This window comes from Lissotriton vulgaris, chromosome 5, assembly GCF_964263255.1.
Source record: "Lissotriton vulgaris chromosome 5, aLisVul1.2, whole genome shotgun sequence".
NCBI classification, from domain to species: domain Eukaryota; kingdom Metazoa; phylum Chordata; class Amphibia; order Caudata; family Salamandridae; genus Lissotriton; species Lissotriton vulgaris.
The window spans coordinates 104,376,834-104,521,012 of NC_141693.1; positions in this window are offsets into that span (position 1 = coordinate 104,376,834).

The window sequence follows — 144,179 nt, forward strand, 5'->3', positions numbered from 1 at the left end:
TACACCTTTAGCTGACTTTTGTGTGACCTGGCGAGCTGACTCCTTTTCCCGAGGCTGACCTCGTTGAGCCAGTTCCTTGTTAGGCAGCTGGTCAGATAGGGATCAAAGAGCAGGACATTGCTGAGTTTATGGTACATGCACACACCCTTCTATCTTGCTTCTCATCTGTTTCTGTTCCTTCCTTTATGGCTTAATTTATGATTTGGGTTGAGGTCCTTTTATTATGGGTTCGTCCGGCCTGTCCGAGCAGGAATGTTGGATTTGCCTGTTCATTTCTGGTGGGCTGGACAACAGAAAGTGGTTTTGTCGTCATGCGATATGTTTGAAATGTCACCATGTGATTGGTCAGTTTATATGTAATTGATGCTAGCCAGGAATGTGATTTTTAGCATAAAAGACGATGTCTCGCTCTATGAATTTGTGCAGTCTCTAGCGAACCACCTGTGTTGTGCTTCGTAGACCTCTGTTCCTGGTTGCAGCCAATAAACTTGGTCTTTGACGTCACCGAGAAGTATCCCAGGTCTCTGTATTCTAAGACAGGTGAACCCGAAGACATCAGGCATTTCCCCTGGCGCCGCTGGGTTCTAAAACCTGGTTCTTCAGTTGGCGCCCAAAGTGGGGCGACTTCAGCGGTACCGGTCCAAGCCTGAAGATCGTGAGGAGCTTCGTGTGAAAATTCTGGAGGAAGGCCTGCCACTTCATCGACCCCTGTATGTCGTCGTGGTCCGAAAGTCTTTGCTGCGAGGTTCCCCGCTTTCCGACGGCTACGAAGGACTGCTGCCCTGACTGTCGCCCTGTCTTGGAGCCACTAGATGATTTATAAAGCGAGACAATAGACGGGTCTTCTGGCGACGCCAAAGACATTTCAGTTAAGTATGAGCGGAGCGTCTCCCAGTCCTTAGTTTTGTTTTGGGTATCCCCTTGGGATCTTTGATTTGGGACTTGCAAGCTCCAAAGCCGAGGGACTCGTGTATTCGCGAGACTATCGTCTTCGATAGTCCCTTAAAGTTTGAAGCTAGACTAGTGAGCGAAGATGCCTGGTCTTAGCAGACTTGGAAAGATATTTTGTTGTGGTTGTAATAGGGATTCCCGATTGGAGGACTCGTGTCCGGTTCCTCCGATTGGAACTCCGACCTATGAGCTCTATTTAAAACATGGCGTGGGCCCTATCGCGTATAATGAAGTATGGATTAGGTATACCAGGAAGGACGGTGTCCTGCAATGGCCCCAATATGGTAGCTTTGAAACAGAGATTTTAGACAATCTAGAAGTTAAACTATTCAAGAAGAAAGTCCGGCCGGCGATGTTTGACTCTTTCCACCTCTGGCGAAAGGAAGCCAAACAGAAAGAAATTAAGTTAGCGAAGCGAAATAAGAGAGAACGAGGTATGTCAATGGTACAAGCTGCTATACAGTTTAGGGCTAACGAAGAAGAACAAGAAAGTGAACAGTTGCTTAGGCAACGTAAACTGGCGATAGATAAGTGCTATCCAGCTTTGCCACCTCAACAGCAAGAAGAAAAGAAAGATCTTGTGAAAGATCCTTTAATGTCGCACCTATTGAGTTCGCCACCCCCTTATGCGCAGAGTGCTACGGCACCTCCGCAACCTTTAGTTGCGCAACCTCCGGTTGCTTTGCCACCTGTTATTATACAACAGCCAGCTCCTCTTCCGTTGGCTCCTGTTCCTTTGGCGCAGCCTACTCAAGGGCTGCCGCCTTTTCTACCTCCTTCGTCTGCTACTCCTACGCCTGTATTGTCTACTCCTTCTGCTACTGCTCCTATGCATGCTTCTGCTCATCCCGTTTTTCCTCCTGTTCTTTTGTCACCTTCTTTTTCTGTTCGACAAAGAATGACCGATACTGTTACTGGTCTCTTTTCTCCTCTCTTTGGGTCATTGGGTATGACCCCTGTTCCAGAGCGTAAACAATTGCGTACCAATTGCCTGGTCCAGATGAACGTTCAGTGTTGGATCACTTAGCACGTAAATGGGTTACTTATCCTTTGAAGTATAGTTTTGAGTGTGTTATGGATGTTTTCCGTCAATGGGAAGCACCGACACAGAGATATGTTTTTGAGCCAGAGTTGTGCAATAAGTTGAAGGATTCTGAAAGTGCTTGGCCTGTTTCGTCGTCAGCACAGATTTTAGCTACTGCACAGTACTACGAGAATAGAGATAAGGACGAGAAAGATAGGGCCGACAAGAAGACTAAAGAGCTGAAGACGAAGGTTCTTCTACAGCAAGCTTATCCACCTCGTAATAATCAACGCGATTATCAGCAACATCAGCAATAACAGAGAAACTCGTAAAGGTTTGAGTCTTCTCAGCCACGTTTTCCTGTAGGCCCTAATCAGTGTGCGTATTGCAAAGAAGAGAGTCATTTCAGGAGTAGTTGTCCGGTTCTGTTACAACGCACGAATGGTGCTTCTGGTGTGAGAGGTAGAGGTGTTCAGCAAGCTCCTAGAGGTAGAGGTCGTGGTCAGAATACGCGTCTTTTGCCTCCACATAATTCTATGAATAGCTTTGATCAGCAGAATGGTGCGTCTGGTAGGACAGCTCAGTACTATGCGGACGATTACTACGTCGAAGGTGAGGGTATGGATGGTAATGATTGCTAGGACAGCCATAGACAAAGAGAGGGAGTTGTTTCAGTTCCAGTAGATCAGAGTGGACCTTATGTTGAAGTGATTGCATCAGGTGTGTCAGAGCCTTTCCTGTTGGATACTGGTGCTGCGAAGAGTTCTATTATGCACTCTAAACTCCCTGGCGCATCTTTGTCTGGCTTAACGAATGTTTCAGTAGGTTTTTCTGGCCCCCCGGTTACTAATCCGATTTCTAGTCCGTTGTCTATTTCTGTTGGGCCTTGTGAATTCGAAGCACCACTTATTCTGACGACAGGCGAGAACTTGTTGGGGATTGGACTTGTTGAGAAGATTGTATGCGACGCTACATTGTTCTCCGTATGAAATAGTGTTTGGTCGCCCGGCAAATATATGGGGAGTGCCGCGGCCGACAAAATTTAGCGAGATAGAACACCCTGTATTGCTTGATTACCTGTACGAATTGACGGCTAAATTGCGTGTTTTGCACCAACAGGTTCATGATACACTGCCACAAGCTTCAGAAGATCCAGGACACGCCATCGAACCTGGCTCCTGGGTCCTGATTAAGAATTTCCAGCGGAGCAAGAACGAGCAGCCCGCTGGATTGGCCCCTACTTGGTTCTTCTGTCCACACCTTCAGCAGTGCGAGTGCGCAGTAAAAAGAACTGGATCCACGGCGTACATTGCAAGAGGGCCCCTTTGCCTCTGCCGTACGACCGGTGGGTCCAGAAAGGACTTCCTGACTCTGAAACTGAAACCGTGCCTCATTTTCTGCCTTTTAGTGATACCCGTTTGATTGGAACGAACACTGAACGAGAAAGTGACGATCTTTTGCAAAAAGCTGTGCCTCCGTCGAATCGTTTGGACACTTCTGAACCTAAACTTTTGTTCTGAGAGCAGACATTGCCTGGCAAAGAGCGTTATAATTTGCGACCAAGAGTCGTGGGACTAATAAAGAAATACATTCTTTCTTTTCTGACTCTTAAGGTTAAGCTCTCCTCCAAGGAACTATTTTGATTTTTGTTTTTCGAACCACCATCTGGGTTCAGCTGTAGGGTCGCGGTGTCAAGTCTTTGGAGTGCAAGCCGAAGACGTTAGGTCGACAGTTCTGGTTGGTCTAAGGGCGTTCCTTGGACTGACAGACGCATTCCTTAGCACGGAACACCCTACCGCCGCGAGGAGCACTATTAGAGGATGGAGTTTTTTGAGATGGAGAGACCTGTTGAAAGAATGAGCTTCAAGAGCAAAATATGTACAGTGATGAGCAGAAAACGTTTTCTAATATTATGTCTGTTTATGTTGTTTAGCTTAATGATGTTTTTAATTGGATATGTGACATTTTCTTTCCAAGTGACGTTCGTGCCCACTACACAACCTATGCCTCCTCCTACTGTTTCTTCACATTCTTTTCACCCTCTGCCCGAACATGAAACTGTTAGAAGACTGTAATTTACTAATAATTCCTTTGTTCAGCTTCTGCACCAACACCAGCTAGTAGTGAACACGACTAATTGTTGGGTGTGTGGCCTTATGCCCCATACTACTGATAAAGGTATTCCTTACCTGGTTTTGCCTTTTAGCTATAATGGTTCTGTCTGGGCATACAGAACAATGTTCATTTATGATCATGGAGTCTATCCCCAATGTTCTGTGAAAGATAGTCCGAAGACTAGTGCTCTGGTCAAGGGTATAGTCGACATGATTAGAGGAATTAGTTCCTATGAGACTACCCCGAGAGATGAGACACAAGCATATATTGGATGGAACGTTACTGGATATGGAGTTAGTCTTGAGTGTTAACCAACGAGCGAAAAGATCCCCTCCGATTTGGATAGTGCCCCATCAGGGTCAATATTGTCTGCAAGGTAATGGCAAGAATCAGAGAGCTCAGTTAGGGAAGAGCGTCTGTATGGAGAAGTATGTTTTTCCGTCCCAGACTTCCCCATCGTTTCTAGCAGCTAAGGGTACCTATTTCATCTGTTACGATATAGCGTATACATGGTTGCCCCCTGATTTCTCAGGCACATGTTTTGTCTCGTTCCTGTTGCCTCCCACTTATACAGCTGCGGCAGATTACCACAAGACGAGAGTTGCTGGAGGTGTCTTCAGTAAGGAAGATACCGCAGGACAAGAATTGGGATATTTCCTGAAGGGTTTTCTGCCGTTTTGGGGACCTATGGCTAATAGTAGGAACATTCGACAGTTGACGAGAGTGGTTGAGTCCACCATAGTCGAAACTGCCGGTGCCCTTAGTAATTTGACTGCTGAGCTCCAGTCGGATCGCCTTATGACTCTTCAGAACAGAGTTGCGTTAGACGTCATACTTGCAGATAGAGGAGGGGTATGTAAATTGATTCAATCGAGCTGCTGCGTTTTCATTCCAGACAACGCTCCAACAGTTTTCCAAGCCATTTCAAAGCTACATAAGATCTCCAAGTCTGTACATATGGACGAAGGAGATTGGTCGTTGATGGGATGGTTTTGGGGATTGTTATCAACGTGGGGATGGAAGATTCTGATGCTCATTGGGATGATCTTAGCTATCCTTTTCCTGTTCTGTCTTTGTGTACAGTGTGCTCCTGGTATATGTGGCCTTTGTGTTACTTCGTGTGCAAAGAGACCTGTCCAGAAAGAGTTACTAAGTACTAGGATGATGCTACAGCAACATCTTGATGATCTGATGAATATAGACCTGGATTCAGACTGACATGGGTTTGTGTTTATTGCCTATGTAAGGGCAAAAGGAGGGTCTGAGGTTCTGTGATTCTGAACCTGTTCAATAAAGACCATCCGATAAAGACGATTTTGGTATCAGCGGACCGCAAATGACGAGTGCGGCATGTACGAGTGTTTTCGTCATAATCGATCAATGGAAACACTGTGTATTCATGGATTTCGTCTGAACCTTCGGGTTCCATTTTGTGTATGGCTGCAATTTTTTAGTTGCCCTCACGTAGGCCGATGACTACGGCCGAATGAGTCTTCGGGACACGTACACCTTTAGCTGACTTTTGTGTGACCTGGACGAGCTGACTCCTTTGCCCGAGGCTGACCTCGTTGAGCCAGTTCCTTGTTAGGCAGCTGGTCAGATAGGGATCAAAGAGCAGGACATTGCTGAGTTTATGGTACATGCACACACCCTTCTATCTTGCTTCTCATCTGTTTCTGTTCCTTCCTTTATGGCTTAATTTATGATTTGGGTTGAGGTCCTTTTATTATGGGTTCGTCCGGCCTGTCTGAGCAGGAATGTTGGATTTTGCCTTGTCATTTCTGGTGGGCTGGACAACGGAAAGTGGGTTTGTCGTCATGCGATATGTTCGAAATGTCATCATGTGATTGGTCAGTTTGTATGTAATTGATGCTAGCCAGGAATGTGATTTTTAGCATAAAAAACGATGTCTCGCTCTAGGAATTTGTGCAGTCTCTAGCGAACCACCCGTGTTGTGCTTCGTAGACCTCTGTTCCTGGTTGCAGCCAATAAACTTGGTCTTTGACATCACCGAGAAGTATCCCGTGTCTCTGTATTCTAAGACAGGTGAACCCAAAGACATCGGGCGTTTTTCCCTGGCGCCGCTGGGTTCTAAAACCCGGTTCTTCAACACCACCACCTTCTCACATGTAATAAAATAGTTTTTTTAATAGAGAGCTTCGTAGTGCACATTTGCTGTTTCTAAGCGCTTTGCCAGGACACGTGGCCTGCTAACCATCACATGCATGTCAGCAGCAAGCGTACTGCTCCCTGTGCCATCCTGCCTGCTTGTGTAATCATTACATTTCAACACATTTTATCCTTCTCATTCGACTAGTAATAAATATTTAATGTTGATTTCAGGATACACGCCAACAAAAAAGGCTTTAATTTACTTTTTCCGTTTAAAAGATCACCCACTTCAATGCAAGTTAGTGGGAAAATGATGCTTCAATAACCTCCCACATATCTGTTTGAGACGCATATTATTGAACTAAAGCAACTATCCCACTGTGTATGGAAACACGATGAGAAAATGTACTGCAACTGTCCTTATGAGGACTGCACTCCCTAGCAGCAACGAGGCACATCCTCTGAATGAAGGTGGCAAGTTAAACTAAATTAGGCTGCAACACTTTTACTTCAATAACTTTCAAAATGACCCCATTTAGAATCGTTTGACACTCATTGCAATTCCAGCATTTTCAGTCACAGCTGTTTCGTTCCATTTCCAAGCCCCCCACAGTGTAACATTATTGATGGAAAAAGCAGAAACTACTCATAAACCCAGCACTTGCAGTGCAATGGGTCTCGCATTTGCGAGAGTTTGATCTTGTGGCATTGTAAATGATAATGCCTTTTATTTATGGGTGTACAAAACCTGCAACAGGTTCGTAAACGCCGCTTGCAGGTTTTATAAGCACCTAAATAAAAGGCATTGCTATTTACAATGCCAATAGCTTACAGTACATGAAGCATCATACTATTCAACACTGGCATAACAATTTGTTTCGAACAAAGAAAACACAGAAAAAAGAAACAATATAGAGTAGGAGGAGACGTGAAAAACAAGGAAAGCAAAATAAAGTCAATATAAAAAAATAAAGAGAGAGAAACAAAAGAGCTCAAGGGAATAAATCAATTAAGTTCAGATAAATATTTTCATCTTTTTAAGTATCAAAGTGACGCCAGAAAAAATCAAAACTCCCTCATAAAATATACATGACATTATGTTCAATCTCCAAATAAAAACAGATTCTACATTAATGTTGAAGTCAAACAATAAATCGTAATGATTTGAATGCATACGTAAGGAAGTTAAGCGTGTTTTATGCTCATGCAAGCGTTCCCAAATACCTTCCATTCCAAATACGAGTTCTTGAAGCTAGGAAACATAAAAGATAAAAACATAGGGGCATATTATCAAGGGGGGTTTATCTCTGCTTTTTTGCCTTTAAAAATTGCGGCCGATTTTTATCGCATTTGCGATAAACCTTGGTAATACCAAGGTTTATCTGCGATAAAAATCACCGCAGGTCGGCGATACTTTTTTGTCTCTAACCAAGCAATAGCGATAATTATCGCTATTGCTTGGTAATATGCCCCATAATGACAATGAGGCCACTTAAGATGGCTGGATGACTGCCAGCTAACCAAGAAAACCAAAAATAACCATCTCATATCCAACATTCAAAATTAGAGAACGGGCAGAGACATGACACCACAGTACCAAGTATGTCAATGAGATAAAGCTGTAGGCTGAGTATTCAAACCTGACAAGAAAAAGAAAGGAAAGCGGCCCTATTGGAAGTCGTCCCAAGTCAACTGTTTGGTATGCAAACTAAAACAGAACCATCTATGTGAGGAAAATATACAAGGACGCCCTTAATGGAGGAAAATCACCACAGAACATTGTGGTGTGATTAAATGTGCATGCCACAACAAACACTGAAGAAATGAGAAGAACCTTAAAAAGAAGAGGCAGCTCTGACAATACATTCTGAGATAAGACTTACGAGTCACGTATATGCATATTGTATCATCTTCAAACAAACTATACGTACAAAATGCAGAAAGAGGATAAAATGACGTGAGGAGGATGTACAGTTAACCCCATTCAATAGGCCATGTGTTGATGTGAGGCCATTAAAACATTAAGAGATCCCACAAATATTACTCATAAAATAAGCTGCGCATTCCCGCGACGGTCCTCGCATCTCGACATCCGAATGAACTCTGTGCTATAGGTAAATACAAGATCCGTAGCACCCAGGGGCAGCTCCTCGAGGGAGTGCTGCCGTGAGGCGAGGCGGGGTGGGGCAGGGTGGGGCAGGATGGTGGGTAGTAAGCTCTGGCATAGAACGGAGGTAAGTAAGAAAGTAAATAAATAAAACTAATTCCATTGCGCGTGCTGCATTGCAGCAATGCAGCACGCGCAATGGAATATATACAGTGGTGTTCTATATTGGGGACCAGTGTGTCTAGAATTCCTTACTACCCAAGGTCCCTGACCAATTGAATTGGGTTCCCTTCTTCTTTATAACACTTTGTGAAGTAAACCTGATTTCAGAGTCTGCTGTATGTGAAGTTAGCCTGGTTTCAGGGAGTGGTGCAAATGAAGTGAGTATGGTTTAAGAGACTGGTGCAAGAGAGTAAGCCTGGTATCAGAGACTGGTTTCAAACACTGCTACAGTGTGAAGTAATCCTGGTTTCAAGGCCTGGTGCAAGTGAACTAAGCTTGGTTTCAGAGAGCAGTGAAGGTGGAGTACTTCTGGGTCCAGTGACAGATTCATGTGAATGTAGCCTGGCTTCAGAGAATGTAGAAGGTGAAGTTTGCATAGTTCCAGTGGCTGATGCATGCAGGGAGCCTGGATTCAGTGACTGGCATTTGTGAAGTAAGCCAGGAATCAGTGACAGATGCATGTGAAGTAAGTCTGGTTTCAGAAACTGGTGCATGTGAAGTAAGCTTGGTTTCAGAGAGTGGAGAAGGTGGAGAAATCCTGGGTTCAGTGATAGATTCATGTGAGTTTAGCCTGGCGCCAGAGACTGGAGAAGGTGAAGTTAGCCTAGTTTCAGTGGCTGATGCATGTGAAGTAAGCTTGGTTTCAGAGACTGAATAAGGTGGTGTTAGCCTAGTTCCAGTGGCTGGTGCATGTGAAGTAAGCTTGGCTTCAGAGACTGAATAAGGTGAAGTTAGCCTAGTTTCAGTGGCTGATGCATGTGAAGTAAGCTTGGTTTCAGAGACTGAATAAGGTGGTGTTAGCCTAGTTCCAGTGGCTGGTGCATGTGAAGTAAGCTTGGTTTCAGAGACTGAATAAGGTGGTGTTAGCCTAGTTTCAGTGGCTGATGCATGTGAAGTAAGCTTGGTTTCAGAGACTGAATAAGGTGGTGTTAGCCTAGTTCCAGTGGCTGGTGCATGTGAAGTAAGCTTGGTTTCAGAGACTGAATAAGGTGGTGTTAGCCTAGTTCCAGTGGCTGGTGCATGTGAAGTAAGCTTGGTTTCAGAGACTGAATAAGGTGGTGTTAGCCTAGTTCCAGTGGCTGGTGCATGTGAAGTAAGCTTGGTTTCAGAGACTGAATAAGGTGGTGTTAGCCTAGTTTCAGTGGCTGATGCATGTGAAGTAAGCTTGGTTTCAGAGACTGAATAAGGTGGTGTTAGCCTAGTTCCAGTGGCTGGTGCATGTGAAGTAAGCTTGGTTTCAGAGACTGAATAAGGTGGTGTTAGCCTAGTTCCAGTGGCTGGTGCATGTGAAGTAAGCTTGGTTTCAGAGACTGAATAAGGTGGTGTTAGCCTAGTTCCAGTGGCTGATGCATGTGAAGTAAGCTTGGTTTCAGAGATTGAATAAGGTGGTGTTAGCCTAGTTCCAGTGGCTGGTGCATGTGAAGTAAGCTTGGTTTCAGAGACTGACTAAGGTGGTGTTAGCCTAGTTTCAGTGGCTGATGCATGTGAAGTAAGCTTGGTTTCAGAGACTGAATAAGGTGGTGTTAGCCTAGTTCCAGTGGCTGGTGCATGTGAAGTAAGCTTGGCTTCAGAGACTGAATAAGGTGAAGTTAGCCTAGTTTCAGTGGCTGATGCATGTGAAGTAAGCTTGGTTTCAGAGACTGAATAAGGTGGTGTTAGCCTAGTTCCAGTGGCTGGTGCATGTGAAGTAAGCTTGGCTTCAGAGACTGAATAAGGTGAAGTTAGCCTAGTTTCAGTGGCTGATGCATGTGAGGTAAGCTTGGTTTCAGAGACTGAATAAGGTGGTGTTAGCCTAGTTCCAGTGGCTGGTGCATGTGAAGTAAGCTTGGTTTCAGAGACTGAATAAGGTGGTGTTAGCCTAGTTCCAGTGGCTGGTGCATGTGAAGTAAGCTTGGTTTCAGAGACTGAATAAGGTGGTGTTAGCCTAGTTTCAGTGGCTGATGCATGTGAAGTAAGCTTGGTTTCAGAGACTGAATAAGGTGGTGTTAGCCTAGTTCCAGTGGCTGGTGCATGTGAAGTAAGCTTGGTTTCAGAGACTGAATGAGGTGGTGTTAGCCTAGTTCCAGTGGCTGGTGCATGTGAAGTAAGCTTGGTTTCAGAGACTGAATAAGGTGGTGTTAGCCTAGTTTCAGTGGCTGGTGCATGTGAAGTAAGCTTGGTTTCAGAGACTGAATAAGGTGGTGTTAGCCTAGTTCCAGTGGCAGGTGCATGTGAAGTAAGCTTGGCTTCAGAGACTTAATAAGGTGAAGTTAGCCTAGTTTCAGTGGCTGATGCATGTGAAGTAAGCTTGGTTTCAGAGACTGAATAAGGTGGTGTTAGCCTAGTTCCAGTGGCTGGTGCATGTGAAGTAAGCTTGGTTTCAGAGACTGAATAAGGTGGTGTTAGCCTAGTTCCAGTGGCTGGTGCATGTGAAGTAAGCTTGGTTTCAGAGACTGAATAAGGTGGTGTTAGCCTAGTTTCAGTGGCTGGTGCATGTGAAGTAAGCTTGGTTTCAGAGACTGAATAAGGTGGTGTTAGCCTAGTTCCAGTGGCAGGTGCATGTGAAGTAAGCTTGGCTTCAGAGACTTAATAAGGTGAAGTTAGCCTAGTTTCAGTGGCTGATGCATGTGAAGTAAGCTTGGTTTCAGAGACTGAATAAGGTGGTGTTAGCCTAGTTCCAGTGGCTGGTGCATGTGAAGTAAGCTTGGCTTCAGAGACTGGAGAAGGTGGAGTAATCCTGGGTTCAGTAACAGATTCATGTGAGTTTAGCCTGGCGCCAGCGACTGGAGAAGGTGAAGTTAGCCTAGTTTGAGTGGCTGATGCATGAGAAGTAAGCTTGGTTTCAGTGACTAGAGAAGGTGAAGTTTGCATAGTTCCAGTGGCTGATGCATGCAGGGAGCCTGGATTCAGTGACTGGCATTTGTGAAGTAAGCCAGGAATCAGTGACAGATGCATGTGAAGTAAGTTCTGGTTTCAGAGTCTGGTGCAAGTGAAGTAAGCTTGGTTTCAGAGAGTGGAGAACGTGAAGTTAGCCTAGTTCCAGTGGCTGGTGCCTCTGAAATAAGCTTGGTTTCAGAGAGAGAAGGTGGAGTAATCCTGGGTTCAGTGACAGATTCCTGTGAATTTAGCCTGGATTCAGAGACTGGAGAAGGTGGTGTTAGCCTAGTTTGAGTGGCTGATGCATGTGACGTAAGCTTGGTTTCAGAGACTGGAGAAGGTGAGGTTAGCTTAGTTCCAGTGGCTGGTGCATGTGAAGTAAGCCTGGTTTCGGGGACTGGTGCAAATGGAGTAAGCCTGGTTTCGGGGACTGGTGCAAATGGAGTAAATCTGGTTTCAGAGACTGGTGCAAATGGAGTAAGCCTGGTTTCAGAGACTGGTGCATGTGAAGTAAGCCTGGTTTCGGGGACTGGTGCAAATGGAGTAAGTCTGGTTTCAGAGACTGGTGCAAATGGAGTAAGCCTGGTTTCAGAGACTGGTGCATGTGAAGTAACAACAAATGAATAGCGATGGGTCAAAGCAAGGAGAAGGGAAATGACTTACTCTGCAACTGACAGACTTGGTTACCAGGGGTACTTCATTCAGGTTTGAAGAAAATACCCATCAGTATTCGACCTGTGCCACCCTTTTCATCATATGGGTTCCTCCATACCACGAAGGAAGATAGTCTACGATAGTTGTTTTCTGTGGGTAGACTCAAATGCAACCCAGTGATGTATAGACAGATAGTTGGGGCAGCAGGAGATTACTGTTAAGCAGTGCATGTGAAACAAAATGTGAAAACAAAAAAAGTGTTGTTAAAATTAGATAGACAGGAGGCGAGAAACTTTAATAGGCACCCCACTGCTTCTAAGTCAATAAAAAGTAGTGCGAGTCTAGTAGTTTTAACTAATAGCTACTAGTGAATTCTTATCTGGTCAACATGTTTCTGCAGATTTCACAGACCCAAATGGTATCTACTGCATTCTTCAAGACCGGCGACGCTACTGCTTATAATACATAACTGTGAAACTCATAATGAAAAGTTATCACCTGGGTAAGTATGAACATCATTCTCCCAGCAATTAGTATGGGAGAGGAAGGCTCCACCTCACCTGGCTATGGCTCAGGTAGTTGAAGCACCGCTCTGGCCATCGATACTCCCAGCGTCCCTCCGAGCCAAACGCCAGGACAGATGCATGTGAAGTAAGTCTGGTTTCAAGGACGGGCGCAAGTGAAGTAAGCCTGGTTTCAGAGAGTGGAGAAGGTGGAGTAATCCTGGGTTCAGGGACAGATTCTTGTGAATTTATCCTGGTTTCAGAGACTTGAGGAAGTCAAGATAGCCTAGTTCCAGCGGCTGATGCCTGCAGGGAGCCTGGAATCAGAGACTGGCACATGTAAAGTAAGCCTAGTTCCAGTGAAAGATACACATGAAGTAAACCTGGTTTCAGTGACTAGTTCTAAAACAAGTGAGAGAGCGCAAACTGAACAAAATGTATGAGTGCACTATAATCGCTAGTAGTAAGCACAATTCATAAAGAGAAATGCTATGAGTGCTGAAAATATATTCGTATGTACCTTGAAATGTGTAGGGAACTTAGAGATTTCATATAGAAGTGGAGCTAATGCAACATGTGTGAAAACGTATACTCTTATTAGAAGTGTTTAATCAGGATCCATGTTATGTAGCTGCAAATGAGAGAAATCATGCTGCAAGGCATGGAAGAGAATGGCCCTTATGGCTAGGCCAGAAGGGTTCAGAAACGAGGATTGCTTTTCATACACATGGATTGCACTAATGTTACCTAGATTTGTTTATTCATTAGATTTATATTCCATAGATGTGTTTTTATTATGCCAAGAGAAAAAGCTAACATGTTATTCTAGTTAACTTGCGAAAGGGTTGTAGGCCTGAAATGATGAAAGGATTTTTGATTTGCACGTATTGATACAGGCCGAACTGTGTCAGGGGAAAATGTTGCAAGCTTCCGTTAGAAGTCTATGAGAATGAAGATTCAGCCACGGATGTCTGTCTGCAATCGTGAGGGGGATCCAATTAATAATTGGATGAATAGAGTTTTGTCCATAGAGCGATGCAGACACGGAGGAGGGTTCAGGAATGTTTTAGGGGGTATCGGCGGGCCGGAGAAGAGTCTGAGAAGCAAGGTCAACGTTAACGCACGAGGCCCAAAAGAAGAACATCATGGAAAAAGCCAGGAGAGACACCACGTGAGGGGCGTCTCACAAGGGGCGTCTCAAATGATGTTGTGTTTTGTATTAGGGTCAGCACCCCTGGGGGGAGTTAGAGCAGATGCCTGAGGACCCTTTAGAGAGCGGATGGGTAGGCAGAGAGGGGTCATGACTGGCGATCATAGGTTTTCATCTAGATACTAAGTGTGGGTGATCTCCCCAGGGAGTCATTCACCGCTGACACCTTTTGGTAGGTTGGGATTCTGTTAAGTAGGGATACCATCCAGAGCAGGGTAGGGACAGCCTAACCTGAACCTTTTATTCCTGCTGTAAATGACGGAGAGATCACAATACGTGTCTATGCTTGCAGCCCTTTTAATCTTAGAACTTGTACTTGTTGTATTCTTTGCTCGCTTAAGAGCTTTTCGGGAGCACATGTATGTAGTGGTGCCCGTATATCTTTTGAATCTCATTCTGAGATGCCTGTACTTGCAGTTAACCTTAACCTTATAATAAACCTTTAAAAGCTAGAAGTAGTTTGTGGTTTTTCTGAGCTGAGTCCATCATTAGCAAAGTTAACCTGGTATTGGATGCACTTTCTTTCCTCAAAGACAGGCAATAACGGTTCAGTTGACCAGAACGGGGTTTAGATCTAGAGTGATAAGATAGAGATCTACAATCTCGCCCTCACAGTTGGTAGCTATAGAGGATGGTTGCCTTCTTGAGGAAGGTGATCTAGGCCAGGTTAGATTACCCCAAGGCCCCTAGAGATTGATGATCGGAAGAACCGCCCACCGAAGAAGGTCCGGATGACGTGAGACAGAAAAGCAGCAGTATCGGTCGAGAGTGAGTATAAAGGGTCATGCGTGTTAGATTGCGGTGTTTTTATGTTGTGTCTATGTTGTAATGTCTGGCGGAGTTGAATGCCTGTAGAGTGACTGTGGAACAGGTTGTGAGCGCGCGCAACCGGTGAAAATCTTAAGTTCAAAGAGAGCTTAAGTGGTTCGGGTGTATCGGACATCCAGAGTAATTGTCAACCAGAGTGAAGGGGGTCATGAGGTACCATTGATCGCCCGCAGGACCGTGATAGGGGGAACGTAAGAGTGAGTGCGTGAGTAACGGACGCTGGTCGGAAGTTACTGTGTGTAAGCAACCTATCAGAGAGACGGAGGACGTTTCGTCAGTTGGGGTGACAATTACAGATAGACTGTGGACGTACAGTCAAGAGAAGTGACGGCTTGGTCGGAAGTAGTCATTTTTCGGTGTATGAATGGGACGCATGCATGACCGGGAGACGAGCTGAGAAAGGAGGGGTGCTGCTGCGAAGCGGAGGCGAGTGACGTCCGAAAGAGCCGCGCTGGGATTGGCCAGCCAGAGCAAGACCGCGCTGTGATAGGCCAGTTAGCAAAGCCGCGCTAGGATTGGTGGATTGTCATCAGGAAGTAAACAGTATAACGAGGTTGGAAATTGTACGTTTAATCATGAAGTGTTTTAAATGGTTAAGAGCGGCGTTTAAAAGAGAGAGACGGAGATCCTATGATGGGGAAGAAGCCCCGCCGGAGGGTACACCGGCTTATTATATGGCAGCGAATGTTGGGCTACACACAATAATGTGGATCTCAGAGTGGAGTAAAATTACAGAAGGAAATGAGGAATTAACGTTCCCAAAGTACGGGACGTTCAGATTAGAGGTGCTACACAGATTAAAAGCAGTCATGACCTCAATGAGACCTATGCCTAGACCGACCCAGTTTGAAGCTCTCAATGCATGGATTAGGGCAGCGCACAAGAGGAACCTGAATAGACGACAAGAAAGGGTGAAACGATCGGTAAGAGCAGTGCAAGATGCCAAATGGGATGCGGATGCTAAAAGATGGAGAGTGAATAACTTAGAAGTAAATAAACTGTACCCAGTATTAGAGGTGGCAGGAAACAAGAACCCATTCGAGGAGGATGAAGAGAGTGAGTCAGAAGATAGCCTGATAAATAGGTTATTGACAGATAGGCCACCCCCGTATAACAATGAGACAGGAAATGTTGAACCCAGCAGAGAAGGGGGGCCCAGCCTAGGGGAGCAGGGACCGCTTCCCATTACAGATTGGGATCCCACTGCAAAGAAGGAACTGTCCCAACCTAGTCCGGTGCAGCAGGTAGTCGGAAGGTTTGTGGTACAAAGGGTGCCAGAAACGGAGTGTGCCACCTCCTACGCATTGCCAGATGCCCTGCAAGTACCTGTTACCATAGGTCCTATAGTATCGATCTATGACCCCGAGAGAGCAAAAGGGGAGGAACGGGTACGGAGGGATAGGGAGAGAGCAGATATGGCAAGGAGGAGCGACATAATCAATTCCCCAAGTCAGTTGCCAAGACCGAGAGATTGGAGCACCCCAGTACACACTGCAGAGGATCCAATAGGGGATCCGGGGGGCCCTAGATGGCCGGAAGATCTGAGGGGATCAGGACGGAAATCCTTCCAGGAGCTAAGTGAGTACATGAGGAAATGGGATGAGGCAGTGGAGGCTCACAAGAGCATCATAGCAGCGGAAGCTGGAAGGGAAAGCCAGGATAGCAGGACCCGGACTCACTGTGGGGCTGACGAAAGCAGTCCGGAGTGGGACGGGAAGGGTCAAGACAGTAGAGGAGACACTTGCCCTATCAGGAGAGGAGGGAGACCAGACCTGGAAAACAGGAGCCCTGAGTGTGGGGGGGTGTCTCGCCCAATTCACAGCGAAGGAGATAGGAGAACGCAGGAATACCGGAACAGTTTTAAGTGCACCCACTATGAGTCTGACAATAGTGGGCAGAACGAGAGTTGCGAGAGGACTCGCCATAACCCCTGCGACTACAGACAGGAACGCAGTCCTGGGGAGATGGGGAGCCGAGAAGGAACCTACCGAATCTTGAGTGACACTAGGCAACGGGAAAATAGCGATAGAAGGGAAGGCAGAGGGAATGAGGATGGGGGAAACAGGCCCGTGTTTCACCATCTTCCAAGGCAGGATGGCCGAGCCTGGGACCTAGAGAGATGGGAACAAGGGAGGACACTCCTTAACTCCCCTGAGCCCAAGCGTAGGACTCGGAGTTGGGATGGTAGAGAGACCAGTGAACCCCTTAAGAAAGAGATATTGCGAGCTGAGATAAAAGCCAAGAGACTTGATGTCGCCAGCTTAAAATCAGATCTGGATGACATGTTAGATGGTACCTTGCCCCTAGAGAGAATGGAGATGTATGAACAGGATGAGATACTGTTCATGGCAAAGGACATCACTCGGAAGGCGAGAGCGGCACATGAGAAATTAGTCGAACTAGCAGGGAAATATATGGTAGACCTGTCAATGACCAAAGCATTACAGGGTAACCATAGACTCCATTATTCCGATCGGGACCTAGATGAGAGAAGAACAATAGGATTAAAAACACACATAAGGGAACTGATCACGGGAATAAGGACATGGAGGGCGCTTGATAAATGGGAAGAAAGGTGGTCCAAGAAAGGGACCGTCAGGAGAAGCATGCTTGGGATGACCCCTGAGGGAGGGTTGCAGAGAGTAGAGGCATACCCTTTGCGTGAGGTTGCAAATGGGAATTATGTGCATGTGCCATGGAGTAGAGGAGACTTAGCAGCTTTTACCAACTCCTTTCCTAAATTGAGGGAGAACCCTGTCGAGTGGTATAAACAGGTGGAGAGGTTCGTGAAAATCTCCAAAGTACTGTGGATAGATCTGAATACACTGTTTGACATAGTGGTACCAGGAGACCTGTGGACCGCATGTAAGGTTAGTGCTGAGTGGCCCACAGCAGAACCAGAGAGAGATCCACGGACCAATGGGCCGTCCGAGACAGTAATGGTAAAATATGAGAGAGTGATAACTTGGCTGAAAGACAAGGTGCCCATGCAAGACATAGATTGGGTCAAAATAGATCGAACTAGGCAGGAACCCAAGGAGACGGTTCATGAGTATTATGAGAGATTGCTGAAGGCGTTCAAACAATATAGCGGGTTGGATGTCATGGACCCGAAAGACATAGGGCAGTTTGTGTCCAAGTTTGTTTTGGGTTTGAGACCGGATATTAGTTTAATGATTCAGCAACACTTGATTTGTTGGCAAAATAAACCTTTGGATGAAATTCTGAGATATGCTAGGTACTGTTGTGATGAGATAGACTCAAAGGCAAAAAAACTAAAGGAAAAACTGATGGTGGTTCAGATGCAGTCAGCCGGCAAGGGGGGACAACAACAGCAGCAGCAGGGGACAGGGACTGGGGGTAAGAAGCAGTATGGTCAGAACAAGGGCAATGAGGAGAACTCCACCTTCAGACCTAGGGTGGACATTGCGGCATTGAAAAAGACGACCCGGTGCCATCAGTGTAACGAGGTGGGGCATTGGAAACGCGAGTGTCCCTACAACATCGAAATTGGAGAACAAGAGGTAGAGGAGGAAGAGATTCAAAGCACTCCAGGAAAAGGGGTAACGCAATACCAAGGAAAGGTGGTCAAAGGGGGGACCCCAGCTCCGCGAGCTCAGTTCCCTCAACCACCCAGAATAGCGACAACGGGAAAAACCTATAGACAGATGCCTCTGTTTGTTGGAGGAGAGGAGTGCTATTACGTTGACCCCTTAACCGGACAGAGGGTAGAGAGAGAAGACTGTACCCTTGGGGCAGCCTTAGATGTGGATCAAAGGGGACCCTATGTTGAGGCAGAAGTGGCAGGGTGCCCCACGACATTCTTAGTGGACACAGGAGCCACCAGATCCACGATCAGATCAGCTGCAGTTCCAGGCCTGCCTATGTCTGGAGAGACCATTCAAGTGGTGGGGGTAGCAAACAGGAGAATAACGAGCTCATTGACGGAACCGGTACAGGTGAAAATAGGGAAGTACAGCGATGAGCATCAGTTTGTAGTTTGCGACTCTAGTCCGGTATGTTTATTGGGAAGAGATCTGTTGTGTAAGTTAAATTGTACCATATATTGCACCCCGCAGGGAGTGGAGGTATTAACCAATGATGATGATGCAGACTTCAAAGTCGCAAATTCAAGAATATGTGTGGAGCTGTATCCCACTTTGACCGTGGATGAGCTCCCTTGGGACCTAAGGGAGACCGTGGCACCAGAAGTATGGGATTTCACTGGGGAAGAGATTGGGCTAGTCAAAGGAGTAGACCCAGTGAAGATAATAGTGAAACCACACGCTGAGTTCCCAAGGACCCCCCAGTATAAATTGACTCCAGAAACGATTGCAGGTATAAAACCTGTGATCGAGTCCATGATTAAGCAGGGAATACTGAAAGAGATCGTGGGTAGTCCGTGTAACTCCCCGATCATGGGTTTGCAGAAACCCAACGGGAAATTCAGGATAGTGCAGGATCTTCGAAAGATTAATAACATAGTTGTCTCATGTTGTCCAGTGGTACCGAATCCATCAGTGATATTGTTTCAGATACCGTTCCAAGACGAATGGTTCACTGTGATAGATCTTTGCCAGGCCTTCTTTTCGATCCCTCTGGACGAGGAGAGCCATTTTCTTTTCGCATTTAAGCTGGAAGGTCGCGTCCTAACATGGTGTCGTATTCCTCAGGGGTATACGGAAAGCCCATCGATCTTTAACCAGCTGTTGAAGAAAAATCTTGAAAGTCTAGTGCTGCCCCAGAAGTCAGTTCTGGTCCAGTACATAGACGACCTGCTTGTGGCGTCAGAAACGGAAGAGGCTTGCAGAGAGGACTCCATTGCTTTGCTAAACCACTTAGCTGCAAATGGGCACAAGGTGTCCCCGGGAAAATTGCAGTACTGCCTGACAGAGGTGCAGTACTTGGGGCACAGAATAGAGAAGGGGAAACGGAAGGTGTCCCCAGACAGGATAGAGGCGATCATGAAGATGAATGCGCCCAAAACCCAGAGAGAGGTCAGGATGTTCCTAGGGATGGTGGGGTATTGCCGACAGTGGATAGCGAACTTTTCACTGAAAGCAAAACCCTTGCAAAAACTGACGCACAAGGAGGTGAGTGATCCGGTACCATGGGACAAGGACTGTTTGATGGCGTTCCTGCAGCTGAGAGAGGACCTGTGTCGTGCTCCTGCTCTGGGAATTCCTGATTACGATAAAATATTCTTGCTCTACTGCTGTGAAAGAGAGGGTTGTGCTTTGTCTGTCTTGGTCCAAATTCATGGGAATGCCCGTAGACCAGTTGCCTACTTTTCGGCTACATTAGACCCAGTAGCCGCAGCGTTGCCCGGATGTCTCAAATCCGTTGCTGCAACAGGTGTCAGTATTGAGCGTTCTGAGAACATTGTCATGGGACACCCGTTAGAGGTGTATGTGCCGCATTCTGTTGAACTGTTGATGACCAGGACCAAAACACAGCATCTGACCAATAGCAGGCTCACGCGCTATGAGCAAGTCATTCTTGCTGCAGAGAACGTGACTCTTAAGAGATGCTCTGTTTTGAACCCTGCCACATTGATGCCACTTCCAGGTGATATAGATGAAGATGTATGTACAGACCATGATTGCCTTGATGTGACTGAACTATGCACCAAACCGAGACCCGACATCGTAGATGAGCCACTGACTGACCCCGATGAAATTTTCTTTGTCGATGGCTCATGTGTAAGAGACGAAGTTGGGCAGTTGAGAGCAGCTTATGCTGTTTGTACAATTACTGGAGTTGTGGAAGCCGGATGCCTGGAAGGAGTACACTCCGCTCAGGTAGCTGAGATTATTGCCTTGACGCGTGCCTGTCTGGCAAGCAACCAAATTCGAGTCACCATATACACCGACAGCCAATATGGTTTCGGGGTAGTTCATGATTACGGGCAATTGTGGTCTCAAAGAGGGTACATGACTTCTTCAGGCTCTCCCATTCGCAATGGAGAGTTTGTGCGTCTACTGTTAGAAGCTTTGCAATGTCCAGCAGGTATTGCAGTTGTAAAATGTACCGCCCATACTAGAAATATGGACTTCGTGTCACAAGGCAATAGATATGCCGACGAAGTTGTGAGGTACTGTGCCGAACAAGGGTACTCTTTCACGGAGGTGGAAGTGGGCGGAATAAATGTAAGAACTGAATTGGCTATGATATTGGAAACTGTAGACACTTGGGATGAATTGAAATGCATGCAAGAAAATGCACCCGATTTTGAAAAACAAACTTGGAGGACAGCAGGATGTGTTATAGGCGAAGCCCATTTCTGGGTTTCAGCAGATGGAAGAGCAGTATTGCCTAATGAGATGTTGAGCCCAATGGCCAGGCAGATACATGGTCCAGTACATTTAGGGAGAGATGCTATGTTGAGAGTATTCAGACAAACCTGGTACAATCCTAAGTTCAGAGTAGCAGCAGAAGCCGTGTGCCAGCGTTGTGTGACCTGTCAGCAGTTGAATGTAGGAAAAAGAACACCAGTTACATTGAGTCACATAGGGAGGTCTGGAGGTCCTTTCAATAGGATGCAGATAGATTTTATTGAAATGCCAAGGTGCAACCGCCTTCGTTATGTCCTGGTGGTTGTTTGCGTATTTTCCAGATGGGTCGAGGCATGCCCTACACGCAGGTGTGACACCCTCACAGTAGCCAAGTTATTGCTTAGGGAGCTCATACCACGGTTTGGGGTACCGGCCTCTTTGGAATCAGATAGGGGAACCCATTTCAATAGCGAACTTGTGAAGATGATTTGTGCGGCTCTGAACATAGACCAGAAATTGCATTGTAGTTACAGACCAGAAGCGTCATGAATTGTGGAGCAGATAAATAGCACCATCAAGAATCGGATTGCCAAAATGTGTTCATCAACGTCCCTGAGTTGGCCTGATGCTCTGCCATTGGTCCTTATGAGTATCCGTAGTACCCCAGACAGAAGAACGGGACTGTCACCGCACGAAGTGTTAATGGGGAGGGCAATGAGATTGCCATCAGTACCAACTGCTGCACTGTTAAACATCACAGATGATATGATCCTGGACTATTGTAAGGGGCTGTCTGACGCCATTCATTCTGTGTCCCTTCAGGTGCAGGCTGCCGAGGTTCCATCGTGCCAGGATCTGTGCCATGACCTGTACCCTGGAGACTGGGTGCTGGTAAAGAAACACGTGAGGAGAAACTGCCTGGATGTTCGGTGGCGTGGACCCTATCAGATCATCCTGATCACGAACACCGCAGTGAAGGTGGGAGGCCTGCCCAATTGGATCCACGCGTCTCATACGCGGAGGGTTCCAGCACCTCTGGAAGAAACAGCTCCTCTCTCGGATGGAAGTCCAGCTGTGGACCGAGAAGCCATAGAGGGGGCTAGCCAAGCTGTAGAGGTGCAAGAAGAAGCGGGGAACGAGTCTGACCAAGCTGAGGACGGTCAGTACAACAGTGAAACAGACGACGCTACTGAAGGAGGAAGTAGCTGGGAGTACGAATCAGACACCGACCAGTCTGAAAGAGAGCGTGAGCAGACCAGAAGGAGAAGGAGCAGAAGGGTACGTGGAGAAGCTAGTTGGCCGCAAAGAAGGAGTTCTAGCCTGAGGTCAACTCCAGAGAGAACCCTTGCTCCCATATCAGAGGACTCAGACCCGGAGGAAGGTGCGCAGGGCGCTGAAGCACCAGATCTACGAAGGTCAAGAAGAGTACGTGTGCCCAGCAGAAGATACGCCACCCCTGAGTGGACATATCTGGCGACAAATGTCTTTGGAGCGGGAGACAGGGAGGATACGAGCGGTGGTGGTGTCCAGCTCTGAGCCCATCATCACAGTGGAAGTACAGCTGTTAGTACCCGGAGTCGAAGCAGAAGGGTCACTAACTTTCACACTCCCCAGCCCTCCCCGCCTGAGCAAGTTAAAGCACATGTTTTACACCGAATTGCAATTCCCTGACTTTGGAACCAAGATAACAAGCCATGAAGAGCACACTCTTCGCCTGGAAATATTGAACTATGCTATTCAAGCCGCAGGCTCGAAACTTATTGTGGATGCTTAAAGACTTTTGTAAATAAGCAAGAAAAAGAAGATTACCTAGCGCCTAGGAAGCAGAGAATCTTAGGGACTTTCCTATTAGTTGACGGAGAAGGGCTAGGGTTGTCTATGTTAAAGCTTCAAAAAGACTTTTGGGAAAAGAGACTGCCAGCTTCCAATTGTGGGATTCTAAAGACTGGTTGATCAAGAGAGACTGTAAAGGAATAAAGAAGAAAAGAACTTTTGGGTTGAAATAAGAGGGAAAGAATCATACTGTCTGAAGAAATGGAGGCCGGTAGTCCAACCCGTAGAGCTAAATGTATAATAGGCACACTAATAGTAGGAGTGATAATCTTAATAGCTTTAGTAGTTACCGTATCATATGTTAAGGGACATGAGAGTGAGGCAAGGGCAACAGACGAGAAGTCTGTGGTGACACCAAAACCCACTGTTGCTGGTAAGAAGGGGAAACCATACAGGAGAAGGCGTTATTAGCAGCAGAAGCCCGCAGGTTACACATGGATGAGTCCCAAGGTGACTATAGGTCAAATGCTTATGCCAAACTTTTGTATGAGTACGTGGATGCCATGGAGGTGAAGGACTGTTATGTCTGCATGCAATTGCCGGCGTCTGTAGATGAAGGCATTAGATATCATCACCTCCCGTTGATATATGGCATTACATGTAGCTTATTGCTTAGCATATTTTATGGGAGAGATAGTTTTGAATACTATTTCTCCAATTACGATTCAGTGTTACCAGAAGTCCCTAATTATAAGCAGATGAATAAATGGGACGACAGACAGAAGAGTGAAGACAGATTGGCCAAGTTCTTCATTCCTTGGATTACTTTAGATACTTCACATGCCCGCAGAAATAACCTGACATGCAAGGTGTCAGAAGTCGAAAAGAAGTTTATAGGGCAGGTGGATGATCGATATAGAAGGCAAAAGATTTTGAAGAAATCAGGACAATGGAAAACAGATTGGACCGAGGAAGAGAAAGCACACAAGAGAAAGGGTAGTAGTGGTCCAATAGCTTTGGATAAGACCCAGAGAGGGAAGTTATGTCTTCACAGAGCCAAAACGTATTACGAAAATGTATTCGTAGGAGAAGTCAGTTGTGAACATGCTTTTAATCTAGAATATTATACAAAGGATTTCTTGAAAGGAATGCAAGTGATTCCAAATGTGTATTTTGTATGTGGAAGAAATGCCTACGTGAGACTACCTGATAACTGGTATGGATCATGTTACTTGGCAATTGTCTTTCCCAAAATATACCATGCTCAAGACTTAGAGATCATTGAGGGTAAGGCATCGAAGAGAGGGAGAAGAGATGTGGGAGATGCAGAAGTAGTTGGAGATATATTTGGAGCTGCATTTCCTATTTTAGGACTGATCCTCAATGATGTCAAAATTAGGCGACTGGCAACAGTCGTAGACAGGTTCTCTGCCAGCACTGCTAGATCCTTAATGCTGGTGGAAGGAGAGATGCAATCGATAAGGGCCATGGTGCTTCAAAACCGTCTTGCATTAGACGTCCTGCTAGCAAAAGAGGGCGGAGTCTGTAAGGCTTTGAAGGTCCAGGAATGTTGCACTTACATTCCAGACAATTCAAAACCTCTTGAGAAGGTCATTATGAATATAACTAATATTCATAAGGAGATCGAAGACCTGACCAAAGTAAATGTTTGGGAAAAGGTGGGTCATGGAATGGGCGAAGTTGGAGGTTGGTTCGCCAACCTAGGGAAGAGCTTTGTGTGGTATGTGCTGAAACCTATCATCATAATAGTGATCTGTGTGATCCTGTTGTGGGGATTGGTGAGGTCATACCAATGGTATAGATCAAATAGACTGGAAAGATCCAGAAAAGAGCAGTTACAGAGATTGGCTGCAATGCAAGATAATCAGTACCGGAGTCTGAGGGCTCTGGAAACGCAGAAACGAGGGGCATTAGCCCTTAGTTCAGTTTGACTGTTGGTGATGACTCCTAGAGGTCATCAAAGGGGGGAACTGAGAGAGCGCAAACTGAACAAAATGTATGAGTGCACTATAATCGCTAGTAGTAAGCACAATTCATAAAGAGAAATGCTATGAGTGCTGAAAATATATTCGTATGTACCTTGAAATGTGTAGTTAACTTAGAGATTTCATATAGAAGTGGAGCTAATGCAACATGTGTGAAAACGTATACTCTTATTAGAAGTGTTTAATCAGGATCCATGTTATGTAGCTGCAAATGAGAGAAATCATGCTGCAAGGCATGGAAGAGAATGGCCCTTATGGCTAGGCCAGAAGGGTTCAGAAACGAGGATTGCTTTTCATACACATGGATTGCACTAATGTTACCTAGATTTGTTTATTCATTAGATTTATATTCCATAGATGTGTTTTTATTATGCCAAGAGAAAAAGCTAACATGTTATTCTAGTTAACTTGCGAAAGGGTTGTAGGCCTGAAATGATGAAAGGATTTTTGATTTGCACGTATTGGTACAGGCCGAACTGTGTCAGGGGAAAATGTTGCAAGCTTCTGTTAGAAGTCTATGAGAATGAAGATTCAGCCACGGATGTCTGTCTGCAATCGTGAGGGGGATCCAATTAATAATTGGATGAATAGAGTTTTGTCCATAGAGCGATGCAGACACGGAGGAGGGTTCAGGAATGTTTTAGGGGGTATCGGCGGGCCGGAGAAGAGTCTGAGAAGCAAGGTCAACGTTAACGCACGAGGCCCAAAAGAAGAACATCATGGAAAAAGCCAGGAGAGACACCACGTGAGGGGCGTCTCACAAGGGGCGTCTCAAATGATGTTGTGTTTTGTATTAGGGTCAGCACCCCTGGGGGGAGTTAGAGCAGATGCCTGAGGACCCTTTAGAGAGCGGATGGGTAGGCAGAGAGGGGTCATGACTGGCGATCATAGGTTTTCATCTAGATACTAAGTGTGGGTGATCTCCCCAGGGAGTCATTCACCGCTGACACCTTTTGGTAGGTTGGGATTCTGTTAAGTAGGGATACCATCCAGAGCAGGGTAGGGACAGCCTAACCTGAACCTTTTATTCCTGCTGTAAATGACGGAGAAATCACAATACGTGTCTATGCTTGCAGCCCTTTTAATCTTAGAACTTGTACTTGTTGTATTCTTTGCTCGCTTAAGAGCTTTTCGGGAGCACATGTATGTAGTGGTGCCCGTATATCTTTTGAATCTCATTCTGAGATGCCTGTACTTGCAGTTAACCTTAACCTTATAATAAACCTTTAAAAGCTAGAAGTAGTTTGTGGTTTTTCTGAGCTGAGTCCATCATTAGCAAAGTTAACCTGGTATTGGATGCACTTTCTTTCCTCAAAGACAGGCAATAACGGTTCAGTTGACCAGAACGGGGTTTAGATCTAGAGTGATAAGATAGAGATCTACAATCTCGCCCTCGCACAAGCAACCCTCATCTAAGACATTCTGGGATAGTGGCAAAGTAAGATACTTTTGGAGTATGTTAAAGAAGTTGTTTTTTCATAGAATGTGTGACAAATGCATAGATGCTTCTTCCATTAGGAGCGTTTGTTGTAACTTCAGCGAAGATACACAAGGGAGCATAAACACCACTTGGTATTGGACTATGAGGCCCAGACTCAGCAATAATTCATGTTTAGGTACTCAAGGGTAAGCTAGAATTCACAGTGGGGAAGTGGTTTGCCATTTTGTAAGTCGATGCCTGAAACACTGAAGAACACAAACCTGGTCTGAACCAGCTTAGTTATTTGTTCAGAAGTGAGCAGACCTGCTTCTCCCTGTCAAGGCTGCAGGCCTCTCATGCCAGATGCACTGAACAGAATTAAAATTACATTCTTTAAATCAGACTGGCAATTAAAGTCAGTATGAGCTGGTAAAAGTGGTTTCATAAGGCATCCTTCATCAAAGTAAGAGGGCTCAGTGATTTAACAGCTTTAGCTGGCAACCATTGTGATCTGCAGTTCATGGGTTCGGATCCTGGCGAGGCAAGCTCCGCCTTTCAGCATTCCAGGGTTGGAAAATGGAGTGCCCATAATTTGGGAACATCAACACCTGCTATTTACAGGGCTTGGAAACAGCAGAGTGCGCTCTGATGAGCGATGTAAAATATCGTATTATATTTCACGAGGATACTGCTGTACTACATGCACTGGCGTGGCTTAGCACAGCTAGAAAATTGTTTTTCTTTTATTTAGTTCAACAATTTACCTATCTACTTTAGAAGGTTTAGCTGCCTTGTCTGGATGTCGTTAACAGTTCCAGTTGATGAAAGCACGTGTTCCCTGGACAACTATGTCCCCCCTGTTTTACTAATACCTTTAATGTAATTCGTTTACAACATAAACAAGTAAATGTATCAATTTTCAATTTCAAATTTCAATTTCAAATAAAATTTTGCAATCATAAAAGCATCATTTCCATCTCATTGCAGAAAACAGTCATTCAGATGTGCTTTATCAAAAATTGCACGCCTAAAATATGTCTCTTCTTATTTCCTCCATCCGCAATTGCCCAGTTGGAGTCAGGCCTTGCTTAGGCTCAAGGAATGACTGCTTGGGTGTCCTGTGCGGGTTGGTTGACTCAGAAGGTCAGGGTCTGTTTGGTTATTCCCACCCCAGGGCATTCCTTTCGGATGTGAGGAGTCTGGACAGCAGGGGCCTCATTTATGAAAAGTGACGCATCGCTGCGTGAAAACAGCGATGCGTCACTTTTCACTGCGCACTTCTTGCGACACCAATGATGCGTCATATTTAATGTATGACGCATCATGTCGCAAGGACTTACAGATACGTCAGTATTTCTGACGCATCTGTAAGCGCAAAAGTGACGCATTGCTGTAGTGTGTCACAAAAGTGACGCAACTCCAGCAATGCGTCCTTTCACATGGGGCAAGCCCCATGTGAAAGGGCCTGCGTCAGTCTTACGCCTGCTGTGAGGCAGGCGCAAGATTTTGACGCAACGGCGTCCTAAAAGTGACGCAGTGAAATCTCATAGATTTCACTGCGTCACTATTACGAGGCTTTTTGCGGGGGAACGCCCCCTCTGCATACATTATACCTGACGCAGGTATAATGTGGCGCAGGGGTTTAAAAAGTGACGCATCTACCTAGATGCGTCACTTTTTAAATATGGCGCAACAAGGCGCATGTTTTACGCTGCAGATGCGTCACAAAAAGTGACGCATCCGCAGCGCAAAACTGACGCAAGGCCTCATAAATGAGGCCCCAGGGTCCTGGCAGGCTGCGCACTGCACCCGGCCGAACTGGCACCTCCATCAGCTTTGTTAACATGTCTGCCATGCAGGGCAGTTGTGAGAATGCCAGAGTCCAGTGAAGGCTCGAGGCTGAGTAGTCGCGATGGGGAAGGACATGCGCTTCCAACACAGAACTAAAAATAACAGAAGTTATTTGTGTTATTGTAATTTTTTTTTAAATTCGGCCAGGTTGGCTGGGGCTGGGACTCCCGTAAAGTCCGGGAGGGGGAGTGGTTGCTGCACTCCAAAGTTGGCATGACTCTCGGGATGGCCAAACAGTGCTGCACACTTTGCATTTTGCCCACCAGACTGCATTACAAAGCCTGGTGCCCAGCCTGTCATTCCTCATCTGAGCGCTGAGCCACGGCTCTCAGACCAATCACAATGCTGCATTGCAGTGTTGTGATTGGCTTAGGTGAGGGAGTCTGTGTACTTCCAACAGAGAGATGATGTCACAAGAAGGTAAGCGTTTTTTACATTTTGTAAAACCCCCCGCCCCTCCACTCTCATTAGCTGCCAAACGCTAGAGAAAAAATTTAATTTATATCAACAGCCAGAAGAGAGCAGCATGTACCTACGAGAGATGGCTGTACAAGCTAGATCAAATGTAGTTGGAGGCAGTGGCGCAGCAAGGACAGGTGGTACCCGGTGCGGAACATTCCTTGTCACCCCTGGTTTGACAAAATGGCAAAAATATGTGTTCAAAACAGATATTTTCACCATTTTGTCACCCCCTCAGTGATGACATCCGGGGGGGCCCGCACCCACCTTCCTACACCACTGGTTGGAGGCCCAGATTTACGAGAAACTCATGCACCAGAAGTTGCTGCACTTCGTTGCGTGAAAGGGAGAGAGCAGAACAGAGCAATTTCTGCTAAAATGCGATGCTGTTTTGATCACTGCCTGCCTTGGTGCACTTTAGACTGGCACTAGCCGATGCCCACACCTTTGCTCCTTAGTGCTACGGTGTGTGCAGTCTGTACAGAATTGTGAGAGAGCAAAGAACAGAGTTAAAAATTGTAGGGGTGCATCATATTCACGAGTAGTCAGCACCCACATATTTAAAGGACTTACTAATTGTGTTCAAATATAATGTAGGGTTGAGAGCTAATGTAGTCTGTATTAGAGTTGCACTAAGAGCTAATGTAATGTGCTTTAAAAATCAATAATGCCGTTTTGACATAGGGATGCCGTTTGCTGTGGAGTATTTCACTAATAAGAGATGTGTTTATTAAATCACCATTGTGCCTTTAGATTCGCCTTATTAAACTCACAGTTGTAACTTTAAATGCGATTGAATGGCTTAGGTAGAGAATTGTATTTTGCTTTAAAGATTGATGTTAAAGAACGTAAATGTAGTGCTTATGTTAGGATGTTGGTGCACATAAACGTGCAGAGGCCCATTTCATGGAAATCTTGTAGGCCTGATTTGAAATGCCTTGCTCAGCATTTAATCGTAGAAATGTTTTTGGAGAAAGCTGCTTCAGCTAAAGTCAATTGCAACATTTAGAATTTGTGAGCCGATTCACATGCGTTCCTTTGCAGGTGCAGGACCAAGTAGATACTTGAGTAGAAGGGCCCATTGTGTATGAGAGCTAGGTTGCTAGTCTCAGACGTGGAGGAGTAGCCGAGGAATTCAAGGAAGCAACTTGAAGCGAAGAAGAGCCTGTGACCCATGGACGTTTTAACGGACAAGGATGGAGAGGTGCCATAATGGAAAAATCTGAAAACCAACAACTTCTGGAGGGGCGTACCTGAAGGCGTGCCGTTCACATTGTGGGGCTTTGTATTAGGGACAGCACCCTGAGGGTGGAGGTACAGCAGATGGGATGAGCAGTCAGAGAGAGAGGTTGGTCTAGCTAGGACTGAGTAGCCAGAAGATTGAGACTGAAGGAAAGTGAATGAACTCTTTTGAGACACCTACTGACACCTTTTTCGGAATGGGATATTGTTGAGTAGGGATGTCATTTAGGATAGTGTAGGGACAGACTAACCTGGATTTTATTCCTTTTATACATGCTTACTAAAACTCAGGTTATAGCAATTCTTGTTAGCCTGATGATTCTTGAATTGATCCTGGTATTATTTCTGAGTCGTCTGAGATTCTTCCGTAGGATTATGTTTGTATTAGTGCCTGTTTATCTTTTGAATCTTTTGCTGAGATGTTTATACATCCAGTTGTTTTTGGCTTTGTAATAAATCTTTGAACTTAGTTCCTAGTCAGTGGTTCTTTGGGGGAAGAAGGGGAATTGGATGAAATTGTCTAATCATTGTTTAAATAGATTTCCTACTTCACTCTATGACAGGTAAAAAGGTCTAGTCGACCTGTGTCCGGGATTCTGGAGTATGGTAGGCCGACACTAGAAGTAAAATCCCGCTCTTTCAGTTGGTAGCAGTGTAGGATGGTTTCCTTCTAGAGTGAGGGTAATCTAGATTGGGTTAAGATTTCCCCAAGGCCCATAGAGATCTAGTGATGAGTGTCCAGAGAACCGCGGACGGAGGATGGCGTTCCATGGAAACTGACGGAGAGTGACAGTGCGGCGGAAAGCAGCAGGTCGTAAGAGAGTGAGTATGAAAAGTGTCATGCGTTGCTAGATTGCAGGTACGTTGAATTGTTGTGCTGTGTTGTATTGTCTTGCGTAGTTGAGTGCCTGTAGTGTGAAAGGAGATCAGGTTGTGAGTGCGCGCAACCGGTGAAAATCTTAGGCTCAAGGAGAGTTTAAGTGGTTCGGGTGTATCGAACACCCATAGTAATTGCCGACCATTGTAAGGGGGTCATGAGGTACCATTGATCGCCCGCAGGACCGAGATAGGGGGAACGAATGTGTGAGTGTGTGGGTAACGGACGCTGGTCGGAAGTTGCCATGTGTTTGCAACCTATCAGTTGAGGCGATTGTCCGGTCGTTTCGTGGACAGACATTTGCCAGTTCGGTGACAATTACAGTCAGACTGTGGACGTACAGTCAAGGAAGTGGTTGCTTGGTCGGAAGTGATCATTTCAAGTGTATGATTGGGACGCATGCGTGACCGGGAGACGAGCTGAGAGAGGAGGGGAACTGCTGCGAAGCGGAGGCGAGTGACGTCAGAAAGAGCCGCGCTGGGATAGGACGGTTAGTGTGGAGCCGCGCTGGGATAGGGCGGTTAGTGTGAAGCCGCGCTGGGATTGGTGGATTGTCATCGGGAAGTAAAAGAGCGCTGTAAACAAAGAAACATTGTGGTTTTCATCATGAAATGTTTAAAAGTGTTGCAAAATTGTTTCAAAGGCGAGAAGAGGTTAGAACCTCGGGGTGGGGAGGAGGCTCCACACGAGGATACTCCAGCCCATTACATGGCTACAAATGTTGGGTTGCATACCATATTGTGGCTTGAGAACTGGTCTAAGATGACTGACGGAAGCGAGGAATTGACCTTTCCTAGATACGGAATGTTTAAATTGGAAGTGCTGTATCAGTTAAAAGCGACTATGGCTTCTTTGCGGCCTTTGCCCAGACCAACACAGTTTGAAGCATTGAATGCGTGGATCAGGGCAGCCCATGAAAAGAACAGAGATAGGAGACAAGAAAGAGTGAAAAGATCAGTTAGGGCGTTCCAGGATGCGAGATGGGATGCACTGGCTAAGAGGTGGAGAGTGCAGACCATCGAAGGGGACAGGTTGTACCCGTTGTTGGTCAATACAGGGGATGCGCAGAGAAAGAGTACCGAGGATGAGGACAGCGAAACCGATGACAGCCTGATAGAGAGACTGTTGTCGGAGAGACCACCTCCATATAATCCTGAGATAGAGGGAAGACCAGCATCAGCAATGGACAGGGAAGCCTCTGTCGTGGATGGCGGCGTCCCACTGGCGAGCGGTTTGGCCCCCTTAGGGAACAGGTCCCGCTCGGTGGAGGGAGAAAGGGCACCTCAAATTTCTCCAGAGGCGAGAGTAGTGGGAAGATTTACGGTACAAAATGTACAAAACGAAGAGGGTGCTGATTCTCAGAGACTGCCAGACGCTCTTACGGTACCGGTTACCATAGGTCCCATAGTATCAGTGTACAATCCAGAACAGAGACAAGGCGAGGGTCTGCCACAGACAGACAGGGAGAGAAGTGTCAGCGAAGGGAGGAGTAATGTGGCGGACGGATGGAGCCAATTGCCAAGGCCTGTGGAAAGGAGCACCCCTTTGGCAGCATCGGCAGACTCATCTAGAGAGCAGGGGGGTTTGAGAGGACCGATGGATCTGAGAGGACCACGGCCAAGGTCGCTTAGGGAATTAAGGCCAGATTTGCGAACTTGGGAGAGGGTTGTGGATACCCAGAGCGACAGGTCGAGGGATGATTTTGATCATAGAAGTCAGGAAAACAGGGGGTTGTCTCACTGCACGCCTAGCGGAAGTAGGCAGGAATGGGATCGCAGGAGTGTGGAGAGTAGGGGGGTGTCCCACCACGCACCTAGCGATAACAGATTGGAGTGGGACCGCGAAGGTTGGGAAAACCGAAGGGTTCCCCATAACCACACCTGAAGAAGACAGACAAGTGAGTCAGGACTGTGGCAGAGGGGACTCTAATGGAATGTCGAGTCAGGGTACATTGAGGGCGGCAATAAAGGCAAGGAGGATAGATGTGATGAGACTCAAATCGGAAGTGGAGGAAATAGTGGAAGGGACATTGCCACTAGAGAGAATCGAACTCTACGAACCAGATGAACTGTTGTTTGTGGCGAAAGATGTTACTCGAAGGGCTAGAATCAATTTTGGAAAAGGTGATGGACAGAGTTTCTGAATGATGCAGAATACTCCTACCCAGTCAAGAGATCAGGGCTTGATCCATCACCGTTTATTAGCTCACTGCACCATCCCAGCTCAGAACCTGGCTACATGCAAATTAGTCTGTTCCTGTCCCAGTGCATGATGGGAACAGGGCAGACCAAACTACCAAGCCAATTCTTCACCAGAAAGGAGACAAGCTACCGGGGACCGGTTTCGGGCATTTCAGCCGTCATCGGCCCGGCTTGCTTGAATCCTGATGGTGCAATGAGCTAGGGACTCACGTCTGAGTATACCCTCCCACACTTAGTGTGGATAAAATCAATTTTGGAAAAGGTGATGGACAGAGTTTCTGAATGATGCAGAATACTCCTACCCAGTCAAGAGATCAGGGCTTGATCCATCACCGTTTATTAGCTCACTGCACCATCCCAGCTCAGAACCTGGCTACATGCAAATTAGTCTGTTCCTGTCCCAGTGCATGATGGGAACAGGGCAGACCAAACTACCAAGCCAATTCTTCACCAGAAAGGAGACAAGCTACCGGGGACCGGTTTCTGGCATTTCAGCCGTCATCGGCCCGGCTTGCTTGAATCCTGATGGTGCAATGAGCTAGGGACTCACGTCTGAGTATACCCTCCCACACTTAGTGTGGATAAAATCAATTTTGGAAAAGGTGATGGACAGAGTTTCTGAATGATGCAGAATACTCCTACCCAGTCAAGAGATCAGGGCTTGATCCATCACCGTTTATTAGCTCACTGCACCATCCCAGCTCAGAACCTGGCTACATGCAAATTAGTCTGTTCCTGTCCCAGTGCATGATGGGAACAGGGCAGACCAAACTACCAAGCCAATTCTTCACCAGAAAGGAGACAAGCTACCGGGGACCGGTTTCTGGCATTTCAGCCGTCATCGGCCCGGCTTGCTTGAATCCTGATGGTGCAATGAGCTAGGGACTCACGTCTGAGTATACCCTCCCACACTTAGTGTGGATAAAATCAATTTTGGAAAAGGTGATGGACAGAGTTTCTGAATGATGCAGAATACTCCTACCCAGTCAAGAGATCAGGGCTTGATCCATCACCGTTTATTAGCTCACTGCACCATCCCAGTTCAGAACCTGGCTACATGCAAATTAGTCTGTTCCTGTCCCAGTGCATGATGGGAACAGGGCAGACCAAACTACCAAGCGAATTCTTCACCAGAAAGGAGACAAGCTACCGGGGACCGGTTTCTGGCATTTCAGCCGTCATCGGCCCGCCTTGCTTGAATCCTGATGGTGCAATGAGCTAGGGACTCACGTCGGAGTATACCCTCCCACACTTAGTGTGGATAAAATCAATTTTGGAAAAGGTGATGGACAGAGTTTCTGAATGATGCAGAATACTCCTACCCAGTCAAGAGATCAGGGCTTGATCCATCACCGTGTATTAGCTCACTGCACCATCCCAGCTCAGAACCTGGCTACATGCAAATTAGTCTGTTCCTGTCCCAGTGCATGATGGGAACAGGGCAGACCAAACTACCAAGCCAATTCTTCACCAGAAAGGAGACAAGCTACCGGGGTCCGGTTTCTGGCATTTCAGCCGTCATCGGCCCGGCTTGCTTGAATCCTGATTGTGCAATGAGCTAGGGACTCACGTCTGAGTATACCCTCCCACACTTAGTGTGGATAAAATCAATTTTGGAAAAGGTGATGGACAGAGTTTCTGAATGATGCAGAATACTCCTACCCAGTCAAGAGATCAGGGCTTGATCCATTACCGTTTATTAGCTCACTGCACCATCCCAGCTCAGAACCTGGCTACATGCAAATTAGTCTGTTCCTGTCCCAGTGCATGATGGGAACAGGGCAGACCAAACTACCAAGCCAATTCTTCACCAGAAAGGAGACAAGCTACCGGGGACCGGTTTCTGGCATTTCAGCCGTCATCGGCCCGGCTTGCTTGAATCCTGATGGTGCAATGAGCTAGGGACTCACGTCTGAGTATACCCTCCCACACTTAGTGTGGATAAAATCAATTTTGGAAAAGGTGATGGACAGAGTTTCTGAATGATGCAGAATACTCCTACCCAGTCAAGAGATCAGGGCTTGATCCATCACCGTTTATTAGCTCACTGCACATTCCCAGCTCAGAACCTGGCTATATGCGAATTAGTCTGTTCCTGTCCCAGTGCATGATGGGAACAGGGCAGACCAAACTACCAAGCCAATTCTTCACCAGAAAGGAGACAAGCTACCGGGGACCATAGTATCAGTGTACAATCCAGAACAGAGACAAGGCGAGGGTCTGCCACAGACAGACAGGGAGAGAAGTGTCAGCGAAGGGAGGAGTAATGTGGCGGACAGATGGAGCCAATTGCCAAGGTCTGTGGAAAGGAGCACCCCTTTGGCAGCATCGGCAGACTCATCTAGAGAGCAGGGGGGGTTTGAGAGGACCGATGGATCTGAGAGGACCACGGCCAAGGTCGCTTAGGGAATTAAGGCCAGATTTGCGAACTTGGGAGACGGTTGTGGATACCCAGAGCAACAGGTCGAGGGATGATTTTGATCATAGAAGTCAGGAAAACAGGGGCTTGTCTCACTGCACGCCTAGCGGAAGTAGGCAGGAATGGGATCGCGGGAGTGTGGAGAGTAGGGGGGTGTCCCACCACGCACCTAGTGATAACAGTTCGGAGTGGGACCGCAAAGGTTGGGAAAACCGAATGGTTCCCCATACCACACCTGAAGAAGACAGACGAGTGAGTCAGGACTGTGGCAGAGGGGACTCTAATGGAATGTCGAGTCAGGGTACATTGAGGGCGGCAATAAAGGCAAGGAGGATAGATGTGATGAGACTTAAATCGGAAGTGGAGGAAATAGTGGAAGGGACATTGCCACTAGAGAGAATCGAACTCTACGAACCAGATGAACTGTTGTTTGTGGCGAAAGATGTTACTCGAAGGGCTAGGAGAGCTCATGAGAAATTGTCTGAATTAGCAAACAAGTATGCTGTGGATTTGACTAGGACGAAAGCATTACAGGGTGGCCATAGGTTGCAGTACTCGGACCAAGATCTAGAGGAAAAGAGGGTGATCGGATTAAAAACCCACATCAGGGAACTGGCAGTGGGACTCCGATCATGGGTCCAATTGGACAAATGGGAGGGAAGGTGGTCAAAGAAAAAGAGTGTTAGGCGAAGCGCTGTTGAGACATCTCCGGGAGGAGGGCTGATACATGTAGAGGCGTATCCATTGCGGGAGGTGGCTCACAGGGGATATGTACATGTACCCTGGAGTAGGGGAGATTTGGCTGCCTTTACAAACTCATTTCCAAAGTTGCGTGAGAGTCCAGTGCAATGGTACAAACAGGTAGAGAGGTTTGTTAAGATCTCAAAGGTGTTGTGGATTGATCTGAATACTCTGTTTGACATTGTGGTTCCAGGAGATCTGTGGATAGCATGTAAGGTCAGTGTTGAATGGCCCACAGTGGAGCCAGAACGAGATCCTGCCACAAATGGACCCTCACCCAGGGTGATGATAAAGTATGAGCAGGTGATCACGTGGTTGAAAACTAAGGTACCACCACAGGGCATCGACTGGGTGAAGATAGATCGGACTAGGCAGGAACCAAAGGAAACAGTCCACGAGTACTATGAGCGATTATTGCAGATATTTAAGCAGTACAGCGGATTGGATGTGATGGATCCAAAGGACATGGGACAGTTTGTGTCTAAGTGTGTCTTAGGACTGAGGCCCGATATTTGTCTCATGATCCAACAACATTTGATTTGTTGGCAGAACAAGCCCCTAGATGAGATCTTGAGGTACGCAAGGTACTGCAGTGACGAGATAGACTCTAAGTCAAAGAAGCTTAAAGATAAGCTGATGTTAGTTCAAATGCAATCGGGAGGACAGGGTCAGTCAGGAGGGGGAACCTTAGGGAGAAAATCAGGTGGTCAGAAAAGGGACAATTAGGACGGTACGAGACCGAGGATAGATCTGGCGACTCTGAAGAAGACGACCAAGTGTCATCAGTGTCACGAGATCGGACATTGGAGATGCGAGTGTCCCCTTAACCCAGAAAATCAAGGACAAGAAGAGGAAGAGGAGGAGATTCAGGCCCCTCCGGTGCAGAAAGCAGCAATAGCGAAGGTTAAGACTGCCAAAGGGGGGACTTCAGGTCCTAGGGCTCCGGTTCCCCAGCCACCGAAGATTTCGGCAGGGAACAAGGTTTACAAGCAGATGCCTTTCATAGTTGAAGGAGACGAGTGTTATTACTTCGATCCAGTGACAGGAAGACGCCTGAGTGGGGGGGAGGACTGTACCCTCGGGGCAGTTCTGGAGGTGGACCAGAGAGGACCATTCGTAGAGGCTGATGTGGATGGACATCCCACCACCTTTCTGGTTGATACTGGTGCTACCCGTTCTACTGTACGGTCTGCAGTAGTCCCCAACCTACCCCTTTCAGGACAGACCATCCAAGTTGTAGGCGTTGCAAACAGAAGAATGACGAACCCACTGACTGAGCCAGTCCCAGTGAAGATAGGAAGTTTCAGGGATAAACACCAATTTGTAGTGTGTGATTCCAGTCCTGTGTGTCTGTTGGGGAGAGATCTCCTGTGTAAACTCAATTGTACCATCTATTGTACCCCCAAGGGAGTGGAGTTGGAGACTAACGATGATGATGCTGCCTTTAAGGTTGCAAATGTGCATGTGTGCATAGAATTGTATCCTGCTTTAACCGTGGAGGAACTGCCTTGGGATTTGAGGGATACAGTCTCACAGGAAGTGTGGGACTTTACAGGAGAAGAGATCGGTTTGATTAAAGGAGTAGAGCCAGTTAAGATTCAAGTAAAACCAAATGCAGAGTTCCCAAGAACACCCCAATACAATTTGACTCCAGAAACTATTGCAGGAATAAAACCTGTGATCGAGTCCATGATTAGACAGGGAATTCTGAAGGAAGTCATGAGCAGTCCATGCAACTCCCTGATCATGGGTTTGCAGAAGCCTAGCGGGAAGTTCAGGATTGTGCAGGATTTACGAAAAGTGAACAACATAATTGTTCCATGCTGTCCAGTGGTACCGAATCCATCAGTGATACTGTTTCAGATACCGTTCCAAGCTGAGTGGTTTACTGTGATTGACCTTTGTCAGGCTTTCTTCTCGATTCCATTGCATGAGGAGAGCCAATTTCTTTTCGCGTTTAAGCTGGAAAATCGTGTATTAACGTGGTGTCGTATCCCTCAAGGGTATACAGAGAGCCCATCGATCTTTAATCAGTTGCTGAAAAGGAATCTTGAGAATCTAGTACGGCCGCAGAACTCCGTTCTCGTACAGTACATAGACGATCTCCTTGTTGCGTCAGAGACAGAAGATGCTTGTAGAATTGACACCATTGCCTTGTTGAACCATTTGGCAGAAAATGGACACAAGGTATCCCCCAGCAAATTACAGTACTGTTTGCCTGAAGTACAGTATCTGGGTCACAGGATAGAGAAGGGAAAGAGGAAAGTGTCGCCTGACAGGATTGAGGCGATCATGAAAATGATGGTGCCTTCGACCCTGAGAGAGGTTAGAATGTTCTTGGGGATGGTTGGCTACTGTCGCCAGTGGATTGCCAACTTTTCCCTGAAAGCGAAACCATTGCAGAAACTGACGCACAAGGATGTAAGTGATCCGGTACCATGGGACAAGGACTGTATGATGGCTTTCCTTGAGCTGCGAGAGGACTTGTGTCGCGCTCCGGCCCTGGGAATGCCTGATTACACCAAATCATTTTCACTGTTCTGTTGTGAGCGAGAGGGATGTGCTTTGGCAGTTTTAGCACAAGATCATGGAGGTGTCCGTAGACCAGTTGCTCACTTCTCGGCTACCTTAGACCCAGTAGCCGCAGCGTTGCCCGGATGTCTCAAATCCGTTGCCGCAACAGGTGTCAGCATTGAAAGGTGTGAAAGCATTGTGATGGGTCATACACTGATGGTACATGTTCCGCACTCAGTAGAATTGTTGATGACCAGGACCAAGACACAACACTTGACAAATATTAGGCTCACACGCTACGAGCAGGTTATACTTGCTGCGGAGAATGTGACCCTTAAGAGGTGCTCGGTCTTGAATCCTGCTACTTTGATGCCATTACCAAATGCCTTGGACGATGATTGTGAAGACCATGATTGCCTTGATGTGACTGAACTGTGCACCAAACCCAGACCGGATATTGTTGATGAGCCATTGGTAGACCCCGATGAAATTTTCTTTGTTGATGGTTCATGTGTAAGAGACAATACTGGTCAGTTGAGAGCAGCTTTCGCTGTTTGTACTATTTCTGGAATAGTGGAAGCGGATTGCCGGGAAGGAGTACACTCCGCTCAGGTGGCTGAGATAATTGCGTTGACGCGTGCCTGTTTGGCATACAACAAGATTCGGATTACCATATACACTGACAGCCAATATGGGTTCGGTGTGGTTCATGACTTCGGGCAGTTGTGGTCTCAAAGGGGTTACATGACATCATCAGGTTCCCCTATCAGGAATGGAGAATTTGTCAGATTACTGCTGGAGGCTTTGCAGGGTCCAGCAGAGATAGCTGTTGTGAAATGCACTGCACATAGTAAGGGTACTGACTTTGTGTCCCTGGGAAATCGTTATGCTGATGAAGTTGCACGTTATTGTGCTGAGCAGGGATACTCGTTTACTGAACAAACAGTTGAAGGGACACAGGGGAGGACCGAGTTAAACATGATACTGGAAGTGGCTGATACCTGGGATGAGTTGAGGTGCATGCAAGAGCAGGCGTCGGACTATGAGAAAAAGGTGTGGGGGACAGCTGGTTGTGTCAAGGGAGAGTTGGATTTGTGGGTTTCGGCTGATGGGAGAGCTGTGTTGCCGAATGAGCTGGTGAGTTCGATGGCACGACAGATACATGGTCCTGTACATCTGGGAAGAGATGCAATGATGCGTGTGTTCAGACAAACGTGGTATAACCCGAAATTCCGAGCGGCTGCGGAAGCGGTATGTCAGAGATGTGTTACATGTCAACAAATGAACGTGGGGAAAAGAACACCAGTCACACTGAGTCACATTGGAAGGTCCGGCGGACCCTTCAATAGGATGCAATTAGACTTCATTGAGATGCCAAGGTGTAATCGCCTCAGGTATGTCTTGGTGATCGTGTGTGTGTTTTCCAGGTGGGTTGAGGCATACCCAACACGTAGGTGCGATACACTCACAGTAGCAAAGTTATTGTTAAGGGAGTTAGTGCCATGTTTCGGGGTTCCGACCTCTTTGGAATCAGACAGAGGGACGCATTTTAATAGCGAGATCGTGAAAATGCTCTGCTCTGCACTGAACATTGACCAGAGACTACATTGTAGCTATCGACCAGAGGCTTCTGGCATAGTGGAGCAAGTAAATGGAACACTCAAGGCCCGAATGGCGAAAGTGTGCTCATCTACGTCCCTGAAATGGCCAGATGCATTGCCGTTGGTGCTAATGAGCATGCACAGTACACCAGACAGGAGAACAGGTCTCTCACCTCACGAAGTACTGATGGGGAGGGCTATGAGGCTACCCTCTGTTCCTTCAACAGCCTTGCTGAATGTCACAGATGATTTGATTCTTGACTACTGCAAGGGACTTTCTGATGTCATCCATTCTGTGTCTCTTCAGGTGCAGACTGCTGAAATTCCAGTTTCTACAGACCTTTGTCATGACCTGTGTCCAGGTGACTGGGTCCTGGTGTGGAAACACGTAGGGAAAAGCTGCCTGGACGTGCGCTGGAGAGGACCGTTTCAGGTTATCCTGGTGAGGAACACTGCTGTGAAGTGTGGAGGATTGCCGAACTGGGTCCATGCTTCTCACACCCGACGAGTTCCAGCACCTCTGGAAGAAACAGCTCCTCTCGTAGATGAAAATCCAGCTGTGGAGGAAGATCCACTAGAGGGGACAAGTCAAGCTGTTGGGGTGTCTGAAGAAGCTGGTAGCTCATCTGATCGAGCTGAAGGAAATCACTACAACAGCGACTCTGAGTCTACCTCTGAATGGGGAAGCTGCTGTGAAGGTGATTCGAACACAGAGCAAGCTGAAAGTAGTGATGAGCAGGGTGTGCGAACGAGAAGCAGAGGAGTGAGAAGCGCAGAGACACGTTGGCCTGAGAGGCGGAGGCAATTGAACCTAAGATTGGCTTCCGAAAGAGATCTTGCCCCTGTTTCTGAAGATTCTGACCAAGAAGAAGGTGAACAAGAAATAGAGCAAGGAGGTCCAAGAAGATCAAGGAGGGTGAGAGTACCTTGTCGAAGATACGCCACTCCTGAGTGGACCTACCCTGTAATAGTTGCCCGGTGTACTGAGATCAGGGAGGGTGAGGGCTGTGACAGTGACCAGTACGAACCCAAATGTTAAGTTGGATGTGGTGTTGTTGGTACCAGGACTTGAGATGGAAGGCATACTGACACTCACCGTTCCTAACCACCTTATCTAAGCAAGATACGTGATTTAATCCTGAATAGACTGATTTTTCCTACATTTGGTCCAGAAATACCAACTCACGAATCGATGGTGCTTCGCATGGAACTTTTGGAATACGTGCTAAGTGCAGTTGGAGCAAGTGTGATCATCGATTATTAAAGACTTTTGTAAGTAGCTGTTGAACTAACCTAGAGCCGAGTGGAAGAAGAAGAAATTTAGGGACTTTCCACAGAGGACGGAGAAGGGTTAGGGTCGTCTGATGTTGATGTAAATAAAGAACTAAAAACTACAAGGGGATTTCTGCTTCCAGGTGTGGTTCGAGAGCTTTCAAAAGCCAAGAAAGAGACTTTGTGTTGTTGCTGAGAACGAACTACACTGTTCTGAGACCTTGGAGGCCGGAAATCCGACTCGTAGAGCTAAGTGCATTGTAGGCACACTTGTAGGTGGAGTGATACTCTTTATTTTCCTAGTAGTTATAGTTTCATATGTAGTGCCACATGAGCAGGCAGTGAAGGTTGAGGGAACACCGACACCTACCACTCCTAGCAAGAAAGAGGTCAAAGTAGGAGCTGAGAAAGCTTTGCTATTAGAAGAGAGTCGTAGGTTACATGCAGATCTGTCCAAAGGCAATTTTAAGCAGAATGCGTATGCAAAGTTGTTGTATGAGTACATTGATGCGATGGATGCGAAAGACTGTTATGTGTGTATGCAATTGCCGGCTTCAGTAGATGAGGGTATTAAATACCATCACCTTCCATTGACATATGGAATTTCATGTAGTTTGCTGCTTAGCATATTTTATGGGCGAAATCATTTTGAGTATTTCTTTTCGAATTATGATGCTGTGCTTCCAGAAGTCCCTGCTTATAAGCACTTGCATAAGTTTGACTATTATAAGTCAGAGGACAGACTTGGATATTTTTTCATTCCAACACAAGAGCTGGACACCACATATGCTCACCGACACAATTTGACATGTTTGCTATCAGAGACAGAGAAAAGGTTCATAGAACAAGTAGAGGACAGGTACAAAAAGCAAAAACAGTTGCGAGATTCAGGGCAAGGTAAAATTGATTGGACGGATGAGGAGAAGCAGCACAAGTCAAGAGGGAGCTATGGCCCGATAGCTCTAGATGAGGTACAGAAAGGGAAGTTGTGCATTCACAGACCACAGACGTATTATGAGAATGTGTATGTGGGGCATACAACATGTGAGCACACTTTAACATTGGAGTATTACACAAAGGATTTCTTGCAGGGCGTGGTGCAGGTGATTCCTACTGTGTATTTTGTCTGCGGAAGGAATGCGTATGTGCGATTGCCGGAGAAATGGTATGGGACGTGTTATCTAGCGATTATTTTTCCCAAGATATACCGTTCTGAGGATTTTGCTCTCTTGGGGGGAGGACACCAGACGAGAGTAAAGCGAGGTGAAAGAGCTGGTGCAATAGTTGGAGATGTGTTTGGAGCAGTGATACCCATGTTGGGGGTGATTTTGAATGACGTGAAGACACGGCGGTTGGCAACTGTGGTGGATGAACTGTCAATGAATACAGCTAAGTCATTAGTACTGGTTGAGGGGGAGATTCATTAGTGCTGGTTGAGGGTGAGATGTTGTCGATAAGGACGATGGTTTTACAAAACCGTCTTGCCTTAGATGTCCTTCTAGCAAAAGAGGGAGGAGTCTGTAAACTTTTGGAGGTCCAGGAATGTTGCACGTATATTCCAGACAATACCAAGGATCTGGAGAAATATATAAGTAACATTACTGCCATCCATTATGAAATTGAGGAATTGACGCAAGAGAATGTGTGGGAGAAGGTTGGCAGAGGATTTGGAAAGGTTGGAAACTGGTTTGCAAATTTGGGAAGGAGTTTCCTTGGATTTGTAGTGAAACCCCTCATCATAGTTGTGGCATGTGTGATTGGGTTGTGGGGTTTGATAAGAGTGTGCAAGTGGTATAGGTCAACTAGGTTGGAGAGATCGATGAGAGCGCAAGAGCAAAGAATGGAGAGACTGCAGGACAGTCAATATCAGAGCTTGAGAGCGATGGAGATGTTCAAGCGAGGGAAAGTGGCGACAGGCTCTGTTTAACTCGGTTCTTACCTTAGGGATGGTGTGGTGATGGTGATGACACAGGTCATCAAAGGGGGGAACTGAGAGAGCGCAGAACAGAGTTAAAAATTGTAGGGGTGCATCATATTCACGAGTAGTCAGCACCCACATATTTTGAGGACTTACTAATTGTGTTCAAATATAATGTAGGGTTGAGAACTAATGTAGTCTGTATTAGAGTTGCACTAAGAGCTAATGTAATGTGCTTTAAAAATCAATGATGCTGTTTTAACGTAGGGATGCCGTTTGCTGTGGAGTATTTCACTAATAAGAGATGTGTTTATTAAATCACCATTGTGCCTATAGATTCGCCTTATTAAACTCACAGTTGTAACTTTAAATGCGATTGAATGGCTTAGGTAGAGAATTGTATTTTGCTTTAAAGATTGATGTTAAAGAACGTAAATGTAGTGCTTATGTTAGGATGTTGGTGCACATAAACGTGCAGAGGCCCATTTCATGGAAATCTTGTAGGCCTGATTTGAAATGCCTTGCTCAGCATTTAATCGTAGAAATGTTTTTGGAGAAAGCTGCTTCAGCTAAAGTCAATTGCAACATTTAGAATTTGTGAGCCGATTCACATGCGTTCCTTTGCAGGTGCAGGACCAAGTAGATAGTTGAGTAGAAGGGCCCATTGTGTATGAGAGCTAGGTTGCTAGTCTCAGACGTGGAGGAGTAGCCGAGGAATTCAAGGAAGCAACTTGAAGCGAAGAAGAGCCTGTGACCCATGGACGTTTTAACGGACAAGGATGGAGAGGTGCCATAATGGAAAAATCTGAAAACCAACACCTTCTGGAGGGGCGTACCTGAAGGCGTGCCGTTCACATTGTGGGGCTTTGTATTAGGGACAGCACCCCGAGGGTGGAGGGAGAGCAGATGGGCTGAGCAGTCAGAGAGAGAGGTTGGTCAGGCAGAGAGCTTAGCTAGGACTGAGTAGCCTGAAGATTGAGACTGAAGGAAAGTGAGTGAACTCTTTTGAGAGTCACCACTGCTGACACCTTTTTCGGAATGGGATATTGTTGAGTAGGGATGTCATTTAGGATACTGTAGGGACAGACTATCCTGGATTTTATTCCTTTTATAAATGCTTACTAAAACTCAGGTTATAGCAATTCTTGTTAGCCTGATGATTCTTGAATTGATCCTGGTATTATTTCCGAGTCGTCTGAGATTCTTCCGTAGAATTATGTTTGTATTAGTGCCTGTTTATCTTTTGAATCTTTTGCTGAGATGCTTATACATCCAGTTGTTTTTGACTTTGTAATAAATCTTTGAACTTAGTTCCTAGTCAGTGGTTCTTTGGGGGAAGAAGGGGAATTGGTTGAAATTGTCTAATCATTGTTTAAATAGATTTCCTACTTCACTCTATGACAGGTAAAAAGGTCTAGTCGACCTGTGTCCGGGATTCTGGAGTATGGTAGGCCGACTCTAGAAGTAAAATCCCGCCCTTTCAATTGTCTTTGGAATGGGACCCTTTTGGTGCAAAAACTTTCCTTTAACACCTTTTCTGCTTTGTATATGTGCTATAGAATGCAGCATGCATGCATAGCAGGAAAAACAAAGAGACATGAAAACATTTCTCCTCTTTATGCCTGCCTCGAAATAGGGATTTACACCAAAACCCATGGGCGGTTGTATTGGAACACACAGGAAAGGCCTCCTTGATGCAAAGAAATGAAAAGCAGTGCTTATTGCAACTTTGTGTTACTTTGGGACACTATCCAATGCAAATCCTGACTGAAGAACCGTGCCAGTGAATTTGCACCGTATGTGGTGGTGACCACAGAAGAACATAGACCGCTAAAGGCGGGACCTCCATCTGCAAGGCTTATGTGCCCCATACATCGTTGTGTGCCAGAGTAGCTGTGCTGCTTCAAAGCATGTGCCTAATCGCAGCTGTACTAGTTCATCGTGCGACTGCCCATGCTGTAGTTATTGTCCAGACTCGGGGTTGGTGTACCACACGTAATTCAGTGTAGCCTAATCACAGAGATTTACTGAGTAAATCCACGAGATTCCACGTAATTATGCAGGAAGAGAAATTCTGCATTTAGTACTATTTCTTAGTGCAAAAATGCCCCCTGCAGCCAAGATGGACTCGATGATGCATTTTTGTGCTAAGAAATAGCAGTAAATGAAACAGAATACAAATTGTAAGTGTAAACAGACACTTCTTAAATATGCTCTTGTGGTACAATTTCTTCCCAACGTGCTCCTGACAATTAGCACTATTTTCTTAGTGAGATAAATTGTGCTCTAAGAAACAGTGCTAAATGCAGCAGAATACAAATAGTGAGTGCAAACAGCTGCTCTCTAAATGTGTTCTTGTGGTAGGAGTCTCCCCCCCCCCCCAAATTACACAGGGAAGAGTAATTGGTTAATTATCGGTAATTCCGCATCAAAGAGTATTGCAGAATTTCCCAAATTACTCTGATTACACCAGTGTAATTGAAATTCCACTAAGGCCTATTTCAGACCACACCCGTGTGTGAAAAAACCTGACCTGTGACTACCCCTGCTTGCCTGGACTGACCACTCACCTATCACCTCCCACCAGGGCACCCAGAAGGAGAGTGGGCCAGTCATGAGGTTCATGAACATCAACAGAGGCGAAGGTGGAGGCTGAACAGCACTGCAGCCCATGGAAAACTGTATCTGCTCCACTGGGGGAGCTGGAGAAACAAGGGGCAGGTGGGACACAACTTTCTGAAAATCAATGCCAAGGACCAACTCAATGGTCACCAATTTGAGGAGAGGGAGTTTATTCTCTGTTCTTGCGATACAGACTCCTGAAGCAGTATGACACTTAGGCGTGGTGGTAGTACTGTAGAGTAGCCCTTTGCACTGTGTTATTCCTGTCATTCTTTAAGATTCTGCATAGCATTAAGTTATTAAAAGAATAATATGCTTATCTTTTATCCGAGTCAAGTAATATGAAAAGGAAAGGCCTACTCAGTTAGCCTCCAACTCTTTGGAACACCCTCGTCACATGGACAGCCTCAGAATATGCTAAAATATATATTTGTTTACATTTTGCTTAATTCTTAGTCTTGCAGGACACCAATTTGTAAGCAATTGCATTTCATGTCTCTTGCATGCTGTTGCCTAGAATTACATGCAGTTAATTTTCAGCGAAGCGGATGTTTGATTTTGTAGCTGTTGTCTTAGCCACTGCATTGGTCATTGGTAGAAGTCACCTCCTTCAGTAGTGTCCCAGGGACTGAAATGCTCACGTCTGACCTTCATATGGACAACCTGATGTACCTACACTCAGTGGGGGGAGTCAACTCCTGGCAAGTCCTCTTGTAGGAACCTCTGTGCTACATCCTGCATAGTCTGAATGGAGGCGGAGGAGGCATACCTAGTATTCTATAATAATTATTATCTGCTTCAAACTCAAGACACTCCTCCTTGGGTTTGCAGGAGTGACAGAGGCAATCACGCACTCTTCATAATGTGCTCTTTATGGATCTCACCTTCACCTCATTTCTCTCCAGTTCCATCATTTAATCCTTTTGATCCAGGTGACTCAATACTTGCTCATTTTTAGATGTGGTTTAAGACCATAATCCAGCCTCCCGTGGGACCCCAGAGATGGATGGTACCAATGGTCCAACTTGCTTTCATCTGCAGGCCCCAAGTTTGTTGAAGTAACTGAAGACTTCTGGAAGGCCAGCCTCTCATGGTGCCACAGATGTTACATAGGTACTGTGCTCCACTCCCGATGTCCAACACTCCTACGATGTTCTTGCACTCAGTCATCTTCTGTGCCTTGCATTGTGCCAGATATCTATCACACACTTCTCTTCCTTTGGACTCACTTTGCGGTGGCCGCGTGCCACACTTGTTCCTTTTCCTCTTCTTTCACTTCACAAGTCAGTCTGGCTCCATCTTGTTTTACTCTTCTTCTTTTCTGACCAGACCTCGCCATGTGACGTGCACTTCACAGGGGTCTCCTTGGCCATGTACTACCCCTAGGACGATGCTTTCTCCTCTCCCAACGACCAGACCTCTCGTTGTGACCTTCTTCATTTCACGACCTCTCCAAGGTCTTCTTCCTTTGACTTCCGATAAATCTTGTCTGACCTCTCACAGGTCATCTTCTCTGGCTTCTCGCAGGTCATCTTCTCTGACCTCTTGCAGGTCATCTTTTCTTGAGGACGCACCCCTAGCACCTCAATACTATGCCGATGTGGCTCTCTCTCTGAAGCCTCCACTCGGGCCGGCTTCGCAGGATCTGTCACTCCCTGTGACAACATGAACCTGCTTCCTGGCCGGGCTCTCACTCTCAGGCTCCAGCCCGGACAATCATCTTCTCTGAAACAGTCTCCGGCACGCATCCGACTTTGCGGCCTCCGTCCATCACTTGAGGGTACACCTACTTCTGGCACCTTGCAATCCCCTGCTTCGGACTTGTGGTGGTGTGTATCCACCACTGGGTGCTGTCCTCTTTCACCATGAACTTTCCTTGTTGATGTGCTGCCTCTGCAGTCTGGCCAAATGCACACTTGGCAGTCTCTCGGGGTACAAGGATCCCTCTCTGGCTGCAGGTACAGGGCCTACACTACACTCCTCTGTTGCCTTTTGGTGTCACTCCCTTTTGTTGTCACCAAACTCTTTGCAGCTTTCATGACGGGGTATTTTGGGTTATACACTTTGGGCTCAAACAGGTGCAGTTATCAAATGTCTGTGTCCTTTGTATTGAGTGTGTGGTAAGGTGTCATTACATTTCAAAAACTTTAGCCCCATGAGGAACACGTCATCAAGGGCAAGCCACAGTAGCTTTCCTCAGTGCTGCGTATCATTCCGTGGTACTTTGCCACAGCAGCATTCATATGGGCAGTAACCACCAATGGCCAGGAGGTGGCACTGCAGCTTGAATGTCAAGGCTCCAACAGCTTCCCAATGCTGCGGGCCTCGTGCACTCTTTCACCAAGAGTCCCAAGGTTGCCCCCGATGCCGCAGGTCTGCTCACCCACCTGGGCCTCAAAGGACCCGATTCAAGGTAGACAACTGTCCAGCAGGTGCTGCCGCGCAGATCCACTTTCCTCCCGGCAGTAGTGGAAATCAGAGACCTTGCGCCTCTTTTTTTGTCATTCGAGGTGGGGCACCATCTCTGAAAGCTGCCACCTGATGTCAGGTGTCAAGACACCCCCCACAGAGCAGCGGCACCTCCTCCTGGGCCAGGTAAGTTTTTTTTCTTTTTACTTTGGGCCTCAACCATCCTCAGTGAGGGGAGGGCCTTATTTTTAAACAGCACACTTCCATATTTACACTACTTTGCCTGCACATACTCTTCTGGAGTGGGCTCCTCCCTTCTAGCTGCGACGGATGGCAGCTTCGTGGCACCTCACGCCCGGTGCTGGCTGCGACCCCTCACCCATATTTTCCTTTGTAAGTTCTCGTGGCATACAAAGTTCTTCCTGGGTGTTATGATGAATAATCCACAGATGAAACGAAGGAAAGTTGCAGATAGGTTTATTTCCAATAGATAATAAACTCCACCCGATACGCGATGCTTCCGGCCATCTATGGATCGAATAATGAATAACCTTCTGAAGGACTGAATCACTTTCACCTGCACATTTCCAATCATTCTCAGATAAAACAGGAGTTAATTCACCAACAGCATCCACCATGGTGACACATTCAATATCCTCAGCAGCGATATCCTCATCATCATCCTTAACCATGGAAAGTCTTGAAAGACAGTCGGCCCTAAAATTTTTACCACCACTAATGTGTTTGACCTCAAAATGGAACTCCTGTAATTTAGAAACCAACCTCATCAATCTAGCCGACATACATGAAGAATTGACCTTCTCAAAAATATAGACAAGAGGCTTATGGTCGGTTACAAGCTCAAATTTCCGACCCCAAATATATGTTCTAAATTTCTGAACTGCCCACACACAAGCTAATGCTTCCCTTTCAATTGTGCTATATCTGGTCTCGAATGGCTTAAGCGAACGCGAAGCAAAAGCCACTGTCTGTTCATTTCCTCCTACTTTCTGAGTTAATACTGCAACCAAACCAGTGATACTTGCATCCACTGTTAGGACAGAAAGACAATCATCCCTGAAAGCGTGAAGAGCTTTAGCAGACACAATCAATTTTTTAACATCATTAAAAACTGTGTCTAACTCAGGAGACCAGGCAAAACTGTAGCCTTTTCTCAATAAACCGCGTAGAGGTTCAGCCAACTCAGAATAAGCAGGAACGAATGCCCCGGTTACTTACCGGTAATCTTCATTACTCCGAGTATAGTCTTCCTCGCCACATGACTTACATAGTGAGCTTCAGCTCCACAACAGAACCCTCCAAAGTAAAAAAAGCCTCCCACCCCCTCCCAACATGGCCGACCAGTCACCCCTGACCTCTATAAGAGGCGGGCCGGCCCAACCAACAGCCTGAACCACCAAGCAAGCAATGAAGCCGATAGCCAGACAGGGAGGGGGGGAGCGAACTCATGTGGCGAGGAAGACTATACTCGGAGTAATGAAGATTACCGGTAAGTAACCGGGGCATTACCTCCTCGTTAGTCTTCCTCGCCACATGACTTACATAGTGAGCAAATACCCAAGCCAAAAGGCTTCATTGACCACAAGAAGAACAACACCACACGGTGATGCAGAAAAACCAACACAAGGTTTATTCAGTACAAATGAAAAGAAAACAGGAATTCCAGCAAACCTGAATCAAGACACAAATAAAGGGCCATCAAGGAGCCACAGCTCCCGCACTCAGAACGGCCCCAGCGAAGTCCCCAGGGACAGAACCACCCAAGACAATGCGAAAATGTTCCATGAACATGTGGGGGGACGACCACGTCGCCGCCCGACAAAACTCCTCAGTGGAGACACCCTTGAAGGAGGCCCAGGACACAGACACACTCCTAGTGGAACGACCCTGGACCCCCGCTGGTACCACCGAACCCAGTGATGCATAGGAAATTAGGATAGCCTGTTTAAGCCAGCGACTCAAGGTGGAAAGAGAGGGCTTGTGGCCAGAATGAACAGGATCGAAAGTCACGAACAGGCTATCACACCGGGAAAGGGAAGACGTGCGCTCAAGATAAACCAAAACAGCACGCCGGACATCCAGCAAGGACAGGGAAGGATCCGTGTCGGGGGGGAAAGAAGGCAACGACACCTCTCGAGACCGGATCACCAAGGAAGGAACCTTGGGAAGAAAACGGGGGTCATGACGGAGAATCAACCAGTCAGGCAAAACCCGCAAGAAGGGAGGGGAGCGGAGGAACAAACCCAGCTCGCCCATCCGCCCGGCAGACACAACGGCCACCAGGAAAACCACCCTAAAAGTGAGAAACCGCAGAGCCACCGAGGCCAGGAGCTCAAAGGGGGGACCCTGAAGGGCTCGCAGAACGAGAGGGAGATCCCAAGGGGGAGACAGGCAGAGCGTCCGAGGGCGACGGAGAAAACAACTCCGGAGCAAACGAGCCACCAGGGAATCCAGCCCGTCGGAATCCAGACTGTGGAAGGCCGACAAGGCCGCCCACTGGGCCCTTAGGGATGAAGGGGCCAAGCCCAAGGAAAACCCCTCAGCAAGAAAATCCAAGACCCGCAAGGGATCCACGGAGGCGGGGTCAGCACCTTGCAGACCGCACCAACGCGAGAAAGAAGCCCAGTGCCGGGCATAGGAGGACAAGGTGGAAGACCTGCGGGAGCCCTGCAGCAAACCCACCACTCCAGAAGAACAACCCCGAGCAAGCAACGTCACCCGCTCAAGAGCCAGGCCCGCAGATGGAGCCGGCGCAACACCGACTCCGGGAGCGGGGGGCCCTTCAAAGGAAAAGGCAGATCCGGGATCGGCCAGTAGGCCTGAACCGCCAGCTCGCAAAGGAGAGGGTACCAGGGGCGGCAAACCCAGCCGGGAACCACCAGAAGCACCCTGGCCCTGTCCAAGCGAATCTTGCAGAGGACCCGAGGGATCAGGGGGAACGGGGGAAATGCGTACAGAAGACCGGAGGGCCAAGTGAACGACAGAGCATCCACACGCCACACCCCCGGAACCGGGAGGAGAGAGCAGAACTTGGGTAGGAGGGCCGACTCCCCGTCCGCGAACAGATCCACCAGCGGCAGACCGAAGCGAGACACCAGGCGTCAAAACACCACCGGAGCCAGGGTGAGACAAGGCAATGACAGAAAGATCCGACTCAGACGATCTGCCTCCACATTGTCGGACCCCGGGAGATAGACAGCTCAAAGAGACAGGACCGACGACTCCGCCCAAGACAACAGCTCCTGAGTCAGCAACCAAAGGGAGCGAGCCCTGCACCCCCCCTGATGGTTGACATAGCTCCTCACAACCTCGTTGTCTGTCCTGACCAAGACATGGTGACCCCGAAGAGAAGGAGTAAATGACGGCAGGCCAGGAGGACTGCCTTCAACTCCCGATAGTTCGAGGAGCAGCGGGACTGTAGGAGATCCCAACGACCCCGAACCGACCCCGCACCCAAGGTCGCCCCCCAGCCGAGGAGACTGGCATCGGTCGTGACCACCCTGGACGGGGATACCAAGAAGGGAAGACCCTCGGAGAGGTGAGACCCCACCAACCACCAACCCAACTCCGAACGAAGCTGAGGGGAGACCAGGACCAGGAACTCGTAACCTTCCGAGCGGGGATCCCAGAAGGATAGCAGATGGTTGACCAAGGGATAAAGGCGGAGGCGAGCCCAGGGGAGCACATTGATGGTCGCCGACATCAGGCCCTGAACTCTCAGCCAGAGGCAAACCGGGGCAGAACCCCTAGCCAGAAGGGATCCCAGAGCCCGCCACAAAGTGTACTGGCGACCCAGAGGCAAGAACACCATCCCCAGCACCATGTCCAGACGACCCCCAATGAAGGCCAAGTCCTGAGTGGGTGACAGATGTGACTTCCGCTCGTTGATCAGGAAGCCGTGGGAGGAGAGCACCACGCAGACCCGTCCGACGTGCAGTATCCCCTTGGAAAAAGAAGAGGCAGAGATTAACCAATCGTCCAGGTATGGAAAAACCCTGATCCCCTCCTGGTGAAGAATACCCACCAGGGGAGCCAGGATCTTAGTAAATACCCTCGGGCAGATGACAAGCCAAACGGAAGTACCTGGAACTGATAGTGGGAACCTCCAACGCAGAACCTGAGGAAGGACTGAGAAACCGGATGGACCGGGACATGGAGGTAGGCGTCGAGGAGATCCAGAGAAGCCACAACCTCCCCCTGAACCAGAAGAGGTAGAATTTCCAGCAGAGAGATCATCTTGAACTTAGTATGTGGGATACAAGAGTTCAACCACTTCAAATCCAAAACTGGTCGAAAATCCCTAGAAACCTTCTTTACCAGAAAAAGGACGGAGTAGACGCCCGAACCCCTCTGAGAAAGCGGGACCGGCCGGATGGCCCGCTTGGCAAGCAAGTCCTGGACGCCGGCCAGCAAGGCCAGTCTCTTGACCAGGGAGGAAGGCAGGGGCGTAGCGTGTAAAAAATCCGGAGGAGGGGAGGAGAAGGTGATGGAATATCCCTCTCTCACAATCCGAAGAGCCCAAAGATCTGAGACAGACTCCACCCAGACCGGGACGAAATGGTGGAGACGGCCCCCCACAGGGAACACCCCGGAGGGAGACGGCCGAAAGTCAGGACTTAGGGGTGGAAGAGGAAGCGGCAGCAGCAGGCTGAGACCGGGATTCGTTGAAGAATGGGGCGCCCCGGCCGCGACCCTTCCCCCGAAAGGGCGTGCTGCCCTTACCCCTGGAAGAAGTGGAGAAAATCCGGCCGCGCCCAGGAAAGCGGGCCCCAGATGACTTGATGGAAGCCAACAACTTGTGGTCCTCAGCAGAATATTTAATCACCACCTCCAGAGGAGGGCCAAACAACTTAGCCCCAGAAAACGGTATCTTCATGAGCAAAGCCTTCTGGGCAGCCTCAGACTTCTAATTGCGCAGCCAGATCTGACGTCGAGCCTGTATCGCAGCACCCCCAGCGGCAGCCGCCGCACCCAGAGTGTCAAAGGAGATGTCCGACAAAAGGCGTGTCTGCCGTTCCATCAAGGCAAGGGTCGGGACCACATCAGCCCCCTGATCCAGGAGCACGCCCAGGGACTGGAAGTCTTTCAACACAGACTGCACCGTGCAAGACAAACACGCCGAGGCCCTGATGGAGAAATTAGCCGCAGCATTGGAACGTTTAGCAGCAGCTTCCAAGCGCATGTCCACAGGGTCAGAGGGGGAGGTGTCCTCCGAAATGACCGACCCCTGGGAAGACAGCCCCACCACCAGAGAGTCCACTTTCACTGCCGGCGGGAAGTCATTAGTGAACTCGTCAATAGCGTAAGGTCTAGACAGATAACGCGGGAAGGACCGCTTACTCACGAAGTTCCTGACCCTGGATGCAACGGTCATGGAGATCTTCCTCCTCCCCCTCCGCATCAGACACAGGAGAGGGGTCCCTGCGAGGACGTTTCGGCGAGGAAGGGCCCTGGGCATCACACTGCGCAAGGGCATCAGCCACAGTAGACTGAATCATCAACTGCAGGGACTGTGCAGAAAAAAGGCATCGCAGACAAGGAGTCATCATCACAGTGGCAAAACACCACCTCTCAGGAGCAATGGAGAAACACAGGGACACCCAGGACACCGGTGAATAAACAGCCCAGGCTGAAGGCACTGAACCAGCAGCACCTGGCGCGAAACCCCGCCCACAAGGGGCGGGATGCGCCCGGGGTCAAACCCAGCGCGTCATCGCGGGAGGAAGGACAGAAAACCCTGGTTCAGACGGCAGCGTCCAGCGCCGTGGACCGAACCTCAGGACCGGCAGACGGCAATTGGAAAACCCAATGCAAGGTAACATCATGTATGCCGTACACGTGAAAGGTCCCCGGTACGAGACCGGGCAGAAACTGCAGCCGCCGTATATTCACAGTGTACGCATTTACTCTCCTCTCTATAGGAAAGCCGAGACAACAGAGTCAGACCCGACATAACAACGGCCCCCGCCCGGGAGTACGTGTGACCGAGGGCTGCTCACAGAATGCGCATTTAATAGAATGGCAAACAAAGAAACAAACGCGGCCGGCAGGGACTCGCGTTTGTATAAACAAGGCATCCTGGATCGGAACTTGTAAAGACGGGTAAATCAAGGAGGCCGGTCCCGCGCTGATAGAGACACGGCGGCCGCCCCATGCAAGGGGAACGCACGCCACTGGAGCCTTTATCATCAGGGGCACCTGCGCAGGACACCAGAGCCCGAAAAGGGCGAGGGCCCACAAGAAAAAAACAACCGGGAATACCAAGGGATCACACCCCACATCCCCGGCCGCCCCTTCCCCCCCCCTGTACACCCATGGTGTGCTAAAGCAGCACCTAACCGGCCCCACAGGACCGGGGGAAGGAAGAGGGGGGAGGAATTGGAGTCCCAGGTCCCAGGGTCCGCTAAGGCAGGACCTCCAACCCAAAACCCACGGACCAGCTAGAGCAGGTCCGACTTACCTGCACAGCACCTCTGGAGAGAATCGCGCAGAACAAAAAAAACAGGCTGTTGGTTGGGCCGGCCCGCCTCTTATAGAGGTCAGGGGTGACTGGTCGGCCATGTTGGGAGGGGGTGGGAGGCTTTTTTTACTTTGGAGCGTTCTGTCGTGGAGCTGAAGCTCACTATGTAAGTCATGTGGCGAGGAAGACTAACGAGGAGGTAATCTAGCATAGTACTCTGCCAGACCAAGAAAAGATCTGAGAGAGTCCTTGTCAGATGGAGGTTTGGCATCTTCTATGGCTCTAATCACAGAGAACTTCGGTTTAATCCCCTCACGGGATACAGTATGACCTAAATAATCAAGCTCCTTAACAGCAAATTTTCACTTGTCACCGCGGACAGTCATCTTTTTAGACATCAAAATGGTAAGGACACGTCTCAAAATTGTATTATGCTCCTCTAAAGACTTAGCATAAATCAAAATGTCATCGAGGTAAGCCTGAACTCCAGGCACCTCACAAAAAAGAGAATCCATAAGCTTCTGGAAGACACTCCCAGCCGAAGCTAGACCAAAGGGAAGGCGTAAACATTTTAAAGCACCAAACGGGGTAATAAAAGTGGTTAACTCCTGAGACTCTTTTGATAAAGCGACCTGATGATAAGCTGACTTTAAGTCGATCAGAGAAAACCACCTAGCCCCGCCAAGATTAGCGAGAAGCTCATGGATCTTCGGTAGAGGGTGGCAATCAAAAATAATATTCTTGTTTAAACCGCGTAAATCCGCACAGAGCCTAATTTCGCCAGTCTTTTTGCGAGCGACCACGATCGGAGCCACCCACTGTGAGGAATCAACTGGTTGAATAATACCTTGTTCACACAGATCTTTCGCAGACCTATCTAATTCTGCACAGACACTCAAAGGAACAGATCTAACTTTATGAGCTACAGGTTGAGCCCCAGGAATCAATCTTATTCTATGTTCAAAACCCTCAACACTGCCAACTTTGTCACTGAACACAGGTTTAAACTCTTCCATAATCTGTTTTGCATCAAAAGTTTGATCATCAGACATGCACTCTACACTTGACACAGGAAGATCCCCAACCTTAACTGGATTATCATCACCAGGAACTAAATATAATCCCATGCGGGCAAGATCCTTCCAGCCAACTATATTTTTGCCTTTCTCAGCAACATAAATTTTGGTAATAGTTTCTCTACCTAAACATTGTACTAAACCCTCAAAATACCCAATCATGTTGATGTCCTTTTCACCAAAGGCCTTCGGGTTTACATCAGAACGTAACAATTCAACTTTTCTTTTCCATAAATCATAGAAAGTAGAATCTCTCAGAATAGTAAAAGGAGAACCAGAGTCCGCCATCACCTGTAAAGGAGTACCATCAATTATAGCAGAGCATAAAGGACCTTTTATATCGTTAACTTGGCCTTTATCATCTAAAGTGACAACAATATTACTAAAAGATGATTGGCACAATCATCAATAACATCAGATTCTACATAGTTAACTGTAGGTGCTTTCTTTAAATTCCTACAAACACCTTGAAAATGGCCCATCTTTTTGCAAATGACACAACATCTGTTAATAGCAGGACATCCTTGAAAGTTGCCCAAATGATTCTTCGATCCACATCTGTAACAAAAATTTGATTGTTTTTTCTGAACAAATTTTACATTTTTGTTTTTAAATTTTACAGAACACACAGAATTGTCTTGACATAGTTCAGATATATTAGCTGAATTGACTCCACTTTTTGATGCATCAGCCATGACTTTACTAGTAATTGCGGAACGTTCAATGCTTAAAGAAAGTTCGATTACTTCATTTAGAGATGGATTTTTGCAACCAAGAATTCTTTCTTTAATCTTCCGTGAAGAACAGTTGAAAACAAACTGGTCCCTGATATAATTATCGCAAAGAGGCCCAAACTCACATGTGGTTGCCAAAACTCTAAGGGCAGAAATGTATTCTTCAACTTTTTCACCTTCTCTATGTTTCCTAGCATAAAAGTTATGTCTTTCTAACATAATATTTGGCTCTTCAGCAAATTGTGTTTTTAAACGAGCCACTGCTTCAAGATATACATTCCAATTACGGTCACCACTTTGAGCAGGAGGGGGAATTGGAGGAATACTTTTAAAAATACGTTGAGCTGCTTGACCAAGGCACCCAAAAAGAATTGCAAATTTGCGTTCAGAGGAAAAATCCATAGCATCTATAGCAATAAGATGATATTCAAATAAAGCAAACCATTCTTTCCAAATTATTTCAGGGCTTCCAGGTTTACTCCAAAAATGAGGAGGTTGAGTGATATGTTGTAAATGTAAATTAGCCATAGCAACATGAACAGTACACAATATCCCCCTCTGTCAAAATAACCTTTAAACACTATTACAAACAGTGAAGAATATGAAATAACCTTCAAACACTAATACAAACAGTGAATAAGGAAATAATTGAAATAAATAATTAAAATCTTATTTATGGTAAGTTGGAATAAAATAATTAAAAGATGAAAAGATGAAAAGCGTGCGCGTCGCTGAAGTAACGCACTGAAAAGTCATCACAAATGAATTGGTAAGTTGGGATAAAATAATTAAAAAATGAAAAGTGTGCGCGTCGCTGAAGTAACGCGCTGAAAAGTTATCACAAATGAATTTGAATGAATTTTCAAAGCGTGCGCATCGCTGAAATAATGCGCTGTAATGAGAAAATCCATGAAACGTGTGCGTCGTTGTGAAAACCCAACGATGTAGAATTGAATCCCAAAATATGGTAAGTTTCCAATAGTGAAAGCGTGTGCGTCGCTGTAGCAACGCACTGATGTCTATCAAATTGACATCTTGATTGCTTGTGACGCCTGTAAAACTTCCGTGAAGAACGGGAGTAAGGATTGGATATCAAACGGCGAATCACAGCTGAGTCACAGAAAACGGACTCAAAGACAATCTCAGTCTTAGTCTCTTCTGGCCAATCTTCAAGCATGTGAGATAGGGTAGTTTTTTATAGCCAATCCTCGTACAAGAGAGGTAAAACAGTCTATAATGGCCAATCTTCACGCTTGAAATTTAAGCCAATCGCGCATAAAATATATTTCGACGTACCTTGATCTTCGGTGAAAAGTACAGAAGATTCAACAAAGTACTTCACAGGGTGAAACCGGCAAAGGTACGTCCTTAATTCGACATCAAATATTGATGAAAAATTCTTGTGTGGGTATGGTGGAGTTTTATTCCCGATCGTCGCCAAATGTTATGATGAATAATCCACAGATGAAACGAAGGAAAGTTGCAGTTAGGTTTATTTCCAATAGATATTAAACTCCACCCGATGCGCGATGCTTCCATCCAGAGGCAAACCCAACGGTGACTGACCACACGTTAGAAGTAACCACCAAACGGACACATCGCGCGTGGATGCATTATCAAACAAATACATAGCATGCGACCACATCACGCGTGGACGCATAATCAAATAATAACATGTAGGATGCGCGCACATCGCGCAACACACTGCGCGATGAGCACGAGTAATTAAAGCAACCACTACACTGGGGCACACCTTCCCTCAGTGGGCGCTTTGCCTTGTCCGCACCACTTCCTCTTTCACCCTTTATGTGGCTAGCAATGACCCATAACCGCATACACGGGCTGCACACTGTATCTGGTCCCGCGGCTTTCCTTCTAGCACTCTCACACCTGAAGGGCCAATGCTGTGGTGCCTCCTACTCTTTCCTGTTGGCGAGGCAGCTCCGGGGCCGGTGGACAAACTCTGGCTCCCTCGCAGGGAGGCCCTCTCTCCTCCATACCGCGGGGCATCACACCCCCGTTACCTCGGTCTTTATTGCGCTGGAAGCAGGTGCAGGGTGTGCACCAGCTACACATCCCCTTTGTCCAACGTAAAGACTGTTGTCTTAGCACTGTAGGGATCGACCCACTCGTGTCAATGTAATGTGCTGGGATGCTAGGCCCCCATCACTTATAAAGATGACGTGAACACTGGAATATAGTTAGTGGAACTGGCGCAGGGCAAATGCGCCCAGCCCCTTTCATTCCCAGGGTCACATGTCCTGTGACGCCTGTGTTGGATGGATGTGGGGTGCAGTGTAAGCCAGCCCTCGGGGAGTGGCTGGCACCACAAACAATAGAATAGTGACCAGCCTATCACTACAGCTTTGTGCTGCCACTCAAAGTGAAGACAGCCAATGAGTAAAGCAGACTAAGCCTTTGCCCCATGCTGCAGACTGTGGTGGGTGGAATTATAAATGTGATTGTCAACTTAACTGGCCAATGGAAGAAGACTGCTGTGCAAACCCCCCACTGTGTATGGATATTACTTAAAAACAAATTAAAAATAATTGTCTTTTCTGGTGAGACTGCTACAACTGCCCTAAAGGTCTGACCTAAATGGTGAGACACTGAACAGAGAAGACTAGCTGTCTCTGCATCAGAAACAGCAGTAAGTCATTTTATCGTAAGTGGAAGTAAAATGCTCCCACCTCGTCTTCGCCTCGGCAGTGGAATTGATAGCAGGACTTCAGCGCCTGGTCTTCGTCAAGGCCCCCTTCCCAAATACTATTTTATTTGGTACCGATGGGGGAGAGGCATAAGAGGGGATGAGAAGCATGTTGGGCAGAGAAAGGAAGTGAGAATAACAAGAAGAAAGGCCTGTCGAAAAACACAAAAAGCAGGTACGTAAATTGGGACTTTACTTGGGGAGAGTGCAGGCAAAGTGGGGGGCAAATAACATTCTCAACTTTAGCATTTTAAAAAAAGAAAATTTACCCAGAGGGAGCAAGATGTGATCGATTTAACTGAAAGTGAAAAACAGAAGAGGGACTATTGAGCAGCACACCAGTGAATAATCAGTGGCAATGGAAACAGGGACATGGTAGAGGTTAGGGTTGGGGGTGTGAGGGTCTCCTATCAAACTAAAAAATAACAAGGAAAAAAACACCTGCATTAAGAGGCAAAGCACAAACAGCTATGGCATGAAGGGTTTTATGTGAAGCGACTCAAGGTTATTCATTGCAATGGAATCAGTTAATACCCCTGAAGTGCCTTTGGATTGCATTTACAGGGAGGCAACATAGGTTGTTCTATATGTATAGCTCTCACACTATGACTTGGAGGTGGAGGATTCGAGAACCTACGGTTTTGGGCTGGTGCTCTATGGGCAGTCCAGTGAATTTTGCATATTTTGACTCTAAATTACTTATCGGTAATCCTCATTGCTCATATCCCAGTTTAACAATAACTGGGAGTGGGATGTCTGGAAGCTGAGTACCTTCATTGCTTTTCGTCCCTTGAACCCTCATATATGAATATCAATGTCTGAGAACCATATTACACATGTTAGCCATTTCCTAGAGTGCAGGTGGGTGTTCGACATTGAAAACTGGCAAACCAGATTGCACATATTGAAAACGGTAGGACTACCTGTTGTTCGACTTGGAACAGCAACTTCCACTGGAAGCGTGCAATATGTTAGCCTGGGCATCGTTTTAAACACTCACAACAGTGTATTAGAGATGTTGGAGTCCACTCGGGTAACCCCCAGCAGCCAATCACAGATGGTAGCCACCCAACCATCCACAGCAGATATGAATACCACGGTGGCGGTGCAGGTGTCCAGGGTTGCCATTAAATTAGCCCTCATGCCGTCCCGATTGGATCCTTGGGCAGACAGAACGATGGACAGCAAGCGGCAAATCGGAAGCGCAGACGCCTCCATTAGATCGCTGAAAGAGTACTGTCACATGGCTGTCAACATATTTGGAATCTGCTTAGGAGGGACTCGAAGACCAAGAAGGTAGGGCACACTGGAGCATTATGCACATTCTTAGTTTCCCAGAAAGAATAGCCCTATGGAACCATTCCTTGAAGACATTTTCAGAAATCTTTTTCCTGAGGCAACTCTTTCCAATGTTTTCCTGATTGAAATAGTTCATTGTGTACTTGGCTTTTGCCCTCCTCAGAGTGCAAATCCATGGCCCATTGTTGGTCACCTCTCCCATAACTGTGATCGATATAGCATTATGCATGCTCTTTGGGCCACCATGGACATTATGTGAGACAACCACTAGATCAATTTTTATCCTGACCTCAATCAAGCAGTTTAGAGGGCTCAGAAGTATTTTGGTGTGGCCAAATGGCATTTGCTCTCAAGAGCAATAGTCCATCCTACTAAATTGAAGATCATGAAGGGAGACGTTGCACTTTCTTTCCTGACCCGGATGCCTCTGTGATGTTGGTGGAGAGATCATGGGGGTCTTCCCAATGATCCTCACAACCCATTGCTTATTCTGAAGCTTGTCATTCACCACAGAGGGAGGACATCAATGACACTGACTAATTTGCTTGAATATACTTAGACTTATAGATCTTTATAGTGCTTGATCTCTAAACTGTTGTTCTGGGGGTGAATATTTGTTTTGGGTCAGGTCTTAATGTCTTTGACTGATCTACTGACTAATCTACTTGGAATACCTTAGAGGTATACTAGTTCGGAGAATTGGCTGTACAATTAGGGCAGACAGAGGGGTTTGATTAGTCTAAGTAGCATTCACTATTTTTTTGATGAATGAGCTCTACAGAGAGAGCCTTCTTCGTTATGACCCTGATGACATGATAACCCCTAGACATGGTCCCATGAGTTTAGGTAATTAGAGCCGCTGAGGTATGACATTAATTCCCTAATAGGGCCCTGTATGCGTAAATACATGTAGCAACTCATCCTAGAGAAGGCCTCTGAACCATATAGACATCATAACAGGCCGAAACATGTTGGTAAACAACAAGGATATATGAGTCAAGGCACTAATTGGACATCCCTCTGTTAGTTTTTAACCTTACCTGGGAAACCTATTTAGAAAATAACTTTCTTTGGGTTTACCCTTGAGGTAACTTTACTATTCTTGATCCCTGATCCTAGCCAGTAATCACTGATCAATAACTCAATCCCCCTGGAGGTCAAGTCCATCTAGGCACTGTTTACTTACCAGGACGGGCTAAAGCTATCTCTGATCAAGAAAGGCACAAAAGAAAGGGTGACGTTTCCCATTACAAAAACTCTGGTATCAATAAGACTTCAGTACTCTGGACCAGACTTAAGGTTGTTGCATTGTGTGTGATATTCAAACATTATTGACCTGACTCATATACCTGGATTTACGTATATGTATGCCGGTTTATAGCATTGGCTCATTGAACTGCTATTCTGCGGGTGAAGATTTGTCTTGGATTGGATATTAATGACACTGACTGATCTATTGACTGACCTACTGACTGATCTACTTGGAATTACTTAGATGCATGCTGGTTTGTAGCACTGGCTCCCTGAACTGTGATTCTGGGAGTGGAATTTTGTCTTCCATTAGACATTAATGACACTGACTGATCTACTGGATTTACTTAGATGTATACTGGTTTATAGCACTGGCTTTCTAACCTTTTATTCTTAGGTCTTGTTGCAGCGATGTCTAAATGAAGAATTTGAGCCATTCTGTTGCCTATTGCTGACATATAAAATGGTTGGGCCTTCAGTTATATTACCTTGATCTGCTTTTTACACCTTTCACTTCACGGTTGTATTTGATCAATGCTGTTGGCTTGATTCTTGTACCCCATCAATGGATATGGTATGTTCCTTATTGCTGAAGTTGACAGTGTACTACTTTGGTTGTTTGCTCCCTTAATATTGCTAACTTATGTTATTTTTCAATTTTCTTTTCCACAGGGACACTGGGCACCTGAGATGGATTTAATTCACAGTACTTGCTGGGGAGTGTTCGCTAGCACTTATGAGAGCCTGTAAATGAGAGGACTTGTTGGTTATGAATTTTTTTACACTCCCCCTAGCCTATATGGCTTTATTTCTTCATGATTACTTCCCATTACTGAGCCCAATTAAAAAAGGTAAACTTAGACCTCAAGTCAAAGATTTGGCCTGAAGACTAAGGGGTATATTAGCAACAAATAGCGCATTTATCGCTAAATGCGCTTAGCGCATTTTTTTTATCGCTGCCTATCGCCGGATATTATCGCAGAGATAACATGCTATTAGCAACGTTTATCTCCAATGCGATAAAATATCCGTCGATAGCAGCTCAATGCGAGAATATCGCTGGAAATCCAGCGATATTCTCGCATTAACACCAATGGGGGATTAATCTGATAATCCACCCCCCATTGACTATACAGGTAAGTCAACTTTTTAGCAGTCGTTAGATTCTAGCGATAATCGCGCTTAGCGCGATTTTTTGTATCACTTCGTCTGGCTTGCGAATAGGCGATAGCTGTGTTAGTGACTGTTTTCAGTCGTTAACAGTTTGGGTATGCCCACTTTGCATGTCGTTAGCGATAAATATCGCTGACATACAAAGCGGGCCTCAAACCTGTAGCTATCGCCTAAAAGCTGTGGCTAACTACTGTTAGCGACAGTTTGCTAATAGGGCGATTAAACTATCACCGCTTTAGCGGGAAAAAGTCACGATAAAGCGGCGATATTTCCCTTGCTAATATGCTCTCTGCTTTACACCTAAAGTCTCAGTGTAAACTTTAGGTGTAAATTTAGACTTTAGGTCTAAACTCAGACTCAGGTCTAATTTTACCTTTGTGAATCAGGCCATCAGTTGTCGCTGCTCTGTTGGTGGTGTTTATTGATTGGTTTGGGGTTTAACATTTGGGTTACAAATGTGGGTGGAGCATGTTGTATGATTGTGTGCACCACAGTTGTCAATATAATGGATAGTTTATGTTAAGCCATGTCAACAATGTAGGAAACATTCCAAGCATCTGATGGACTGGTTGGACGAGACTGATACCTTGTCCTTCTGTGCAGTGTTTAGATCAGGCACAGGAGATATGTCTAACCTGGCATGTTTGCTTTCCTCACAACCATGTCAACCAATTCCAATTAAATCCTAAATTAGATGGCTGTGGATCTACTTTTTGCTGCTCTGGAGACTAATATGATCTGATTAAATACCCCTGCATTGGCGATCATCACAATATTATCCCTTAGACACTTGTGGGTCAGTGATGGGCTATTTTTGTTGGGTTCTCAGAGGGTCAAGGTGTGTTGGTGCAGTATTTTCTGGATTCAGCACCACTGATTATTGGTAACATATATGCCCCTAATAGTAATAACCAATGTATGTTTTGCTGACATGTTTCAGCATATTCTCATAGTTAGTCAAACCTTTCCTAAAGAGCAAGCTCCTTTGGCCAATTAAAATGAGTTATGTTGTTGCACAATTTACTTTATTTTGGCCATATAAGTCCTCTTCGCTGTCACGCTGTCACATCTGGTGCTTTTTACGGTATACAGCGTTTACCACGCATTTTTTACCACGCACTACACTTACAACGCAGGCATTACCACGCATACCATTACAACGCATTGCGCTGGGGGGCGCTCTAGGATAGGGAATAAGTTTAATTTTATATCCAACACCTTCCTTAGTGTCCACGGGGACTGGAGTTGGAATATAAAATTATACTTACCACTATCCAGCACCTCAAAGCGCTATGCGTTGTAATGGTATGCGTTGTAAATACCGCGTTGTAATGGTATGCGTGGTAATAGTATGCGTGGTAACGTCATACATCCGCTTTTTACAAGTGTAGTGTGTAAAGGCTGATGAAGCTTCTGAGCTTACATAGGCAAAAGTTTGGGATGTCAGCAGTGTCTAAATAAGAGGAATCAGTGTCTCTTTGGAGTGTGTATTTCTGAAGACAATTCAAGCGGATCTTGCAAAACTTTAAAGCAATCAGTGGATTATAATAGTTCCCACAATACTCAACACCTGAACGAGATTAGAAAGAGGTAAAAGCTGTAGAGACATCTGAGAAAGTGGATTATTAGTTGGGGTAGACGGCAGTGCACCACAAGTAATAATGTCACTACTTTTGCTAGGTCCAGTCAATTTTTAAATAATTTAAATCTGAGCTCAACCCCTGGTAGCTATGGCACAAAGCAGATACCATAAGTAAATGTTACCTTAAGAAAATGTGTAAATCATTTAGAAATACTAAAACAGTTGAAATGTCAAAACCACAACACAATAAAAATACAACTCCAAGTTTTAAAATAAGAGAATAATTTAATGAACAAAAATGACACCAAAACTACAAAAATCCAATAAGGTGAATTGGAGATACGAATTTTTAGGTTTTTAAATAAAAATGAGTAGAGCATTCAGAAGTACTAAAACACTTGAAAAGTCAAAAACACAACACAATAAAAATTCCACTCCAAGTTTACAAGAAAGAGAATAATTTAATGAACAAACTGACACCAAAACTACAAAAATCCAATAAGAAGAATTGGAGATATGAATTTGTAAGTTTTTAAATAAAAATGGCCAAAAAAGTATTTAGTACACACTGCGGTCATCTGGCGGCACTTAACTGGTATCTAGGCATTTTTAAGGCTACCCATGATGGAGAGCCAGTGGATACAGAAACTAGGTTCCACCTAGTCAAAGTTTTACCTCTGGCTTTAGTCTCTGAAATGGAAGTCAAAACTCTTCAGCAGGACAAGCAAGTAGGCTGTGGCGAGTTACCAGTGAAGGCAATGACATTTTTTACAGGTGTAAGAAATGTACGAGTACAAGTAAGAAATTCAAAACTAAAACCTAAGGAATACCCTTCGCCAGCCAGATAACTTTTGGCTCTTTCACCCAGTGAATATTTCTACGTTCAGACCTAATCACTTTTTGGAGCTCAGAATCCTCCAGCAGGGTCGGGGTGCAAGCTGCAATAAAGCAGGCTGGATATCCTCTCGGTGATATCCCACTGAAATGGATTTGATGTGACGGATAAGCTCAGACTGAGAGCAACCTAAATCTTTGGCCCAGCGGCAACACACCGTCATCAGATTCACTTGGAGGGTTACCCTGGCCATTCGGATGTCTTTGAAGCCACAAAGCTTCTTAGTGACAGGTAATTCTGGATAGTAGGATAGTAAGAGGAGTACACTTTGACACATACCACCGTCCTATGACTTCAGGAACAGCAGTTGTGGTTCAAGACTCACTCCACTAAAAGCCACCAGTAGGTGCCAGGGTAGTTACATTTGGAACCAGCCAGCAGGGCTCTTCATGAATTGGCTTCTAACTACTTGTTGTGCCTGTGCCCCTGTTGCTTAACAGCAGGTCAGCCAACTGACTCTTGGAGTCCACTTCTTTTGTCCTGGGTACAAGTGGGGCAGGGTTTCTTAGCGGTCTCATCAGCAGGTGCAGTCTATCTTCAGTCTTCCACAGATCAAGTAGGGTTCTGAAGAGGATGCTCATGGGAGCCACATTTATGCCTGGCATTAGGCTGTGGGTGGGAGTGACTCTTGGTCCCTTTCAAACCAATAGGGAAAACCTTTGTAGGGGTAACCCTTTCCATTGTTGCAGTAATTCGTATATGCCCTGCTGTAAACAATACACAATGCCCCACTCTGCCCAAGATGGTGAACCCCTTCTTCCCTATGCAGAGCCCGTATGCCCACCCCATAGGCGTGGCCAAGAAAATTAAATTAGCAACTCCTCTGTGGTCACATCAAATCAGTTTTGGGGGCAGCCTCTCTTCCATTGGGATTGGTGTCTGTCTGCCTAGGGCAACAAAGAAAAGCCTTACCCTGGTGCCAGGTAACATTTGCCTGTGACACAGTGACCTCTTCATAGTTAATCATGTTCCTAAGCACAGCCCAGATGGTCATCTTGCCAGAAGAACAGAACATCTCCCCATAACCAAATCTTTTATTCTGCTCGGGTAGCAGTTTTCAAAGCTCATCAAGTGGACATTTCAGCTGCCAGATGACAGGTGGAACTCAGGTAAATGTAATTTTCTAAAAGTACCTTTCCAAAAAATGTATTACAAATACAAATTCAACAGTGAATGGGGCGTTTAAGAAATATTTCAAAAAGTACAGAAATAAAATTTGTAGGTGTTTAACATTAATAAATGTAATATTGTATCCCGTTTAAGGCCTATTTTCTGTATGAACATGTATAACATTAAACTTTTACACGTCCTACTGTTAACTACCCCGCACCCAACCATATGGGCACTTAGGTCTACTTCTGGGTGACTTTTTAGTATTTTAATGGAAGGTTCAGGCCTGCCAAAATTGGTTATTTTGCCCGGTCAAATTTTCCGTTTAAAAACTGTACAGCCAGGCTAAAATGGTGGCCTGGAGTCTTGTTTGCACTGTTACTGTAGTGGTTTGCCAAATAAGTGCTGCAGTCAACTAGTGACATTTAACTTACAGACCCTGAGTACACTTTGCAGCCTAAACAAATACTTGGTGAATACCATTACCCCAGACTGAGGTATTTACCACATGTGGTAAATACCCCCATTCTGAATTGATAACTTGCAAATGAGGCATCACATGCAGAATTGGTATTAACACAGCAAATTCCACATGTTTTGCCTTTTTACGAGCCTTTTCCCCCTATTAAATTTCAGCAGGTTTATCGGGGTAAAACTGCCAGGGTACAATACTTATCACACAACTTGTAATTCTAATTCCTGTGCAAACACATGTTTGCCAGGGATTGGAATTTGGCACGGTGCCTATAATTAGTGCTTATATGCGTATCTCCCCATTCAGTGGTTCGGTCAGTGAAGGGTGAGGATATCAGAGCTAGGAACCTCATCTGTCGTCAGTTTGACCTATATTATGTATACGTATATGTCTAAAACAGGCTTATCAATACTAGGGATGTTGGTGCTTTTTAGGTCTCGACCTAGCGTACACTGCGCAGCAGTGTTGGCGCAGGCCGAGATTTTATGTTAGCACAGTATTGGGGACTTGAACCCGCCCCTTCTTCCATTGGCTAGCTCCATAAATGGAGGTTAGCCATTGGAAGAGATGGTTGTCAATCACTCTTTCCCCCATCACAATGCGATTCGTGGGTGTTTCTGGGTCTTTTTTTAAGTCTTGCCCCTTTACTCGTCATTGCATTCTGTCGGCGTTTGAAAGCTTCTTAATCCTGCTGTGGGCAGGCCCTGCACGGCCGCTCCCCCCCCTCGCCTCCTGATTGGTTTCGTCATGACATTCTACAGATGCGCTGTGCGTGGCACCCGGCGCACAGGGCATTCCTCTCCCTGTCACTGGCTGGTGCGAGCGGCTTGTAGGTTTCGGTTTCGTTTTTACTGAGCTGGTGATCGCATCGCAGAGAGAAACTGTCTGCGCAGAGCGGGTGCTAGCCAGAAGCTTCTGCCATCACACGGAAAATGGGATTCCGTAGCCCGGTTTCCAACAGTGAGAAGTGAGTACAGACTTGTTTTCTTTTGGGGGGGTAAAGGAAGCGAGTGTCAAGCGGCCCCGCCCCAGCATCAGACGGCGGAGAACTGTGCAGACGCGGAGGTGGGGACAGCGTGACATGTCCAGCATGAATCCTGAATAGTGAGTATTCGGTGAGGGTGGGGGCAGAATAGTTGGGGTCATAAAGGGCGCATGAGGACGGTAGGGAATCGGGTAGAGGGATGCACATTTTGTAAATTTCCTACAAGTAGTGATTATAGAGTTTACAGGTAGGTAGGTTTACCCCTAGGACCTGAGCTGACACCAACCGCCCCTCCCCTTTAACTACAAAAAAAGAAGCATCCGCAGGCCCCGTGCACCTGTCGAAGCTGGAATGTAGTTGTTTTTCATCTAACCGGTAAGATCGCGACAGGTAAGTGCCTGTTGTAAGGTGCTTACCCATGTCCTATTAACAGGGCAAATGTTTATCTTCGATTTATAAGGTTGCAGGTGTAGTCTCGCCAGTTACTGCCAGCTAAATCATGTTGTCCATTTGTGCAGTGTGAGGTTTCTTTACGGTGGGCCAGGTTGATTGTATCAACGCCCAGTAATGGAAATCTGCGTCCCAGATTTGTTCCAGTCGCCTACTTGTTGAAGTACGTGTCATTACCATGTATATGAACTCGCTGACCTATCTCGCTAGTAGGGAGCTATCTCGCTTGTGGGTATTACCTTGGTGACTCGAGTGATCGGTGTTCCTACCTTCTGTTCCCAAGTGCTGTCTCCGAACAACCACTTTATATGCCAGCTACTATTCCTAACTTTCTAATTATCACTCCGCTTTTCTTTTTTTCTTTTTATTTATTTATTTACTATTATGCAATTAGAACCTTCTTGAATGTAAAGTTAGGAGCTTGTTGCCATTTGCACATTATTATTGAAGGTCTTGTCAGTATCGTGTCTATTAGCCTGATTCATGTACATGCCGTTTTGCGTGTCCCTAATAGCGAATAATAGCGACTCGCAATTGAGGAAACGCAAAACGGCATTCATGTACTTTTCGGGGAAAAAATAGCGACTCGCACGCGGGCGCTAAAGCCGTTAGCGACCTACAAAAAACGCAGAATAATCGCTATTTCCGGCCACCAGCGATCGGGATTGCGACACGCAATCCCGATCGCACGGGATTGCGACTCGCAATCCCGTGCGATCGGGATTGCGAGTCGCATTCTCGCGGGATCTGGAAAACGGGAAGACGCATTCCGAGCACCGTGATGACATCACAACCAGGAAGCAGCCAAATCCCACCCCCAAACACCACAGTGACGCTACCATACGAGTGAAGACGACGGAAAGCTGACGCAAAACCTCCGTTAGCGACTCCCGACCCGGGCGAAATAGCGACCGCCATGTCCGACGAACCTGAACCTCAGCCTGGCCCCAGCAACAGCGCTGGCCGCAAGCGCAAACTTAAGTTCTCGGAGCAGGAGCTGGAGAACCTTATAGAGGGGGTGGTGGCCAAACACGACCAGCTCTTTGGTGCCAACTCCAAGAGGGTCCCAGAACAGGAGAAGCGGAGGATCTATGTGGGGATTGCCTCCAGCGTCAACTCTGTGGGCGTTGCGGACAGGTCGTTGGGGGAGCTGAAAAAGCGCTGGTACGACCTCCGAGGGCGTGCAAAGGAGAAGGTGGCGGCGCGCCTTGGTGAGACATCAGGCACTGGAGGTGGTGGACCGACTGTCCCACCCAACACCCCACTGGAGGACCAGGTAGAGGACACCTTGGAGAGGGAGGCGTGTGTTGGCGTGACCACTCTGGACTCCTCCCGCCCCACACAAGACACCCAAGGTAAGTGGCATGCGACTGCGACCCTGTCCCCTATGACCGTCCCTGACCAAATAGGCTCACTCATTGGCCCTTAATCATGCTTATGTTGTGCATCAGGAAATGCCCTGAGGCATTGTGGGAGACGTAGTATGTCCACAATGTAGTAGTACCACAATGCGGCCTGAAAGGTTCCTAAGTGCGCACATCCACAGCCATCCAGGGAATGTCACCCAGCATGCATGTAACATCTGCACGTCTGACAGTCACATGCACCTAATGAGTATCCACTTACCCTCACAGGTGCGGATGACAGCAGTGACAGCGAGAGGCTGGTGATCAACGAGGAGGCCCAGGAGGAGGAATCCCTACCCGCTACCCAGCCACCAGCCCCTGCCGCAGCGCCAACAGCAGCAGCCAGGCCCCCCACCTTACCTGCTGCAAAATCTGCAGGCCCACCGGCTGCCAAGGCCAGGCCCCCCACCTTACCTGCTGCAAAATCTGCTGGACCACCGGCTGCCAAGGCCAGGCCCCCCACCAATGTGCCTCCAGTGCCTGCCGCACCTGCAACACCAGCTGCTACAACACCTGCAGCTCGTACTACACGATCTGGGCCAGCCACATCCGACACACAGCGGCGGAACAGCAGGAGGGGCAATGGGCATCTCTATGCCTGCATGAGCGTGGAGCGGCGAATGCTCCGTCTACACCACCGCCAGTCGCAGCAGCAAGGAGCCATCCACCTCCAGCTGCAGAAGATCGGCCGCAATGTGGCGGGAGTCGGCGAGCGGGTGGACCGCATGACGGCGGCCATGGAGCGCATGACGGCGGCAATGGAGGCCAATACTGCAGCGCTGGGGAAGCAGCGCAGTGTTGCACGCAGGCGCCACCACCAGCTGGTGAGCCAGCTGTCGACCTATAGTCGATCAAATTATGTGGCAGCAAATGCCACCACCCAGCTGTCGCGGCGCTCTATGACCCAGCAGCACCAACTGGTCCAGTGCTGCGAGGAGATTACCCGGGTGCTGGAGCACTTGACCACCGCCGTGATCCCACTGCTTGCACCTGTCCTACCGGCCATCGTAGGGGGAGATGATGCGAGTGAGGCTGCCTCCAGCGTGAGCAGCAACTCTGCCACGCAGGCCCCCCCACCTAGGCGCAGCACCAGGGCTACGCCTGGTCCAGCTGCCCAGGATGAGGAAGAGCCTCACAGGCGCCTGGGAAATGTGCGCCGGAAGCACCAATGACATTGTGTCAGGGACACAGGCGCAGGCTGATGCTAAGCCTGCCATGATCCTTTACATGCAGTATGCTGGAATACTGGATTTTGTAAATAGTTGTTACCTTGACCCTTTTATATTGTGATTGAAACAAATACATTTATTTTGCTGCACACATTCGCCTTGTGTAATCATTACATTCTGCATGCTATTGTGATATGTGGGGTGGGGGAAGGGGGTGGGCTAGAAATTGTTAGCTGTGATGTGGTTGCGACGTCTGTGGCCTTCAGCTGGGTTCTCCCCGCGTGCATGGTGCGCATGTGCTGGTGGCCGGTCGTCCCCCTCAGATTCACTGCCTGAGATGTCAACTGGTATCCGGCGCTTGGTTGCGATGTTATGAAGCATTGCACAGACAGCCACAATGCGGCAGCACGCTGCAGGACTGTAATACATGGCCCCACCTGTCTTGTGCAGTATACGGAACCTGCTCTTGAGCAGGCCAAATGTCCTTTCAATACAGTTCCTTGTCCGGATGTGCGCAACATTGTATCGCCGTTGCTGAGGTGTGGCAGGGTTGAGGTAAGGGGTCAGGAGGTATTCCCGTAGGGCGTAGCCACTGTCACCTGAATGAGAGGAGCAGATGTTGATTGCCTGTGCAGCGCAGTTACTTCATAGCAATGTGACATTGTCGACAAAGTGTACTTACCAAGTAGGTGTCCTTCCCCAAACTCTCCCCTGATCAGTCGTGTGTGGAGTCCGCTGTGCCTGAAGATAAAGGAGTCATGGGTACTCCCTGGGTACTGGGCCACAATGTCAGTGATGATGGTCTTGGCATTGCAGACCATCTGTATGTTGAGGGAGTGGTAGGACTTCCTGTTGCGGTACATATACTCCGTGCCAGCTGGTGGGCAGATGGCGACGTGGGTACAGTCTATGCAGCCGAGGACATGGGGAAAATGGGCAACATTATAAAATTGTAGTTTAGTGAGGTCCAATTCCTGTTGGCTCGTGGGGAATGTGATGTGCCGGTGGAGCTGGCTGAGCATGGCGTCAACAAAAGTGTGGAGGCAGCGTGACATGGTGGGCTGGGATATCCCCCCAGCAGCGGCTGCTATGCCCTGGAAACTGCTGGAGGCCAGGAGGTGCAGGCTGCACAATACCTGCACATGTGTGGGCACAGAATTGTTTCGCCTTGTTGGGTGCTGCATGATGGGGTCGAGTTCTTGTATCAGCCAGGTGATCATTTCCCCATTCAGCCTGTATTTTGCATAAATCTGTTCTCTGGTTTGGCCCAGCAAGGTGACCCGCTGCCGGTAAATCCTTGCCTGCCTCATGCGTCTCCTCCGTGCTGCTCGCTGTAGCCTTCGCCGCCTCACCACCATGTACATCCCAGGCATTGTGGAACGCCTAATGCTGCTGCTGAATGTCCTTATGTGTGATTGGTCAGGCCTGGACCTGTTGGTGATTGGCTAACAGTTTTTCAAATTTGGCTTCATCATGGCTTTTATGGTTACCACCTGCTTTGAGTTGTCCTTAAATTGCGCCGCGCAAACGTGCGATTTTGCGCTTTTTCGCAAATGTATTTCTTTCATGAATGCCGATTGCGACAATATTGCGTTTCGCTAATCATTTAGCAGATTCCGTGGTTGGTCGCTATTTCCGTGTCGCTAATGCTCGACTTCCCGGAGTCTGCGACTATTACTGCGTAATCGCTATTCCAATCGCTATTATTTTTTTGCGATTTCGCTATTTCGTACTTGAATGCCGATTCCGTGTTTTGCACCCGCAATTGCGTTTTCGCAGCCATTGCGGGCGCTATTTCGCTCCATGAATCGGGCGGTAAGTTGTCATGTGCCAGCTGATTTCTCTCCCCCCCCCCCCCACACACACACTTTCCATGACCTGGAACGCAACCCTGCTTATGGTAGAGAGTTCATTTGCTTTCCACTGTGTTTATAGCGAAACCGGAGCAATTATTTTTAACTAATTGTGGTTGGATGGTGATTTCTATGATAAAGTGATAAAGCCTTTAGTACTTTCAAAAGTAGTGAACTGGAAATGAAAACGGAAACGAGTAGTCTTTCGAGCTCTTTGTGGCTTTTGGTTACAAACCTGAATAGTTGCAGATAAGTGAAGTTAGCGCAGATATTGAAAAGTTGGTAAGCAGTCGCTACCTTATATGTTACAGATTCTGATTGCATTATGTGTTCGACTAGTGCGCCCAATTCAACACCTGTAGTATTCTTGAAGTTGTGATATCCCCTGTAAACTGTGTTGAACTTTCACTGCCTTACGTGTGATTTAGTGTGGTACTTTGTAGTAGATATAATTCGAGCTTCATATCTGCTGAGTAGCGCTGTTGACTGCTGGGGAAAACGTCAACCCGCCATCGGAGGAGAGAGTCATGTGTTTGCCTGTCTCATGTCTATTGCTAAATTCTTCTTGCCTGAGATTTTGCAATCCCGGATGCAGCCACTTAAACAGCATTATTGTATTAGTGTTGCAGAGAACTACACAGTAGTGACTAGACTGACAATCCTCATGCTTCTCTTGTATTTGAAACATCCCTATCGTTGATTTGTATTTCAAAATTATCGAGGGGACTTCCTCTCTGTGTGTATCTTTGGCAGGCCCCAGCTGTGCAACTTCCGGCATGTGTGGCTCTGTGTGTGTGGCTCTGTGTGTGTGGCTCTGTGTTTGTGGCTCTGTGTGCGTGTGTGTGTGGGTGCAAATGCAATAGGTCTCGCATTTGTGAGAGATTAAGCTATTGGCATTGTAAATGACAATGCCATTTATTTATCTGTTTTCAAAACCAACACATAAATAAAAATGTTGTCATTTGCAATGCCAATAACTCTAACTTTTGCAAAGGCGAGACCGTTGCATTGTAAATGCTTGTTTCTGACACTTTGTATTTCCTGCTATGACCGCGGACCACCTGTTCACACTGGATCCCCTGCTATGCGTCTCTGACATTTTGAATGTGATTTCACCAAATAAGGTCTGACTCGGATGGCTTTGGGGAGTTTTTTAAGGTCTATGTTGGAGTTTTGTTAAGTACAAGTGGTCGAGGGAGCTTTTTGTGCGTTTGTTAAAATGTTCATTAATATTATTTGCTCTACTCCTTGATTCACACCTGTATATTTACTTGGAGCTACTGCAATTGAAACAAAATTAATATGATATGATAAAGTGATTCTTTAGGCTAATTAGGCCTCAATTAGGCCTGTATACCTTGTTGTTAAAAAGAGATGCCAAATCATGATGTTGTTCATTCTGTGTTTATATTTCTCAGTTGCCTGCTAGAGGAAACTCTTTTGCTAAGATATCCAAGGTCTTTTCTGCCTGCATGCTATATAGCATTGAATTGCAATGCTTCACTGCAGTTTATGTAACTAGTTTGTTCAAGCACCTTTCTCTGGCTGATATCAGATCAGAAGGGTAGAATCAATATCAATGTAGTGGATTAGTGCTAAGGTGATATGGTTATGCAACATTTTAAATTTGAAAATGTGATATGTTGAAGCAATGACTGCCAGGCTGACTTAGCAGCTCCTGTAATTTCAACGCACAAAAACTGTATATATAAAACCTTGAGTATGGTGGTGAGCCAGAACTTTTTGGGAGACCTTTCCTGTGACTCTGTGGATGCTGTCTGATTTCTTACTAATTTGCTGCACATTTGAGACTCAGCATTTCCCTATTTTTTACTTCCATTTGATAGCCTTCATCACAAATGACTCCCATATAATGTAATGAGTTTACTGCTACATCTACATTTTACTATTTTCTGTCTTGTACTTTTAAATGTAATAATCCTTCATGGATTTCTAATTGTCAGTCTCACACTCCCTCTTTGAGTCAGTTTTTTTTTATGGATTGTACTTGGAAATGTTTTGAATCTTGCATCTAGGGTCAGATTGTCTCACACACTTTGAGGTTATCACAATCCCCAATCAACCCACTATTTGGGCACAGCACTGTAATGTACGTTTCCTAGGTCACTGTGCACCCACGGGTGCTTCACATATGGCTCATTACCACCCACATTGAGGGAGGCTTGTATCACAATTCTCTCCAAAACACTAGAAAGTCCAGGCTTTCTAAGCCATATATAACACTCTTGAATTGAGATACTACGATTTTGACCACAGTTTTGGTGAATAGTTTGAAAAATAAGTGCCCGGGTAGCTTAACTGGATTAGGCTGGTGTCCTATTGGGTAGATCTACCACCTGCAATATAAGAGAGGCTGTGATGCCTCAGCAGACTGTATCATGTCTATGTTTGACTTCAAAAAAGCCTTTGACTTATTGTCAGGATTGTATCGAGAGCTCTTGAGTAATTTAGCTTTGGCCCCAATTTTATAAAATGGATACAGCTCCTTTCCACAAATCCCATGACTAGGTTCAGATCAGTGGTGTTATATATTTCCCTTTTATCCTGCTGCATGGTAGGTGGCATGGTTGTCCTTAATCCACCATACTGTTCGCGAAAGAAATAGACCTGCTTCGAAAATGACAGTGATTTTCAATGAACTCCGGCTCAGATCCCATATCTGTCTCTTTTAGTGCATAGGGTTAGAGAGGAGAGAATAGGCCACATCTATGAAGCTATTTTGCGTTTGCAAACGGGCCCATATGCAGAACTGGGTTAGCGGTTTGATATTAGGAAGGAGCGTGTTTAAGGCATCCTTCCTAATAACAAATCGCAGCGGTAGGTATGAATGTTTTGCAACCGAAATGTAGTCGCAAAAAGTTTGCATTTTACCATCTACTTCAAGTAGGTGGTAATCATTCGCAAATGGCAAGGGGTCACCAAGGGCACCCCTTACCCTTAGAGAATGGTAGTCAAAATGTTTTTTCAAAGCAGGCAGTGGACCACTGCCTGCTATTAATAAAATGAAAAGAAAACTTTTAATTTTTCTTTTTTAAACACAACTCGTTTTCCTCTAAGGAAAATGGTCTGCATTAAAAACAATTATTGCTTTATTCAAAAGCAATCAAGGACATGGTGGTCCGCTGACCCCAGTAGGCCGCCATCCCTGGGATTTTAGCGATTCCTAATGGGTTGCAAATAGCAACCTACCTCATTAATATTCATGAGAGGGGTCGATTTGAGACTCCCTATGAATCGCAAAATGAAACTCTTGGGGGCATATTATCAAGGGGGTTTATCTCCACTTTTTTGGCTTTAAAAGCCAAGAAAGCGGAGATAAAATTATCTCCCTATTACCTAGCTGTCGCTAAAACCAGTTAGCCACAGCTAGTAGGAGATAGCGACCATCTTGGGCCCCACTTTGCATGTCAGTGATATTTATCACTAATGACATGCAAAGTGGGCGTGCCAAGATGTTAGCGACTGGAAACAGTCGCTAACATCGCTATCTCCTATTACCAACTTTTGGAGATATTCGCGCTAAGCGCGAATATCTCCAAAAGCTAACACCTGCCCTGAGCAGTTCTTAGCCATGTTATCCAATGGGAGGTGGATAACATGGCTAAGAGCATTAGCTCGCTAATGCATGAATATTGCGGACTTTTCAACGATATTCATTCATTGCGGCCGATTTTTATCGCATTTGCGATAAACCTTGGTAATACCAAGGTTTATCTGCGATAAAAAGCGCCGCAGCTCGGCGATAATTTTTTCACGCTAACCAAGCAATAGCGATAATTATCGCTATTGCTTGGTAATATGCCCCTTGGAGTTTCATACATTAGGAATAGCGATGACCTAATTTCGATTTGTAGAAAATCACAAATATGTAATCGCTATTTCTAGATACATGTGGTCCAATATCACTTAAATCGTTTAACACTTTGGCATGGTTCCAGGTGATAATTGATTATTGGTGAGTTCAACTTAAAATATCTAAGGCAGCTGGGGGAAGTCTGGCTAACATTAGATAATGCTTAAAATGTAAATATAAGTTTTCCCAATCAACCATTTATTCCCAGTGTAGGACATTTTGCTCCCTGTTCTCTCGATTGGTGTGGGGGATGGTGGAGGGGCTCGAGGATAATCTATGAAATGTTAACAAAGTCGTGGGCAGCTGGTGGAATTAAAGGTCCTAATTTAAAAAAATAAGAGTTACTGGAGTTAAAAGGAGCATATTTTCAAGAGGCAAAATGAAGGGCTCTGGTTTACCGAGGCAACCTCTAGGGATTAATGTAGAGGGTGACTCTAGTATGTGCAAGTGCGTTTTCCAGGAAGGCACTTACATTTTTATTTTGAATTTCCAGCGAGTATTGGTGCTTTTTTCATGGGAGACATCGATTTTCAATGCAGCTGCACCTGAAAATAAAGTTTAAATCAAATATAATTCTTTTAACTTTGCAAACCTTCGTTTATCAATAGCTGGATTTATGAAGGAAGAACACAGAACAAAAGTAAAAACCCCTATGGTACGACACAATAGGAAGTGCGTCACCATTTAAAAAAACAGACAAAAGAAGAGAAATGGTGCAGATCCTGACCTACGTAAAATCACAGCAGCAGCACCGAAAAAGAGGTTAAACGTGCTCACTCCTTCCCTTTCACGCTGTGTAATAGTCTAAGAACAAAAGACGTGGCTTTTGTATGCGGTGTACACGCACAGATGTGTTTGTGCATCAGAGAGGAACATTCAGTGCTACTGAGGCCAACCACAGGCCTAACTGAGGTTAAAAACTAAAGGCATACATGCACGAGAACCATGTACTGAAAAAGCTCTGCCCTTTTCACAGCCTTGGTGAAGTATCAGTTCCTTTTTTATATGTTTAAAAGATAGAGTTTATTTAGCTTTTAGGAAAATATAGGAGCTGAATATGCAATCATGTAAAAACAATATGGTGAGGAAAACATGAAAGTATATAATAAGCAAAAGAAAACAAATTACAGAGAAGAAAAATAGAAAGGGAAAATGGAAGGAGAAAAGAGCAAATATAATATAACTGTTAAAAATTACAGAGATGCTATATCATTGCTAAAACATAAGAAACAAATATACATTAATAATGGAGTTGGTAACGATTGTACATAACCCTAGTAAAAAAAAGAACTGTAGGTTTGGATACCTCGTCTATCCAGGGATTATGTGAGTTGGGAGCCTTTGCAGAAAAGGACAGGAAAGTCGTCACGGGTAGCCAAAAAAGTTCCCATTTAATGGTAAGTGATTTTGGGTTGACATATGCTCTGTCAAGTCTCTGATTATAGAAAACACCATACCAACAGGCTTCAAATGATTCTTTAGAAGCATTGTTCCTTGATTTGGTGATCTGCTCAAAGGCAATTGAAAGAAGTAAATTCAGTACATGAATTTTATCGCAATACGATGACCAATCCACTGCGATACTGCCGAGAAATATATTTGTTAAGGTAAAAGGGACTTGTGTGTGAAAAATAGCATTTATCTAATTCCAAACCTTCAACCAAAGTTGATATGTAGAGATGCATTCAAATATCACAGCCTAAGGTCAGAGGGAATGATATTGAAAGACCAACAAAAGGAGGAGAGAGTAGGATTTATTCTACATAAAGTGGCAGGGGTAATCAAAAGTCTATTGTAAACAAAAAAGAAAGTTTGGGTAGCATTAGCTGCACTAGAAGATTTCCACAATTTAAGCCATAATAAATTGAAAAAGAGGTGTATAAATCACATTCCCATTGCAATTCCACTTCTGTTTTGCCTAGATCTTCTGGAAGAATGGATATTTTATTATAAATTTGAGGCACCGAGGGGAAGGCTAACAAGGAGTTAGTCAGGTGAGGGGTAGGGGTAATAGAAGTGAGGTTATGTGAAAAATGTTCATTTGTGGAATGAACCACAGATATTAAGGATATATACTTAGTACAATATGAGGTAGGACAGAGAAAGCATTGTTGAGCTTGTGTAAAGGTAAGATAAGACTTATTATCAAAGAGTTAATGAACCCATCTTAGACCTTTTTCGTGCCAGGATTTTCAAAAAATAGTTTTATAATTTGTTTTAATACATTTTTGGTGCCAAATTGAGGACTGGTGAAATTATTTGTTGACATTCTGATAGGAGATAACAATAAGACAAAGAAACTTACTTGCATGTTTTTAAATATGGAGAGACATAGGTAGAGGTATCTGAGCAAAAGATAAAAATTCTTGAAAAAAAAAGGGTGAAGAAAAGAGTTTTCAACATCAACCCGGAGGGAGGGTGTAATAGATTCCTCCTCGGATAGATAAAAAGAGGCTTGTTTTAGAAAAAAAAATCTGCATGCTATCAGCGAATATCAGGAAAATGTACACCTCCCATATGTTTGGAATGTTTAAGTTTTAAGAGACATGCAGGGTTTTGTTAATATTCCATAAATGTTGGACTGAAAAAGTATATTTAAAAAAATGTAAATATTTATAGGAAAATTAGAAAGATAAAAAAGTATTATAGAAACTAGCATCATTTGTAACACATCTAAGTGTGCCCACTAAGGTACGAACAGAAGATTCCAACTAGATGTGATGGAGCAAGGTTTTGTGGAAAAGAAACTTGCTCGGATGCAATCCACTCTTTTAACTTACTAACGAAGTCATTAACAAAGTATTGTAAATAACTAATACACACCACATTGAACACGCGGGTTAGTGAAACTTGCATATGTGTGTACTAATGCGGATAACAATGAAGACAGACTAATACCGCTTTAAACAGGGAACTGTTGTGCGCATGTGTCAACTACATCTACGTAGTATGACGTATTAATGTTTGGAGGGAAAGTCTTGCGCATGAGCAGAAGACACTAAAATGGAGTCTTGAAGACTCGCGTCCATGGCATCTGCTTACTTGAAATGAAAACAAGCTCTTTTACTAATGCTAATGCGGGGAACGTATTAATAAGTAAAGGGCAATAGAGTAGAGGTCGGTGGAATACAGTGTAACTACTTTATTTGTGAAATTAGTATTTGTTTTTCTGACTTTAACACTAGTGCATAATTTGGCCTATCTTGTGTAACTAGATTAAGCTGAGTGATTGGAACTTCGCACATGCCCACTGAGGGAAGATATAAAGTTCATGACTGAGTAGTTGAAAGGGAGCCAAAAGACAAGTGTTACACCATGAGAATGGATGGTTTAGAGTTCAACAATGAAGAAGACTTGTATTCAGAATGTTATTAAAATGTTGCAAAGTAAAGTAAAAGACATGTGAAAACTAAATGTATGAATAAAAATGAAGGGGCTGGGTTTGCAAACCATAGTTGAACTGATTTTAATGACATGTAAGATGGTGACCAATCAGATTTCGTATTTTATGATATTGAAACATTAATGGGTGGAACATGCAGAACAAAAGGTATAATTAAGAAAAATTTAGTTAGTTAGTCAGATGAAGAAGCGGATGAAGAATTGCAAAGATTGTGGTAGATGCTGTTGTTGGGAGAGATCCTGTGAGATGTGAACCGAATGCAAAACCTGAAGCAGAACCTTCTATCCTAATTTAATTGGGTTAGATCAGAAGATGACGGAAAAATCTCGAGGAGGAAGAGAGTGTCAGAGAGGGGTGCGACTCAATCATCGGTATTCTAGAGAGGTCATCTACCCTGTCCTGAATACTGTCCTGGAGTTGTCTCCTGCTCTATCCCGGGGGACCCACACCAGCCCTTTGGCCAGGGGGTTGGTCTTTCACAATATCCTTGGTAACTATATTTTCTTGTTATTTGTTGATGTCCTTTTCTCTCTGTCCTCTCCTTTTCTGAGCATTGATTATTGTATGAGTCTGAAGTATATGCTTGGTAATTTATTAATTGAATTTTCGCTCCTATGAGTGACGGTGACTGCACTATATTTTGGAATGGTTTCCCATACATTAATTTAGATAAAGATTTAAAACTTTCCTGAGTCTGTGGTTATTTACATTGAATAAAAGAACAGATAATTTTATGTTAAACTAGCAGCCCGTCCCGACGTTGTCTGGGTATGAATTGCTGCCGGCCAGTAGTATATTGTTTTGTAGGATTTCGTTTTGATAGCATTTCTTATCTGTGACAGGCCTGTGAAACGCTCCGATTCACAGTGCACTGCTGATGCACTTAAGAGTGCGCATTCAGTAGTGTGTGAACTCGAGTTTCCCTACTTTATTTTTCCTTGCAATATTATATAGCAAGAACTCGACAACATGGCATGAGCACAATTTACATTACAGCAGAACACATTCATTTGTGGTAAGCACGGGGAGACAAAGCGATTTGCCTGGAATCACAGGATGTTGAGCTGATGCCGAGATTTGAACGTAGCTCCCCAGCTCTAAAGTTCGCCATTCTAGAACTTGTGGCGGGGGTGTGTCTAAAAGTGTATGTCGGTGCTGGCCATCAATGAGAGAGACCTGTGCATTTTTCAAATGGGTGGTGAAAAAATATGAGTATGTTGCTGGAGATGTGGGCCGCCGTGCCACCAATGTACTTACCGGGGGAGGGTAAACACCCATTATTCTGCAACTTTCTTTCCGCATACCATCACTCCACATACTTTCATTACGAATGTACCATGACTCTGCAATGCCATTATAACGCATGGCATTACATTTTATATGCTTTTACCACGCATACATTTACAACAAAATTCGTTGTAAATGCATGAATGGTGAAAGTATGTTTTTTTAATGTTTGGATAAGGTAAGTATGGGTATAGGGGTATATGTTTTGGGGTACTGAGCTATATGTTTTGGGGTGTTTAGGTATTTTAAGGGTTCAGATATAGTTTTGGGTTATGGATTACAGGGGTAGTTTTATGGGGTACAGGGGTACAGGGGTAGTTTTAGGGTTTGGGGATAGGTATGGGTTTTGGGGTACAAGGGTATTTTTAGGGTTCAGGGCTAGGCTAGGGTTTTGGGGTATAGGGGTATTTTTAGGGTTCAGGGCTAGGTTTGGGTTTTGGGGTACAGGGGTATTTTAGGGTTCAGGGGTAGGTTTGGGTTTTGGGGTACAGGGTTATTTTTAGGGTTCGGGCTAGGTTTGGGTTTCGGGGTAGAGGGGTATTTTTAGTGGTCAGGGGTAGGTTTGGGTTTTGGGGTACAGGGGTATTTTTAGGGTTCAGGGCTAGGTTTGGGTTTTTGGGTACAGGGGTATTTTAGGGTTCAGGGGTAGGTTTGGGTTTTGGGGTACAGGGTTATTTTTAGGGTTCGGGCTAGGTTTGGGTTTCGGGGTACAGGGGTATTTTTAGTGGTCAGGGATAGGTTTGGGTTTTGGGGTACAGGGGTATTTTAAGGGTTCAGGGCTTGGTTTGGGTTTTGGGGTACAGGGGTACTTTAGGGGTCAGGGGTAGGTTTGGGATTTGGTGTACAGTGGTATTTTTAGGGATCAGGGCTAGGTTTGAGTTTTGGGGTACAGGGGTCTTTTTAGGGTTCAGGGGTAGGTTTGGGGTTTGATGTACAGGGGTATTTATAGGGTTCACTGCTAGGTTTGGGTTTTGGGGTACAAGGGTATTTTTAGGGATAGGTTTGGGTTTTGGGGTACAGGGTATATTTATAGGGTTAAGATGGGTTAGTGTTTAAGGGTGTTGGGTTATTTTAAGGAGTAAGGTGGGTTATGATTATGGGGTGCAGGGGTATTTAAAGGGAGCAGGGTGGGATTAGCACACAATATGAGACATGGCATGAAGGGCAGAACGTACCACACGCCCACAGCGTTTGTCACGCCCCCAGCACATGCCCACAGCACAACGCAGACACGCCCACAAGGGACTACTTTGCTGGCACGTTCTTTTACCTTTTAAATGTATATGGTGGGCGTCTGCATAGCCTATGTCCTTCTGCTGCAACTGCCCTTTCCAACGCAGTATTGGGTGTTGTGATTGGTGCTGTGGTTCCTGAGATTACCCGCCTCAAAGGTTTGGGCTCTCTCTTTATTATATAAGTATGGATTTCACCATCAACTAGTTCAACTAATGGTCCATTGACAGAGGAAAGAAATCTTTGATCAGTGAAAGGTTAGTTAGGAGTAATAAAATAACTAATCTTGAGCACTATGGAAATCACAAACTTAACCGACTACAGAGGTTTTTACCACTTGTGAGTTTATGGGCCCAGGTGAGTATATGGTAGTGGAGTATCTGTTGTTGGTGAACTGCTGAATCAGATGTAAGAGAAGTTATGGTTGAGAGTACTCCGCTCATATTGATAGAAATTGTCTCTTTTATAGAAGTATTGAACCGAAGACCAAGGTATTGGATTTTATCTGGATTCCAATGGAAATGAGAAGAGATGAAATCAGCATGAAAGCAACATTTATTTAAAGGGAGTACTTCACATTTATTTCCATTTAGTTTATATCTTGAAAGAGAAGCAAAATTTGCAACTTCCCTTAAGAAGGCTGGTAAAGAGGTTTGTGGGCATGAGATGAAGAGAAGAATATCATCTGCATATACTGACATTTTTTACTGTTTATCTCCCTATTGCAAACCGTACATATCTGAATTCATATAAATTCGCAGTAGAAATGGCTCTAATGCAAGAAAAAATAATAGGGGAGAGAAAGGGCAGCCTTGATGAACACCTCGATGAAGTGAAAAAGATGGATGAATAGAATCATTAACAATGATGGAAGCCTTTTGAGTAGAGCACAGCTTTCCAAACTTTTCATGTTGGCGACACACTTTTTGGAGATGCATCATTTTGGGACACAGTAAGGCAGTGTAGCGCGCGATAGTAGCGAGCGAGCCCGAGCCACCAAAGAGGTGTTTGGGGGGGGTTCTCACTCACTCTGTCTGTCTCCCTCTCTCTCTGCCGCCCTCTCTCTCTAACTGTCTCCCTCCCTCTCTCTCCCTCTGTCTCCCTCCCTCTCTCTCTCTCTCTCTCTCTGTCTCCCTCCCTCTGTCTGTCTCCGCCTGTCTCCCTCTGTCTGTCTCTGTCTGTCTCCCTCTGTCTCTCTACCTCCCTCTGTCTCTCTCTGTCTGTCTCCCTCGCTGTTGCCCTCCTCCCTCTGTCTGTCTCCCTCTGTCTCTCTACCTCCCTCTGTCTCTCTCTGTCTGTCTCCCTCGCTGTTGCCCTCCCCCCCCTTTGTCTCCCACTCCATATCTCTCTGTCTCTCTCTCTCTCTGTCTCCCTCTCTCTGTCTCCCTCCCTCTGTCTCCCTCCTTCTGTCTCCCTCCCTCTGTTTCCGTCCCTCTGTCTCCGTCCCTCTGTCTCCCTCCCTCTGTCTCCCTTCCTCTGTCTCCCTCCTTCTGTCTCCCTCTGTCTGTCTCCCTCTGTCTCCCTCTCTCTATCTCCCTCCCTCTGTCTCGCTCTCTCTGTCTCCCTCTCTCTGTCTCCCTCTCCCTCCCTCTGTCTTCCCTCTCCCTCCCTCTGTCTCTCCCTCTCTCTCTGTCTCCCACGGTTTCCCTCTCTCTCTGTCTCCCTCCCTCTGCCTTCCTCTATCTGTCTCCCTCCCTCCCTCTGTCTGTCTCCCTCCCTCTGTCAACCTCCTCCCTCTGTCTGTCTCACTCTGTCACCCTCTCTGTCTCCCTCCCTCTGTCTCCCTGACTCTGTTTCCATCCCTCTGTCTCCGTCCCTCTGTCTCCCTCCCCCTGTCCCCCTCTCCCTCTTTGTCTCCCTCCCTCTGTCTCCCTCTCTCTCTGTCTCCCTCCCTCTGTCACCACCCCAGACTCCCTCCCTCTGTCTCCCTCTCTCTCTGTCTCCCATGGTTTCCCTCTCGGTATGTCTCACTCCCTCTGTCTCTCTCTGTCTGTTTCCCTCCCTCTGTCTCCCTCTATCTGTCACCCTCCCTCCGTCTGTCTCCCTCCCTCTGTCACCCTCCTCCCTCTGTCTGTCTCCCTCTATCGCCCTCTACCTCCTTCTATGTCTCCCACCCTCTGTCTCCCTCTTTCTCTGCCTCCCTCTCTCTGTCTTCCTCCCTCTGTCTCCCTCTCTCTCTGTCTCCTTCTCTCTCTGTCTCCTTCTCTCTCTGTCTCCTTCTCTCTCTCTCTGTCTGTCGCCCTCTCTCTCTCTCTCTCTTTCTCCATCCCTTTGTCTCCCTCCCTCTCTCCCCCCTCTCTCCCTCTTTGTATCCCTTTCTCTCTGTCTTCCTCTCTCTCTGTCTCCCTCCCTCTGTCTCCCTCCCTCTGCCTTCCTCACACTGTCTTTCTTCCTCTGTCTCCCTCTCTCTTTCTCCCTCTGTCTGTCACCCTCTGTATGTCACCCTTTGTCACCTCACCCCGTGTGTGTGGCAGCCTGGGCAGAGACAGCTTCCTGGACACACACACAGCTGCACCCTAATACTTCGCAGGTCTTTTAAAGACCATTTACTTGTTAACAAGGCATTGTTGTGAATCTCCCAGTCCCTATAGAGCAGAGTGTCTCAGAGTCATGCTGCTGCGGAGGTGTTTGCTGACACTCTTTCAAAGAAATGCCTCTTAATTAGCAGTAGTTATGTGCCAAGTGCCCATTAATACCGGTGTCATCCCGTGACACAACCACCATTTGCTGGCGACACAGTACTGTGTCGGGACACACAGTTTGGAAAGCTCTGAGAGTATAGTAAGGAAACAAAATAAATACGTTTGGGACTGAAACCAAACCAAGAAAGAGTGGAAAAAATAAAAGACCAACCAACTTGGTCACACATCTTTTCAGCATCCAGAGAAATAGCAGTTAAAGAGTGTCTATAAGATTTGGACTTAGTTAAAATGGGAGAGGCGTGGCTCAGCGGCCAGAGCGGCTGACTCTGGAGTGCGGGACCCACAGTTCGATTGCCAGCAGCAGCTCAGCTCAGCACCTTGTGTCTCTGGGCAATAGCTAACTTAATCTCCCCGACGGCCCCCAGCACCTTGTGACAGACTTATTTAAAAAACGGATTTAAAATATTACCAAATAATCTAGTGTCATAGATGATCTGCTGTCCTTTAATAAAGCCTTATTGTTCCCTTCCTATTAATTAAGGCAGTAAAGGGTCTAGGCAAAGGGAAAGCATTTTAGCAAAGATTTTATAATCGAAGTTTACAAGAGAAATAGATCTGTAATTTTTGCATAATTTGGATCGTTGTTCTCCTTTGCGATAAGACATATTAAAGGCAATTGAAAGGAACCCCCAGCAGAGTTAAAGGATATAAAGTGGGTACAAAGGTGATGCAATTTAGGGTGAGAAGTGTGGAAAGATTTAGATAAAATTTTTATGTGAAACCATCAGGACCTAGGGCTTTTCCTTTTTTGATGGAACACATAGCAGTGAGAATATCCTCAATGGCAAGAACATCATCTAGTGAGGAAAAATCTATGTCAGGAGTGTGAGATGGTTTGATAGAAGATAAATATCGAAGAATATCTTCCTGACTAACTTGAGACTCAGGAGTGAATAGATTCTGGAAATAATTAGTAAGCATGGGCGAATTTTGCGAATCTGGCGTTCGCGAATTTGCGTATTTGCGAATTCGCAATCCGCAAAATCGGCGAATTCTCGCGAATTAGCGGTTTTTTTTTTGTGTTCGCAAGGGTTTCTGCCAGTTCGCGAGGGTTTTGTACCAGTTCGCAATTGCGAACTTACTTATCGGCTTGCAACGGTCGCGACTATGTTGTTTCTACGTCTGGTTCATCATCACAGGTTCACAGCACCCTCTGTTTCACCACTGCCACCCTGTTTCACCCATGGCACCCTCTGGTACATCAATGCCACCCTCTGAATCATCACTGTAGATTATGGGGGGGAAAAGCAAGCACACCTGCCCTGCTTCAACTGACATGAATTAATTTGGGGTTGATTTATTAATGTGTCACTGTTTTAAAATTCCAGTCTGGCACCTGCTTCCTTATCTGTAATTTGCTTTCTGTTGCAGTGCAATTTTTTTTCCAGGACCTTTGTGGCCTACTTGTAGCTATTCTATGAGCCTGCTGTGAGGGTCAGAGCAGGGTCATTTTGTAATTTTGCGAGTGCGAGATTGTTGCTGCCCGGCGCACCTACATGTTCGCAATTACGAACTCTCGTGATGCGTCGCCAAACTCCAGCGGGATCCCGCAGCAAGATCCAAAATGGCGCAGCACCCGCAAAATATCGAGAAAAACAACTCGGCAAACGCTGAATGACGGTAAGTGAACGCCGCACGCCGCAATATTGTATCACCAAGAAAAAAAATCCGCTGCGTGCAAATTTGCGGATTTTCGGTAAATTCGCAAGAGTTCGCGGATTGCGAATTTACCGAAAATCCACAAAATCCGCGAGCGGAACGGATTTTCCGCCCATGCTTAATAATTTGCAAATTGAAACAATGGGTCTCAATATGATGTTGGTGGGACTGACACCGATGTGCCATCGGTCCCACCAACACCTGTATCCACTGTATCCACTGTCAGACCGCCGCATTATGATGCGGCGATTGCACTGTATTATCCCAAGGGACCAACTGACAGCTTCCGACAAGCTCAAGGAGCCTGTCGAGCGGTCGGTCAGATCGCATTCCCCACAATGGAGGCGGTGCCTTCTCAGACACCGCAGTTGGGATTACGATCCACCTTTCCACCAGCCATTTCATTTTGGCTCTTCTGGCATGCAAAGGCAGGCTGAAAAGGCTTTTTTGGGGCCTCTAGTAAGGCCCCTTTCCCCCTGGCCTTCCGCTATGGGCGGCCCTTCTAAACATCCCTGCATCCTGTGGCAGGCAGCACATGGTGCCTGCCACAGGGTTCAGAGAGGTTTAAAACATGCCTTTTGGCATTGGGGCCCATGATGTGGCCCTTTATCAGGCTGCAGCACAAGCCTCAATGTAAAGAGGCATGTTTCCGACCGCCTTCACGGCGGTTGGATCCTAATTTGGCAGTCTGAACTTCCGACTACCTCTCGGCTGGTCCCTTTAGCACAACGAAGCCAGTCATACGCTAAGCCAACTAGCATCTTATTCGGGCCCAATATGTCTTTGCAACAGTGCAATTAGTGGTAGACAAGATAGATTCTACTTTAATGCAGTCATTTTTTTATTTTAAGATAATTAGCAAAACGTTTTCCAGTTTTATTTCATCCTCCATGGTGCTTAGTGCTGGATTTATGTAGATATGAAGTAGCATTTTCTGTTGAAATCTTTTTAAATGCAAATTTGGTTTAAATCAATTTATCCAGACAACCTTTAGATGTAAAAGTGTAGTATGTGTGTTCTAACTGCTTAATTTGAATCATGGTTTGAAGCAGTTTCTTAGAGGAAGACTTCTTCTTGTGTGATACAAAAGAAATAATGAATCCCCTAAAGGCAGTTTGAATGCCTCCCAAACAGTATGTGAAGAAATATCTGGCTTCTCCTTAAGCATAAAAAAGTTATTTGCAAAAGCCTCAAAGTTTTGTGTGAAATTTGTATCCAGGAGAAGAGATTTATTAAATCTCCATCACTTATTGCCAGGAGTATCCGGGATGAGATCTAAATCTAATGTAACAGGAGCATGATCAGAAATCAATATGGGACCATTTTCTGATTGTATAATATGCTGTGTAATAGGGTTTGAGATAAACACTTAGTCAATTCTAGATTCAGAAAAATGGGCTGGGGAGAAGTAGTATATTTTTCTAGAGTAGGATTACAAAGCCTCCAAACATCAATTAGAGATCTTTGCTTTATAGGAGAGTAAATTGTTGAATGCATAGTTGATGGAATAAACTTGGATTTGGAGCAACAATCATTAAAGGGATCCATACCATGTTACAGACATCACCAAAAACGAAATAATTGTCATTTAAAAACATTAGTTTAGCTAAAATATCAGGCCAGAAAGATCTGTCTAAATGTGTGAGAGCATAGACATTCATGATTGTTACAGGTATTTTATTGATAGTTATGTAGACAGTAACCCATCTGCTCATGGGGTCAGGGTCTTTGGGAATAACTTGAATATCTAAAGATTTATTGCAGAGTATAGCAACTCCATTATGTTTTCCTGTACCTGAAAATATGTCCAACCCATTGTTTTTTAATTTTAATTTTTTTTTACAGATATAAGAGTTTCTTACAACGAGACAGTGTCACCTTTTAGTTTAAAGATATGTGTTAACACCCTCTGACATTTTATAGGTGAACCCAAACCTTTAAAATCGCATTAAGCAATTCTAAAAGCCATTTAAGATGTAGCAAACATTCTATAACATTTTTTATTTAACTTATAACAGTGAAAAATCATTAACAATGTTCATATGACTAAATATTAAAAAAAGAAAGCAATGAGGCAATAGTATTGAAGGGTATTACACAAAACATTAGACGTAGGCATAAGAAAGGAGAAAATGAACGAAAGACATAAGAAAGAGAAATTGGGAAAAAGTAGAAAGAGCGGAAAATAGACAGCAAACATACTGAAGAGAATAACAATAAGGGCATACCTATATAACAAATAGTTGAGGGTTGTGAGGCCACATAAGGGGGATGGAAGACCAAACTCCGAAACAGCCTACAAAGGAGAGGCGACCATTCCACATATAACAATATTCATGTATTCTTGAAGAGACATGGAACATGCCTAAAAGGAGGAATGTAAGTATATTAGCAACAAATTAGAACACATGCAATGTAAAAACATTAAGGGCCTTATTACAACTTTGGCGGTCCTCCAGCGGCACCATTGTGCCATCCTGGATCCCCGGCAGACGAGGGGTCCTGTGGCACTCCGACTGCCCCAATCGTAATACTGTAGGCAGGCCCGCAGTGTGACGGTGGTCAGACCACCACAGCGAGTACGGTACGGTATGGACCGCCGTATTTTACATAACTGGCAATTAAATCGATAATGACAATCCATTTATCAGAAAGCACCCACTAAAAAATATTTTAACTCAATAAAATCAAGTAACATTAGATTTGGAAGTGCCCATTACCTCTCCTGTACAGCTAGCAGTACATTTTTGAAGACGTGAATGATATTTTTAAGTGTTAATTTTATTATTGTAGGTTACTTTGAACAAACATTGGTGAAAAAGACCAAATTTGACATTTAGATAGCGAAGAGCTGGTTGCATATCAAGAAATGTCTTCCGCCTGTCCACTGTAGATTTGGCAAAGTCTTGTGCAAAGAATAAAATGGATCCGGGCCAAGAGATACGACTTTTGACCTTAGCTGCCTTGATAACTATGAGTAAATTTAAGTGCTCAAAAAGGTAAATGATTACTCCTCTAGGTTTCTGTGAGGATGATGCAGAGTGAGAAGAATGTCCAAGTATGTGCCCTATTTGTATATTTAAAAGAGGGTAGGTAGGTAGATCCAAGACTTTGGGATGAAATAATTGAAAGAAAGATGTGGGATCTGAGCCTTCCACTCCGTCAATCAGACCGTACATGCAAAGGTTATTTCTTCTGTTGCAATTCCCCATATCTTCAGCATGGATTTTTAAGGATGATACTTCAGATTGCAAAATGTTTGCAGTCTGCACTGTATCCACAAGAACCTCAATCCACCGCTCCATCTGAATTACTCAATCCTCTACATTTGCTAATTTATCATCCAGAATTTGAAGTTTTTTATTAGTTTCCTCCGGGTAAGGCTCAAGCGCCCAGATTTCCTCAAGGAGTTATTGCAGTGGTAGACTTTATGGGCAAGGTAGGATCTTTTTTAATTATCTTATTAGTTAAACCATTAGAGGTTTCAGTGGGCTTAGAGGACATTTTGATGTTAGAGGAGGATTGAGAACCAACCAAATTAGAAGATAAGGAAGAATCCTGACAAGCACCCTCAGTATCCTCCATATCTTCCAGAACAGAGAAGGAACTTGAGGTAGCAGCTCTGGTATTTGTTTGGTGACCAGTGGTCAAATGGTGGTAAGTTGAAAGTTCTGGTCCTACTCAAATGGGGTTTGTAGAATCAATTAACCAAAGAGACACAACAGTAAGTCAAACGTTATAGGCAGTTATAGATAGATAAGCAGCTTGCTGAGAAATGCTTGAGTTTTCTCCAAATGTGACCAAAATTCCCAATACTATTAATGAGATAGAAGACAGAATAAATAAAGTATTACTGTGATTCTCCCATTAGAATTGTAGAAGAGGCAATGGTAATATCAGGCAGCAGACAACAAGCGTCACACATCGAAAAATAAAGACAAAATTGCAGGTGCGACCCTCTCATCGTCGGAACTGCCAAATTCCAGCATATAAAGCCATCAAATCTTGCATGAAAATGGTCTTGCGATGAACCTGCATCATCTGTAGCTTTTCCACCAGCATCCTGGGAACGCCAGTTGGCCTGTACTCCTGTTGCGGCTGCTATGGAGCTCACAGAAAGGCGGCCATCCTGGATAGACGCCAAGCCAACCTGTCCTCCGAAGTATCAGTTTCGATCAGCTGTGAAATAAACCATTTATGTTTTGTACATTGAAACATCCATTTGATGAATATAAACCTAAAAATTGTGGTAAATAAGGGTTTTTTCAGGTGTTCTCGTTATAATTCAGGGATGTGTACTAGGGATAGTGTGCAGAGAGTACACTCATCAAAGGTTTAAAGGGGATATGCACACTAACGAAGCTCATGACAGAGAGAGAGTGATAAATAAATAGTTTTACTATTTTCTCCTGATCGTGAGAGTGATTTCTGCATGGCAGAGAACATTAGTCAAAAGGATTCATCAGACAGGCACATAATATATAGATATAAAGAGGGTTACCATGTGTTCCAGCAATGAAACCTGGCTATGCAATGTACCAATTGACTTTTCTTATGTAGAACTTCAAAATGGGCCAGGAGGTTTGCACGGTTTACACTCAATACCGGAAAATGGTCAGTCAGTCTGTAGGTTTAATAATTTATTTGTTTTTTAAATCCCAACATATGGCAAAGGTGTATAGTTTGCAGACCTGATACTTATTTGTTCAATAAATTCAGACTAAAATTTACAACTACACCTATAGTAGAAAATTAGCAAATCAAAAGATGATTGTGAGATCAGCATAGAGGTTGGTGTAGGTAAAACACTGGATATCAGAGAAAAGGCAAAAAAAGAATCATGATTAACGCAATAATTTTACAAATGCAGGAGCAATAGCAGTGACACAAATCATTTTCCAAAGAGTCTGTAGCTTGTTGTGTTGCGTTTCAACCCCAAAAGAATAAATGAGTGGGGTCTCCCGCAGGACAGTGACTGTATCAAGAATGCTGAAGTCATTGATGAAGTTACAGACTGAGTGATAATTAAAACATTGCAAACAAATTAATTTGGTTGGACCAGCTAATTAGGCACATGGCAAAGTGGGTGTAGAAGTTCCCAAAGTGGGTGCAGCTGATTCAACCAGATTGCTCCTATTAACTCACTCATCCCTATTTTCTGCCACCAAATCTTTTGACCACACTTGATCTTTGGTATCTTCTAGATCCATTGCCCTGAATTCTCCATATGGCTAATTAGCTGGATGAGGTGGAATTCGTGGAATTATACATTCTTTGCTAAGCTCTATTGTCATCCTCAAGAGCATTTAGTGTGAGAAACTTGCCATTCATTCTCTCTGTTTACTATTGAACAACTGTGTCTCAGTTTGCGCCATCTGTGCTGCACTCATCAAATTGATTCCTTTACCACCCAGTTTATATCCAAGACCCCAGTGGCGGCTAATGGGTAACAGTGGCAGGGAGGCTGGGGTTAGAAAGATTTAAAAAAAGGCTTACCGGATCATCACTGCAGCCTGTTCTTCCTCCTCGATGTTCTGCTGGCTCCCCTAAGCCAATCACGTGCTGTTGTCACCATGACAGCAGCCTCATGATTGTTCTGAGCGCAATGGTTTGGCGCTCAGGTGGGGAGTGACAGCCTGTGCATGTTTTTCACCCAGGCTGTGCATTACAGCCCGGTGGAGAACATGCAACATGAGCATGACTGTTTGGCTGGTCCAAGATGGCCAGCCAAATCATCATGCACACTTCTTACAGTAGCAACCACTCCTCCTCCCTCTACATCACGGGAGCCCGACCCCCTGCCCTAACCTGACTGGAAGATAGTAAAAAGAAAATGATTATAACTCCTGTTATTATCATTTCATTTTTCATTTTACTGGTGACAGTCCTCCACCTTAGCGGAGGAGGCACCATTGCTTGAGCCAGTTGAAATCTACGATTTTACACTATCTTACTTTCTTTGACATATATTTGTGTCATGATTTCTCCATGTACAAGCTTACCTGGTAGTTACTGTCCTTCCCACCTACCTTGTGTTCCCCTTGATCTTTAGACCTTTCTTTCTGGCGCTGTCTCTTTGATCATGACCTTTGAATTAGCCTCCTCTACTCTATCACTTTCAGTAGATCTGCGCCTAGTGATTTTGTCAACTTCTTCAGTTTGGCCTGAGATAAATTCATTCAATCAAATAGGAAATAAAAAAAGGACAATTTGCTTCTTGAAGGAGTTCTAAGAGATTTCCTTTGTGGTTTTATGTGTTCATCTTCTGCATACTGAGGTGGTGTTTTGACTTCCGCGGGCTATCCCAATAGGATTGAAACTTCATTATTTCCTTCTTTGTGGCATGCGAGATAATTTACTGAGCCCTTCCCTCAAATTCCTCTGCAAAGGAAGAGGCTGCAAAAATGGTGATATTATGGTGAGCAGCATATCCAAGCTAAGCGATGGACGTTGCTCCAACTTTATTTTGTCTCGATAAAAGTCTTTCAGGTGTGATCTCATCCTTACTTCCTTCTTTAGTTTGCAATGTTTTTCTTTTGCCCTTTCCCAAAATAATCAAAACAAACTTATTTTATGGTGTGCCCACCTCTCTCCTAGTCCTTCCTTCTCTTACACTGCAGTGCTTACTCTCCTGCTGTAGTGGCTGGCAGGTTGTGTGTCTGGCTAGGCAATATAGCATGGTATTTTCTTGACAGAGGAGGGCTCCTGTAAGTCAACTAGTGAGTATTCAGCACTGCTCCTTTCTGTGTGGCTTTCTCCCGCCTCTTCAATCTATCTGGTTAGTGCCCCTGTGTTATGTGTAGAATATATGTGTACCAAAGGCTATATGGGGTGTTGTCTAGCTATCTAGATACAGCTATTCCAAACACATTTCTATCAAACTGGCCTCTCTTTTACGTAAGAGGCTGCAGTATTTAGAAGGTTATTTGAAAAGGCTCATCATATGGAAAAAGCATGAGCATGGTTTGAATGGTCTGTTCTAGTTGAATGTTTTAAAGTGCATTTAGATCATATTGAGAAGGGGGTTGTTGAAAGGAGCAGAAGCAGATGCTCTGAGGCCAGAAGATGGGAGATTCTTAGGACTAGAATCTCTCCCATCTAGGGTCCTCCTCTTGCTGCTTAAGTAGAGGACCCCCAGTTGTCATGCTTTGAGAACAGGGTGAGCACCACCACACCCTGGTCCTGATTGAGATGCAGGCACTATGTTATGGATTTCCACAACTCTGAGCAGATTGTTGCTAATATGAGGTAGGTCAGTGAGAAAAAACAAAAGACGTTAGAGTCATTTTCTTACATCTTTGAAAAAAACTCAAATGTGAAAGAGACTGATAGACCCCTTTCAAGAAGGGTTTTCTCCTATGACTAATAAGATCTAAACCAGAATGCAGATTCTGTGCTGGGAGTGTGGAGGAGCACATCTTCACTGTTGAGGCCTGTTGGAAATGGGTGTCTCAGGCCTGCCACTGCATGCCTGTGGGCAGTTCCTTAAGTTGCATGCTGACCTGGCCAGTGTCCACACTGGCCAGGCCTAATCCTTCCCTTTATGTACACATTGGACACCCCTATGGAAGGCCCTAGGTACCCCGCTGGCCAGGGTGCAGTGTATGTGAAAGGTAGAGCATGTACTAGTTTGGGTGACATGCTCTGGTAGTGAATTACAGCCATTTTCGTTTTTCACTATTATAAGGCTATCTTGCCCATGGGCTATATTGATGAATGCTGTGTACAGTGGTTACCTGCATATCTTCTCATAGGAGCAAGATAGGACATAAAAGTCTGATATCCCTGAACTCAGAATTTAATAACACATCTTTTAGGAAAGGTGGTTTTTAAATCCTGTATTTGAGAACAGCACTTTTAGAAAGTGGCTGTTCTCTTGCCTGACCTTTCTGTGTGGCTTGGCCTGTTTGTGAATTGACTGTCTGGTTTGTGAGTGACAGTGGCTGGGTGGCTCCCAGAGGCAGAGTGGGCCTTCCCTGGGCTGAATAGCTCCATCTGCATCTAGAGTGGTGGGAGGGGGTAGCACCCGGCCTGAATAGGGCTGTGCCTGCCTTCCACAATGCTGGCTCCACCTCCTGCTTGGCGGCTGACGACCCTACCCCTCTCTCTGAAAGGAAAGGAGAAGCCAGGAAAACAAAGTGCTCAAAGAACACCCAGAACTGGGCGGCTGACGACCCTACCCCTCTCTCTGAAAGGAAAGGAGAAGCCAGGAAAACAAAGTGCTCAAAGAACACCCAGAACTGGTTCAGACCGGGCTCAGAACCCTCCTGCACAAAGGGAACAAAGACTTTTAGGAGTATAAGTATAGGACCCCAGACTACAGAAAATTAGATCATCCTAGAATCAAGAAGGAACCTCTGCCAAGGAGAAAGCTGGAAGACTGTAGAGGAAGGCATGTCCTGCTGTGTGTTTGTGGGCTGACCTGCAGTTGCTTTGCTGCCAAGGAGAGGGGAAGGACTTTGCTTTGTGCTGTGTTCCCTTGCTTGAAGATATCTCCAAGGCCTTGAGTAGAGCTGGCTCCCTGTTCAGAAGTCCCGGGAACAAAAGGACTTCACTACCAGCTTCTCCCCTGAACTTTACTGAGAGAGTGCTGACCTTCCTAGAGTGCTTGGACTAGTTGTAGTGCCTCTGGAAGTTGTACCTGTTTTTTCGGAAGCTGGACAAGGAGAAACTAAGACAATCTGCAAAGTTTGACGCATTGCTCGCTTGATGAGCGGATCCCCATCAGTACAAGGAAATTACCGCCGCCGCGAAGATTGAGATCGTCACAGCGCCTTTTGCAGCTGCAAGAACCGACGCATCCTTTGCTTGCTGAACTCATCGCTCCTGTGCGGCAAGATTACCATCGCTGCGAGTATCGTTGCAAAACCTGTCGACACTGGGTGAGATCGCTGCACCACTTGCTTGCGGACTGCATCACGTCGTTGCAAGTGTTATCACAGAGCCATCGCACAGGGGCCACGAGAGGAGAAGATCGACGCTGCGCTGCACATCACCGCGGCACCTGAGATCGTCGCCGCCCCGAAGATCGTCACATCGTACCTTTGCGAGACGCTTCCTACGAAACTTGCGCACCGGAATCAATACAAGGTATCGCCTCCCTCCCCATACAGACTGTATTTGTCGCACGCACGCTGCGTCCAGTGGGGCTGTCGTATCGCCTCCCAGGGTCTCAGGAGTGACGCATCGCTTGTTTTTCAACGCTGCAGCTTTCATTTGGAACTTTTGTCGCATCTAAAGGTAATTTGGGCTAAACGTGACGCAACTGTGGATTATTATAATGCAACCCTAAGAACTCTTTTGAAATCATATCCTTGAACTGTGTATGTTGGATTTTTGTCGTTTTGGTCTTTTTTAGTTTAGATTAAATACTTCTATTTTTCTAAACTGGTGTGTAGTTCATTTGTGGTGTTTTCACTGTGTCACTGTGAGTGTTGGTACAAATACTTTACACATTGCCTTTGGGATAATCCTGTCTGCTCGTGACAAGCTACCAAGGGGGTGAGCATATCCCCCTACCCTGACTAGAGGCAAGGGTCCCTATTTGTCACAAATACCTACCTGTGTCAACTAGAGACCCCGAAATCTAACAAGGCCGAATGCAGAGTAGGTAGAAATCTTCAAATATCTGAGAAGTCACCTGTAGGAAGGGCCACTGGAATTACATGGCAGAGGAGGACCAAATTATGTGGCAGGGTTTACTATGTGGCAACCAAAGGCAAATTATGGTGCATACAGCAACACATTTTATGATAGTAGTACTTCATTATTTTGTCATTTTTAAACCCCAACACTATTTGGAGAAAGGTTTCACCTCATTAGTACCAGTCTAACACCCAAACACAGCAATAAGCAACTGAAAGACAGCAGTCAATATTTATGAAGGGCCTTCTACTGCATAGTTGAAGGACGTGGCCCTCTAAGGGCCCGCGGGTTATTTCCACAACCACCTGCTATATCTTCCCAAATGAAGAGTTGGTCAGTCAGTATAGAACATAAACTTACTTTATTGAATATATGCTCTGCAGAGGAGCCTCGGGCCTGGCCTTCACCCTAAGATGGTTGCCGAGAGGGACTGACTCCCCAAGGCGCGCTAATACATGATAAATCTTTCTCTGGACCTCAGCCACGGCCACTGTGGAAAAGTACCGGCCTGAGCCGGGCATGAACAAAGAAGGTACAGAGAGATGAGCTAACACCTGCCAGGCGGGTGTGTTACCAGTGCTCCAAGGCAGTGTGCTGGGCTTCAACATCTCCTAACGTGGGAGCAGAATTACACATGCAGAAAGGAATGTAGGAAAAGAACATCTATTCATCAGCAAATCAGACTTCAACCTTGGAGAGCAGGACAGAAATAATAACGGCATACAGTTTTACAGTTCTGAAGAAGCAAGCAAAAAACAAATTAGGCCTAGTATGGATGCAGCCTAAACAGACTTCTAGTAGTTGCACAGTACAATATGGAGGCACACAAGCCAACGAAGCTTGCATGCCATGAGGATAACCCAGTGGGTTTAATATTACTAATACAAATGGCGTCTATTTAGCCGCATAATGCTAACATGTAATATGTATGAAAACACAATATAAAAGGAATTTAAAACCTAACACAGTAACTGTTGCCACATGTATAGTACCTTTTGATCCATTTAAGGTAGAACCAAAAAATTTTCTGTTAACAGTCTAACAATGTAATATATGACTACTGCAGAAAATCCATAGTTTTGGCAGAAATTGCAGCAGCTATAAAATTGCATAATTCCAGTGACTATGCCTCTAAGTGATCTAAAACACCAACTTCAGAGCTGAAGAGAGAAGTTCCAAGTTTACCATGCCCCTTGGGCACTCAAAATCTTCTCTCACTAGAGGGATACATTTCCATTCACACCTGCACCCACAAAACAGGTTTAGAAACCTCTAAACCCCCCATCTATTGTCAGAAAATTAAAGATTTGTAATAGCAGCATAATCCCTGGAAATTTAGGAAAGAACATATTAAAATAACAAAAAGGGCAGTTTTCATGTGTTAGCCTGAAGTTAAAGGTGTCCAATCTAGGTCCATGCTAGATTTTCCATACGGAATAAGTGTACATATAGTTGTTCTACATGGAAATCAATTATGTAGCCAGTATCTTGAAATGGATCTGGCCTTCATGGACCAATGCAGGACATCACTTATTTAAATTATGTGCACAACATCGCATCGCACGTATATAATTAGCTGGAGATGCTGTGCAGAATACAGCCTTCATAGGCTGACCATCAGGGGTGTGAATTCAGGGGAGGTGTTTTGGGTGGGAAACCCCTCAAATAGATGCATTCTTGGCTTGGTAGTTGGGTCTAGTGGCCCTGGGTTGGGGTCTGCTCTCTCTCTGTCAGTTTGTCTTGCTGAGACCAAGAATGAAAGTCAAAACAGAGACCTTTGATTTAAAAGAGAGAGACAGAGTTAACCTTCTGATATTCGAATTTCCAAAATGTGAAACCAGATAACCTGGAATCAATGCTGGGTTCCCTGCTTGTCAAAATTGTGGTATCTTAGGCAAATATGTCATTTCATAGAAACTCCTTTTTCTTTATTATCACATATTAGCACACTTTCAAATACTTCAATTCAAAATGTCAGTGGTAGCTCCTCTTCTAAAGAGGAAGAGCATCGCCCCACTATCTTCAATCAGGAAAAGAAAGGAAAAAATAAAGTGATGATAACGTAATGTTATTACCATTTTATTTTGTTCTCCTGCTGTGGCAGCTTGCATGAATGGCGGGGCTGAAGAGCAGGGGAGGAGGGTACAACCCTCCTAAGTCCGCAATGACTGTTTGGTCAGCCCTCTAGGGCCACCCAAAACAGTCATGTGCACTTTCCCTGTTCTCCATGCAGGCTATATTACAGCCAGCATTGAGAACATGCCCACCCCAACAGCCCCTGGCTGAGTGCCGTGTCACGGCGCTCACACCAATCACAATGCTGCATTGCAGCATTGTGGCTGGTCAGGGAAGCCTGTGTGTTGGGTGGTTCCTGTTCCTGGAAGATGAGAGCAGGAGCAGAGGTGCAGGAAGGTAAGTGGTATTTTTTTTGTGTTGTGACACGCGCGCCCTTCTACCCCCGTGCCAGCCGCCACTGCATGATGTATGCTGTACAAGGACCAACCAAAATTCTATTTAGAAGACTATAATATTTCTCAAGCTAGGCACGGACTCTTTCAGCCAGGCCAAACCCATGGCTCAGCTTTAAGTCGGCTCGCTTTTTTAATTTGCCTAGGCACCCGCCTCTATTTACGACTCTGGCTTAGTACCTGGGGCCGTCAGCCACTTGAAAAATGATTTGTAAAAGGTGAGGACTAGAAAGATAGAGCCCTGCACACATACACTAATTTTACATCTCTACTATCAAGGTGTCTTGTAGTAGAGACTAAGAAGAGTGTGTGCAGAGCGGAAAAAAAATAAGTAGTCCTAGGGCAGGGCACCAGGCTATTATGTTGTACTTGACCGTAGTCAGTTCAAAATGCTTTTATTCGGTTTGTCAAAACACAACCATATAAGCAGAACAGTAAAGCATACATCCATAAAAAAACATTATTATAGAGTTAAAAAACATCAGAGTTACAAATTCTCAATTACAACTCATGATAGAAAACAACACTAGGTACCAAGGAATAATTATCATTAATTTGCTACACATCCCTCCTTGATACTATACATATGTACCATACCATGCCCCTTATGTGCAAATTTAGCAATAAATTAATAGTTTAAAAAATGCTATGCAAATTCTGCGCGAATTAATTAAAGTGCAACAGTATAAAAAGTGCTTAATTCTCCAGTATTTGTACATGTACAGACAAGATGAAATAGGTCTCAACTTATAACTTTGTGTAATTAACCAGATGGTTACATCAAAGAATTAGAGATTTCCTTGCGGCTATACATTTCATTATGTACGTTGCAACGAAGAGGCAAATGTCTGGGTTTTCTAAGGACGACATTAATTTCATAACTGATTTCGTGGAATGAACATTATGTTTTAAAAAGATAGGTTTTAGGTCAAATGTCCTTAAAAAATGATAAAATTTACAAAACAGTAAAAAGTGACAGCAGCTTTGTCTTGAGGTGTGATCGCAAGAGCATACAGAGTTTGTACTAGCTTTCATGTGCGGAATTGCCACCAAATGATGCACAATTCCTAGCCTGAGATGAGTTAAAACAAACCGATGAGAATTGCGGGTGACTATGGATAGGTAAGCCTGGAAGCCTTTGTTTAAATTTAGTCCCAAAAAAAAACAACAGTGGGTAGCTTCCTGGACTGCCTTTCTCTAACCTCCTTCTTATATGATAAAAACCTTTCTTTTAGTTCCTTCTTAGTGATTGAAGCTGCAAACTCCGGTGCAGAAAGGATATTACAATCAAATAGGAGGTTGTACCAGTAATGAATATATTTAAGCCACAAGATATGGGAAAAGTGATCGAGCCCCAAGCAGTCTCTGATAAATTTTTGTGTAAATAGCGTTTCAGTTTTCGACCATATAGATCGCCAGAGTGTCAAAGGGCGTAATGCTGCTAAATCCGAGAGGTAATTTATGCCTACTTCCTCATGCACAAGTTCGGTTGATGCTGAGGGAGGGACGCACAACAATTTCCTAAGGAACTTGTTTTCGTCATGTTGTAGCGATTTCCCACATTGATGGCCCCATATCCCTGCCCCATATAATGCAGATAACACACATCTAGCGTTGTAAATGGTTATCATGTCTTTAATTCTTCTGGCCCCCAATTTGCTAGAAAAACTGAATATGCTATTAGTATTCCCGCTCATTTTCAGGCTTATATTATCATGCTCATTTATCCATTTCCCGTCACCAGCAAATGTTATCCCAAGATAACAAAAAGTTTTAACTGATTGCATCTTGTCCTTTTCTATAAAAAATGAACTAACTGGCTTGGCTTTCTTCCTGCATGTCATGACAATGGTCTTAGTTTTGTTAATTTTAAGTTTCCTGCTCTTTATGAATGTTGGAAATGTATCTATGAGACGCTGTAGTCCTATTTGGAATCGCGATATTAAAACAGCGTCGTCCGCATATAATAGGATTGGGACTGCTTCCCCATCTATAAGCGAGGCATCTGCTGAGATCTGACCTAGGGTTGAGTCTATTTGGTTAATAAATAATGAAAATAAAAGCGGTGCCAAGACACAACCCTGGCGTATGCCTCTTGTAACCTTGAAAAATGGGGTACACCAGCTGAGCCATAGCGTACTTTACAAGATAACCTCTCATAGAGCCTCGCTAAACAGTGTACTATTTCCTTGGGAGCACCCAGGTCACGTAAAATTTGCCATAATATGGTATGATCTATGAGATCAAAGGCGCTGCTCAAGTCTGTGAAGCAGAGGAACAAAATTCCTTCCTTAGCAACAGTGTATTTATTAATCAAAAGGTCGAGATTAACACACTGTTCTAAGGTTCCTAACCTTTTCTGAAACCATATTGTGCTTTAGATAAAATATCATTCTCTTCTGCCCATGTTTCCAGCCTCTTTAACATAATTCTGCTCATTATTTTGATAGAGGTGTCTAGCAGAGAAATGGGGCGATAATTGCAAGCCTCAGGTTTAGACCCTTTCTTAAAAGGGGGAATAATTAGCGTTTGACCCCACGATATCAGTAATTGGCCCTCCGCTGCCACATTAAAAAACCTTACTAAAATGGGGGCCAAGAGGTCCATTTCTGTTTTATATCAATCTACAGGGACCCCGTCCGGGCCCAGTGCTTTGCCTTGTTGAAAACTAGTTTGCAGCGTAAACATTATCGGCACCATCTTGTCCCTTTTCTAGGCCCATGCGTGTGGAACAGGAGCCCATATTACCATCGATGCCCAGGCTGCTGGCGCAAGACGCCTCTTAGTTCCCATTCTGAATAATTACCAAAATAAAGAGACGGGCGCTGAAAGCAGGAATCAAGAACAGAGTTTAATTCTCATGAGGAGAGCCTGTCATGTCAGACACGAAACAAGGTGCCATCGGGAGGTGCTCTAACAAGTGAGCTGAGACTCTGTCTTTTATACTTTACAAAACACTTGGCATTACAGTCACAGCATTGTGAAACACAGAAAAGACAACCCCATAATCCTCGTGTCAATCCTACCCCACATGTGTTCACAATAGGGACCCTTGACCTGCTGATAAGAGAGGGGGCAATGACGCAGCTGAATGTTCCGCTGATTATTAGGATGTGTGCGCCTGATCGTAGCCCAGGGGGTGGGGAGGCCAGGATCAATAGTGGGTCCTTTGAAGAGGAGTGACTCCATACAATAAAGGGCAGTAAACAGTGTCTCCCGGCTTAGGCGATGGCCTCGGACATGTGTGGACAGTCCATCGCGGAGGGAGGGTTTGCTAACAGAGGGGTTATTCATGAAAGGAAAGGAGGTGTTGGTCAGGCGCGGCCGTGACTCCCAAGGACAGGGTCTTGCAGAGGAGGAAGGTTTATGACTTGTCCATGTGAGGGAGAAGGAGGGGGGTCAGGGTGCGCGCAGGGTCAGAGTCGCACAGAGAGAGAGAGGTCTTATGACCCGTACATGAGAGAACAGGGGCAGTCAGATACAGCTGGGGGGCTATGTCAGCTGAGGCGAAGGATGCTTCTTCAAGAGGGAAATGGGGGGGGGTGCCTGGGTCAAGCAGGAGGGTTGCCTTTCATAGCAGGGTCGCGCAGAGTGCTGGGTTTCATGGTCTATGCATGTGAGAGTGGGAGGGGGGTGCTCAAATGCGCGCAGGAGGGAAGCCAGTGATTCTAATGAGTGGGCAAGAGGCCAAGGTGCCTAAAATGGCTGTCATGTACATATGGGCACGGGCTTTTACTGGCGGAGTGATACGGTCAATATTTCAGGGTATACGTGGTGCCTACAGGGAGGGGGACGGGAGGGGGCAAATGAACGCCGCTTAGGTACATTAATTTTGCTAATTTCCACAGTCGCCGCTTTTAACATAAGCGAGTTCATTTTCCTATTCTTCCTAGTTGATGGGTGTACATATAAACATGTGGTTGATGAAATAGTATTTGTCAATACTAACATATTGCACAAAAATCATGAACAGTTGATGTGATGGGCAGAATGCAGCACATAGGAAATTGCATTTGTCGAGTTCCTATCATTTCAAAAGCACTACATAGCATAAATGTTTCTGACTTAAAAATGTGACCAATGAACATTTTGACCAAGCAGTTGAGGGCGGAATCAGTTCAATATACAAAGTCTCTTCGTCGCAGTGTCTTTTAGCAGTGAGCCATCACTGGTAGGCTCTAGTCCGTGTCCTTTCGTTGGCGCTGTTGAGCACCGGCGGTGGAGCCATAGGTCCAGCTCGGTTCTATCCTTACGCGTTGCAGGGTGCGGTCAGTCCTCTGCTGTTAGACCACAGTCCTGTTCCCTAAACAATCCGTTTAGCGGCGCCTTATGCTCGGCACCTATATTTCCGTGGCAACACCCTATTCCCACCTGAATGCCGTTCTTCCTTTTGGCGTGAAGTCACATGGAAAAGAGGGTGTGTGTTGTTCAAACAGTCGATAGGAGAGAGGAGGAGTTGGGTCAGAGTTCCTGGGACACACAAAAGAGACCAAGGGAGCAAAGGATAACAAGCAGGCAGGCCCATCAATTGGGCCCAAAGAAGGGGGACGGAGACTCCAGGCACACGTGGGTTAGCAGACGGAGGGCTTCAGGGCAGCCCGTCAAGTTTCATTTTCCACGTTTGAAATTGCTGTCTCGTCCCGCATCTTGTTGCTCTGCAGCTCCACCTTTGGTCGAGGTCACACGTGTCTCAAGATCTGCAGCCAGGCTGTACGTCACATCCGACCCTTCTCCTTCGGTGGTCGTGAATCTTTGAATAGGTACAAAACAAGCTTTTAGAGAACTGGTAGACGAAGACATTTATGCATGTGAGTTCCTCCCTTAATCCTACGCATTTGGGAGATACGCTCATCGGTCACAGTCAGAGGTCTATTACCAAGCAGTGCATACGTCGGCATTCCTACTGAGTTCATGCCAAGTTTACTCATCGTCCTATTTATAACTCAAGTGAGGACAAACAAGATTCCCATCAACTGTGCATTTCATCATATTCAACATTTCGGAACATTTCCCTTCAAGGCTGGCTTAACCTTTTCAAACAGGGCGGGGGCGCTATCATCGAGAGTCAGGTAAAACAGGGGTTTCTCGAGGGACGACAGTTACTCATGGTCATCATGTTTATATCCGGGACAGCAGCTGGGGTCGATCAAATGGGGCGGGGATGCTTCGGGCGCTCGCGCTTGGGTGCAAAAGGGGGTGGGGCAATCTGGGCATTGGGGGTCAATCTAGACGTTGGTGTTCGTCTCTGATGAACAGAATAATAAGGTGCCATTGACATACAGTTCCCCTATAAAAGGCCAAATTGGGGGACCTTAGTCGTCTTACCTGTCCTTTCCTTCTCAGTCAATTCGAGTTCATTCATTTTTGCAGAAAGGAGAGGTAGTAATATGGCGAGATATAATCATTTTAGTTTCGGTCAATTTCGCTGAACACCTTCGCGTTCAATAAGTATCCAATCAGACTGGTGCCGGTGGGGCACAATTTTACCATAAAAAGGAAGAGGAAATAGGGAGACTCTCAGAGAGTGAGAGTCGTCCGCAATCTAAACGAGCCATTTGGTACACGTATGACATGTAGAGAGAGAGAGAGAGAGAGAGAGAGAGAGAAAGAAAGGGAGAGAGATATAGAGAGGAAAAAGGTGGGATAGAGATAGAGAAAGACAGAGAGATGTGTACAAAAATAGGTCATTTAGTGCGTTCACAACACAGAACAGCAGGGGGTCAGGTAACGGAGAGACGCAAACAAAGGGAGAACATAAACCCCTACAGCACATACACACGAACTCAGACAGAGGAAGACAGTACATGTATTACATATATATAAGACATTCACGACAAAACACAAAACAACAGTTGGCCAACAAAATCTATTTTTCCTTTTTTTTTTTTTTTTTTATATCCTTCATGTCTTTACTATCCTATTTATCTTCATGCTTAGTTCTTTTTACCTTTCCCTCCTTTTCCCTCTCGCTTGTTATTTCTGCGAGCGTTCTCAATTGCCAATAATTACACCTCGGTCAGTCGATCTGAAATTAACCTGGTTGCGCTATTTACCCATGGTTGGATCTTAAACCATTTTTCAGTTCCTTCCTTTGGTGGGAAGTTCTCCAGGCTGAGGCAACGGCAAGTATTGATCGGGAGAACGGTCGGACAGCTTGGCTATATCTATAAGAGTGTGAGAAAGGGGGCAGTGCATTTTGAACATCAGCAACATTTCTATCTTCCCAGACGGGTGGTGCCGTGGTAACCCTTACCTACACACTTTCCTCTGTCCTTTCCCTACCTAGTCAAACGTCTAGTTACATTATCTAAGGTGTCATTTCGAGTCAATTTTCGTCACACAGTACCCATCAAATTTCTATGTCAGTCCATCCTCCCAGTCTTTATGTTCTAAGGAGGAACAGTCATGTTTACGTCTATGTCTCTGGAAAAACTTATCGTCTTAAGGACTATGCGCATATTCCTTCCTTCCTTTTTCGTCGGTCGTTCGATCATCGCTCTCCCATACTTCAGCCGACGTTCTGACGTGACCTGCAGAAGGGAGGAGAAAGAAGGGATGGGGGGGCAGCATTCAAAGCACATCAGCATGCAGTAGTCCGAAAATGTTTTTACCTACCACATACTCGACCTATCTCCACGTACTGCATTTATTTACCATCTCGGCGTTTAAGCCCAGAGGGACCAGTAATGTCAGATAGATAATCATTGATGATCTGAGTATCTACAGGAGTTACTTGGTCGCGACCCCTTTTGGTTGTGTGCGAGGGTGGCGGTCAGGTGGCATTTCTGTGGTGTCGTTTTAAAGCGTCTAAAACCCTTTTCCGGCTGCCTGTGACACATAATGTAGCTGCTAAATATCTGGTCCTTTTTAACCTTCAGCTTTCATCATACTTATTCTTTGCTCATAGTAGCAAAACATTCGAAACTCATTAATGCAACCACTACAACTATGCTTTCTTTTTCAAAATACTTTTAATAAAAAGTGTTGATGTATAAATACAGGCCTACAACCCAGTGGACCGGCCACGGAGCAGACTGGAACTGTACATAAGAAGAACGAAGTTGGTGGCAGTTCAATGCATAAAGTGCAGCAGTACAATAAAATCGTATCAAACTTCCCTACAGAGCAAGCATGATGCATGTCAAGAATTCAGTTTTTCAATTAATTCATTAATTCATTATCCAAATGCTCATTTATTATCTGAATTACACCAATTCATTTTCCATATCATAATTGGTACCCACCCTAAGTCAGTTCATTGTCCAAACACCTGATCAATATCTGTCTTACATTGCTTTCTTCTCTAAGCACATAATCACTATCCATCTTATCGACTTTCATTCCCCAAAAATGCATACATATCTCAGAGCATCAATATTCGAGCAATCCGGGTGAACAGGGAGTTCGAAAGTTTCGTTTCGTGTATCGGCGCCATTTTGGGCGAGGTCAGGCAGGTTCCGGTATAGTCAGAATGTCTCCAATGACTCATGGTTGGACCAGAACCTTCCGTTGGCAGTTCAAAAAAGTTTTTCGCAATGTGGTAACAGTCTAACAATATGGACCATCAGTTCAAAGAGTGGGGAGGGCGGCAACAATTTTCCTACCGGGTCACTCTGGTGTTCCACCGGAACTGAACAAGTCTGTACCTTGGCGGTGTTTTAGCCATTTCCAAACTGAGGCTGGCGCTGGCAGGAGTGCGCCGATGCCGCGGTTCCCAGTGAGGGGGACGGGGGCACCCATGCGGAGGGGGTCGGGACCCCCCTGCTCTCATAGAATCTTCAAAGTTGAGGAGAGAAGGCAGGGGCGTGTGCCCGTCCCGGGCAAAAGACCGCTTTTCGATGTGGACCCTCTTTAAGTAAGAGCGTTGGGGCGTCGCTGGAAGCCTCCACCTGGAGGGAGGTGGGGGAGGCTCGTTTGCGCCGCCTCCCCCTTCCAGCGACCCCGCGCCGATCCTCGGCTCCGCCGCTTTGATACTGGCCGTGCCGGCTATTGAAGATGGGCGGGGGTCGGTGGCTGAGGCAAGACAGCCCCCCCCCCTTTTGACATGTGGCGGGACTACCTCCAACTCTCCAGGGGTAGACATGTGGCGGGGCTACTTGCGCTTGTCCAGGCGTCGGCATGTGGCGGGACTACCTGTAACTATGCAGGAATTTGACATGTGGCGGGACTACCTGTAAGTGCCGCCGTTCTTGCTTTTGGCTTCGGCCTTCTTTGCGGGTCGGACCAGGCGAGAGACAGAGGGGGGGGGGGTGGTCGGTGGCTGAGGCAAGACAGCCCCCCCCCGTGGCCTGCAGGGCAGCAGAAGAGGAGAGAAGGAGAGGCCATCACGGTTTTCTGGGCCGTCCGCCCCACAGCCTCCCCTTCCGACTGCGTCCAGGCGAGCCCCACATGCCTCGAGGCCTCGCCTACCGGATGGGCGTAACCGCGGACCTGTGGCACTTCGGGAGTTTCCGGAATAGGGGTAGGTACCTATTGATTTGTATCTATTTCATGTGACCGTTATTTGGGCGTGGTGGGCAATGAGGCAGACATGTTTAGGGCAGGAATAGGCAACGGAACCTAGCTACCTCGTGGCTGCCTTGGTGTCAAGCTTGTCTTCCTTCGCCATTTTTATGTTTCTTATTGCGGGTTATTTCTATAGTTTCTTATTTTATTTTTAGCGAAGTTGATGACTCATCAGTGGCCTACTGATTTCGCTCGACTCTTTTTCTTGTATTTTTATGCCATAACCTATTATAAGCTATAGCGACTAGTCCACACTTAATGAACATGTCCTTATTAGGTGTGCCCTCCAGTGGAGCTGGATGGTTCATCTCTAATAAGCGGTCCGGGCTAAACAGGCTACCAACCAGTGGGGAGAAGATAGGCATGACGGATTACAACGGGGACAAAAGTCTGCATTACCTATCTTATCACGGCGGGCAAAGACTAGGCAGAATATTTCTATTCTCCGTTGTTTGGCGGCGGTGAATACCTCAAACGAACCAATACCGAATAATCGGTCAATCAAACAATTCAGTGGGGAGAATAAGTGGGCACGAAAAGTTATCGTTACCCACTCTTTCTCTACCTGCAAAGAGAGACCTTGTTCTTCCCTGTTTGCAGACAAAGAATCTCCAGACAATAATCCACGAACGATAGTTCGGGAAACAGTGGGGGAGGAAGATAGGCACGACGGATTACAACGGGGACAAAAGTCTGCGTTACCTATCCTTCACTGCTTGCAAAGGGAGAGCCTGTTGTTTTCTCCGTTTGCAGACGGTGAATCTCCAGAGGTTTCAATAAAGCGTAATACTAGTATTATCCAACAAACAATCATTTCACAATTTATCGCATTTACGCGACCTTACCCGGACCGGACCGTGTGGGCAGTTCTTCGCCTTCCTCCTTCCAGCGCCCGATCGTTCTCTTACTCCATGATTTTACCGCAGCAGTCCTGTGGGATTCCAGTCAGGACAGTAGGTCACTCAAGAGAGGTCCGTTCAGAATAGGTGAAGTTCATTCAATCGGCAGCCGGACGAGGGCCCTCTCAAGGCAGGTATACTCCGATCATTTAGATGTTCACCTCATCGTCTGGATCTCTCTTACTGGACCTTATGTCACTGATGGACCCCGCGTTGGGACGCCAATTGTGGAACAGGAGCCCATATTACCATCGATGCCCAGGCTGCTGGCGCAAGACGCCTCTTAGTTCCCATTCTGAATAATTACCAAAATAAAGAGACGGGCGCTGAAAGCAGGAATCAAGAACAGAGTTTAATTCTCATGAGGAGAGCCTGTCATGTCAGACACGAAACAAGGTGCCATCGGGAGGTGCTCTAACAAGTGAGCTGAGACTCTGTCTTTTATACTTTACAAAACACTTGGCATTACAGTCACAGCATTGTGAAACACAGAAAAGACAACCCCATAATCCTCGTGTCAATCCTACCCCACATGTGTTCACAATAGGGACCCTTGACCTGCTGATAAGAGAGGGGGCAATGACGCAGCTGAATGTTCCGCTGATTATTAGGATGTGTGCGCCTGATCGTAGCCCAGGGGGTGGGGAGGCCAGGATCAATAGTGGGTCCTTTGAAGAGGAGTGACTCCATACAATAAAGGGCAGTAAACAGTGTCTCCCGGCTTAGGCGATGGCCTCGGACATGTGTGGACAGTCCATCGCGGAGGGAGGGTTTGCTAACAGAGGGGTTATTCATGAAAGGAAAGGAGGTGTTGGTCAGGCGCGGCCGTGACTCCCAAGGACAGGGTCTTGCAGAGGAGGAAGGTTTATGACTTGTCCATGTGAGGGAGAAGGAGGGGGGTCAGGGTGCGCGCAGGGTCAGAGTCGCACAGAGAGAGAGAGGTCTTATGACCCGTACATGAGAGAACAGGGGCAGTCAGATACAGCTGGGGGGCTATGTCAGCTGAGGCGAAGGATGCTTCTTCAAGAGGGAAATGGGGGGGGGTGCCTGGGTCAAGCAGGAGGGTTGCCTTTCATAGCAGGGTCGCGCAGAGTGCTGGGTTTCATGGTCTATGCATGTGAGAGTGGGAGGGGGGTGCTCAAATGCGCGCAGGAGGGAAGCCAGTGATTCTAATGAGTGGGCAAGAGGCCAAGGTGCCTAAAATGGCTGTCATGTACATATGGGCACGGGCTTTTACTGGCGGAGTGATACGGTCAATATTTCAGGGTATACGTGGTGCCTACAGGGAGGGGGACGGGAGGGGGCAAATGAACGCCGCTTAGGTACATTAATTTTGCTAATTTCCACATGCGTGCGCGTAAGCGGCAGCCATTTTAAGTACCATGGCCTCTCTGCCCATTACCGATCACCAGCACGTCTCTCTGACCTCGCAAGCATCCCCCGCGCACCTACAGCCCCCGCACTCAAATGCTCAGGCCATAAACCACTCCTTCAGCGCGGCCCTGCCTCGGAGCCACATCCCGTACCAGGCCAACACCTCCCTCCATCCCTTTCATGACCATGGATCCTTTGATAACCCCCTTCCTCCGTGCCCGATTGTCTGAACTGATCCCAGGCCATCACCTAGCCCTGCGGATGAAGTTTATTGCTCTTACTGTGAAACTCACCCATCTTCAAAGGAGCTTAGATTAATCAATGGCTCCACCCCATGAGATCCGATCGATCGCACACATTCCGGGAACCGGCGGAATGTCCAGCTGCATGGTAGTCATCACCTGCTGAGATTGGGGTGGGGACTTCCACTGTAGATATGTGTGGGAACGGGCCTGAAGCGGAGATTCTGAGGATGTCTTTCCTTACATCAAAGCATTTCCAAGAATGTACCATATGTAATAAACTGCAATAAAGTCATAAACCTGTGTGTAAGAGGCCAGTCCTCGGAGATGCAGTTAGAGCACCTCGAGACGATACCCTGTTTGTCTGATCTGACGTGTTCTGTTCCGACGGAATTAAACTTTGTTTCCCGCTTTTCCAGTTTCCAGCGCCTGCCTCTTTATTTGTAAAACCCTTGAATGGTATGAGAGGCGACTAACGCCAAGCAGCGTCTAAAGGTTATCTCTAAGAACTGCTTTTTCCACAATTGGCGTCCCAAGCGTGGGGCCCATCAGCGACACATGGATCCAGTGGGAGAGGTCCTGACGACAGAGTGAACGACTGCAATGATCAGGAAGAGCTCCTGCCCGATAGACCCTCGTCTGGCAGCCGATCATCCGAACTTCACCGGGTCCGAGCAGACCTCTCTCGAGTAATCTACGGTCCAGACTGGGAACCTTCAGGAGTGCCGTGGCAACAACGGAGAATAGAGGACGATCGGGCGCTGGAAGTGGAAGACGGGAAACTGTCCATACGGTCCGGGTAAGGTCGTATAACACGACGAATTGTGAAATGATTGTTTGGAAATACTAGTATTACTCATTGATTGCATCGTTTAACCTTGGTTAACGATATTGATTGCTTTTTGAGATATTCTCTGCCTGCAAACGGTGAAGAATAGAAATATTCTCTCTCCCTTTGAAGGTAGTGAAGGATAGGTAGCGCAGACTTTTTGTCCATATCGGTAAGGGCTGATAATACGCAGCGCCTATCTTCTCCCCACTGATTGATTGTTTGGATTTTGGTTCTCTTGAGATATTCCATATTTGCAAATAACGTAGAATAGAAATATTCTGTCTAGTCTTTGCAAGTAGTGAAGGATAGGTAGTGCGGACCTTTGTCCACTATTGTTTGAAATCTTTTTTTGACCGCTATACGTCATGCCTATCTTCTCCCCACTGATTGGTAGTTGGTTTAGCCCGGACCGTTTATTAGAGGTGGATCATCCAGCTCCACTGGAAGGCACCCCTAATAAGGACATGTTCACAAAATATGGATTAGTCGCCGTAGCCTGTAGTAAACTATGGCATAAAAATACCAAGAAAGATCGAGAAAGTCAGTGGACACTGATAGGATCTTTGATATAAATAAAATAGAAGCTCTAGAAATAGCCCTTCGTACACATAAAACCACGCCAACCATGCTTGATAGTCTCGGCATGTGGCGCAAAGAAGCAACGCAACGTAAAAAGAGAGACGTAGCGAAAACAGACAAAGAGCTACGGAAGGCAGCTCACCTAGTTGGTAGGAAACTAGAAGAAGAGATCAAAGAAAGAGAGAGAGTCAAGAGAGAACGAGAGTCCGAAACATCGGGCCAATGCCCTGTTAGAACACCCTCCACGCTCTACCCCGAGCTACCCTCAAAGCAAAAAGCAAACGATGATTTATTATTAGGTCCCCCAATCATCTATATGCCCCCTCCATATGCTCCCTCACATCCTTTAGTACCGCACCTACAACCCCCAAACCCAAATGAAGGTAGTGCCAGGGCCTCGGTCTCTACGACCTCCGTGCCGACTGAGCCTCTCGTACTAAGCATAGCGCCAGCAGAAACACTAAACGAATCCGAAGCTAAAAGAAAAGATTCCACGAGAATGAGCCGTTTAAGCAAAAGTGAATGAGCGGGGATTGATAAAGTAGTGAAAACACTGGTTGAACGGAAAGAAAGCAAAGAGTATATATCAGATATGTATAATTCATATGCCTATAGCCATAGACGACACTTTGTTGTGCGATTTTGCTATCACACCCTTGCTGCTTATGAGGAGAGATACCAGAATAAAAGCCCTGAACGCCTCGCGGCCTTGTATAGGAAAGTTGATATTGGAGATGAAAGTGAGTGTGATGTGACGGACCTCTTCTCACATACGCTTGAGGTTTTCCGCCACCTCACCGAACAAAGACAGTTAGCTAAGACTACGACTCCTGTAACGACTGAACCCCAAACAGAGAAGATTGACACGATGATGCCTATAAAGGAGGCCACTCCCTATTGGGTCCCCCCACGAGGTCAGGGAACACACGACGACAATAATCATCAAGATACAAAGGGGAGGGTAGTATATAACTGGGTCTACCAACCATGGGATCGACAAGACATCCTGACCTTCCAAAAATTCTTGCCAGACTTACGGAAGAACCCCACTGCCTTTTACACAGAACTAGGTACAGCCTTAGGATCGACAATTATGACCCTAGCAGACATCGACTTGTTTTTCGGGCTATGTCTGCCAGCTGATGTGTGGAAGCAAATCCAGAAAGTTGACCACCTTGAGCTGTTCGGACATACCTGGATACAACTCGATGACATAGACAAACAGCGAGACCCGGGACAGAAACCCTTAAAAGCCATTTTAGAACTCCCGGACAAAATTGTATAGAAATTGAAGACCCTGATCCCAGAAAAGAAGGTGGACTGGTCGATAGTAACGGCTTGCCACCAGAAACCTCAGGAAGATGTCTCAGAGTACTTCTCCCGGTTCGAAACGGTGTTCTCCGATTATAGTGGCCAGGACATGACCACTGCAACCGGACATCATCTGTTCGTCCAAAATTACGTTAAAGGTCTGCTGCAGGACATCTCACAGAAATTGCAGACCAGTGAGAGTAGTTGGGCGGCCTCCAAACCCGCGGCTATCCTTCAGATGGCCCAGTACTACGAACATCAAAAGAACAAAAATGATAGGGCATCAGAAAGAAAGAAAAAGGACCTAAAGGAAAGGGTCATGATTGCACATTTACAAGGGGTGACTATAGGAAAGGAACCCTACAATGGAAATTATTAATCGAATGCCCCTAGAAACCCACCTCCTAGAGATCGCACGTCCACCCACCTACACTGGACGGAAGGATTTAGATGAGAACCAGTTTGCGTTCTGTAAGGGATTCGGACACTGGAAGTCTCAATGCCCGGTCCTTCTAGAAATGAATAAAAATAAGGAGGCAAGGGATTCATCAAATGGACCGAGGAATAGAGGACGTGGACGAGGGTACACAAATGACAAACGACGACAGGCCCGGTAGACCGAACACATTTGACCGTCCCCGACAGAACCAGTGCCAACAGTCTGACTACGATAGCGCTTACGACTTCACATAGGACTGCCAAGGGCAAGGGAGGGATCCAGTCGAGCTCTATGTTGACCAGCAAGGCCCTTACATCACCGCTAAGGTCCTAGGCACAACGTCTCCATTTCTGGTAGACACCGGAGCAACACGAAGTGCGTTATCTAAACGACTGATTCCAAGGGCACCCTTGTCTGGCTCACACGTAACATCAATAGGTTTTGATGGAACGCCCTCCACTAATCCCTTCTCCACACCAATCTCTTTTGACTTAGAAAATAACACCACTGACACAACATTTCTGCTCTCCTCCAACACCGCCGATGCCATTATGGGTCTTGATTTGTTGAAACATTTCCGAGCCACCATTAGATGCTGACCGGAAGGAGTTTGAGTCATTCTGTACGACAACCCTAATCTGCTCAGACCTTGTCCCACACGACACATGTTCTCTATGACCGACGCTGACATATCCCTGCTTGACACATTACCCCCGTACTTATGGGCAAAAACCAACTTGGACATAGGACGCATGATGATCGACCCTGTGCATGTGACTGTACGACAGGACGTTACGCTCCCAAAGCTCCCACAGTATCGGATATCACCCTAAGGCGAGAAGGCATTGGTAAAGATCATCCAGTCCCTAGTGGATGCAGGAGTGGTAGAGAAAGTAGTCAGTAATGTTTGTAACAGCCCTATCCTACCCATTGTAAAGAAGCAAGGTGAGGGAGATGAGAAAGCATATCGCTTCATCATCGACCTACGAGAGGTTAACAAAGTAGTCGTGCCTCAGTACCCCATAGTCTCTGACATCACCACCATTCTGACCCTGATTCCGTCCACCGCCACCACATTTACTCTAATTGATCTCAAGAATGCTTTCTTTTCTATCCCCATCCACCCAGACAGCTGCTACCTCTTCGGCTTCACCCTAAAATCCCGCTCGTTCAGATTCTGTAGAGCACCCCAAGGCTACACTGAAAGTCCCAGCATCTACAGTCAGGCCCTCAAAAGACAGCTAGACGCAGTTCAGCTACTGGATGGAGTGGTGTTGATACAGTACGTAGATGATATCCTTCTGGCAGCAGACACCACTCCACTTGCAGTCACAGCTACCATCCAACTCCTACACTTCCTCGCGGAGAATGGTCACAAGGTCTCCAGGAAGAAATTGCAATTCTGCCAACCCCAAGTAACATACCTAGGCTACCTCTTGTCCAAAGACGGGAGGAAACTTACGCCCGACAGAATTCAAACCATTTTGAAAACCCCTGTCCCTAAGAACCCGAAGCAAGTCCGCTCTCTAGAACGCCTCACCTCATTCTGTCGACAATGGTTGCCAAACTTCAGCCTTATCGTTAAGCCCTTACTTTCCCTCCTGGCCAAAGATGTCCCCTTCCCACTCCCTTAGACCCCCGAATGCCAATCTTCCTTCAAAGAGTTACGAGATGCCCTTTGCTCGGCACCAGTTCCAGGAACCCCAGACTACTCCAAGCCCTTCTCCCTCTACACTCACGAAAGGGAGGGATGCGCTTTATCTGTTCTAACTCAATCCATTGGTCCCAAGCAACGCCCTTGTGCTTACTTCTCTGCCACTCTTGATCCCGTAGCCAGAGCTTTGCCTGCCTGCCTTCGAGCTGTAGCCGCCGCTGCTGTCTCTATCCGACAGAGTGAAGGAATCGGGCTTTCGAACCCCCTCACAGTGTTAGTACCCCACTCGGTTGACACCCTCCTGAACCAGACTAAGACTCAGCATCTGACTAGCGCACGACTGACTGGATATGAGTAGACTCTACTGGCACCCCACATAACATTGAAAAGATGCCCCACCCTGAATCCGGCCACCCTGTTACCCCTACCTGAGAACGATCCCAATGTGACTCCTATACACGACTGTGTGACCCTCACGGACGAGCAGACTAGGAGTAGAGTTGACCTCCGAGACACTGCTTTCCCAGAACCAGACGGAGAGCTATGGGTAGATGGCTCATGCATCAAACTCACCGACGGCACCACCTCAGCTGCTTATGCAGTTACCACAGCCCGAACCGTAGTTGAGACAGCTCGCATTACACAACGATCCGCACAGGCGGCAGAACTAATTGCCCTCACACGAGCATGTATCTTAGCAGCAGGAACAACAGTCAACATATACACCGACAGCCAGTATGCCTTCGGGGTGGTTCATCATTTTGGGCTTTTATGGAAGGAAAGAGGATTCTTGACCTCACATGGCACACCGATCTTACATGGAGATCTAGTCTCCGCCCTGACTGAAGCAGTCCTCCTCCGCAAACAATTAGCTGTGATCAAGTGCCAGGCACACAAAAAGGTGACGGACATGGTGGGGCAGGGAACGCACTAGCTGACATCACTGCCCGAACCACGGCCGAGAATAGAACGACAACACGCATGTATGTGACCAGGTCACAAGCAGAAAAGTGGAAGGACGCTAGGGAAACTATTAGGGACATTCAAACGGCCAGCACACCACACAAACTGACTGAATGGGCACGGGTGGGACTAAAAGACAACGAAGGCTGCTGGCGGACGAAAGACGCAAACAAATGGTTGTTACCCAATTCCTTTCTGATCCCCATACAGACCATGACACACTCCCCGGCACACATAGGATCCGCTCCCATGACGGAACTTGGCACAACGACAAAATAGCAGACGCAGCTAAACACTTGGTTCAACAATGCCTGATATGTCTGCAACATAACCCAGGAAAAGGGACTGTAGTACCTCGGGGAGGGTTTGGGGTCCCTGACCAACCCTTCGAAGTCCTCCAAATGGACTACATTCAGCTAGAAAGATGCCACAGTCTGAAATACGTACTTGTCATTGTGTGTGCGTTCAGCAAGTGGGTGGAATCTTATCCCACGCGGGACAATACCGCCATCACTACCACAAAGGTGTTATTGAAAGAATTCTTCCCACACTATGGCCTTTGTCGAATTTTGTGGAGCGACAACGGCCCCCACTTCGTAGCCGAAGTTTTCCAACTTATCTTGAAAGGGTTGGCCTAGTAGAACGACATAACGCCACACTGAAACTCAAGCTAGCAAAGATAGTCGCCACCAGAAGGCCGAAATGGCCAGACGCCCTTCCACTGGCATTGCTATCAATGCGCTCCACCCCTACCAAACACCACCTGACTCCCTATGAGGTTGTCTTTGGCCGACCCATGAATATCTGGGCCGCACCAAAGCCAACGTCCATCCATGATGTACCGGACATCCTAATGTCTGACTATCTACATAATTTGACAAAATTGCTAACTGTTATCCACCAACAGGTGCAGCAAGCCATACCAGACGCATCCAGGGGCCCCGGACATGACATCCAGCCCAGAGAGTTCGTCTTGATTCGAAATTTCCAAAGGACGAAGAGTCTGGAACCCAGGTAGATGGGCCCCTGGCAAGTCTTGATCACCACCCGAACTGCACGAGTGGAAGGGAAACGAAATTGGCTGCATGCACTCCACTGTAAGCGGATATCCCCGACTCTGACAGCGACCGAAGACGTGGACACCCAAGAAGAGCTCCCGAATAAAGACAGACCAGCCCTGAGTTGCTACCCTGACACAGAGACACTTGAGTTGACAGAATTCCCAGATCCCACTGTGCCATCCAGACAAGGGTACAACTTACGTCGAAAGGAGAGCGCTTCAGCCAAGCAGACCACTGACTAAGTGAAAAATCTCAGAGCGGTAGCCTAACACTACTAAGGTTATCAGGAGAGAAGCTAGACGAAGTTTGTGGTCTTGCCCGTCACCGAGCCTCTTGAAGATGATGGAAGCGCCCGACATGAAGGTGATGGAAGCAACCGGACGTCCAAAGACCCACTACAAAGACCCAAAGACTGACAAAATGCGTAGCTCAAAGACAATTGCCCTTTTCATCGCCCTTCTCTTTTGCCTCCTCCTCATGGCCACCTTCTGGATCGTGGAAGAAAGTGCACCCGCCCATGAGACTTTGATACCCACTGTGCAACCCACCACTAAGAGAGAACACTATCTCATTTCATTTTCACCCCAAATCCGAGAAAGGCGCAGGGAATTCTGGAACAATTAATTCGTGCAGTTGCTGCACCAACACAACCTTGCGACCAATGCCACGAACTGCTGGATCTGTGGATTGCTACCACATGCAACTGAACATTCTATCCCTTTCATCCCCTCACCTTTTTCCGTTCATGGGTCCTGCCTCGCCTGGCTGATACTCTTGCAAGAGATTTACAAGGACAATGCAACATCTGGCGAAACCATTTCACACTTCTACAATGAGTTCTGGCTGAACAAAACTGGAAAAACTTCTGCTCCCTTTTGCCCTTTGACATCCAACACCACCTTTCAAATGAACATCCCTGCAAAGGAACGAATTGAAATGCAGGTGTTCAACAATCCAGCCAGACCCACCTTCTCTTATCTCCGGAAGCGAACTGCCGCCACACTAACTGTGGCCTTATCTGTGGTGAACGTCTCAGGCCTTGTCTGCATCAAAGGTCATGGAACAAAATCAGTGGGTCACAGCTCCTGCCACATCACAAAAACCTTGCACACGACTGATCCACCCTCTTTTGTTGCCTCCCCAAATATGTACTTCGTCTGTGAAACCAAAAGCGTACACCTTGCTCCCAAAGGGCTGGGAAGGCACCTGCTACATCGCTTTTGTCCTTCCTCCGACATATGTGGCACCAGCAAACCATCACTGACAAAAGCGAGCAAAGGACATTGAACAAGCAGACTCCACTGGTGCACAGTTCCTAGACGCAGTAAAGGGACTCGTTCCATTTTGGGGCCCGATGGCAAACAGCCGTGCCATCCGACATTTGACCCAGGCAGTTGAAACGACTATGAACATCACAGCTGGCATCCTTACGAACAACACAGCCGAGCTTCAGGCGGTCCGCCTGGTGGCTCTTCAGAACCGCCTCGTTCTAGACGTGGTTCTAGCTGATCGTGGAGGAGCATGCCGCATCATCGGATCTAGCTGCTGCACCTACGTGCCAGACAACTCACCCTCAGTCTACAAGGCAATTGAACATCTCCACAGACTCTCCTCAGAGGTTCACCAAGAACAAGAAGGATGGTCGTTTGGGAGCTGGTTCTGGAGTACTGTAAAGAACTGGGGGTGGAGGTTGTTTGCAATCATATTGATACCAATTGTAATAATATGTGGATTCTGTCTGGGTGTTCAATGCTTGCCGCCTCTGTGCTCACTTTTTGCGAACTGTATCTGCCCTAAGACTCTGGACTTTGAAGCTGAACGAATGAAAGCTTTATACGAAGTGGAAATCCTTAACATCATGGGGATAAATACAGACTGACAAGCTGGCTAGATATGTTAAAAGGGGAGGACTGTTGAAATCTAGTTTGCAGCGTAAACATTATCAGCGCCATCTTGTCCCTTTTCTAGGCCCATGCTTGCGCGTAAACAGCAGCCATTTTAAGTACCATGGCCTCTCTGCCCATTGCCGATCGCCAGCGCGTCTCTCTGGCCTCGCAAGCATCCCTCGCGCACTGACAGCCCCCGCACTCACATGCTCGGGCCATAAACCCCCCCTTCAGCGCGGCCCTGCCTCGGAGCCACATCCCGTACCAGGCCAACACCTCCCTCCATCCCTTTCATGACCACGGATCCTTTGATAACCCCCTTCCTCCGTGCCTGATTGTCTGAACTGATCCCAGGCCATCACCTAGCCCTGCGGATGTAGTTTATTGCTCTTACTGTGAAACTCACCCCTCTTCAAAGGATGTTAGATTAATCAATGCCTCCACCCCATGAGATCCGATCGATCGCTCACATTCCGGGAACCGGCGGAGTGTTCAGCTGCGCGGTAGTCATCACCTGCTGAGATTGGGGTGGGGACTTCCACTGTAGATATGTGTGGGAACGGGCCTGAAGCGGAGATTCCGAGGATGTCTTTCCTTACATCAAAGCATTTGCAAGAATGTACCATATGTAATCAACTGCAATAAAGTCATAAACCTGTGTATAAGAGGCCAGGCCTCGGAGATGCAGTTAGAGCACCTCGAGACAATACCCTGTTTGTCTGATCTGACGTGTTCTGTTTAGACGGAATTCAACTTTGTTTCCCGTTTTTCCAGTTTCCAGCGCCTGCCTCTTTATTTGTTAAATCCTCGAATGGTATGAGAGGCGACTAACGCCAAGCAGCATCTAAAGGTTATCTCTAAGAACTGCTTTTTCCACAGCCTCCTTTACTATTGGTTAAGCCCTCATATACCTCATCTAAACTTATTGATAGTGGTAATGGATACCAGATGGAAGCATTACAAATAGTTCAATCTAAATTAGACCTATCTGGACTAAAAACCTTTGTGAAATGTTTAATCCATGCATTACATTCTACATAAGAAGTTATTTCAGGCATGTTATCATTCTTTAGGAAAGGACTGTTTATAGTCTCCCAATAAAGTATACTATTATTTGTGTCTCCCGCTAAGTTAAGATTAGTCCAAGCCTCATCTTGTAAAACTCTTTTCCTATTAAAAATGGTTATTTTATAATCAATACGTAACATTTTAATAGTTACATTATTATGGGGTAATACGCTTGTGTTAATTCTTGTAAAGCCAGGGTACATTTTTGTCAAACCAACCTGAGTTCGCTGCCCTTTTCTCACTAGTTATTTTAGTGAAAAGGCCTTCTATGATTTCATTTATCTTTACAAAGCTATCAAGCAGAATGGTAGAATTGACTTTGTCCCTAAGGCAATTCTCTATCTCTATGCAACATTTCTTCACCACCTCCATATGCTTTTTTTGAAGGTCAATGCCGGCCCATTTGATCCTCATGCCATTTGGTCGGGAGGCTACAACATTGTTAATACAGTTGTTATTATTAGGTTGTTTATTTCCCCAGCACAATAATGATATGGATATGCTATTATGGTCGCTTAGAGGCTGCTCCATAACCCAAAGGTTGGAGTATTCAGTGTTGCTAGAGAGCAAGATATGATCAATGTTAGTATTTACTTTCCTGCATGTAAAGGTAGGGCAATTAATATTGTCCTTATTCTTAGCGCAGCTCAACATATCCAGGTTGAACTTAGCTAATAATTTATTCAAAGCCGTACCATATTTGCAGTGTGGAAAATGTAAGTCGTCACCGACCTCCCCATTACCAGTCTCCTTCCTAAGGCCACATGAATTGCTCATGGCCAGTGGGCAGGGTTTGATGTTAAAGTCACCCCCAGAGGATAGTGGCCTGTTTTCGAGACACTGCAAGAGCCTTATTAATTTCATTCTCTAGTGGGTAAAGAATGTTCCCTCTATTGATATAAAAAATATTATTATAATAGTTAATCAATATTAAATCTTTACCTTTGCTGAATTTTAATCGTAACACCTGGCTATTTGTGTCCACTGCAGTATAGCTTCTAATTTTACAGGTAACTAGTTTATTAGATATTAGCAGAAGGAGACCACCTTTTGCTCTTCCAGCTGCAGAATTAACCGCATTTAACCAGTGTGAGGTACAACCCTCTATAAAAATGGCCTCCTTACACCATGTCTCCTGGAGACAAATGATGTCATAACCTGCAGTAATAAAGTCCCTCCAGAATGGTGTATCCAGCTTTCTTTAGAGGCCTGCTATATTCTAGGTAACTAGGCTATATCTCGGTTCTGGGCCTGAATTAGCAATTACTAGATGACCTTGGGGTAGATCAGATTTTCCTACCAAAGGGGTTATAGGCACTTCTGAATTTGTTTGCGTTAGGGTGATTAGTGCCTTCTTTGGTTTGATGGATAGCTCGTCCTTATTCTTAGAGTGGTCAGTGGATCTGTACAATTCAGATACTACTGTGTCTAGCTGTAGGTGGTTAGCCAATGGCTCATTGCCTAATTCGTCTAGATCTTTCTGTTGTAACCATATGGGAGATTTTGCTTGTATTATGCCTTTGGACGGTGTAAGTCAATCATTGTCCTCTAAAGAATCAAATTCCTGGAATCTAATAAATGTTGGAATTGTGCAGCAGGAACGAGGCATAGATAGTGCTATTGTTCTACTGGCACTAAGATTATTGCTGGTATGATGTTTGGGGTCCAGTAAATGTCTATAAAAATATCCTAAAGGGAGGAGGGTCATGTTAAACTCCCAGGCTGATGGAGGTGGGGCATTGGCAAGGGTGCTCTTTGCCCAATGGGGGGATCGGAAATTTATAATTTTACAGTCCCCCTCGAACTTTTTCTTGAGGGGGCCCACCTAACCCACCCTTTGTGTTAGTATAATCTGATTAGCTCCCACCTCTGGAAAATTACAGTTGTTAAATAGCCAGTAGAGAGTTTTGTTTTTAAGTGTCATGAGTTTCCTTTTGCCCCTTCCTTAATTTAGGGACATTTACGAGTACCGTAACATAAGCACCACATTCTGGCAGAAGATTGATAAAGGCTGGAATTTGTCTATCAGTATCTTTAATTAGATCTTTGTTATCTCTGCTAATTTGTTCTGCAGGTAATTGTTTTTCTTTTCCTAGGATACCCTAATCAACAATTAGGGGGTTGTTCTTTAACTGGTCTCCTGCATTCTGGTTATTCACTGGAACTTTACTCATGTTTCGCACCATAATAGGACTATTGTTGGTCGCAACTGTGGCTCCATTAATGTTATTATTTTTATCTTTATTTCTATTGTTCACATCTGTAGTAAGTCCTCCTTCTTGATGGGGCCTCATGATTACTTTCTCCATTTTATTACTTAATTTGTGAACCTCCCTGGCCAAGTTCTCCACTTTCTGGTGTAAGGGCCTAATCAGTTCAATCATTTTATCAAAGATTGCTTCTAAACTATAATTACCAAATAGTGTCTCTGGTTTTAACTTAGCCCTTGTACGTTTGGTAACCATGTTCCCTGGTACGTTAATTCTTTTATCCCTTTTCCCCTTTGGATTACCCTGTACTGATGTTTTCTTATTCCTACACTTTTGTTTAACCTGGGGGGGGGGGTGAGGGGCAAGGACTAATATCCGTAGCAGACAATCTGGGTGAGTTGGAAATACAGGAATTATTGGTGCCATTATTATTCGTATCCTCCAGCATAACCATGTCTACATCAACTTCACTAGTAGGGCTGGATATTCCACTTGTGTTAACCTGGCTGGCTATCAGGATACTCGATCCCATAGAAAGTCGCCTTTCAGTGCGATCGATTTCTTTGTTAAGAGCAGTTACGGCCTTTACTAAATATGTGTCAATGGTATTGCATGCATTTTCAAGTTGTGGTTTAGCGCGACGCCTTGCCATTGCCGTATATGAATCTACCAAAACTCACCCTCAAAATACTCTGTATCACAAGCCAGCTACACTACGATTGACATTGTTAAGATAGAATTAAATCAAGTAAAATAAGATAAAATAAAGTACATATCGGAGGGATCAGGTCATCAGTATTGGTATAGCAATGTTCCTGACCTTGTTAGAGGGGGGGCCCAGCCCGGCCTTATCCGGCCTCTGACGGCCTTAGATGGTCCCGCCCTTGTCCCGGGCTTAGCCCGGCGCTGCCCGCGCGCGACGCGGGAACACAGACCTGTTTGCGGCCGTGCAGCTGAAGTGGACACCGGGGGCTGGAGAGAGCAGCGTCCGAAATGCCCAGGTGAGGTCCGCAGGTTCAGGGAATGCAGCGGAGCTCTGTGTGCCCCGATATGCAGCCCCCGCTCCCCTGTAGCACAGCCCTGCTTTTAAGCGCCACTGGGCGCGGCTGTGGGCATGATGAACGTCAGGCTCAGGGAGTGCTGGGGCCTGTAGTCTCCCCCTGCGGCCGTGCAGCTGAAGTGGACACCGGCGGCGGGAGAGAGCAGTGTCCGAAATGCCCAGGTGAGGTCCGCAGGTTCAGGGAATGCAGAGGAGCTCTGTGTGCCTCGATATGTAGCCCCCGCCCCCCTGTAGCACAGCCCGGCTTTTAAGCACCTCCGGGCACGGCTGTGGGCATGATGAAAGTCAGGCGCAGGGAGTGCTGGGGCCTGTAGTCTCCCCCTGCGGCCGTGCAGCTGAAGTGGACACCAGCGGCGGGTGTGAGCAGTGTCCGAAATGCCCAGGTGAGGTCCACAGGTTCAGGGAATGCAGAGGAGCTCTGTGTGCCTCGATATGTAGCTCCTGCTCCCCTGTAGCACAGCCCGGCTTTTAAGCGCCTCCAGGCGCGGCTGTGGGCATGATGAACGTCAGGCGCAGGGAGTGCTGGGGCCTGTAGTCTCCCCCTGCAGCCGTGCAGCTGAAGTGGACACCAGCAGCGGGAGAGAGCAGTGTCCGAAATGCCCAGGTGAAGTCCCCAGGTTCAGGGAATGCAGCGGAGCTTTGTGGGCCCCAATATGCAGCCCCCGCTCCCCTATAGCACAGCCCGGCTTTTAAGCGCCTCCGGGTGCAGCTGTGGGCGTGATGAACGTCAGGCGCAGGGAGTGCTGGGGCCTGTAGTCTCCCCCTGCGGCCGTGCAGCTGAAGTGGACACCGGTGGCAGGAGAGAGCAGCGTCCGAAATGCCCAGGTGAGGTCTGCAGGTTCAGGGAATGCAGCGGAGCTCTGTGTGCCCCGATATATATATCCTTAAAATAATAATCCTCTGAGGATGGATACATATGTCAGATTCCGGGCCGCCGGGCGCTCATGGGCCGCCAAAAGGACCAGAAAACTACAATTCCCGGCATGCCGCGCTGACGTCGCGTACCGAACGTGAGCTGCGCACGCATGTCAGGAAATAAAGTTCATTTCCAAACGGCGGTGAGACGCCGATAATTCCGTGTTGCGGAGGCCTTTCCAGAGTCCTTGGTTGGAGGCGGTAGGAGGTGTCCGGTGTTTCCTTGTTCTCCTGAACAGTGAGTAATCCGTTTCGTTGGGGTGTGTGGCGTTGGTAGTTTCGATCCCAACAACTCACCCGCAACCTGGTCGGTGGTTTAGAGTGGCACTCGGTGCAGGGTTACTCAGAAGCTCTTTGTGTTCGTGGATAGTTACAAACTTTAGTAGCTGCACGTTTGTTTTCACAAGGAAAAAGACCTGCTATTTGTATAGAAACACACTGAGCCTTCCATGGTATCCAGAAATTGTACATATTGTAAATACGTGTAAGTTTGCACTATGGCGATCGGACTCACCTGGAGCCTCGCCTTCTCTAGCCCTCTCAGAGCCTCATCTTGCAGAACTCATTAGGGCTCAGGCTGCTAAAGTCCCATTACAGAGTGAGACTTAACTCTGTGAATCCAAACGGAAGTGGTAACCATACTGTGTCTTACGGAAGTGTTTCTGAAGAGTGCAGTATTCATTATTATTGCTTATTTCGTTCTAACAGGAGACAGGAGGGGTATTGGAAAAGTGAGAAGGGAACTGTGAAGTCGTCCATTTATAGAAATTACCGAAGTATTTGGGGTATGCAATGATTTCTGCTGTGAACAATAACCGACAATCCAGAACTTAGTGCAGAGGGAATTGAATCGTGTTCGTTTTGTTTTCACAGTTGGGCTCAGTTCTTCAAACCTCAACCATCCCCTGTCTCCACTGGATTTGATCCTTGTGTATTTTTCTTTACAGGTATTGACTGGTGAAAAGTGGGGAGGTGTTTGGTTAAGAGCTTAGAGAGTACATTGTTATAGTGTAGGGACAATAGGGTGCTCTAATATCTTGTTCTTTGTTGTTACAGATCTCCCTCCCCGCTGTCCCCTTCCTTTCCCGCGACCTGCTGCACTCCCTTAGTTGTTCAGTGTTTTTACTCATGGACTCTGAGGTCGTTCGGTAGGGCCGGGATTTGGACTCTCATCACAGCCCCGAGGAAGTTGGAACCGAGCCTGATAACATATTTGCGTGGCGGCCCCTGGCAGGGATTTGGCGGCCTCCGGCTCTGTTCCACTTCCAAACACCCTGACCCCCCCCTCTTCACTGACCTCCGTGCTCCGTCCCACCAGGACCCCCTCTTCCGGGGCCCCCTAACTACGCTCCCTGCCCAGGGCCGCCATGAGCCATGTTTGCCATTCTGTGTTGGTTTTTCTCATTGTTCTCATTTCACTAATAGTTTTTAACCTGCTTTTTTTTATTCAGATCTAAAAATATATACATAGTGACTGCTTCCTAAAAAAATAGCAAATCTGCACACATGGAAGTACTCATTGAATGGGTGCAAATGTCCTGCTATTAGGAATTCGCAAACATTGGCAGTGGTAAGCGTGGAAAGCTGTTCCAGTCTCAGGGTTCAGGCATAACACTGGCAGACACCCAAAAGGTGAAGGGATGAATGCTTGCAAATAGTCTAACCTGTGGCAATCACTCGGGGTAACATTCCAAGCAATCGTTTTTCCATCTACTGTGCCACTCTGGATCAAGGCCCGCCTAATGCCAACCACAGACCTACCAACTTCTAAATACATGTTACTGTAGGGGGTGGGAGCTTGTCCCAAGAGCTACCTAAGAGGCACTCTGCCCTTACCCAACCCCCAACCCCACAAGATAACAAAAAGCTACTGAGGCTGTCGCTGATGCCCTGGAGTCTTTTCACAGCCCTCAATGGACATCAGCTGCCAAGGTCATGTAACATATGGTGGCACCGCTTGCGTTGGCAGGTCTGAAATCAGTCCTGACCCCGTTCCTCATGGAAGCAGTCCATCCTGTCCCTTGGTCCTCTCACCCCTCCACCCTCCATCCCACTGCTTGCTTAGTGGGAACATTTGAGAATCGCACGCCAGGGACCTCACTGACTGAGGTACGCCCCTGCTGGCCGATGGTCGATCACCCACCAGGCTCCACCTATGTACATAGCAATCCACAACACTCTTGCAAATTATTCTCAGGGCACAAGTCCTAAAAAAAGGTGGGGGGGACGCTGTCGTCACAACAGGAAGTGACGTCACGAAAGGTGGCTTGCACCATCAGACTCATTGCCTCCCCTCGCTCACACCTTAGATGCGATTGCATCCGAGAAGCCAGCGCATGAGCGGCGTTCTGAATGAGATCTGATCTCGCCCCAGAGAGGCCAAAGAGTGAATGTGTGGCTTTATTTGCTCCAGTTATCGAGCTCCCGGTAAAATAAGTGGGGGGACGCCGTCCACCCGCGTGGTACCCCGACTCGAGCCCTGAATTTATTCTTGTTTCACTTTCACATTCATCAGACGAATCATTACCAAACTCGACTACTAGCCAATCACACCCAACTCCACACACAACAGATGGGACTCCAAGAACTGTGCTAAAACGGCACCCAGTTAGGCGCTTTCGATCTACGCTAAAAAATGTAAATTGATACTTGTATAGCACACTACTCACCCGCAAGGGTCTCAAGTCGCTTGTACAAATACCGCTGTGGAACCCTGCGAGGCGTCCACTCCTGGGCACCCCCAAGGTGGAGGCCAGGCATCCTCAGCGTTGTGGAGATTAAGCAAGCTATTGCCCAGAGTTGCAGAGTGGGACTCCATGATTCGAATAGGCACCGAGGCGGGAATTATCAGGTCCGTGGAATTTTTGAGCCCAAAACCCACCGAGGCAGGGAATTGAACCCTGGTTCCGGGCTAGACCTCTGCATCAGGGTATGCCGCTCTAACCATTGATATATAGCCACACTTCTCCACTAGCACGTTAATAGTAGTATAAGGCGCTATGAGTAGATACAATGTGACCTAACTGCTTTTCAGGTTTGCAGAAAGTGTCTGTGTGTCCTCCAGAAGGTAATTTAAGGACGTTGGCAGTTTCTTCGATGCTGGCCGAGTGTGCAAGCTTGCTGTTATTCCCCAGCGCCCATGGAAGTATACACGCGCTGAGTCCTCGCCTCCTGTCATATTTAGACGGGCGAGAATGGGCCCTCGCCAGCCAGACTGCGTCATCATCGCCCGGGGGCTCGTTAAAGGAAGCATGATGGGCAACGCCGAGCGCGCATAAAACCAGGGGTCTGGGCAGGCAGCGATCAGGCGCCCCCCGCCTGAATGCACGCACGACGCACCTGTCTCCCTGACACCTTGTTCGGGGGTTATTTTGGTGGCCTTGAATCACACGTCTCTCGACAGCATGCGCTGCAAATACCGGGATCAGTGAACGGTCCAAGGGCCGTCTGCCCGCGGATTAAGAACCGAGAACACGAGGCGCCCTGTTGGTGCCGCGCCATTGCCTGTCCCCGGGGAGCGCCAAGCATCTTAATTAGGGCTGGCGTGGAATGCATCAACTACACGCCGTGTTAAAGAATCACTTTAGCATTCAAAATAACGTTATTTCAGCATCCTTTTCCAGGATCAGACTTTTTCACGTGCTCGTAAATTGGCTGCGCCATGAGCAAGTGATGGAGGCATCTTTGGTCCTCATTAGTGGTCCATCATTTCTCGTGGAGCCGGTGACTGCTGTTACCAGCCTCCTCCGGAATCCGGAGAGGTGATGTATTCCCAGCAGTTGTAATACTCCATGGTTTATCGTGGACAAATCCTCCTAGTGATAGCGATGCCTGGAGGACTTTGCCACCGATAACTGCAACGGAATTACGAGGAAGCATGCAGAAATTGGTGCAATTGCTTCAATTTCTACAAGTTATTCCCCATTGCATAGCAGCCTAAATGGTACAACTTGTGATTCCTAGGTAACACTGGTAAGTAGTTTCAATTATACTGCTGTTATCAGTTACGTGGACCTTGACCCAGGGCCACGTGTGAAGGGGCCCCTGAGCATTCATATTTTTTTATGTGAAATGGAGCCCAATTTAACTGTAGGTTACATTTAAGTGTTTATTGAGCTCTAGCCAAGATGAAAGCAGGCACGTTGGTGTGGACCTTACACACCAGGGGGCAGATTTATGTTGCCTGGCGCATCTCTGCAAATCGGCAGAGATGTGCCAGGAAAGATACGGCACGCAAGTTTATCCTTGTGCCACCCATGATGCACCATGGCGCAGGAATGAACAGATGCATGTAGCATCTAGGGGGTGAAGTTGGCGCAGTGCTGAAGTTGTGTTGCTGGAGTTGCGTGCCGCACGCACTATTCCAACTTGCCCTATCTCTAACGTGGTGCGTCAAGCCTTACGCCTGCTTCAAGCAGGCGCAGGGTTTTGATGCATCAGAGTTGGGAAAGTGACTCAGTGAAATCTTGTAGATTTCACTGAGTCACTTTTCAGGGGCGTTCCTGCGACGGAACGCCCCCCGCGTAGAAACGCCCACATGAAACCTGACGCAGGTTTCATGTGGCGCAGGGCCTTACACCACGACGCATCTCCATAGATGCGTCACAATGTAAGTATGTCGCAACGTTGCGCAGGGTTTACGCCGCCGCTGCGTCACAGAAGGGTCGCAACGGCGGCGCAAAAGGGCCGCAAGTCCGACATAAATCTGCTCCTGAGTACACAGCTGCTGGTGGAAAAGTTTGCAATGATAGAAGGAACGTAAAAATTATAAACTTGAACCCCCCATTGTTAGGCAGCAACATGAATGAATCAGGGTCAAGTATTCCATCCCAACCCATCAATAATCCCACCCCCCTTCGTTGACTTCGCCCCTCCCCTTTTCTGCTCAAGCGAGCCCCCTCCAGACTCATGTCTACATGTAAACTGCTTCTTGTACAGTGCGCACCTAGTGCCACTCTTCACCTTGTAACAATGACGACCGAAATTAAGGCGAGTGTGGGAGTGCGGTGACCAGACTTGAAAACCAAAAACCAGGATGACGCACAGATATAGACTGCAATTTTGCAGCTTCAACGCTTCACAGAATAAATTAATAGATAGTACTCCCCAACATTGAAATCAGATGACAATGAGGAACTATGGTTCCACTATTGCCATTTTTATGGTAGTAACAAGGGAAAATTAACTACAAATTTGAAACATAGGGGCATATTACCAACAACTACCGAAAATTATCGCTAAATAGGCTTAGCGACAATTTTTCTATCGCTAAGCATCGCTGGATTCTATTGCTGAGATAACGTGCTATTCAAAGTTTATCTCAAAAGCGATAACATTTCCGGCGATAGCGGCAAAATCCGTGCATATCGCTGAGAATACAGAGATATTCACGCATTATCGCTAACAGGGTCTTAGCCATTATATCCACCTCCCATTGGATATAATGGCTAAGAACTGGTCTGAGCAGGTGTTAGTTTTTGGAGATATTTGCGCTTAGCACGAATATTTCCATCGCTACGCCTGCCTTGCTAATAGGCGATATCGATGTTAGCGACTGTTTCCAGTCGCTAACAGTTGGGTACGCCCACTTTGCATGTCATTAGCGATAAATATCACTAACATGCAAAGCGGGCCCCAAACCGCTCGCTATCACCTCAAAGCTGTCGCTAACATCAGTTAGCAACAGCTTGTTAATAGGGCAATGTAATTATCGCCGCTTAGCGGCCGAAAACAGCCGCTAAAGCGGCCATAATGTCATTTCGCCAGGCTTGGTAATATGTCCCATAGCATCTGTACTCTTTAGACTGGCTACTGCTGATCGCTGCTGTTCAATCCTGCACAGCATACATTAGCGTCTTGTCCATGTCGTTTTCCCAGTCCTGCATCATGAAGCAGAGAAGAGTTAGCTACCTTAGTCCTGAAATAAAGCTAGAACCAAATACTCATAACGGGTTCCTACCTTAGGCTCCACCTCCTCCTGGGGCGTCACAAATTGGGATTCCCACCACACCTCCTGTTTGCTTCTGTCTCTCAACACTGGACGCCTGTTTTTCCCTTTGGTAAGGTTTTTTTCTTTTACTTTAATTTTACCTTTACATTTACTGTACCAGTGGCAACGAGCTCTGATTAGTTTATCGAACCTCGGGGCATATTACCAACAAGTAGCAATATTTATCGCTAAATAGGCTTAGCGACGATTTTTTTATCGCTGCCTATCACTAGATTTGTTAGCGGAGAAAGCATGCTATTAGCAACGTTTTTCTCCATCGTGCTAAAATATCCAGCGATAGCGGCGAAATGCGTGAATATCGCTGAGAATACAGCGATATTCAGGCATTAGAGACGAAATGCTCTTAGCCATGTTATCCACCTCCCAATGGATAACATGGCTAAGAACTGGTCAGGGCAGGTGTTAGCATTTGGAGATATTTGCGCTTAGCGCAAATATTTCCAATGCTACGCCTGCCTTGCTATTAGGCGATAGCAACGTTAGCGACTGCTTTCAGTCGCTAACTGGTTGGGTATGCCCACTTTGCATGTCATTAGCGATAAACATCGCTGACATGCAAAGCGGGCCCCAAACCGCTCGCTATCGCCTAAAAGCTGTCGCTAACATCAGTTAGCGACAGCTTGCTAATAGGGCGATAGAATTATCGCCGCTTAGCGGCCGAAAACGGCTGCTATATCAGAGATAATTGCCTATCGCCCCTCTTGGTAATATGCCCCCTCATCCTCTGATTTGGTAGTAAAATGCGGCCATATTTAGGCTGTGGTGGGTCCCTCATACACCTGGGTTCTGGTGCCAATGCACCTGCTGCACTATTTACTCCATTGCCTGGACTGGCTCTGTGGTTGTGCCTTCGAAAGCACAGGGGTTTCTATTTAGGGTATGTGGGTTTTTTCGCTAGAAGGGGTCCTGCTACATTGGTTCTCTCTGCCCCCCATCCCCAATGCTCCCGGGGGTTCCTTTCCTCTGACACTAGCACCCTTCAATTTTTTTTTCATCCATGTTTTTTCGCTTAGTCTCTGGAGTTGTCTGTAGTGAGATGGTGGACTGGGAGAGTGAGCTCTGCTGAAGTGCAGCTCACAGGCATTGGAATGGTATGCTGTCCTGCTGGGTTGTAGGGTCTACTTTACTTTTCACCCTACACTGGGTGTCTTGCTCCCCACTCAGAAGTCTCCTGGGCTCTAGGGCTCTATTAAGCCTTCAGGTTCTGGGCACCCGGAAGAAGAATGAGGACACATGCACATTCAGCTAAGCTTGCCTCTAAAGATGGCTTGGCTGCATGCTATCATAGCACCTGTTTCCAGTTTTGGGTTTTCTCTGACAATTTCACACATTTTAGGTATTGTAATTTTGAAGTACTTCCATTGAACTAGTTAAACAAATTAAACCTGTTAGAAGTGGTTGATAAGTTAAAGGCTGACCAGGATGGCATGGGGTGGGGTGCCCACTGCCATCCTGCTCTGGCTGGCTGCTGTGCACCAATTCATCTTCCTTTCTTAGCACTCCGGGGGAGTTTTAAGATTATTCATGGCTGGTGATACAGTTGGTTCCATATTTTTTCTCTGTCATGTAGTCATCACATTTTTAGTTTCTCTAATGGTTCATTGTTGAATTCAAATGTCATTCCAGGTGTCCTCAGCCTGAAGATTGGGACAGGTGCTTTAAAAAGCTGACCTGGGTTATGCAATTTGTTCAGAGAAGCTGCCTATTCGGCCCTATTATGATTTCTCGCTGACAGCTGCATGAAACTACAAGTTAGCATAAGGGTCAAAGCAATACACCAGGAAAATGAAAAATGGCATTGCAAGTATGTGCGTGTCGGGTTTTTTATCATCCCTGATAAACCTGTGCTGATCACTGCAAAATATATATTTTTCACTTTTTCTTCAAGTAAGCCTTGGGTGCTTACAAGTTAGTATACTTGATTTTCTGGTGTCCCCTAGAGAGCACGGTGTAAAAGCTTCTGTAATAAGAACAAAAGGTCTCCACTTTGAGGTCAGGCTCATGAATTAATTCTCTAATTAATAGAAGCGTAGTATAAAGCCCTCCTGTGAAGGTGGGGGGATATTTGTTGCTTATATGTGCCTGGAAAGGTTCCTAGTTCCACTGTCGCCATGGTCCTGAGCCTGCTTGAATGGTTGAATAATCACAGAGCATCTGAAAATGGACCTCAGATAAGTAAACTGTTACTACTTTTCTCGAGAAAATATTTATTTTAGTCCTTATTTAAGGGTCATTTGCACGGGCAATGAGCTGTTAGGAGCACCAGTGTGCACACTTCTTTCTGTTCTGAGGAATGATTCAGGGGTTGTGACTTGTGAGGTGAAATCCAGTTTGAGATGTAATGCTGTCTGGGCTCAATGAGCCTTCATTTGACCCCTAAAGAATGTCAATTCCATGAGCTGGGATGTCTGTTCAACCACAACTATATCTATCAGTGTCAATATTTCCATATCTTATGTTGTCTTCGTCTTTCTCTACATGCACAAAACATATATAATGATATTCATACGTTTTTACATCGACATTTATAGCGAACAGAGGGGCATATTATCATTAAATAGCGATATTTATCGCTAAGTAGGCTTACCGGCAATTTTTTTATCGGCGCGCATCACCGTATTTTATCACTGAGATAACGTGCTATTAGCAACGTTTATCTCAAAAGTGATAACATTTCTGGCGATAGCGGCGAAATCCGTGAATATCGCTGAGAATACAGCAATATTCACGCATTATCGCTAACAGGGTCTTAGCCATTATATCCACCTCCCGTTGGATATAATGGCTAAGAACTGGTCTGAGCAGGCGTTAGTTTTTGGAGATATTCGCGCTTTGCGCAAATATTTCCATCGCTACGCCTGAGTTGGCAATAGGCGATAGCGATGTTAGTATGTTAGTGACTGCTTTCAGTTGCCAACAGGTTGGGTACGCCCACTTTGCATGTCATTAGCGATAAATATCGCTGACATGCAAAGCGATCCCCAAACCTCTCGCTATCGGCTACAAGCTGTCGCTAACTGCGGTTAGCAACAGCTTGCTAATAGGGCGATAGAATTATCGGCCCTTAGCGGGCAAAAACAAGCGCTCAAGCAGCGATAATTTGCTATCGCCCCCCCTTGATAATAAGCCCCAGAGTGTTCCAGTAACAAACCTTTTTGTGTGTGACAGGCCCATGGTTCAGTTGCCCGTCTCTGTTCATTTTACGCTCCTGTGTTCTCATTTCAGTAGGAGCCTCACTTGAGACATGTTGTTCAGATCTCTAACTCGTGGCCTGTGGGTGGAGGGCTGGCTTCCGCTGTAAGCATGGTCAAGTGTCTGCTGGAGGAGCTATTCAGACTCTAGATTTGTCTTTGAGTGTACAGTTCTCGCAACTTAAAACATGTAACATGTTGTTCATGATTTCTAACCCTAGTTTGTTCTTACTCATTTCAGATCAGGAAATTAGGATGTTCGCATTTAATAAGAGCATCTTTTGTCTCCTTTTTAGGGATACAATAGGATTGGTTCCTGTTTTTTCCCAGACGTCCATCAGCCAGACTGTTCAGGGGTCTGCTGTTTTACAGGTTTGGGAGATCTTATATTGTCTGGGTAGTCAATCATGAAAGCCTCTGAGTCCAGTCAGAGTGCTGCAGGCTTGCTGTTTGTCAATGTCAATGGGTTTCATTAATTGTGCATTCAGGCATCTTTATAACTCAGAGTGCTTGAGGCCTATACATCACTTTCCGCTCAGTTTTTTTTTTGGAAGCTCCACTTGTGGTGTAGTAGTTAAGATCTTAGACACTCAGGGGCAGATTTACAAGCTCCTTGCGCCTCTTTTTCGCTGCCGTTGTGTTACTTTTGTGATGCAGCGGCGGCGCAAAACCAGCGCCATGGTGCGGGGTACTTACAACGTGATGCATCTGGGAGATGCGTCACGTTGTAAAGCCCTGTGCCACATGTAGGCGTTCCTGCGCAGGGTGGGGAGGGGGGGGGGGTTCCGGCGCAGGTACGTCTCTTAAAAGTGGTTGAGTGAAATCTACAAGATTTCTCGGACTCACTTTTCAGGCCATGCTGCGTCAAAATCCTGTGCCTGCTTGAAGCAGGCATAAGGTTTGACGCAGCATGATCAGGATAGGGCACCCCCGAGCCTTACTGGAGCTGCGGCAGGCTTGCGACGCAACTCCAGCAATGCGCCGCATTTCCGACGGGGGATGCACCACCCATCTGCCCATCCGTGCGCCACGGTGCGCCGCATTGTAAATGCGGCGCATAAGTGGTGGCGCACGGGTGGGCAGATGCATCGCAACTCTTCTGGTGCATCCCTGCTGATTAGCAGAGATGCGCCAGAAGTAGTAAATCTGCCCCTCAGTCTTAGGGTTACAAGTTCAAGTGTCATTGCATCATGAGAATGTGTCTGCTTGAACAACACAAATAACAACAAAGAGAGAGCAAGGTAAAAGGGGAATGTCCGCTTCCCTGAAATCAGTCATTATACAACATGGACAAGCCTAGTGGGGGATCCAAATAGAAGGATGACACACTGCCATTCACAAGAATGCTAAAAAACACTTGGGGGCATATTATCAAGGGCCGGTGTTAAAATTACCGCTGTTTCTGCCGATAAAACGGTGATAATGGGCTTGATAATATGCCCTTGTTAATTCCCATGTTCTGGTGTTAACATGGGCTTCTATGGGAATTAACAAGGGCGTATTATCAAGCCCAGTATTTTAACACTGGTCCTTGATAAAATGCCCCTTGGTTAGTAGAAGACCCCTCACCCATCAACCTAGTTGGTGGACAACTTAATCATTATGGAGATAACATTGATCTTTCTTATCTCACTTTATATGGTCTACATGTTTCAGATTCCACAAGGATGCAGAGACATTCTTCTAAGTATAGTGCTAAAACTGAGATTAATCACTGTAGTAGCTAAAACAACATTCTCAGAAGTAGTAATATTACATTCTTAACAGTTTATAACAAATTCACAAAAGTTAACTTTTGAAAATAAATCAGACAATGAGAGACCTGCTGATTTTGGGGTCCCCCCTAACCTAGGGGGAGGACCAAGCAGATACATTAAACAAAAAGAGCATAAACAAAAAGCACATTTTGTTAAACTTCAGTAGTGGTCCCATCCTCTTAGGACTACCCCAAGCATAGTTACTGGCAAAAAAACAATCCCAACCAAAGGCCCTGCAAAGCATTATGGGACGAGATTAACAGTGGCAGTGAATATTTTAGTATTCAATATCAAAATAATTCTATAGAAGAGCTGCAGTTCACCTAGTCGTTACTAGATGTCCCTCACGAGTCAAATGCAAAGCATTGAAATTATTCTTACATCAAGCTTCAGTTCCATTAGTCGTTACTAGATGTCCCTCATGAGTCAAATGCAAAACCATTGAAACCCTTGAAGCATTTGCATTTGACTCATGAGGGACATCTAGTAACCACCAGTTGAACTGCAGCTCTTTGTAGAATTATTTTGATATTGGATACTATATAATATTCACTGCCCATTGCTAATCTCATCCCATAATGCTTTGCAGGCTTTTGGTTGGGAATGTTTTTTTGCCAATAACTGTGCTTTGGGTGGTCCTAAGAGGATGGGACCACCACCAAATGTTTCAATAAGAAGTGCTTTTTTGTTTTCAAGGCATCTGTTTGGTACCAGGAAGCCGCTTGGCCACAGTGCGCTTTACAAATATTTTCAACTTCAACTTCAACTTCAACTTCTACTCCCCCTCGGTAGGAGCCCAAAATCATAACCTCTCTCACTGCTTGCTAATATTTCAGATTCACTTTTGTGAAAGTTCTATATGCATTTTTAGCATATAAAGATAGAGATACATATTTTATTATAACTGACAGTGTGCAGGGAGCCTTTTGCAATTATTATGGAAATATTTAACAGTGCAGGTAAGTACACATTGTCATCAGATACACTTTTTCCACTAGAAAGCCTCTGCACCTATGTCAAGGCTGAAACTTGTAGACCATGTAAAATTGGATAAGGAAGAAAGCATGTCCTAGAGACTCAAGAATACAAATTAACTATTAGATACTCTAGAGGTACTTTTAAACAGCACCACTAGCACTTTTCCCTTTTCACACACTCAACCCAAAAAACGCAGCTCCGCTGTTATTCAGGCGTCGCAGCACAGCTGAGTTGCACTCGGCAGCCCAGCTGGGAACCCAGTGATGAAGCTGGCCACCAACTAGGTTGGTGGGTGAGGGTTCTTCTAAAAAACAAAATGTTTTTTTAGCATTCTTGTGAATGACAGTGTGTCATCCTTCTATTTGTATCCCCGCTGGGTTCGTTCACGTTGTTATATATTGATTGAACAACACTTCAACCACAGAGGGTTTTTATCTTTCCCTAAAATGTTTTGGGCCTTATTGTGAGTTTTGGTGGTCCTGAAGTAGGCAGCACCCCACCACTCTGCTGCAAGACTCCAGAAACTCACTGCTGTCCACCTGCCAGATTACAAGTAGTTTTGTGGTCTGGCAGGTGGGCAGCAAGGCGGGACCCAAGCGGTGCTGTTTGAAGGTTGATTGTGAGCCTTAAACAGCACTGCCACGGAACCGCAAGTGCACGTTCCTGCACGTGAAGGAATGCACCATGTTCCTGTGCAGGAAATCAGGGTGCAAAAATACAGAGGGGCACAACATGTGCCTCCTTGAATGCACCCCTGTGCACAAAGGCACAAATGGGCCCTGTAGATCCTCCTAAGGTGCCTCACCACCACCATTTTCATGGAGGTGTGACTGCCATGCAAAGGGTGGCAGTGAGGCAACTCAAAATATGCTTGGCGGTGACGCGGCAGCACCACCAGCATATTTTGCCCTCAAATCACTTCTAGACCGCCGCAGGATCCTTGATCAGCGGCAATAGCAGCGGTTCTAGGTGGTCCTACTACCACACTTGTGATACTGTAAATGGTCCCGCAGTGTGGCGGTGGTCAGTGGTGAGACCACCACCACGACTACAGCAGTCCCAAAGACTGCCTACTCATAATAAGGCCCTTAAAGTCAATGACTTTCATATTAAGAATGTTTCTCTGCAGTGGTTTTCATTGAGCTCTACTTATGGGTTTAATCCAGGAGTTCTCTTGTTCCTTTTGGGGTTGTTTCTATGTATACTGTGTGATTGTTTTTGTTTTTCTGCCCACATCAAATAATATGTTCAGAGGTCATTCGATAACCCACGGGCCATCAGTGTTAAATCAATTTGCGGTCCTCTGGTGCTAAATCAGGACAGGGATCTCAGGCTTCTGGCAGTATCAATTCTTGCTGCCAGCCACAATTTATTTTTGGCCCTTGCAGTCCACACCAGCCACTCAGATGGTAGACATTGAACAAGGGCTCTTAATTTATAACCCCTCACTCTACACCGACCGTTACGTTGTAGGTCATTGATCAATTCCATGCCCTTTTTTGGACATAAAATTAATTTCCCTTCTTTTTCAGCTCTCCTAACTGTAATTTCCCCTGATTCCAGTGCTGTATATCTGTATACCACTCGGCGAGGCCATTAATTAGGAACCTACCCTGATTCAGCACTGACGGCCCATGGATTGATTTAGCACCAATGGCTTGCAGATTATCTGCTCTACATCATGATTTGCCAAGAATTGCCCATTGAATTCTAAATGACCTGTCGCCACAAATAGGTGATTCCAGCCACTTCACCACATAACTGGAACATTTATTAGGCCCGCAACGTTGACATACTTGAAACTAGTAACATAGGATGAACAGAGTGCTGCTTCATTTTGTCTGTCCTGATGATGACCCTGTGACTCTCATTGGAGCGGACACACCATCGATACCTACTGACACAAAGATTTTTTTTCTGAACACATTTGTCTCTATGGAGCCTATAGGTTATAAATTTGCTAAAGCTACTACAGAATATTCTACCAGTTTTGTCTTTTTTGTTGTTGCTCTCTGTCTACCACCGTTACTTTCCAATGGATCACTTAAATGGAGCTTTGATGGGCATATTATCAAGGGATTTATCTCCGCTTTTTTGGCTTTAAAAGCCAAGAAAGCAGAGATAAAATTATCTCCCTATCAACAACAGGGTGCTAACACGCAAATTTGCATGTTAGCACCCTTTTTCTCTACGCTTCCCCTTGCATCTCTAATGAGATGCAAAGGGGGGCGTTCCAGAGAAAAATAATAGGAGAAATGTTGTTAAGCGACATTTCTCCTATTATCAAGGATTTCGCTAACCCTGTTAGTGATAAAAAAAGGAGCGCTAACCGCGGTTAGCACTGCTTTTTTTACACCTGGTATTTTCCTGACTTAGCCATGATATCCTAGGGAAGGTGGATACCATGGCTAAGTTTGTGAACCCCTGAATGTCTGACATTGTATCGACAGACAAAATATCTGCATACAAAAATATCTACACAAAAATATCGAAATCAAAAATATCGGAGTTATATCTTTATGAAGGTAAGTACAAAAATATCGGAAAAAAATATCGTAGTACTAAAATATCGAAATTAAAAATATCATTTTTTTAAATGTATTAATAATAATGTAAAAATTATTTAAAAATACATATAATTTTACAAAAATTAAATAAAAACATTAAACATATTTAAACAATAATAAGTTATACATATACATTTAAAATAAATTAAAAAGTCTACATATAAATTAATATATATACTTACTCCACATATTGCAACAGTAGGAAAAGCGTTGGATAGCCTAGGGGTTTAAATTACTATTCCCACTCCAGAGGGTGCAACAGTAGGGAAAGCGTTGGATAGCGTAGGGGTTAAAATTACTATTCCCACTCCAGAGGGTGCAACAGCAGGGAAAGCGTTGGATAGCGTAGGGGTTTAAATTACTATTCCCACTCCAGAGGGTGCAACTGTAGGGAAAGCGTTGGATAGCATAGGGGTTAAAATTATTATTCCCACTCCAGAGGGTGCAACAGTAGGGAAAGCGTTGGATAGCGTAGGGGTTTAAATTACTATTCCCACTCCAGAGGGTGCAACAGTAGGGAAAGCGTTGGATAGCGTAGGGGTAAAAATTACTATTCCCACTCCAGAGGGTGCAACAGTAGGGAAAGCGTTGGATAGTGTAGGGGTTTAAATTACTATTCCCACTCCAGAGGGTGCAACAGTAGGGAAAGCGTTGGATAGCGTAGGGGTTAAAATTACTATTCCCACTCCAGAGGGTGCAACAGTAGGGAAAGCGTCGGATAGCGTAGGGGTTTAAATTATTATTCCCACTCCAAAGGGTGCAACAGTAGGGAAAGCGTTGGATAGCGTAGGGGTTTAAATACTATTCCCACTCCAGAGGGTGCAACAGTAGGGAAAGCATTGGATAGCATGGGGGTAAAAATTACTTCACACACTGCTCCCCCTTTAACACACAACACAGTACACATACAAAAAAACACAATTAATATAAATATCAATTAATCAATTAATAACAATTAATATTATTAAATTGATGTACTTTTAATTGAACTAATTAACACATATTAATTACCAATTAATTAACAATAAATACCAAGAAAGAAATACAATCTCTTTAATTAATTACATTTAATTATATGACACCCTATTACCCTATAAATACACAACCCACTACACATAAAAAATCCATATAATTTAATCACTTAATAATTATTAATTACCAATTAATTATTAATTAACAATAACAAAAAATTAAATATATTAGCACATCAACTCTAATTAATGTAATTAAATCATTAATATTATTTTATTACTAATTAATTATTAATTAACAATAACAAAAAAATACTTATATTAGCACATTAACTCTAATTATTGTAATTAACTAATTAATATTAATTAATTACCAATTAATTATTAATTACCAATAACAAAAAATGCAATATATTTGCACAATAACTCTAATTAAGGTAATTAACTAATTAATATTAAATAATTACCAATTAATTATTAATTAACAATAACAAAAAATTAAATATATTAGCACATTGACTCTAATTAATTTAATTAACTAATTAATAATAATTAACTACCATTTAATTATTATTTAAAAATATTTAAATAAATATATAAATTAATTAATTATTATTAAATTACTTCCCACCCTATTCCCCTATAAACCCACAACCCGCTCTGATACTAAAACGCAAAATGTAAACTAAATTACTAATTTTCAAACATACATTTAATAACATATTTAACAAACATATAAACAACATCATAAAATACATAACACTAAACATAATTTCGATATTAGTAAATTTCGATATTTGTAACATACATACCAAAAAAACAATATTCTGTCTGTCGATATTTTGGACATCGATATTCTATACCATCGAAATTAAAACATCGATATTATTGTATATCGATATTTAAATTTCGATATTTTGTCTCCCTACCTGAACCCCTATCATCAAGCTAACGCCAAACTTCGAGAGATTATCGTTGGTTTTCCTGCGATAATCTCTCAATTGGCAGTTAGCACGAGGATTTTTATCACTACTGAGATAAACCTTGCTAATAGCAAGTTATCTCTGCTATAATTTTCGGCGATGCTTAGCGTTAACAAATTTGTTGCTAAGCATCGTTAGCGGTAAATATCGCTAATTGTTGGTAATATGCCCTTGAGTTTTTTTCTCACTATTACTGTGTGATCAGTTTCAACATTGAGCACTTTCTAAACAATGTCTAATATTTTGTACCTATGTCTCATGTTATAGTCAATATTTTTCTGTTTATAAACTATTTCTGCTATACATTTGATCTCCTCTTATAATATGTATGTGAACATTGACTGAATCCGAAAACGGATTACTCTCCTACTATCTTCTAATCCCCATATTCTTTCAAATGATACCTGGTGGGTCACTGTTGTTTATGTACACCGTACACCTGTCCAACCTTTGTCTACAGGTTGCTCTTTTGGTTTTCTACATATCCAGTAATGGGCCCGCTTCTCTTCTACATTGAGGCTCTCCCATTGTAGGGGTTATGATTCAGCTGGGCTTCCCTCTCCAGTTTGAGGGAGCGGGCATGATTGTATGGTATGCTCCTTTGTCGTGTTTCTTTTCTCATTGTTTTCAATGGATAATTCCTGGTCCATCCTTGTTCACATGAACACTGTGGCACATGCCTGTTGTTCTAGATTTTTGGGAGATGAAAGCCCTTAGACTGTTTGACCTTGAGGGTTCTAAGAGCCCGATTCACAGAACTAACTTCAGACAAAATCCTAAATTTACTACTTTTGGTATTCACAGAAGTTAGGATTTTGTCTTAAGACAGACTTAAGACAAACTTAAGACAGACTTAAGACAGAATCCTAACTTAAGTCTGTTTTAAGACAAAATCTCAACTTCTGTGAATACTAAAAGTAGTAAGTTTAGGATTTTGTCTTAAATTAGTTCTGTGAATCGGGCCCTAAGTTCCATTCAACTATGTCCACTAGGTGCTCATACTAATCTGTGCATCATCAGAGTCTTCTAGAAAAAACACTAGGACCTCTTATTAGGAAATTAGTGATGTTCCAACCCTGTGAGATTACCACGCAGGCCAAATCATCCTCACACACCAGTAGCAGGACACTTTCTGTGAGTAGCAGATGTAAATGAGATGGAACGGAGCAGTGAGGCCCAACATATTTATGAAAAAGAAACTAAAGTTTTGGCTTTCGGTTCTGCTGTACTTAGACCTTTTCATAGCTCTTTGCAGCCCTAGAAATTTCAGGGGGCCTCATTTATGAAAAGTGACGGGTCGCTGCGTGAAAACAGCGATGCGTCACTTTTCACTGCGCCCTCCTTACGACACCAATGATTCGTCATGTTTACAGTATGACGCATCATGATGCAAGGAGTTACAGATACGTCAGTATTTCTGACATATCTGTATGGCGCAAAAGTGACGCATTGCTGGAGTGTGTCAAAACAGTGACGCAACTCCAGTAATGTGTCCTTTCACATGGGGCAAGCCTCATGTGAAAAGGCCTGCGTCAGTCTTACGCCTACTGTGAGGCAGGCTTAAGAAATTGACGCATTTGTGTCCTAGAAGTGGCGCAGTGAAATCTTATAGATTTCACTGCGTCACTTCTATGACCCTTTCTTGCGTAAGAACGCCCCCTCCCTGCATACATTATACCTGGCGCAGGGGTTTACAACGTGACGCATCTACCTAGATGCGTCACTTTGTAAATATGGTGCAACAAGGCACATTTTTCACGCTGCTGGTGCGTCACAAAAAGTGACGCACCGGCGGCGTAAAAGTGACGCACAGCCTCATAAATGAGGCCCAGGGTTGGTATGGTGGAGTCCCTGTGGTTGCTTCTTTTTAGTTTTGGTCATACTTCTGGGTGGGGTTTCTGAGGGCATTAGCCAGCCGCGGCCCGTGGAGGGAGTTCCGTGGGCAGGAAGGAGGGGCGGGGGAGGGGCAGGGTGGGGGGTGCTAAACACCGGAATATGGATAATTGGAGGTAAGTAAACAATGTAATAACTAAAACAAATTTCGTAGCACTCACTGCATCACATTTTGCGATGCAGGTCGCGCTACGAAATTCGTTTTATTTATTAAATTGTTTACTTACCTCCAATTTTCCATATTCCATATTCCATATTTATTGCTATTCACTTCACCAGAGCAACCTCACCTTCCTCTGATCACTTCTGCAATAACCAGTGGTTTACCTCCGGATGGAAGAAGCATACAAAACAAACCCAATGATGATGCTGTCATGTTTTTCAAGCAAGGCGGAGAATCAAGATATACCGCCTCCCCGACTTGTGTATGTGAATGAGGGTTTTTTATCAGCATACCATGCAAACTTTATAAACCCTGGTTACTCAGGTCAAGTGATCCATTCCCATTTTGATTTTGAATACTGATGTAAGGAAGCTGAATGGATCACAATTGCTTCTCCCTCCCTCCTTCTGATTTGATGTTATCTCAACCCCCCTCAATTGGTAGCAGGTGTACGTGAAGGAGGGTTTTTTTGTCAGTATACCACGCAAACTTTATAAACCCTGGTAACTCGGGGTTGAGATAACTCAATCGGGGTCTGAACTCAACCCCCCCCCCAGAACCAGTCCAAACCGCCCGCAACCTTGGCTTTCAATTCAACACCTCCCTCTCCTGCAAAACTCAAACCAATAAAGTCACCTCAGCCTGTTTCGGGAAACTCCGAATGATAAAAAAAATCATCCCATACCTACCACTTGAGTCCCGTAAAACGGTAGTTCATGCCCTCATTACTGCTCATCTGGACTATGCCAACAGCCTATACGTAGGCGCCCCTACTTACCTCATCTACCAACTTCAAAAAGTCCAGAATGCTGCGGCCAGGCTAGTCTGCAATATCCCCTACCGTCATTCCATCACACCCCACCTAATCAAACTACACTGGCTCCCAATAAACTCCGTATTCAATTCAAGGCCTTAACACTGGCCTTCAGAGCACTCAATGACCGAGGCCCAACCTACCTACGTCGCAGAATGAGGTTTTCACAAGTATCAAGAAACCTGAGATCCAACCATCTTCGACTCATGATCTGCCCCCGCTTTCGCCTTACACGTACAGGAGGAAGGGCCCTGGCAGTAGCCACTTCCAAACTGTGGAATCAGCTACCCACAGAGTTAAGATTCCTGACGTCCGAACCCCAATTCCGAAAAAAACTAAAGACCTGGTTATTCTCACAGATTTAAAAGATCCCACTCCACTCCTTCTCGACCCTCTTGAGACTATGTCTTCAGCGCCGGGACACCTCCGTCGGAGGTAGCTGTGCGCTCTACAAAATTCTAAATAAATAAATAAACATTGCCTTTCTAAACTGCTCTGCTAATCTACAGTTTGAGTTATCCATGTGAATATTGAAGTCGAAGACTACAAAACTGGAATATTGCACGTAGAAGGGGGTGAAGTCATTGATAGGTGCATCAAGGGAAGAGGAAGAGGCTTAGGGCAGGCGATAGACTAAGGCAAATGAGAAGGAAAACATTGGGGATACCTGTAGGGAGAAGACGAGTTCCTCAATAAGGTCTACTCCCTCAAGCTTAGAGAAGGTGCCACTAAATATGGAGAGGTAAATTATGGCA